Source organism: Dermacentor albipictus, unplaced genomic scaffold (genome assembly GCF_038994185.2).
Source record: "Dermacentor albipictus isolate Rhodes 1998 colony unplaced genomic scaffold, USDA_Dalb.pri_finalv2 scaffold_88, whole genome shotgun sequence".
In the NCBI taxonomy this organism is placed as follows: domain Eukaryota; kingdom Metazoa; phylum Arthropoda; class Arachnida; order Ixodida; family Ixodidae; genus Dermacentor; species Dermacentor albipictus.
This window is the reverse complement of record NW_027225642.1, coordinates 161,115-303,000: the sequence shown is the minus strand read 5'-3', so window position 1 is coordinate 303,000 and position 141,886 is coordinate 161,115. Positions and strand designations below refer to the sequence as shown.

General features: G+C 45.8%; 3 protein-coding genes and 1 non-coding gene across 4 annotated transcripts; 1 reads left to right on the top strand and 3 right to left on the bottom strand.

Annotated features, from left to right (window-relative positions):
- Positions 1 to 23,728: 23,728 nt before the first annotated feature.
- On the bottom strand, positions 23,729 to 108,023 carry LOC139053311 (zinc finger protein 26-like). Its single transcript, XM_070530351.1, has 3 exons — positions 107,899 to 108,023; positions 25,971 to 27,831; positions 23,729 to 24,772 (listed from the first exon to the last, which is right to left on the bottom strand). The coding sequence occupies exons 2-3, from the start codon at positions 27,711 to 27,713 to the stop codon at positions 24,437 to 24,439; spliced, it is 2,079 nt and encodes a 692-aa protein (XP_070386452.1). The 5' UTR covers positions 27,714 to 27,831; positions 107,899 to 108,023; the 3' UTR covers positions 23,729 to 24,436.
- TRNAS-GGA (transfer RNA serine (anticodon GGA)) lies at positions 107,552 to 107,626 on the bottom strand. Its single transcript has one exon. It is a non-coding gene; the product is annotated as a tRNA-Ser (tRNA).
- Positions 108,024 to 110,831: 2,808 nt separating the features above from the next.
- Positions 110,832 to 119,851, bottom strand: LOC139053313 (transcription factor Adf-1-like). The gene is made up of 4 exons (XM_070530353.1): positions 119,698 to 119,851; positions 119,284 to 119,464; positions 116,877 to 117,248; positions 110,832 to 110,994 (listed from the first exon to the last, which is right to left on the bottom strand). The coding sequence occupies exons 1-4, from the start codon at positions 119,849 to 119,851 to the stop codon at positions 110,985 to 110,987; spliced, it is 717 nt and encodes a 238-aa protein (XP_070386454.1). The 3' UTR covers positions 110,832 to 110,984.
- Positions 113,655 to 115,039, top strand: LOC139053310 (uncharacterized). The gene is made up of 2 exons (XM_070530350.1): positions 113,655 to 113,944; positions 114,616 to 115,039. The coding sequence occupies exons 1-2, from the start codon at positions 113,655 to 113,657 to the stop codon at positions 115,037 to 115,039; spliced, it is 714 nt and encodes a 237-aa protein (XP_070386451.1).
- Positions 119,852 to 141,886: the final 22,035 nt, after the last annotated feature.

The following is a 141,886-nucleotide window of genomic DNA, read 5'->3' as shown; positions in this document are numbered from 1 at the left end:
TGGCATTTTAAGCGCGGAAGACTTCGCTGAACAGCATCGAGCAGACCTGGAGTTGAAAAACCTCGTTGAGTATTTGGAAGGGCACACCGACGTTGTCCCTAGAACATTGAAGCGAGGATTGTCTTCACTCTCGCTTCAAAACAACCTACTCATAAAGAACTTCTCACCAGTGCGCGCCAACTACCTTCTTGTTGTGCCGTCAGGACTGCGTCCAGAAGTATTGCACGCCCTACATGACGATTCGACCACTGGAAACCTCGGATTCTCCCGGACACTGTCGAGGATACAGGGAAGGTATTATTGGCCACACCTGACCGCCGACGTCACCCGTTATGTCAGAACATGCTGAGACTGTCAGCGACGCAAGACACCACCGACAAGGCCAGCCGGATTACTACAGCCAATCGAGCCTCCTTGCCAACAATTCCAGCAGATCAGGATGGACTTGTAGGGACCCTTTTCGACGTCAACAACCGGAAATAAGTGGATCTTCGTGGCGACGGACTACCTCACCCGCTTCGCTGAAACTAAAGCACTGCCGAAAGGTAGGGCAGCCGAAGTGGCGAAATTCTTTGTCCTAAACATCCTGCTGCGACATGGCGCCCCAGAAGTCCTCATCACCGACAGAGGAACGGCCTTTACAGCGGAGCTCACCCAAGGCATTCTGCAATACACTCAGACAAGGCACAGGAGGACAACGGCCTACCACCCACGGACGAACGGTCTTACGGAGCGGCCGCAAAGACGCTCGCTGACATGCTAGCAATGTACGTCGACGTCGACCACAAGACCTGGGATGCCGTCCTCCACATGTAACCTTCGCTTACAACACGGCGGTGCAAGAAACAACCCAGATAACGCCGTTTAGGCTGGTTTACGGAAGAATTCGGACGACGACGCTCGACGCCATGCTGCCGCACGTCCCTGAGGAAGAGAATCTTGACGTCGCTACCTTTCTCCAGCGCGCCGAAAAAGCCCGACAGCTCGCCCGCCTACGGATCAAGAACCAGCAGAGGACAGCAGCCTGCACTACAACCTCCGACGACACTTTGTCGAGTACCAGCCCGGTGACTGTTTTTGGGTATGGACCCCGATACGCCGACGAGGACTCAGTGAGAATCTACTGCGACGCTATTTCGGACCCTACAAGGTCATCCAACGTATTGGCGCACTGGACTGTGAGGTCGTGCCAAATGGCATTTCGCCTTCACAGCGGCGCCCCGCACGATCTTAAGTGGTCCACGTGGTGCGTCTTAAACCCTTTTACGGACGCGGACGAACTTCCTTATTTTGTTGGTTTCTTTGTTACAGCTAGGTGTTTTTCTTTATTGATTTCGTTTGTTTGTAGCATCTGGTCGATGCTTTTTAAGAAGGCGGTATTGACACGTGGACTTGTTTCTCTTTATCGGGCGACACGTTTCACCGCCTAACAAATGTTATCCCACAGCGCAGGACGCGGTTGCATGTGTGGGAAGTTTCAGGAATGTTATCGATGGTTCCATCCACTGTCTGTGACCGAACTTTGTGTAATCTGATTGCATGTGTGCGCGACGCGAATAATGTAGAACTTTGTGGAAGGCGCGCCGTTCCCAGCGATTAGTCTGGAACATTCGACGATGAATGTATAATAGCTGACGCGCTTGACCTGTTGATCAGATTTTCGACGATCGCCGACTGTGTTCGCCGCTGTCGCCGTTCTTTGAGTGTAGCCTGTTTTTGAGGGAACAAGTTCGCCCAATAAAACGCTAGTTTCGTCTTTCTCAGTTTGGCTGCTTTCTTCACAGTCACTACCACGTGACAATATCTTGCAAGGTTTTGTGTATACGTGCAGTGAACTTTCTTTCCAGTGACACTTTTTTGCCCTTTATCAAGGATTTGTATATTTCATTGTATCTTCAAATTGCTAATAATGAACGAGGGCGAGTCAAATGAAAGTGAGCCTACCCACCTCGCGCAATAATGGTTCGGTTCATAATCTGCGAAACATGCGCGTGGCACACAAGCACCTCTCATTTACAAAAGTGGCACGCAGGTATGAGGGTAAGTGTTCTTTAATGCCCTCATACACTGGGTTGAACATGGCTGCGTGGCGTAATGGACGCCTCAGAACTTGAGCAGCGTAGTGCCGTGAGATTTTTGACAGCTGAAGATGGTTTCTCAAAAAAGAAATTAGTCGCCGTATGGCTGCCGTGTATACGCTGAAATTTGCATTTCATTTGCCACTGTGTCCTGAAGCGTTGGAGCAAACGGTTGAAAGAAGGAAATGAAAGTTGCAAAGACAATCCAAGACGGGGCCAAAGCCATCGTGCAATCATAGCGCAAGAAGGACACAGCGACAAGCAGGAGCATGGGACGATCGCATGGCGCTCGTCCCGTGTTCCTGCTTGTCCCTGTGTCATTCTTGCGCTATGTATCCCAGTTTGTATGTATCCCACCAACACGCCCAAACTTCTTCCCTGCTAAAGTGCATTTCTAGTACCTTGGGCCTTCCCTATGCTATTCCTCCTGATCTTTGTTAGCGCTCGTCCCGTGTTCCTGCTTGTCCGTGTGTCATTCTTGCGCTATGTATCCCAGTTTGTATGTATCCCACCAACACGCCCAAACTTCTTCCCTGCTAAAGTGCATTTCTAGTACCTTGGGCCTTCCCTATGCTATTCTTCCTGATCTTTGTTAGCGCTCGTCCCGTGTTCCTGCTTGTCCGTGTGTCATTCTTGCGCTATGTATCCCAGTTTCTATGTATCCCACGAACACGCCCAAACTTCTTCCCTGCTAAAGTGCATTTCTAGTACCTTGGGCCTTCCCTATGCTATTCTTCCTGATCTTTGTTAGCGCTCGTCCCGTGTTCCTGCTTGTCCGTGTGTCATTCTTGCGCTATGTATCCCAGTTTGTATGTATCCCACGAACACGCCCAAACTTCTTCCCTGCTAAAGTGCATTTCTAGTACCTTGGGCCTTCCCTATGCTATTCCTCCTGATCTTTGTTAGCGCTCGTCCCGTGTTCCTGCTTGTCCGTGTGTCATTCTTGCGCTATGTATCCCAGTTTGTATGTATCCCACCAACACGCCCAAACTTCTTCCCTGCTAAAGTGCATTTCTAGTACCTTGGGCCTTCCCTATGCTATTCCTCCTGATCTTTGTTAGCGCTCGTCCCGTGTTCCTGCTTGTCCGTGTGTCATTCTTGCGCTATGTATCCCAGTTTGTATGTATCCCACCAACACGCCCAAACTTCTTCCCTGCTAAAGTGCATTTCTAGTGCCTTGGGCCTTCCCTATGCTATTCCTCCTGATCTTTGTTAGCGCTCGTCCCGTGTTCCTGCTTGTCCGTGTGTCATTCTTGCGCTATGTATCCCAGTTTGTATGTATCCCACCAACACGCCCAAACTTCTTCCCTGCTAAAGTGCATTTCTAGTACCTTGGGCCTTCCCTATGCTATTCCTCCTGATCTTTGTTAGCGCTCGTCCCGTGTTCCTGCTTGTCCGTGTGTCATTCTTGCGCTATGTATCCCAGTTTGTATGTATCCCACCAACACGCCCAAACTTCTTCCCTGCTAAAGTGCATTTCTAGTACCTTGGGCCTTCCCTATGCTATTCCTCCTGATCTTTGTTAGCGCTCGTCCCGTGTTCCTGCTTGTCCGTGTGTCATTCTTGCGCTATGTATCCCAGTTTGTATGTATCCCACCAACACGCCCAAACTTCTTCCCTGCTAAAGTGCATTTCTAGTACCTTGGGCCTTCCCTATGCTATTCCTCCTGATCTTTGTTAGCGCTCGTCCCGTGTTCCTGCTTGTCCGTGTGTCATTCTTGCGCTATGTATCCCAGTTTGTATGTATCCCACCAACACGCCCAAACTTCTTCCTGCTAAAGTGCATTTCTAGTACCTTGGGCCTTCCCTATGCTATTCCTCCTGATCTTTGTTAGCGCTCGTCCCGTGTTCCTGCTTGTCCGTGTGTCATTCTTGCGCTATGTATCCCAGTTTGTATGTATCCCACCAACACGCCCAAACTTCTTCCCTGCTAAAGTGCATTTCTAGTACCTTGGGCCTTCCCTATGCTATTCCTCCTGATCTTTGTTAGCGCTCGTCCCGTGTTCCTGCTTGTCCGTGTGTCATTCTTGCGCTATGTATCCCAGTTTGTATGTATCCCACGAACACGCCCAAACTTCTTCCCTGCTAAAGTGCATTTCTAGTACCTTGGGCCTTCCCTATGCTATTCCTCCTGATCTTTGTTAGCGCTCGTCCCGTGTTCCTGCTTGTCCGTGTGTCATTCTTGCGCTATGTATCCCAGTTTGTATGTATCCCACCAACACGCCCAAACTTCTTCCCTGCTAAAGTGCATTTCTAGTACCTTGGGCCTTCCCTATGCTATTCCTCCTGATCTTTGTTAGCGCTCGTCCCGTGTTCCTGCTTGTCCGTGTGTCATTCTTGCGCTATGTATCCCAGTTTGTATGTATCCCACCAACACGCCCAAACTTCTTCCCTGCTAAAGTGCATTTCTAGTACCTTGGGCCTTCCCTATGCTATTCCTCCTGATCTTTGTTAGCGCTCGTCCCGTGTTCCTGCTTGTCCGTGTGTCATTCTTGCGCTATGTATCCCAGTTTGTATGTATCCCACCAACACGCCCAAACTTCTTCCCTGCTAAAGTGCATTTCTAGTACCTTGGGCCTTCCCTATGCTATTCCTCCTGATCTTTGTTAGCGCTCGTCCCGTGTTCCTGCTTGTCCGTGTGTCATTCTTGCGCTATGTATCCCAGTTTGTATGTATCCCCACCAACACGCCCAAACTTCTTCCCTGCTAAAGTGCATTTCTAGTACCTTGGGCCTTCCCTATGCTATTCCTCCTGATCTTTGTTAGCGCTCGTCCGTGTTCCTGCTTGTCCGTGTGTCATTCTTGCGCTATGTATCCCAGTTTGTATGTATCCCACGAACACGCCCAAACTTCTTCCTGCTAAAGTGCATTTCTAGTACCTTGGGCCTTCCCTATGCTATTCCTCCTGATCTTTGTTAGCGCTCGTCCCGTGTTCCTGCTTGTCCGTGTGTCATTCTTGCGCTATGTATCCAGTTTGTATTGTATGTATCCCACCAACACGCCCAAACTTCTTCCCTGCTAAAGTGCATTTCTAGTACCTTGGGCCTTCCCTATGCTATTCCTCCTGATCTTTGTTAGCGCTCGTCCCGTGTTCCTGCTTGTCCGTGTGTCATTCTTGCGCTATGTATCCCAGTTTGTATGTATCCCACCAACACGCCCAAACTTCTTCCCTGCTAAAGTGCATTTCTAGTACCTTGGGCCTTCCCTATGCTATTCCTCCTGATCTTTGTTAGCGCTCGTCCCGTGTTCCTGCTTGTCCGTGTGTCATTCTTGCGCTATGTATCCCAGTTTGTATGTATCCCACCAACACGCCCAAACTTCTTCCCTGCTAAAGTGCATTTCTAGTACCTTGGGCCTTCCCTATGCTATTCCTCCTGATCTTTGTTAGCGCTCGTCCCGTGTTCCTGCTTGTCCGTGTGTCATTCTTGCGCTATGTATCCCAGTTTGTATGTATCCCACCAACACGCCCAAACTTCTTCCCTGCTAAAGTGCATTTCTAGTACCTTGGGCCTTCCCTATGCTATTCCTCCTGATCTTTGTTAGCGCTCGTCCCGTGTTCCTGCTTGTCCGTGTGTCATTCTTGCGCTATGTATCCCAGTTTGTATGTATCCCACCAACACGCCCAAACTTCTTCCCTGCTAAAGTGCATTTCTAGTACCTTGGGCCTTCCCTATGCTATTCCTCCTGATCTTTGTTAGCGCTCGTCCCGTGTTCCTGCTTGTCCGTGTGTCATTCTTGCGCTATGTATCCCAGTTTGTATGTATCCCACCAACACGCCCAAACTTCTTCCCTGCTAAAGTGCATTTCTAGTACCTTGGGCCTTCCCTATGCTATTCCTCCTGATCTTTGTTAGCGCTCGTCCCGTGTTCCTGCTTGTCCGTGTGTCATTCTTGCGCTATGTATCCCAGTTTGTATGTATCCCACAACACGCCCAAACTTCTTCCCTGCTAAAGTGCATTTCTAGTACCTTGGGCCTTCCCTATGCTATTCCTCCTGATCTTTGTTAGCGCTCGTCCCGTGTTCCTGCTTGTCCGTGTGTCATTCTTGCGCTATGTATCCCAGTTTGTATGTATCCCACCAACACGCCCAAACTTCTTCCCTGCTAAAGTGCATTTCTAGTACCTTGGGCCTTCCCTATGCTATTCCTCCTGATCTTTGTTAGCGCTCGTCCCGTGTTCCTGCTTGTCCGTGTGTCATTCTTGCGCTATGTATCCCAGTTTGTATGTATCCCACGAACACGCCCAAACTTCTTCCCTGCTAAAGTGCATTTCTAGTACCTTGGGCCTTCCCTATGCTATTCCTCCTGATCTTTGTTAGCGCTCGTCCCGTGTTCCTGCTTGTCCGTGTGTCATTCTTGCGCTATGTATCCCAGTTTGTATGTATCCCACCAACACGCCCAAACTTCTTCCCTGCTAAAGTGCATTTCTAGTACCTTGGGCCTTCCCTATGCTATTCCTCCTGATCTTTGTTAGCGCTCGTCCCGTGTTCCTGCTTGTCCGTGTGTCATTCTTGCGCTATGTATCCCAGTTTGTATGTATCCCACCAACACGCCCAAACTTCTTCCCTGCTAAAGTGCATTTCTAGTACCTTGGGCCTTCCCTATGCTATTCCTCCTGATCTTTGTTAGCGCTCGTCCCGTGTTCCTGCTTGTCCGTGTGTCATTCTTGCGCTATGTATCCCAGTTTGTATGTATCCCACCAACACGCCCAAACTTCTTCCCTGCTAAAGTGCATTTCTAGTACCTTGGGCCTTCCCTATGCTATTCCTCCTGATCTTTGTTAGCGCTCGTCCCGTGTTCCTGCTTGTCCGTGTGTCATTCTTGCGCTATGTATCCCAGTTTGTATGTATCCCACCAACACGCCCAAACTTCTTCCCTGCTAAAGTGCATTTCTAGTACCTTGGGCCTTCCCTATGCTATTCCTCCTGATCTTTGTTAGCGCTCGTCCCGTGTTCCTGCTTGTCCGTGTGTCATTCTTGCGCTATGTATCCCAGTTTGTATGTATCCCACCAACACGCCCAAACTTCTTCCCTGCTAAAGTGCATTTCTAGTACCTTGGGCCTTCCCTATGCTATTCCTCCTGATCTTTGTTAGCGCTCGTCCCGTGTTCCTGCTTGTCCGTGTGTCATTCTTGCGCTATGTATCCCAGTTTGTATGTATCCCACCAACACGCCCAAACTTCTTCCCTGCTAAAGTGCATTTCTAGTACCTTGGGCCTTCCCTATGCTATTCCTCCTGATCTTTGTTAGCGCTCGTCCCGTGTTCCTGCTTGTCCGTGTGTCATTCTTGCGCTATGTATCCCAGTTTGTATGTATCCCACCAACACGCCCAAACTTCTTCCCTGCTAAAGTGCATTTCTAGTACCTTGGGCCTTCCCTATGCTATTCCTCCTGATCTTTGTTAGCGCTCGTCCCGTGTTCCTGCTTGTCCGTGTGTCATTCTTGCGCTATGTATCCCAGTTTGTATGTATCCCACGAACACGCCCAAACTTCTTCCCTGCTAAAGTGCATTTCTAGTACCTTGGGCCTTCCCTATGCTATTCCTCCTGATCTTTGTTAGCGCTCGTCCCGTGTTCCTGCTTGTCCGTGTGTCATTCTTGCGCTATGTATCCCAGTTTGTATGTATCCCACCAACACGCCCAAACTTCTTCCCTGCTAAAGTGCATTTCTAGTACCTTGGGCCTTCCCTATGCTATTCCTCCTGATCTTTGTTAGCGCTCGTCCCGTGTTCCTGCTTGTCCGTGTGTCATTCTTGCGCTATGTATCCCAGTTTGTATGTATCCCACCAACACGCCCAAACTTCTTCCCTGCTAAAGTGCATTTCTAGTACCTTGGGCCTTCCCTATGCTATTCCTCCTGATCTTTGTTAGCGCTCGTCCCGTGTTCCTGCTTGTCCGTGTGTCATTCTTGCGCTATGTATCCCAGTTTGTATGTATCCCACCAACACGCCCAAACTTCTTCCCTGCTAAAGTGCATTTCTAGTACCTTGGGCCTTCCCTATGCTATTCCTCCTGATCTTTGTTAGCGCTCGTCCCGTGTTCCTGCTTGTCCGTGTGTCATTCTTGCGCTATGTATCCCAGTTTGTATGTATCCCACCAACACGCCCAAACTTCTTCCCTGCTAAAGTGCATTTCTAGTACCTTGGGCCTTCCCTATGCTATTCCTCCTGATCTTTGTTAGCGCTCGTCCCGTGTTCCTGCTTGTCCGTGTGTCATTCTTGCGCTATGTATCCCAGTTTGTATGTATCCCACCAACACGCCCAAACTTCTTCCCTGCTAAAGTGCATTTCTAGTACCTTGGGCCTTCCCTATGCTATTCCTCCTGATCTTTGTTAGCGCTCGTCCCGTGTTCCTGCTTGTCCGTGTGTCATTCTTGCGCTATGTATCCCAGTTTGTATGTATCCCACCAACACGCCCAAACTTCTTCCCTGCTAAAGTGCATTTCTAGTACCTTGGGCCTTCCCTATGCTATTCCTCCTGATCTTTGTTAGCGCTCGTCCCGTGTTCCTGCTTGTCCGTGTGTCATTCTTGCGCTATGTATCCCAGTTTGTATGTATCCCACCAACACGCCCAAACTTCTTCCCTGCTAAAGTGCATTTCTAGTACCTTGGGCCTTCCCTATGCTATTCCTCCTGATCTTTGTTAGCGCTCGTCCCGTGTTCCTGCTTGTCCGTGTGTCATTCTTGCGCTATGTATCCCAGTTTGTATGTATCCCACCAACACGCCCAAACTTCTTCCCTGCTAAAGTGCATTTCTAGTACCTTGGGCCTTCCCTATGCTATTCCTCCTGATCTTTGTTAGCGCTCGTCCCGTGTTCCTGCTTGTCCGTGTGTCATTCTTGCGCTATGTATCCCAGTTTGTATGTATCCCACCAACACGCCCAAACTTCTTCCCTGCTAAAGTGCATTTCTAGTACCTTGGGCCTTCCCTATGCTATTCCTCCTGATCTTTGTTAGCGCTCGTCCCGTGTTCCTGCTTGTCCGTGTGTCATTCTTGCGCTATGTATCCCAGTTTGTATGTATCCCACCAACACGCCCAAACTTCTTCCCTGCTAAAGTGCATTTCTAGTACCTTGGGCCTTCCCTATGCTATTCCTCCTGATCTTTGTTAGCGCTCGTCCCGTGTTCCTGCTTGTCCGTGTGTCATTCTTGCGCTATGTATCCCAGTTTGTATGTATCCCACGAACACGCCCAAACTTCTTCCCTGCTAAAGTGCATTTCTAGTACCTTGGGCCTTCCCTATGCTATTCCTCCTGATCTTTGTTAGCGCTCGTCCCGTGTTCCTGCTTGTCCGTGTGTCATTCTTGCGCTATGTATCCCAGTTTGTATGTATCCCACCAACACGCCCAAACTTCTTCCCTGCTAAAGTGCATTTCTAGTACCTTGGGCCTTCCCTATGCTATTCCTCCTGATCTTTGTTAGCGCTCGTCCCGTGTTCCTGCTTGTCCGTGTGTCATTCTTGCGCTATGTATCCCAGTTTGTATGTATCCCACGAACACGCCCAAACTTCTTCCCTGCTAAAGTGCATTTCTAGTACCTTGGGCCTTCCCTATGCTATTCCTCCTGATCTTTGTTAGCGCTCGTCCCGTGTTCCTGCTTGTCCGTGTGTCATTCTTGCGCTATGTATCCCAGTTTGTATGTATCCCACCAACACGCCCAAACTTCTTCCCTGCTAAAGTGCATTTCTAGTACCTTGGGCCTTCCCTATGCTATTCCTCCTGATCTTTGTTAGCGCTCGTCCCGTGTTCCTGCTTGTCCGTGTGTCATTCTTGCGCTATGTATCCCAGTTTGTATGTATCCCACCAACACGCCCAAACTTCTTCCCTGCTAAAGTGCATTTCTAGTACCTTGGGCCTTCCCTATGCTATTCCTCCTGATCTTTGTTAGCGCTCGTCCCGTGTTCCTGCTTGTCCGTGTGTCATTCTTGCGCTATGTATCCCAGTTTGTATGTATCCCACCAACACGCCCAAACTTCTTCCCTGCTAAAGTGCATTTCTAGTACCTTGGGCCTTCCCTATGCTATTCCTCCTGATCTTTGTTAGCGCTCGTCCCGTGTTCCTGCTTGTCCGTGTGTCATTCTTGCGCTATGTATCCCAGTTTGTATGTATCCCACCAACACGCCCAAACTTCTTCCCTGCTAAAGTGCATTTCTAGTACCTTGGGCCTTCCCTATGCTATTCCTCCTGATCTTTGTTAGCGCTCGTCCCGTGTTCCTGCTTGTCCGTGTGTCATTCTTGCGCTATGTATCCCAGTTTGTATGTATCCCACGAACACGCCCAAACTTCTTCCCTGCTAAAGTGCATTTCTAGTACCTTGGGCCTTCCCTATGCTATTCCTCCTGATCTTTGTTAGCGCTCGTCCCGTGTTCCTGCTTGTCCGTGTGTCATTCTTGCGCTATGTATCCCAGTTTGTATGTATCCCACCAACACGCCCAAACTTCTTCCCTGCTAAAGTGCATTTCTAGTACCTTGGGCCTTCCCTATGCTATTCCTCCTGATCTTTGTTAGCGCTCGTCCCGTGTTCCTGCTTGTCCGTGTGTCATTCTTGCGCTATGTATCCCAGTTTGTATGTATCCCACCAACACGCCCAAACTTCTTCCCTGCTAAAGTGCATTTCTAGTACCTTGGGCCTTCCCTATGCTATTCCTCCTGATCTTTGTTAGCGCTCGTCCCGTGTTCCTGCTTGTCCGTGTGTCATTCTTGCGCTATGTATCCCAGTTTGTATGTATCCCACCAACACGCCCAAACTTCTTCCCTGCTAAAGTGCATTTCTAGTACCTTGGGCCTTCCCTATGCTATTCCTCCTGATCTTTGTTAGCGCTCGTCCCGTGTTCCTGCTTGTCCGTGTGTCATTCTTGCGCTATGTATCCCAGTTTGTATGTATCCCACCAACACGCCCAAACTTCTTCCCTGCTAAAGTGCATTTCTAGTACCTTGGGCCTTCCCTATGCTATTCCTCCTGATCTTTGTTAGCGCTCGTCCCGTGTTCCTGCTTGTCCGTGTGTCATTCTTGCGCTATGTATCCCAGTTTGTATGTATCCCACGAACACGCCCAAACTTCTTCCCTGCTAAAGTGCATTTCTAGTACCTTGGGCCTTCCCTATGCTATTCCTCCTGATCTTTGTTAGCGCTCGTCCCGTGTTCCTGCTTGTCCGTGTGTCATTCTTGCGCTATGTATCCCAGTTTGTATGTATCCCACCAACACGCCCAAACTTCTTCCCTGCTAAAGTGCATTTCTAGTACCTTGGGCCTTCCCTATGCTATTCCTCCTGATCTTTGTTAGCGCTCGTCCCGTGTTCCTGCTTGTCCGTGTGTCATTCTTGCGCTATGTATCCCAGTTTGTATGTATCCCACCAACACGCCCAAACTTCTTCCCTGCTAAAGTGCATTTCTAGTGCCTTGGGCCTTCCCTATGCTATTCCTCCTGATCTTTTTTAGCGCTCGTCCCGTGTTCCTGCTTGTCCGTGTGTCATTCTTGCGCTATGTATCCCAGTTTGTATGTATCCCACCAACACGCCCAAACTTCTTCCCTGCTAAAGTGCATTTCTAGTGCCTTGGGCCTTCCCTATGCTATTCCTCCTGATCTTTTTTAGCGCTCGTCCCGTGTTCCTGCTTGTCCCTGTGTCATTCTTGCGCTATGTATCCCAGTTTGTATGTATCCCACCAACACGCCCAAACTTCTTCCCTGCTAAAGTGCATTTCTAGTACCTTGGGCCTTCCCTATGCTATTCCTCCTGATCTTTGTTAGCGCTCGTCCCGTGTTCCTGCTTGTCCGTGTGTCATTCTTGCGCTATGTATCCCAGTTTGTATGTATCCCACCAACACGCCCAAACTTCTTCCCTGCTAAAGTGCATTTCTAGTACCTTGGGCCTTCCCTATGCTATTCCTCCTGATCTTTGTTAGCGCTCGTCCCGTGTTCCTGCTTGTCCGTGTGTCATTCTTGCGCTATGTATCCCAGTTTGTATGTATCCCACGAACACGCCCAAACTTCTTCCCTGCTAAAGTGCATTTCTAGTACCTTGGGCCTTCCCTATGCTATTCCTCCTGATCTTTGTTAGCGCTCGTCCCGTGTTCCTGCTTGTCCGTGTGTCATTCTTGCGCTATGTATCCCAGTTTGTATGTATCCCACCAACACGCCCAAACTTCTTCCCTGCTAAAGTGCATTTCTAGTACCTTGGGCCTTCCCTATGCTATTCCTCCTGATCTTTGTTAGCGCTCGTCCCGTGTTCCTGCTTGTCCGTGTGTCATTCTTGCGCTATGTATCCCAGTTTGTATGTATCCCACGAACACGCCCAAACTTCTTCCCTGCTAAAGTGCATTTCTAGTACCTTGGGCCTTCCCTATGCTATTCCTCCTGATCTTTGTTAGCGCTCGTCCCGTGTTCCTGCTTGTCCGTGTGTCATTCTTGCGCTATGTATCCCAGTTTGTATGTATCCCACCAACACGCCCAAACTTCTTCCCTGCTAAAGTGCATTTCTAGTGCCTTGGGCCTTCCCTATGCTATTCCTCCTGATCTTTTTTAGCGCTCGTCCCGTGTTCCTGCTTGTCCCTGTGTCATTCTTGCGCTATGTATCCCAGTTTGTATGTATCCAACCAACACGCCCAAACTTCTTCTCTGCTAAAGTGCAATCACCCCCAACAAAATTGCAAAGGTTGATGAGCTGATGACACAAGAACGGAGGATAAGAATAGATGAACTGGCAGAGCGTGTGAACATCAGTCACGGTTCGGTTCACCCCATAATTCATGAGCATCTCGGTTATCGGCTCTTGCGTGCGCAATGGATGCCCAAGATTTTGAACCACCGCTAGAAGAAGGTTCTGCGCTGCCTTGACTCATCTGATCTGGTATCACAATGAGAGTGACGACTTTTTGTCGGCAATTGTCATCGGGAACGACTAACGTGCCACTACTACGAGCCTGATACACGACGGCAAAGCTTCCCATGGAAACATTCGAATTCACCACCCCCAATTAAAGCAAAGACCGTTATTTCCGCCGGAAAAAGTGCTGTTGACTTCTTTTTTTCCATCGTCAGGTGCCATATTTCTGATGAAATTTGCTAAAGCCGGAGAGACTATCAATCGCTTCCGATAATGTGAAACGCCGGATCGGCTGCGTGTCGCAATCAAGGACAAACGACGTGGAAAATTGATTATGGTGTTGAGCTGCTGAGCACGGAGGTCGCGGAATCGAATCCCGGCCACGGCGGCCGCATTTCGATGTGAGCGACATGGGAAAACACCCGTATACTTAGATTTAGGTGCACGTTAAAGAACCCCAGGTGGCCGAAATTTCCGGAGTCCTCCACTACAGCGTGCCTCGTAATCAGAACGTTGTTTTGGCTCGTAAAACCCCATAATTTAATTTTTAATTCTTCCACGACAATGCCCGTCCCCACGTGGCTGGTGTGGTTATTGCAAAACTGGTAAAGTTCAAGTGGGAAACTCTGCAACATCCGCCATACAGCTGAGACCTGACGCCTTGCGACTTTCACATTTTGGGACAAATGAAAAAAAAACAGCTCAATAGAAACAGATTCGTGTCGGACGATGACGTGAAAGAGTCAGTTGCAGATTTCTTAAAGCAGCAACCTAAGCAGTTTTATGAGACGGGATGCACCAGACTCGCTAGTCAATGGGACAAATGTCTAAATGCTTATGGAGACTACTGTAAAATAAAGTACCCCGTTTGTCATATATTCGCATTGGCTCACTTTCATTCGACTTACCCTGGTATATCTTGCAGAACGGCTGTATATGCGTGCTCTCTGTTGAGACAATATTATTATTGCAATTACTCCCTATACACGACCGGTGACAGCTGCTCCTTACTAATAAGGAGCTCTCCTTAATAATACCTGCTCCTTAATAATACATCGGAATAAATGACAGCGTCATTGAGATTTTTCGCTGACCGTTGCATATGTACAAAAATGTAAACAAGGTTCTGGAATCACAAAGTTTCATTATCATATTTGACCTGAGCTTGTTAATTTCGCGGCGTTTAATTTTTTTTATATCAGTGGCATGCACTAGTTTGCTGGTTTTGAACTGATATAGTTCTGAAGATCGTGTTATATTTTCTTTACTTATGAAATAGACAAAGACATGGAAGCATTGATATTTATTTTTTTTATTTTTTTATTTATTTCATACTGCAGACCTAAAACAGGTCCAAGCAGGGTGGTTAAACATAACAATATTAAAATGCATTATTCAATCAAGTGATGTGGTAAGATACAACAGTAATGCAATGAGTCAATCAATTGAAACAGGCAACAACGCGTTATTCCAGTCTGTTATAGTTCGGGGAAAAAAAGAATACTTGAATACATCCATCCGTGCAAAATAAGGTGTTAGTGAATTGGGATGATGGTGTCGAGTAAGCCTAGACGTTGTACTGAACAGATACGATGCAGGATTAATTGATAAGTCTCCATTAATAAGCATGGTAAGAAATCTAATTCTTAAGTGTTGCCTTCTCTGCTGAAGGACTTCAGTGCCATTATCACGCATTATTCGTTAGGGGGAATCATAGCGAGAGAATTTAGAATATATGAATCGAACGGCTTTTTTCTGTACCCTTTCGATCCGTTTTCTGTACCCTTTCAATCCGTTATATTGGGCACAATGTTTGGCACATTCGAGTATAGGTTATTTTTTAAATACACATATATAACTTGTTTTGACAGTGCGTAGCGTTCAAGAATTCGTTTGCAGTATCTTTGGCAATGGCAATACAGTTATTAATATTGTATTTGATCCCTCGGCAATTTGTTGAAGAGGAAGCTTTAGCTCGGACCCAACTACGACGCGGCCTATTCAAATACATGTAAAACGTAGAAATGCTTTTCTGCGATAACCCCTGGATCGCTTTTAATGAAATTGCAGTTGAGAGAGAAAGTTAAATTCTATAGTCTCTGTTGGAAACATAATTTCGATTTAGGGCCTGAATTTTTTTTTAATATAATGAAAAATTCGAAGTGCGAAAAAAACAGAAGCACGACGTTTACAAACTTATCGCTCTGCATCAAGAACAGATATCGCGGTTCATCAAACGGCATCTATTATAAGAATCGAAGTGGACAAATTTGGTATGTCAATTAGTACGTTACGTGAATTGGTTACGTGGTGTGCAAGGGTTCTGCAAAAGCGGTATGTCGATAATACTAAATTTTTTTAGATTCATTAGTAACATATCAGTTTTGTCCGCTCTAGATGTACTATTACATGCGATTCACAGAATTGTGATATTATTTTTCATTGTGGAGTTACAGTGGTTTGAACTTGATAGTTTCGTTTTCTGGAAATTTGCGATTGCTGCCAATTTTTAATAAAAATTAACAACTAAATGATAAATTCGAAACCAGAAGTCAGTAGAGCCTAAGTTTTAGAGCGCAGCTCTTTGGCGTCCGTTCCTGGGTTTCGCGTCGTCGTCGGCGTCGTCGTCGTCGGCGTCGGCCTCGTAACCAGCTCGCCTCCGCCGCCGCGCATGCGCGCTGTCGGCTCTCCGGGCGAGGGAGGATGATGGAAGGGAGGAGGAGAGACTGTGGAGGAGGGCTGGCTACACAAATGGCTCTTTGGCGTCCGTTCCTGGGTTTCGCGTTGTCGTCGGCCTCATAACCAGCTCCGCCCCCCTTTCATCCCCCCAGCGCTAGCAGCGACCGACTGATACCGCTTTCGTGAGTCCGCTACCGCACTCACGAAAGACGTCGTGCACTTCCTGCAACTCGCATTAACCGTCCATCGATCCACACCGATGTTAGTAGTGGGGGACTTTAATGTTGACATAAAGACAAACAGCAATTTCCTAACACTTATGCGGGAGAACATCCCGTTCCTCTCGCTCGTAACGCGTCCCACGGCTGTGACAACCTCGCGAGGCACTTGTATAGATCTCGTCTTTGAGAATCAAGCATTGGTGTACCAAGTCGAACATATATCAGTCTATTTCTCCGACCACAAAGCTTCCTTCATGACTGTCAAGAACTGTTAATGGAGTCTTTGTTAAAGGAATACGTGTGAAAAATAAAAAAAAAATTCTGTGATAGCGCATACATGTGTTGCTCGATTTCTTTGCCTCAATCTATCGAAAAGGTGAAACAGCTTATTTGCTGCGCTCAAATTTCGCATTAGGAAGTAACGTAATCGTCGGTAATTTTTTTCTTTTAAAAGCAACAAACCTCGTCAAACTTGGTGCAGTGGTTGCCGAGAAAAACGAATTCACCTTCTACATGTATTTACGTAGATAGGAACACCCGAGCTAAAGCTTCCTCTCAAGGAAGAGGCCAAGCTGCACGTGAGCCCCCCTCCCGAACGAAATTTCTGGCTACGCCACTGGGCCGAGGATACCCCAAACAATGTCTGATAGTTGCTAAAAGTTACGTGCTAAGCTAGCCTCACTCGACAGAGTTCGGCAATTAAAGGTTGACAGGTTCAGTTTCCATTGGCGGCCTGTCCGAACCCAGAGATCCTTAGCACCCTCGGCTGAGTTACAGGTCTGGTCAAGTGCTCTGCAGCTGTTGGGGACTGAGGCCCGTGGGTGAATTGTAGGGACCATTTGGGAGGTGGTGGCCGAATACTGCACCAGAGAGGCCAATTCCTCTTCTGGTGAGGGAGTGTCTTTGTAGAAGCTTAGTGAGGCTTCCTAATTTGGTTGTACCTGGATTAGTACAGCCCCACTCGCTGCCGGCATCTTTTGCCGGTGTCAGGCGCCACTTCAAGCCTGCAGATGTTGTGCACTGAAGGAGGTGAATTTCAAGCTGACTATCGTAAAATAAAGCCCTTATACGGGGATTTGAACTTCCGACTATGGCAACCGAGCATTCGAATTAGCTAAGGCAGATAATCCCGTAGGCGGCTAAGCTATATTATCGCCGATAAGTACAGCGCAGAGGGCCCTACGTGCCTAAAAATTTCCTTGATTTGTCCGCGATAGATGCCTTTAGCCGTTCGCGATGGGTTACACCGTACAGAATGATTTCCAAACGGTTCTGGCCTCGTAACTCCGGAATCGCACGTGCGCAGTTGGCTGTGAACTTGGCTAGGTATAAGGCGTCTCCGCCGACGTTGACAGCGCTTCGAACATGGAGGAGTAAGATAATGGTGGAAAACTGGTCGCATCTCTCACTGGAAAGGCGACAGGACATGGAGCACCTCGATCTTGCGCTCCATTGAAGGCCGAGCCAACGAGAACGGATAATTTCATTAAAACTTCTTTCTGGGCGAGTTGGTGCATACTTGACATAAAAATTGTAACAGCGCAAACACATGCAACCACAAAGTACCAAGGACGAAACACAAGCGCTGACTGTCAACTTGTGTCATCGCTTGTGTCTCGTCCTTGGTACTTTGTGGTTGCATGTGTTTGCGCTGTTACAATTTTTATGTCGAGAATGAATAAGCTGCTCAGTCGTATGCACACACGTATATATACATCTGTGTACACGAAAACTTTCGCTCACGGGTGAATCGGAAGAGTGCGAACACAGATTTTTCTACGGCACGTAGCTCATAACGCGCTGCTCTCATTTAAATATTTATTTATTTATTTCGAGTACCCTCATGGCCCTGCGGGCATTATTGAGGGGAGTGGAACAAGACATACAATAATACAGATAACAAGAAATGTAAATACATTCATGGGTCACAGCATTACATATCATTGCATTATAGCATAGCATTGCATACATAACATTACATAGCTCACTGCACTGAGTTTTACAGATTTTACAGATTTCAGCAATTGTGCACATTCATGGAACGCTAAAAAAACGAGAAAAGAAAACAACTAACAACGCAAACTAGAAAATCAGCAACACAGAGTTCGTGAGGGACCACGAAACGAAAGGCACGCATGTTATGAAGAAGAAATGCAGACACTTAACTTATTCTTAAAATGCTCGAGATCGTCGGTGAGTGCCACATCTGCTGGCAAGTGATTCCACTCGGATGACGTAGTTGGAATTAAAGAAGTTAGGCGAGCGGTAGTGTGACAAAGTGGAACGCGCACTTTGCGTGGATGGTCAATGCGCGATGAAACATAGGCGGGTGAAAGGAGCAAAGCATTTTTCAAAACAGGATTCAGATTGTAGATCTTAAAAAAAAAGAAAGAGTCGTAAAATTTTCCTGCGCAATGAAAGTAATGGTAGTGACAAAGTGTTTTTCATTAGTGTGACACTTGATCTGCGGTCATAGTTGTGGAGGATAAAACGAGTGGCACGGTTCTGAACAGCTTCCAACACAGATATAAGTGACTTAGCTTGAGGGTCCCATATCGACGCGGCGTATTCAAGTTTCGAACGAACCAGTGTTTTATAAAGTAGGAGTTTGACGGAAATGGGCGCATTAGAAAAGTTTCGTTTTATGTAACCGAGCATGCGGTTCGCGTTTCCAGTAATGTAGGTAATATGCTGATTCCAGGATAAATTTGATGTCAGATGTACACCAGGGTATTTACACGAGGTAAACGGGGCTAACGAAGCATTGTTGATGCTGTAAGAGGCTGGTGGCGAGACGCCTTGGCATGAAAAGCGCATGGATTTGCATTTTGATGTGTTTAAAACCATTTTCCGTTTAGCACACCAGTCAGTAACGCAGTTAAGATCTGCTTGCAATAAGTGGACATCATTAGTGTTTTTAATTTCACGGTATAGTATACAATCATCTGCAAAGAGTTTGATGGAAGATTTTATATTGTTAGGCAGATCATTAATGTACACAAGGAATAACAAGGGTCCGAGTACAGATCCTTGTGGTACCCCAGACCTAACTAGCATTGAAGATGATTGAAGATCATTAACGTGGACAAACTGCGAGCGGTTAGATAAAAAACAACGAATCCATGCTAGAACATTCGGGACGATGTGAAGATGAGCAAGCTTATACAACAGCAGATTATGGGATACTTTATCGAAAGCCCTGCAAAAATCTAAGAAGATGACGTCGACCTCTGAACCTTCATCAAGAATGCAATAAATCTCGTTGCTGAAAGATAATAACTGTGTTTCACAGGAAAACTGCCTCCTGAAACCATGTTGTGTAGGCGTAAAAAACGAAAATGATTCAAGAAAACCAGATAATTGAGATAAGATTATATGCTCCATGATTTTACATGAAATGGAAGTTAATGATATGGGACGATAATTGAGGGGTTAATGCCTGTCGCCAGATTTAAGGAGTGGAACCAGTTTAGACACTTTCCATTCGTGCGGTATATCTCCTGTTTCAAGCGATTGCTTACATATCTTTAGCAAAAAAATTGCGGAGTACACTTTAGTATTTTTCAGGACTTTGGTGTTAATGTTATCAGGCCCGCAAGAAGAGGAGATTTTCAAATTGTTAATTATGTTGACAATTCCGTCATAGCTAAACCTGACAGGGTCCATTGGAAAGCATACGTTACATGCATAGTCTCTAACATTAGTAATGTCAGTTACGGTACTTGAAAAAGCGGCACTAAAGGTCTCGTTAAGGATCTCGGCGACATCAGTGCTTGAAATAGGGTTTGACTGAGGGTCAACGAGAGATATAAGTGACTGCTCTCGTTTACAGACACTACTCCAAAATTTTTTTGGATTGCTTGTTAAAAACATTGGCAACGTCACATTGAAGTAGTAGTGCTTCGATTCCTTCAAAGACTTCTTGTAGCTGGTAACAGTTTTTTTCAGCGCTGACCAGTGCTCACGCTTTCTAGAAGACTTAGCTTTGCGGAAAAGCCTCCTTTTTTGTTTGTCAGACGTTTTAATGAGCGGTTGTACCATGGATAGTGGCAGTTAGTTAAAAGCTTTTTTCGAGGAATATACAAGTCGACCCATTCACAAAGCTTGTTTCTGAAAAGTTGCCAATTGGTACTTACGGATCTTTCGTTGAAGTTAGCCAGAAATTCGTCAAGGAAGTTTTCAAGTGTTTTATTAATTGCAGTGTAATTTCCTTTAGCATAATCATATATTACTTTTATATTGTTATGCCACGTTCGAGCAGGGAAGTTCAACATGACATGTAGTAAAGAATGATCGCTTATACCTGATAAATAGGAAATATTGGAAACAGCATCAGGGGCCGTTGTTAGCAACAAGTCTAATACATTGGATGGATGGATGGATGAAAAATTTTATTAGGGTCCTTTAGGGCGCGCCCTAGCGCGCAGCGGGCCGCTCCCACGTCGGGACAGAAAGGCCGAGCCTCTCCGCTGCGTCGCGGGCCCGTTGGACAGCCCATAGCTGTTCTTCGAGGTTGGGGCTGTGTAGGACAGCATCCCAGCGTAAAGAAGTGCTACTTTCATCACTGCGTAACGCGGGGCATCGCCAGAGCATGTGAGGTAAGTTCGCCAAGTCATTGCATAGTGCACATGCATTTGTCGTCTGAATTTCGGGGTACATCTTGTGAAGAAGTAGGGGGTTTGGGTATGCCCCCGTCTGTAGAAGCCTTAGTGTCAAAGCCTGAGGTCTATTGAGTTTGCAATGTGGGAGGGGGTAGATCCTCCGAGCCAAGTAAAAGTGCTTGGTAATTTCGGTGTACGAGGAAGGAGAGTCCCGATTGTCAGTACCCCCGGCGTCACGCTACCCGGTAGCTACGCGGTTTATGATCCCTCGCGCAGCTCCGTGTGCCGACTCGTTGAGGTTGGGTGGGGCACCCTCGATCTGTCCCATGTGAGCTGGAAACCAGAACAATGTGTGTGGCTTGATTTCTTTGCTTCCTAATATTCGTAGGGCCAGCTCGGATATGGTTCCTTTGGCAAATGCCCTAACAGCTGATATTGAGTCACTGTAGATTGATGTCCTCTTGTTGTCCAATAAGGCCATCGCTATTGCAGCCTGCTCTGCGATTTCAGAGGACGTCGTCCGAATCGAGATTGCGTTCGTTATTTGGCTTTCATGATTTACGCTAACTACAGCGAAGGCCTGTCCGTCGGCGTAGCGCGCTGCGTCTACGAAACTGTTCTGCGAAGCCCGTTCACGAGCCTTTTCCAGGAGAGCCTTCGCGCGCGCCCGACGTCTTCCCACGTTGTGTTCTGGATGGACGTTTCGTGGGATAGGCGCGACAGGATGCGGTCCCGCTGCTCTCGAGGGATGCTGCAGAACTTTGTTTTGGTTACTCTGGAAGGAACGCCCAGCTCCTGTAAGATGTGCCTTCCAGCTTGTGTGGTAGATAGCCTGATGAACTGGGCCCTCTCCTGTGCTTCCGCTATTTCCTCTTGCGTGTTATGCATGCCAAGTTGAAGTAAGCGTTCCGTGGGAGTGTATACGGGGAGGCCGAGAGCTCTCTTGATTGCCTTCCTGATTAATGCATTGAGCTTATCCCTTTCCGATCTTTGCCAGTTGTGCATGGCCGCGACGTAAGTGAAATGACACATTACGAAAGCATGTACCAATCTCACGAGGTTATCTTCTCCGAGGCCTTGCTGCCGGTTGGCCACTCTTCTGATTAGTCTGATGGCATTGTCCGTCTTCTTAGTGAGTCGCAGCACTGTCTGGTTGTTTGAACCACTCGACTCTACCATCATGCCGAGAATCCGGATAGCATCCACCCTCGGAATATAGCCTCCGTCTTTTCTGCGCAGTTTTATGTCGCATTCGGCGAGTGGCTTCCATCCCTTTGGTTTCGGGCCTCTGCGCTTGGGTCGATAAAGTAGCAGTTCCGACTTGTGCGGTGAGCACCGAAGGCCCGTGGACTCAAGGTATCTCTCGGTAGCATCAACCGCCTCTTGCAGGGCCGTCTCTACCTGTCCGTCACTACATTCCGTACACCAGATGGTAACGTCGTCTGCGTATATGGTATGACTGATACCGTCAATAGCAGAGAGTGTCCGGGTTAGACCGATCATGACTAGGTTAAAGAGGGTTGGAGATATGACTGACCCTTGTGGCGTCCCTTTAGACCCCAGCTTAATCATGTCTGAAGTCAGGTCCCCGATCTTAAGGGTGGCTTCTCTGTCTAACAGGAAAGATATCGTGTAGGAATGAAAGTGCTTCCCCAGGTTTAGGCTCGAGATTGTATTTAAAACGCACGAGTGAAGAATGTTATCAAATGCCTTTTCGAGATCTAGACCTAGTATGGCTCTCGTGTCCCGCGTATTACAGTCAATAATGTGATGCTTGATGAGCTTCATCGCGTCCTGCGTCGAGAGTCCGACCCTGAAGCCGATCATGTTGTGTGGGTAAATGTCATGGTCCTCCAGGTAGCGTGAAAGCCTGTTTAGGATTGCGTGCTCAGCAACTTTCCCCACGCACGATGTGAGCGAAATTGGGCGGAGGTTATCGAGGCTGGGCGGCTTGCCTGGCTTGGGGATGAGAATGGTGTTGGCAGATTTCCACATTTCCGGGACTTTACCACTGCTCCACGCTTGGTTAATGATGTCCGTTAGGTATTCGATGGACTTCTCGTCCAGATTCCGTAGAGCTTTGTTTGTGATCTTGTCCGGACCTGGAGCCGATCTGCCGTTGAGGGCGTGGAGCGCCTGCCTGATCTCCTCAATCCCGAATTCTGCGTCTAGCTCAGGGTTCTCGGAGCCTTCGTAGTCAGGGGAAGGTGGTGTAGGGCACGATGCGACTGATAGGTACTTCTGTACGAGTTTCGATAAAATTTCCTTGCTCGAATATTCTCGCTTGGCTGTGTGTAGGGTGCGCGCCAGTGTGTTGCGTTGGTTGGTTCTAGTGTTCGTCTCGTCGAGGAGATGCTTTAGGAGGTTCCAGGTGCCACCGTTGCGCATCTGCCCGTCGATCGAGTTGCACACCTCATCCCATTGCTGTTTACAGAGGGCCCTGCAGTGTTCCTCTATAGTTCTGTTGATTTCCGATATCCTTTTTCTGAGCCTGCGGTTGAGCCGTTGTCCTTTCCACCTGGCGAGGAGGGATTGCTTGGCCTCCAGTAGGTGAGCGAGACGGCTGTCCATCTTTTCCACCGGGAGGTCGGTACAAACCTCTTTGGTGGTAGCTTTGTATCGTGTCTAACCTGTGCAACCCATTGTTCGAGGCTAGGCTTGTCTTCACTCTCCATTCGTTCTTCCCTTATTTTGCGAAATTTGTCCCAGTCTGTGTACTGGAACATGCGCTGTCTCTTCTGGTCGACTTGGAGGTGCGTGGCCAAGATATAATGGTCGCTACCAAAGTCTACCCCGAGGTTTGTGCACTTGACCGCTGCAATGCTCCTGACAAAGGTGAGATCCGGTGTCGTGTCACGGCTCGACGATGTTCCGCATCTGCCTATATTGTGAATCTTACGTGCCTAAAAAATTTCTTGATTTGTCCGCGATAGACGCTTTCCATGTGGCGATATTACGTTATAGCTTGTTTTCCTGTTTTCCCATGTTTTTATTTTATTCTCATTGCGCGACTATCAATTCATTGTTTTATTTTGTAATTCCACTGTCTTTAACTTCCTTCGTGTTTTAGTCACAATTGCACCTTGGGATTTATTTTTACTTCAAGCGCACTTCACACATGTTCCTTTATTATTTCCTTATATTACAAACCCTCAGTACCTTCGATTTCCCCACACCGCTAAGTTACCTGTGAGAAACTGCAATGTTCAAACAAATAAATACGCTTTAGAATATTGCATCATCACTGCATGACTAGTAGCACAGCAGGTCACTTGCTATGAGTTCTGGAAGCAACGCCGGCTATTCTTTAGGCTCTTCAACAGATGCATTAATTGAAAATAGTAGGACAAACGCTTTTTATTACACCTCTAAAGTAACACTGCAATGAGTAGATGAAATCATGCATTAGCACTTGACAGCTAGGAGTACAAATTAATGCCAAAGGACACTTTTTGACACATTCAAGGCCGTGGTTAAGGCACTCGACAAGGCATCCCGCATGGGCAAAAACCAAAAGACAGCCAACGAACAACGACATCCTTCTGTACTCCATGCTGGTACGTTGGACAAGAGAGAATGGCACTTGCCAGAGTCGCACTCGACTGCGCAGGTAACCGCCGCAACATTTCTCTTGTAACAAGCCGAGAGCACTAACAACAGCCACGAAAAACACGGTTTCATTTCCAATCTTCTCGACTATATCGGGCACACATACACCATTATCTCTTTGCTGTGACATCTGAGAGCACCCACCTGAGGGCTACAACCGAACACTGTCTGTAGACAAAAAAAATGCAATTAATTCGCGCAGAGCAAGCACTTAGCGGTACACTTAGCGGTACACAGTATGATAACGTAACCAGTCGGGACGGAGTCGGATAAAGGAGTCCCCAATGCTGTCTAGCATACTCGATGGCAGAGAATGTGTCTAGCGGCGAACTGTGCTCGTTCTGGACATCGCTTGGAGCTTACGGGTGGCTTCTGGCTGTATTTTGGCAACATGCCAGGCAGACGATATCGCAGCCTTGAGTGCAACTCTTCTAGGGCACCCTCTTCCCTCTACGAGTGACCAAGGGCAGCAATGAGCTGTGCGTGCGTGCCAGGTGGCAGCGGAGGCTCTCCTTTCTCGTAAACTGGCGTCCGCAGTGTCCACACTCGAACCCTTTCTCGCCCGAATGACACCTCACGTGACGGCGAAGGTTGGACAGGTAAAAGAAAGTTTGCGGGCACAGATGGCACTCGTACGGCTTGCCACCGCCATGGCGTTTCAGGTGGTCGCGCAGGCTGCCCCTCTGGGCGAAGTCACGTGGACATAGGTGGCACTTGAAGCGACGTTGGGGTTGCTCCTCCGGGACATCTTCCCCTTCTGCTTTGACCTGCAACACCGAGTATAGGCTCTTGACGCTGTTTTTTTTTTCGACAGTTTAATCAACACCCCTCGCAAAACTTAAGAAATATTCTACGTAACAACGACTGGGTCGGCGGTGAGGCGATGGCTCCACCGTGTCCACCGCCTCTGGGGTGACCAATGTCATTATTCTAACAGCTAATAAGTACACTAACCTACTAGCGTTTCCATCGACAAACCATGGTGGGATATAACTGAAATACGTCTCTTGTTTCACGTTGTAGCTTAGGCGCCAAGCGCGATGCAATATGTCGTAAATTATTATTGGCGCCCCCTTGTGTACAAATGTAAATGCACAATGACGGATGCAACCTGTAGACGCTCAATGAGAGTGTACGCAGACAGCCAAGTGACGGCACATGACCTGCTGTAAGGCAAAAAGTATAACAGATGACCGATAACTAAGCCATTTCGTAGCACGGGAACAATGTTAGCTCGCCGTATGGCGACACGTAATGACGACGATCGTAATTACGACAAAAGCATTCACGATGAGGTTACGAGAATCGCGTCAGAGGCTCAGTGAAACTGACCGTAACGACAGCATTGAACAAGGCACGATGGTTGGCAGGAATCCTGGAAGCGGCTTGGGTATTCCTTTCTACCAACGCCTTATGCTAAGGACAGAGGATTACGGTAAACACAAAGTGGACCCCTCGCCGTGGCGTATTAGCTAGGGTGTCGCACTGATGAGCACGAAGGCGCGAATTCACTTCCCGGCCACAGTAACCCTATTTCATTGGTGGCGAAATGCTTTCTGAAAAGAAAAAAAATTCTGAAACGCTCGAGCACTTAAATTTAGGCACACATTACAGAAACCAGCTAGACGAAATTACTCCTTAACCCTCCACTGCAGCGTCCGTGGTAACCCACTGTGCAGTACGCTAAACCTCATAAGCTAATCCAAGACAATGACGTTATCTGCTACTTGGAGTCATGATAACTGGCTGAAGTGCCCGTCATTCCCGTACCGTTTCTCCCTCTAAGGAAAAAAAACAAAAAGTGGCGATGTTGCACCTAGGGCCACTTTTCCAGTTTCTTCGTAATTACTGATGGTGTCTAAACTCGAAGCGGTTGATCCTATTTTACACGTATTCGTTTTGCTGTCTACTCTTTCTAGGCCCCGTTTGAACAAGCGATAGCAAATTTTAGTACTCTTACGTTACCTGTAGTGGCGTATTTGCCCGATCTTCTTTCTTCGATTTTGTCGGAAGGTGGCCGAAAAATGAATCTTGTTCATTCACAGCTCTTCCACCCTTTGTAGCAGCGATTGGACAGGCTGTGGCTGAAAATGTCGGCCCTTCACCTTGGGACAAAAGGCGTTGGGAATGATTTTCACCTGCTGTGCACTCCGCCGGTACAAGGCAGGTAGCACCCGCCTCGGAATAAGTGCACTTGCGGAGGTTATCACGCTGGCTATTCCGGATAAATGTGCTCGGATTCATTGCTTCGGCTGCGTCGGGTGTTTTCAGCCAATGACTTTTCGAGTGCACCAGGCTTTCAGTGGCATGAATCCAGCAGTGTCCATTCAGCGAGTTCTGGTGCGGAAAGGTTCGTGAGCAGAGGGTGCAGGGAAAGGGCTTGACGGCGCTGTGCGTTGCCACGTGACTGCCGAATGTGGACTTGTGGTTGAACTCCTCCCCGCAGTGAGGACATAAAAACAACTTTTGGGGCTGCTTTCTTTTCCTGGACGACACTGGCTGAGGGCGTGCATTTGGCGATGTTGGGGGCTCCTCTTTTACGTGCGCCCCGCCTACACGTTCGCACAGGTTGGACGCAGTGTTTGAAGCGTAGGGGCGCACGTCGTTCTCGGACTGGCCGCCGCGTATTCCAGCGGGACGATGGATAATCTGGTCGTCGGGTGTTTTCCGGAAGCTGGAATGGCGTTCGCTCGCTGCCACACCACCGAATACTCCCTGGGGGTGATCAGAGTCACATGCTCCCAACGGTACTGCGCCACCCCCAATACAGTTGTGGTTGCTGGGCTTTTTTTCTCTATGTGCACCCTCGCTGAGCCCAGCATTAAAAAAAATGGCTGTCACACAACTCGTCTCTCGAATGTCGTCAGCCAAAATGGAAGCTAGATGTCGTGCATCATCTTCACTGGTGTGGCAGGGAAGGGTATCGCTGAAACACTTTTTCTCCAAGGCTATCTCGCGACGGTTCTGCAGTGTGCCACTTCCGCTGCTTGTGACACTGCAAGAACAAGCGTGGATGCTTTGGGTGGCTGGGCCATTAGAGCAGAGAGTAGATGGCTCTGACACCACAACAGCCTCGTCGCAACCTTGGGGCTCTTGTGGGCGCTTATCATCTGGAAGGTCGACCATTACAGGCTCGAGTGAAAGAGGTTGAACATTAGGGAATTCAGCCGTAGCACACTTCATGCATGCCACTTCATTTAAGGCACGCTGGTGCTGATGCTTTGCATCCGAGACCGAAGGCGATACATCAGCTTCATGCATGTTAACGTTATGGCGTTGAAGCCAAACCGCGCTTGAAAAGGAACATATGCATAGCGGGCAGTGAAACCACGTTTTCGTACTGTGGCATGACATGTGCTCTATAACGTCGCGCATTGAAGGAAAGCTTTCTGGGCAAAGATTACACATATGTAGCTCGCTTTCTTTGTGACTTCGAAGATGGGCCATCAGTCTACTTCGCTTCCCGAAAGCTTTCGCGCAAATCCTGCAAAAGTATTTCTTGTCCGAAAGCTGGTGGACAGTGAGTAATTTGTATTCGCCGTCTTCAGATTCAGAATTTCCCTTAGTGTTTTCTTTGTAGGCACATGTATCATCGTCACTTCGTAGCATATCACCGTAAATTGTGCCGCTCGCTAAGGGAACACATTTTTCAGAAGCTTCCTCCTTTACTAGTGGTCCTACATCCTCCTGTCTAAACTCCTGGTACATAATGTCTTCAAGTCACTGTGCTCACGAGGTCCGGCCACTGTCCCAACACCTCAGGAACCAGAGAAACCGGCGCCGTCTTAGGGTTCTCAGTAGAGTGACATCTTTTCAGATTTTGATCCTGAAACAAAAGATGTTATGACGTTTTCAACAAATGGCAGTTAGCTTACAGTCTTTATATATTACTACCTGAAAGTCACGCCAAATTGTGTTAGCTGAATGCCTAGCGTCATTTAACGCCGAACGACATCGTGCATACAATTCGCATATTTCGACATTCCCCATTGAGCGTCCAGTGGAGCTTGAATAAACACTTAAAGCGCCGCAAACCCACGAAATCAACTGTACGAACTATGCAATGCTTCATACCTACCAGGTTATGCTGCGATAACTACACCAGTACTCTTGTCATAGACCTTTTGCTCCGCATGCATCGTGGCGACCTGCTTATGAATAATTAGTGAGAACAACAATGGCTTAATGGTTTGCGTCTGTAGCATGCTGTGGTGACATTAGAATGAATTACTGGTGCAAAGAAAAAAACCTGCACTTGCCAAGAATAAAATAAAAATAAAGAACCTGACGTTTCGGGCCACTTATCCAAGAAAGTGGATGGAGAAACGACGCCGTGGTAGCTCAACTGGTCCAGCATCGCACGCGAAATGCAAAGGTTGTGGGATCGTTTCCCACCTGCGGCAGTTGTTTTTTTCAACCACTTTCATTTCCATTAATTTCTCATTTCTTTATTTCATTTATTGAACACAAATAATTCCCCCTATGTTCTCCTTGGTAATATGTTCTCCAGCAAGAATACTTTTTCTACATTTGTTGACATATATTTTAATATTGTTTTTCACTTGCTTATTTTGCAAGCACAAATGTTCAGAATTTCCCACGATTTGAGGACAAATATGACTGCACATTCAATTTTAGCACGGGGTGTCCCCAACGTTACTAGACTAGCTTCAGTTTTCAAACTCGGCGCCGTTGCGCGGTACCGCCACCCGCGCACGCCTTCGTGGCGCTGCAGTCGCGCCCAGCTTCACTTCCTCACTAGTACGCTACGCGGGCGGGCCGGACTAAGCACGCGGTGCAGCGTTGGTGTATTCTGTGTATCGATGTTGAGGGCGAATTTCAGCAAGCATGTCATCCGCGAAACTGTAGCCTTCGCCGAGTTTGTTAAGAATATCAGCAGACAAGGCCGACGTGCTGCGTACCTGGCTGCATAGTCGGCTATCGCAACCATGTCGACAGTTCTGTGCGCCACTTTTCTGTGCTCCCAGCAATGCGACGCTTCGCTCGGCGTAGCACACATCGATTCCGCGTGCCGACTGGCAACTCTATGCAAAATCCATGGCACGCGCTCGTGCCACTGCTCCCGCGTTCGTCGTCGTCGTCGTCGTCGCGCACAGCTGACCGCGTTGCCGTTCATCATTCCAGCATAGAATTTCACTTCTCTTCTGTCGTGGGGAGGCCACGTTTACGGGGGTATGAGCCATTGCTTAAGGGGGTATGAGCCACTCATTGTCTTACCTAACGGACAGATTTAATTTCGGAGAAATTTAATTTTGAAGAATCACAAGCGGCAAATGGCGGGCGAAGGCTGCTCACCACGCCCCCGAGCAAACTCGAGGCATGGAAATCAAGCGACCAAGGCGGACTGCAGGCATACCGTCAGTGACGTCGTTCTCTCCGTTGCAGCCGCTTGGGTGTGTTACTTCATAAGTGAAAAATACTTTAATGAACCCTCGGGATTAACCCAGTGATAAACACAGGGGCCGCACGTTTCAGCTTCGCTGGGTAACCATCTTCACGGAGTGGAAGACCCAACGATTTTTTTTCTTTTTTTTGTGGCTTGTGTGTTCAAGGACTGATCTCATCTTTCTTTTTGTAGCGCTTCTTTGGCGTGGTGAGAAGCTTCGGTGGGGATGATCACCACCCTAAAATCACGTACTTTGGCCATATCTTCAGGCTCCTGAGCCTAAACTGCGCGAAACGTTAAGACGACAGGAAGAAACGCAGCTTCTGCGCTTCGCTGTATACGTTTCTTCATTTCGTGCATTTTACCCTTGTTTCAACATGAACCAAATGGCCGGATAAATCTCATTGCTGTACGTGGATACCGCTTTCTCATTGTATCACTAATTCGGACAAGGCAGAACGCCAGCGAACGTGAAACATGCGCAAACTGCAAGTGCGCACGAGCTCAAGGCAGCGGCGAGGCGTCTGCAGTAGAGCTTGATGGAACGGCGCTGCCATCTGGCGGCTGTCACAGAAGTTGCGACAGCACCCGTAAGCGCTCGAGCGGAAAGGTTTAAAACTGATGCTAGTCTAGTAACGTGCATCATCATCAATATCATAATCCTGGCTACGCCCACTGCACGGCAAAGCCTTTCCCACATTTCTCCAACTACCCCGGTCATGTACTAATTGTGGCCATGTTGTCCCTGCAAACTTCTTGATCTCATCCGCCCACCTAACTTTCTGCCGCCCCCTGCTGCGCTTCCCTTCCCTTGGAAACCAGTCCGTGACCCTTAATGGCCATCGGTTACCTTCCCTCCTCATTACATGTCCTGAACATGCCCATTTCTTTTTCTTCAACTAAGATATCATCAACTCCCGTCTGTACCCTCACCCAATATGCTCTCTTCTTATCCCTTAACGTTACATCTATAATTCTTCTTTCGATAGCTTGTTGCGTCGTCCTCAATTTGAGTAGAACCCTTTTCGTAAGCCTCCAGGTTTCTGCCCCGTACGTGAGTACTGGTAAGACACAGCTTTTATACATTTTTCTCTTGAGGGATAATGGCAACCTGCTGTTCATGATCTGAGAATGCCTGCCAAACGCAGCCCAGCCCTGTCTTATACCCGTGTCACACGGGCGTTTGGAAGGCCTTCCAACCGATAGTCAGTTGACTCAAAGGTCAAGTTCGAGGTGCTACACGGGCGAATTCGACGGCCGCCGAGTCAATAGTCTATCGAGTCAACGGAGCACCTTACAACTCTATCGAAATCTCGATGGCCTTTGAGCAACGGAAACGGAAACAGCGCGAACATGCCCTCTCGTTCACAGTGTGCTCCAACTCACGGTTAGAAAGAACAAATCAAACCAAAATGCTCTAAAAATACTATATATGAGTGTTATCAATTATTCAATAAAGTATTTTTGCCACTTGATATGCGCGAACTACACTCACCACGGAGGAAGGAAACTAAGGAGAGGCCTTACCCCCTCCGCGCGCTAGGAGAAAACTGTGGCGGAAATGACGTAGTAGGTTCTCATTTTTTTGCTGCTTTTTTATTTTTTTTTATTGTATGGCCACGACTTTTGGGCCACAATGGCGGCGTTGTTCTGATTTTGAGCGCTCACGCGTGTTGCTCTGGTAGGTTTCGTGCCGTGGCAAAGGCGCTGTGTGGGCGGGTTTGCGTTAGTCAGCGTGTCTTGTCGCGCTGTGTTACCTGCACCGTGCTCTGCCGGATGTTGCGCGAGCGCGCGCGCTCCGCGCGCGAAACCACGCGCAGCGCGGCGTGGTTTCGCGAAAGATGTAAACAAGAGAGGAGGGTGGCACAAGAGGCGGAGCATCGCCATGAGCAACGCCAACTTCCGGCTTCACTTTTGCTTCACAAAGAGTGACGTCAGGGCCTCTCCTTAGTTTCCTTCCTCCGTGACACACACTCTCGACAACACCGACGTGCAGCGACGCAAACGTTGCCGCAGTTTCGCTACTCAACAACTTAAAAACTAAACATACATGTAAGACAATGTATAAACAATTGCTTTAATGTATAAAGAAACATAAAAGAAATTATAGTGCTTTTTAAGTGGTTTTAATGTTGTTTAACTTTTTGTGACATGAAAACGAAAATAAAGATACGCAGCGCCACACAATTTGGCGAGAAACGCCGGAACCACTCAACGGCCTTTCAAAAGTGCCGTGTAGCAGCGTGACAACTCCTTTGAGTCGATAGAGTTCTGGCGTTTCGACGGCCGTCGACTGGAAGGCCTTCCAAATGTGCCCGTGTGATACGGGGATTATTCTTCTGATTATTTCAGTCTCATGATCCGGATCCGCGGTCACTACCTGTCTTAAGTAGATGTATTCCCTTACCACTTCCAGTGGCTCGCTACCTATTGTAAACTGCTGTTCTCTTCCAAGACTGTTAAACATTAGTTTAGTTTTCTGCAGATTAATTTTTAGACCCATGCTTCTGCTTTGCCTCTCCAGGTCAGTGAGCATGTTTCGAAGTTGGTCCCCTGAGGTACTAAGCAGGGGAATATCATCAGCAGATTGCAAGTTACGAAGGTATTCTCCATTAACTCTTATCTCCAATTCTTCCCAATCCAGGTCTCTGAATACCTCCTGTAAACACGCTGTGAATAGCATTGGAGAGATCGTATCTCCCTGCATGACGCCTTTCTTTATTGGGATTTTGCTGCTTTCTTTATGGAGGACCACGAGTAAGGTTGAGGAGTCCCAACTAAATGTCGACAATAAATGAAAGAAATAAGATGAAATTATGCCAATCGTACGTAATGTATTTTGATAAACGTTCACTCTCATCATGAGCATTTTTTCATCATATAATTACGTAACTTAATAGCTCCTAAAGTGACACTAAAGGCAAATACTAAGTCGACGTGTACTGTTTAGATACCATTATAGAAACCTCGCAACGCTTATTGCGTGACAAGAAAAGAATTAGTTCACGAGAAAATTGCATCTGAAGGGTCCGTATATCTTTTTTGGAATTCAGATCACCTGCCACCCAACCTGGGGAGTGGTGACGTTGCATACGCCATCCCCATCCTTTGCTGCCGTCCGTAAGTAAAACGGCGCCCGACAGACGGCGGTACCGAGCCAAGACAAAAGCGGTGGATCCGCAGCTGCAGCTGCTTTTTGGTCAAGTGGCGTAGACCGTTCGGGCATCCCGTGATGTTACATGGAAGCTGAATTCTCTGCTACTTGCAATTTGTGCGAGTTTCGCGAGGCAGCAAAAGCAGCGTGGCACTACGCGATAACTATTGAAACGCGAAAGCGTGGGCGGCGCGTAGTCGACCGCAAATGAAACCTTTCGACCACCCGCGCCGTAGTCACGGTTATTTAAGTGGGTCTTTTCTAAAAGTGAAACAAAACTGGACAAGCAGCATTTTATTTCGTCTTATAGTACAATACAAGGATGATTTGTGCACTGAGTGGTTGAACAATTTAACAGAGGAGTGCTTTCGTCATCGAGCAAGTACTTGAATGTCCCGGGCGAGTCTCTAACCATGTCCTGCATTTATCTCAATTTTTAGACTACTACGGCTCGGTTCGCGATAGTATCGACGCCTTAGAGATTCTCGAGCGCTAATCTATCACTTTAGCTTGACTTAATATTTGCCTTTAGTGTCCCTTAAATGAACGTGCCTAATGTAAAAGGGCACAAGATAAAATTTCTGCTGGATGTCGAGAAATTACTAGTAGTAGCATGTAAAACGACCTATTGATTACTTGTTTCTTTTAAGGCAAATCAATTGATTGCACAACATTAGTGCTGTTACGTTTCGCCTACGACGCGCGGTAAAGCCAGCGCGGATGCAACGTACGCCGGAGCTTCGTTCCAAGCGGCGGACATTTTGGCCCGTTCGGAGCGGCCGCGAGCGCGCCCCGCCGAGCGCGTCCCGGCATGTTCAGTGCCACGTGTCTTTGTGTGTGCGTGTGTGTGTGTGTGCCCACGCTTGTCAAAGCGCGGCAGCCGGGGAGAGGAGCTCCCCCAGTGTGAAGCGAGGAGGTCTGACCGGCGCCGGCCCGTCTGATGCGTCACCTCCTTGTTCCAACGTGTCTCTCAGTCCGTCCGTCGCTGCCGTCACGGGGTGTCATCTCGTGACCTTCCCTCTTGCTCTCAACTCCGAGAGTATAAGAGCAGCTGCCCCCGGACGCCAGGAGAGAGGCTCCGATTTCTGCTGTTGAGTAACGTGCTCTCCCGTCTCTCTACTTCGGTCGACCTGACCGCCCGCTCTTTGCGATGCTAGAATAAACAAGTTGTTCTGTTAGCAGTCGCCTCATGCTTTGCTGGGACCTTCGGATGCTTCCAGTGTGCCCCAGGCCGCCAGGCCTACGCTACCCTTGGGGCTTGCGACCCAGTTGCAATAACGGGCGTCAGCACTGAGGTTCCAACAGCCGGTGCCATCGGTGCGGATCAAACAGTGCGGACAGGCGTGCGGATAGACGGGCTATGTCGCCGTTTACACGGGCCAGTCTCGCTGATAGAGCAGCCTGTCTCACCGCTTTCGTGGGCTCATGCCGGTGATAGTGAAGTCTCAAATTGCGTGCCGCAAGGGAGACTGGATATATGGTGTAGCGACGAGTACGTGTGTGCATTGAGCCTATGCACTGGCGCCACTGGATATTTGGCCACGGCGTCACTGGCTTTGTGCTACTGAGTATGTGCACCTTGGTATGTGCCACTGGGTTTTAGTTGGTTCTCAATCGTGTATGTTGCCGTTACAACCACTCTGTTTTTAATGTAAATGTAAATACTACAGCCTGTAATCTCTATACGTAAGCGTATGCTATGCAAGAGCCTACATTGCTCGTAAAACCGTTGCGTACTAATTTTGAATGCTTCGCATTCATCATCACAGCCTAGTTTGATATCCATCGACAGGACAAAAGCCTCTCCCACAGATGTTTAATTACCGTTGTCTTAAGCTAACTGATTCCAACTTGCGCCTGCAAATTTCCTAATTTGATGACTTCACCTAATTTTCCTCCGTCTCTGGTCTTTGACTGCAATTCCCATCCCTTGGCACGCCTCCTGTAACCCTAATGATCCACCGGTTATATGCCATGTGCATTACATGGCCTGTCTAGCTACATTGTTTTTCTTAATGTCAACTAGAATATCGGCTAGTGCCGTTCGCCCTCTGATCCACACCGCTATCTTCCTGTCCCTCAAAGTTACCCGTCATATTTTTCGTTCCATCGGTCTTTTCGCGGTTATTGTTCTCGAGCTTCTTTGTTAACATCCAAGTTACTTCCCCTTGAGCTAATACCAGTAGATTGCAGTGATTGTACACTTTTGTTTTCAACGATAGTCAGGATTTGGTAATCCCTGCAGTATGCACTCTCCCACATTTTAATTCTTCTGTAAATTTTCTTCTCATTATCGGGTCCGCTGTAATTGTTGTAGATAAAAGCCCTCCCCCAAAACTCTAGAAGCTGACTGACCTTCATAAATTGTTCCCTTGTCAGGCTATTAAGCAATATTTTGTTTTCTGCATAATGACACGTGTACTTGTTTATCTTTCACTGGTGACCGCTTTTGCAGCGTCTAAGAAATGTTATCGCTTAGCGCAGGACGCGCCTGCATGTATTGGAAGTTCCTCGAATGTTAGCCATGCTTCTGTGCGCTGTGCCTTGTCACTGAACCTTGCGTAATTTGTTTGCCTGTATGCGTGACACAAATTGTGTAGAACTTCCTGGAAGACGCGTGGGCACCAGTGATTTATCTGGAACCTTTGGTGACTCATGTACAAAAGCCGACGCGCTCACCCCGCAGATCAGATTTTGGACGATCGCTGACTGTGTTCGCCACTTTCGTTGAGCTTTGAGTGTGGCCTGTTTTTCTGTGCACAGATTCACCCAATAAAGTTAGTTTCGCCATTCACAGTTTTTTTACTGTGTCCTTGACCGTCACTACCACGTGAGAAATCTTCAACCCTATAGCCTTACACTTTCTCGGTTAAGGGCCTCATTCATTCGTTGCATTTCATCTCCAGTGGTGCTGAACAGGACAATGCCATCTGCAAACGGAAGATTGTTGAGATATTCGCCATTGATGCTCTCTCCTAAGCCTTCGCAGTGTAATAGCTTGAATACTTCTCTGCATGCTATCAATAGGATTGGAGAGCTTGTCTCCTTGCCTGAAACCTTTCTTGATAGGTAACTTTCTATTTTTCTTGTGGAGAACCAAGGTAGCTGTGGAATGTTTTAACTGCCAAGATATTCACGTATGCCTTCTGTACTCCTTGATTACGCAATGCCTCTATGATTGTTGGTGCTGGTATCTCTACTGAACCAAATGCTTTTTCATAATGTATTCAAGCTATATAGAGAGGTTAATGGTACTCCGTAGGGTTCTCGGTTACCTGTTTTATGGCATATGAATGGGATCCATTGTAGAATATTCCTTCCTGAAGCCAGCCTGTTCCCTTGGTTGATTCAACTGTTGCCCTGATTTTATTTGGAATTATCTTGTTGAACATATTATACAATACTGAATATTTTATACTAAAAGCAAGCTGATGCGCCTTTAATTCTTCCATTAATTAACGTCTCCCTTCTTATAGATTACTCTAACGTTAGCATTATTACAGCTCTCTCGTACACATGAAGTCGTGCAGCCTTGCGTATAAAGGGCGGCAAGCTTTTCAAGCATAATATCTCCTCCACATTTGGTTTAACCAACTGTTTCCTGCCGCTTTTTGTTGGGTCATGTCTTGCAACTTCCTTTTAACTTCATCGATAGTTTTAGCAGGAACAATTGCATCCTGTTCATCGCTACTTCTAATAAAGGCAGCGTGGCTGCTCTGTGTACTGTACAGGTCAGCATAGAATTCTTATGCTGCTCTGGCTATATCATCGAAATTGCTGATGGCGTTTCGATGCTTATCTTTCACTGCATACATCTTGCCCTGTCCTTTGCGAAGTTTTCTTCTCGACTACTTTCATACTGCGGCATCCTCTACTGTTTCCTGAAATTTTCCGAAGGTATAAATTCGAATATCGACAAGTTTCTTTTTTCCTGTCAACTTTGATAATTCAGCGAATTCTATGTGCTCTTGAGCAAGGTACTTTCATGTTTGGTCGTTTCTTTATGAGACCCTTTGCTACTTGGGAGACCTTACCTACTGTTTGCATTGGTACCTTACCTCCCACTTCCTTTGCTGCGTGTGAAATCAACCTAGTTGCAGCTTTATTCATCACCTCTATGTTATCTTCATCTTCCTGTTCTAAAGCTGCATATTTGTTAGCAAGCACCAGCCTGAATTCGTCTACATTTACAGTTAATGCGTCTAGGCTGGCCTATTCCGTGTTCATTATCTCCGCTTTCGTTCTGCAGAGTAATCCTAAACCTCACTGACCTATCGTCGCTGCCCCCCCTCCCCTTTACCCTACCTAACATTTCTACATCCTGTAGTATGCTGCAATTGGCACAGAGTATGAAATATATTTCATTTCTTGGTTCTCCATTACGGCTTTTACAAGTCAACTTCCTGTAGCTGCACTTCCTGAAAAATGTATTCATTCTTCGGAGTCTATTTCTTTCCGCATATTCTACCAACATGTCTCATGTACTATTCCTAGAATCAATGCCCTGGTTGCCAATTGCTTTCTGCACAGCATGTTCTCCGTACGTATACTGAATTACATTAAAGTCTGCCATTTGTTGCAAAGGAAAAAGAAAGCTGCAAGATTTAAAACACATCATGTGACAAAGCCCTCGTGAGCCATCGGTAGCAGTTGTTTTATGCATAACTGCTGTAATCTACTAGCCTGTGCAACTTACACACGCTCAAAGCCACTGCTTTGTATGGAACAAGGATCGAAGGTGCGCGCGAAAATCTCGTGAGGCACAAGGGAACGAGCCCGGCCGCTTATTTCTAGTGCGTTGTGCTCGGCCATATTTGACGACGTGTATGTTTGAGGGCACTGCAATTATTGGCAAATGTGTGTGCTGGCACGTGTATTTCTTCTTTTTTAAAAATTTCGCTTCCTTTGTCCTTCGTCGGAAAAAATCGACCGAAATTACATTACCTGTAATTTGCTTTATGGGCTGCTATTGGTCAGGTTTCGTCATCCTTAACATTTGCGATGAGGCCTTAGCAATTCTCATTAGAGTACCGTCTTTCATCACGCGCAAGGAACCGGCGAGTGGGGAGACCAAGGCGTTCTGCCACCTCGGCGGCTACGTATGACGCGCCTGAGTGCGGCTGTGTGGGCTCTACCTTGAAAACGATCTGCGATGGGGACGAAGTGTAGGCGCACCAAAGGCTCATAACACTGTGTGCGTTGTGTTCTCGCCGCTTAGGGCCGATTTATATCCGAGCCGCCCATCACCGCAAGCCACACCGCACGCGGGCGGTTCGTGAAAAGCGGGCGGTTGTCGTGATCGGTCACAAAATTGCATTTATGCTGAAACCACATGGTGCGCTGCGGTTCGCATGCGCCCTCTGGTTGTCCAAACAGATAGCCAGCGACTGGCAATATGCAACAGTGAGTTCGCAGCCTCGTGTGCTCGAGGGAAAACTTCGCACCACGCCAAGATTTTTTTATTGCGTTTGCTGTCTTATTAGTTATTATATTATTAGTTGGCTCAAGCGGTTCGCGTGCGCCGGTATCCGCACTCCGATATGGGCACGCGACGTCTGTTGAAAGCTGGTAACCGTTCGGCAGTGCGCAAAGCTATACGCAGAGCAAAACTGTTCGTAGGCAACTATCGCCAACAGCTGACGACACTGGCATATTTTTGTCGATGCCGGTTGAAGCTTCCGCGTCATGGCGAAAACGCGAATCTTGCGCTGTCAGATTCTTTGCTGCATGTGTGGCGTTGACGCGGTGACCCACCTTTAGAACACTGTGGAGTCATCTTACCTATGCACTTTTTTATGTATTGCTGCCGCATAGTGTTGCCAACAACATACATCACTATGTACTCGCTTGTGTCGGACGCGATGGCGCACTTTTGTCGCTGTGCTAGCGAAAGCTTATGTCGTTGACAACCGACGTAGCACCGCTCTTCGACTGGATGAAGCACCAGTGAGGAAGAAATCGGAAGCGACCCTATCCCGAGTCGAGTTCTTAGAATCTTCCGTCGCCCTCAGCGTCTCGGCTACCGGACAGGGACAGAGAGTTTACCACCTCGAACATGTGCGGCTGTCGCATGCTCTTTTGTAGAAAATAAACTCAGTCTGTTTTCTGCCACCAACCAATGTGCACTCCTTTCACGGATGGTGCCAGACCAGCACCTCCCAAAAACTTCAGGCGTGCGCGCTATGCGCGTGACGTCACATGCGGTAGGCGGATCGCCACGTCGCTCGCTTCCACCGTCGCGCTTGGTGTCGCTTTTTTTAGGATGGTTTAGTCCCTCTTTATCGACCGTTGTATTCAGGGGGAGTGTGGCTGGTACACAAGCGTGAAAAAAGAAGATAGGCATGCGCTCATGTATAAAGAAAGGCAGAACTTGCTGTGAAACAGCTAGAGGCCTGGTCAGCTGCAGCGCACTTTTTAAAGAAGTAAGGTCGACGAAGCACTCTAGGTGAGTAAATAACTGCGATAGGAAACGCGGAGTGACTTCTGCAGTGCAGTTGTTTGGCCCGCTTCTGCTTCATCGGCACGCGCCACATGAATTCGCGATGATGGAGGCCACACAAGCAACTCATGACCTGCATGCAAAATGCATAATAATACCCACTGTAGCTTTCTAAGATTATTGCTCCCACGCGGCTGTTTATTATGTGCTAACGATTCCAGAATGAAGCGAAATTTAAAGTATTCATCCAAAACACCAATTCCGGTTTATTGGTGAAGGGCATTTAAAGGCACCATAAATAAATAAAAACGCAATATTAAAATACAGACAGCGAAAAAACTAATAAAACATCACGGTAACAAAATTGAACTGCCAAGTAGCAACCACAGACTTGTAGAACAAAAATATCCTTTAAATATCAAGAGATAACGAAACTCTACTCATGAACACACTTCAGATTGGGAGAATGTCACATAGAGGGTAAGAACAGGTCACCGCAACATCTTCAAGGCAATGAAGCATCGCACAGCTGTCGGCAATGCAAGCCATCCTCTGTGTGTAGGTGATTCGTCAAGTAGTAAATCAATCGTGGTTCAAAGTGAAAAAATACACAATACTTCGAGAAATATACAGATTAAGCACGAAACATATTTGTTGAAAATAATTGCAAGCGACTAGAATTAGGAACTTCGTTCCATTCAAAAATATGGCATTGTGAAAGCAAATCAAAGCAATAAACACTCCACATACAAACATGCACATGTAAAGTGAAATACAAGCAACACACTGACTGCTGATATATTAAACTGAAATTATAAAATTATCCAGACAGCACAAGAACCACAGCAAATCACCCAGGCAGAAGTGCAGAAAAGAGCAGAAAGCCATGAAAATAGCCCAGGACAGGACAGTAAGCTTCCTTTTATTTAATTCCACATTATGAGATGACGCTGACAGAAGGTCATTTTTCCATTTGCACATGTTATTTCGAAGAATGTTTCTTGTTGAATGCAGCAATAGGGCCATGACTTGTCCAGGTCCATGGCCATTCAGGCATGTGTCAAAGTCTTCAATTTCTGGTAAGACCTCTGTTTTTAAGCACATCAGAGCAGTTCGCTGGTCTTCTAAGTTCAAGAACCTAAGGCACTGTTCCTCAGATAGAAGTTGTTCTATTATAGCATGCACATACATCACAGCATTTACAACAACTGGTGCTCAAAACAAAGACCACTCTTAATAAGAGCGTCGATGATGCTATTTCCTTCACGGGATTCCTCCACTTTCCTAGCCACTACCAAGGTCATTTTTACATTCGTCACATTTCAGTGCCATACAAGCTGCATGAGCAGAATACCCAGCTGCATGTGTGATTACTGGGATTTTCAAAGACAAAGCATCTAGGTCAGAATATGTGACTTCAATGGAGAAGGCTTTATCAAAGTTCTGCTTTTGTCGCGTTCTCCGTTGAGGAAGCCCGTGTTCTTCAGTTGATAGAACTGGCAGCGAATTTCGCAAACGAAGTATCGCGTCACACTCGTACACTTGTCGAATAGAAACATGGTACTGGCCGCTGTTACGTATTGGACGTATAGACGGCGAGGGCGGCTGGACGACCGGCCTAAGGAACAGACGACCCACGCAGCGCCAGGAAGGCAATGACGTTTATTGTTTCAGCGACGCGCTACGTTGGAATTTGCAGATTCCAACGTAGAATGCGCCAGCGCCGCGGATGTTACACCGCCCGCAAGTTGTCTGTATTGACGGAACTTCGCATCGAGCGGATCGGTCTGAACTTTTCCCACAAGCATGTAGCGCATCCTAAATTCCTGAAGGCAATAGCGAGAGAATTTCATAAGTCTACAGGACGTAAGACGCAAGGCACTAACCGTTTCAGGAGTGAAAACGCCATTGTCAAAACTTAGTGCAATGCATATGTCTAGCCAGTCGGTAAACTGCTCAAGAAATTGGATTCTTTCGTCATTTTCCATTGCTTTCACTGGCTCTTGTAAAAGGTTACGTTTTTGGAAGCCCTTAGAAGGTGTTTTGACATTTACCACTGACCACCAGCGAACGATAATGTTGATAAAGTTCGCAGTTTCTGCTGCTCTGTCAATGTCATTGGCATGCGCCAGAAGCCCTTTTGCAGTAAATTGATTGAATACCTGTAGTGCAATCTTCACATTTTGCTGCTCTAACTTTGGCAAATTCAAAGCTTTTAAGGTTACACTAATGGTCATACTATAGCAAACACCCTTCTTCTAGTTTGTGCAGTCTGCGCAATGCTTCAAACGAAGCCCACATGATATGACCACTGCCGATTGTATAACTAGCAATCTTAAAGTTCAGGTAATAGAAATTGATGCCAGGATTTTCTTTTTCGAATAAATCCGCACAATTTGAAGAGGCGCACTGTGTCAACAATGTAAACCAGGGGTCTCATCGGGTCGCAGGGATGTGGATACAGAAACTGCAGCTTTGGGGGGAGGCAGAGGCTTGACATTGTCTTTCTACTAATAGCCTTGTTGTCAGTAACAATACATACCACTTTGTACCCGTGCGACTCCAAACCAGTCACGACGTTTAGGTGACATTATGCAACATAGCAGCGTCAATGGTTTTAATAAGAAGGACCTCTTTAAAAGATGAACCCAAACTTTGTACTATAAAAACATGGGCCGTCGTGGCAGCGTCAGACGAGCTAAAGGCAGCTACGTAAACATTGCCACGCTGGTAATCGAAGAATGGTTTCAAGTGAATTTATCAAGCATCAAAGTCAGTATGCGCTCGTGAGGCTGGAGACACTTCACTCGCTTCTTCATGTAAGACAAAAACATTTCATCCGTCTCTCTTTGCGGTGACAGCTGACATGATGCACAAAGGTTTCTGTTGGTTGTAGGGTGAGGAAATGTAATAATAGCTGCTTGCCGCAAGAATTTGTGAGCATGGAGCAATATTGTAAAGAGAGGATTAGCAATAACCATAAAATGTGGTGAATATCTGGGCATTTTCAGTGCGCCTATTTCCAGCTGTTCTCTTTGCGCTTGAAGGACACTTCGAGTTTCCACTGGTGGCTGCTGTTTCAAAACCTGGAGCAGGGTGTCGACAGCTTTAACCACATCATCATCATCATCATCATCATCATCATGATCATCATTTATTTTCCCTTAAAGACCCTGATGAGGCATTACATAAGGGGGTTGACAGCAGGAAATATTACAGGGCATATTGTGACATAACAGCTAAGAGTGGACAAGAAATAAAGACCGAAATAAAGACCAACTATATATAAAAAGAACCACATACAGAAAAGATATTGGTAAAGGGCGACGGGGGAGATAGTTCTCTCCTGACGTTCATTGACTGACGATTCATTAAAGTTGTCTCGTCCTTCCTGAGGAAAAGACAAAAAACACAAGAAAAAACATTTAGGTAATAAAAAGGGTTGTAAGGCTATCTTTGAACTTTCAGAGATTTTTCTCATTGACAATAGACTCAGGAAGTTTGTTCCAGTCTTCAATAGTGCATGGTAGAAAAGACTGAAAGGATTTGGTAGATCCATGGAGTCGTTGTAAACTACAAGGATTGAAAATACGGCGGGAAGTGTGATTAGGAGGTAGCAGGAGAACACCGTAAATATCCGGAAAATTATAGTATATACTGTGGAAAAAAAAAACGAGTGATCCTGCGGCGCACTGATAAAGATGGAAGAGCTAGGTGTGATCTGATGTTGGTAACACTAATATTCCTGTCACAATTAGAAGTGATAAACCGTGAAGCTCGGCTCAGAATTGCTTCTAACGCGTCGATTAAATAAGCCTGATGGGATTTCAGATGGAGTATGCGTACTCAAGTCTGGTGCGGATAAAAGTTTCATAGGCTAGCCGACGGGTCAAAGGGGGAGAATGAGTGAGAGATGGTGAGAGATGGTGAGAGATAGTGAGAATGAGATGGTGAGAGTGAGAGATGAAAGCCGAGAGTCTTGGAGGTATCAGCAGCGAGCTTGAGTATGTGTTCTGACCAAGATAAGTTGTTAGTGATTGTTACTCCCGATAGCGATAAGAATCAACTTGCTCAGTACTAACTGAATTGAGGGAATAAGGATAGATATAGGTAACCCTTTTCCGAGAAATTAGTACGAATTTACATTTAGAAACGTTTAAAGACATTTGCCATAAAGTGCACCAATTCACAATTTTATGCAAGTCATCCTTAAGTTTAGACTGATGATTGCGGGAGGCAATTCTTCGATAAAGGACGCAGTCATCTGCAAAAAGTCCTGTAGTAGAGGAGAGATTATTTGAAAGATAATTTATAAATATCAAAAACAAAAGAGGACCTAGAACGGACCCTTGAGGAATGCCTGATATTACGCGGCAAGTTTTAGACTCCTGATTTTCAATAACAGTGAAATGTGAACGTTTAGTCAGGAAGCGTTCAATCCGTGATAACCTTAGAGGGTAAAGGTGAAGTGAAGAAAGTTTTGCCAATAAACGAATATGCGCTACGTGGTCAAAGGCTTTAGCGAAATCAAGATAGTGTCACGTAGTGGTGATGGCAGTCGCAGGGACGATGCGGACGGACAAAAGTTCGTCGAAAGAAGACTGTTTTTTGGGCTGACTTGCGCCCACAATGCCCTGAATTATCCGGTGGCGGCGAGGCGACCAGTGGTCGTCGAAAAGAATGCCCGCCGCTGTCGTTTGCGCTCAATTTAAAGCGCGTCTTGGCGCGTCTCAACTGGGCGCGTCTTGCGTCGCATGGCGGCAGCGCGTCTTGCGTTGCGTCGCGTGGCGGCAGTCTTGAAGAGTGAGCAAGCACTGCACAGATTCGCGGCATTACTCCCCTCTCAGAGAGGCATCGACCCGATGCATGAAAAGAAATAATGCGACTAGCAACAAGTAAAACGAATCGTGCGAAAATAAACACAGTGTGTGAAAATGGAGCATCCGTTAGCGCGCATAATAGTGCTTCAGGCGGACGACATGAACAACTTCTGGTCGTACGCGGCGTCGCTGGGATGCAGTCATGGCGTCAGGAATGACTTCATAATCCAGTTCACCTAGCCGACGAAGAACCTTGTATGGGCCGAAATAGCGGCGCAAAAGCTTTTCACTCAATCCACGGCGCCGAATGGGCGTCCAAACCCAGACTTGGTCTCCTGGCTTGTATTCCGCGTTGCGTATTCGTAGGTTGTAGCGTCTGGTGTCGGTTCGCTGTTGGTCTTTCATTCGTAATCGTGAAAGCCTTCGAGCTTCTTCTGCGCGTTGAAGGAAGGCGGCGACATCGACGTTCTCTGCTTCTGTAACATTGGGCAGCATAGCGTCTAGCGTGGTCGTGGCCTCCCTTCCGTGGACGAGCCTAAAATGCGTCATCTAGGTGGTCTCCTGCACTGCGGTGTTGTAGGCGAAGACGACGAATGGCAGGATGACGTCCCAAGTCTTGTGTTCGGCATCGACATACATGGCGAGCATATCGGCGATGGTTTTGTTCAGGCGCTCGGTCAGTCCGTTGGTCTGCGGATGGTATGCACTTGTCCTCAGGTGGGTGGTTTGGCTGTAACGCAGGATGGCTTGCGTTAGTTCCGCCGTGAATGCTGTTCCTCTGTCCGTGATGAGTACATCGGGGGCGCCGTGTCGCAAAAGAATGCGTTCCACAAAAAATTTGGCGACTTCTGCTGCTGTTCCGTACGGTAGGGCTTTTGCCTCGGCGTAGCGAGTCAGGTAGTCAGTTGCTACGATGATCCACTTATTTCCAGACGTTGACTTTGGGAAAGGGCCAAGCAAGTCCATGCCGATCTGCTGAAAGGGTCTTGCGGGAGGTTCAATGGGGTTCAGGAATCCTGCTGGTCGGGTGGGAGGTGTCTTTTGTCGCTGACAATCTCGGCAGGTTTTCACATAATGTGCGACATCGGCAGAAAGGCGGGGCCAGTAATACTTTTCTTTAATGCGGTGGAGAGTGTGAGTAAACCCGAGATGTCCTGCTGTCGGCTCGTCGTGGGAAGCCTGTAGAACTTCTTCGCGGAGACAAGCAGGTACAACAAGGAGGTAGGCTGTTTTGTTCGCTGCGAAGTTCTTCATGAGGACATCATTCTGTACACAGAAGGAAGAAAGTCCTCGCTTGAATGAAGCAGGGGGCGAAGAAACGTTGCCTTCCAAGTAATCTATAAGGCATTTTAGGTCAGGGTCCGAGCGTTGCTGTTGGGCAAAAGAGCTGGAGCTGATGGGTCCCAGGAAGGTGTCCTCATCGTCGTCTGGTGGCGGCGCATCTACAGGGGCTCGTGAGAGGCAATCGGCGTCAGAGTGTTTGAGTCCGGACTTGTAAACCACGGTGACGTCAAACTTCTGGAGGCGAAGACTCCATCGAGCGAGGTGGCCAGAGGGGTCCTTCAAATTGGCAATCCAGCACAGCGCGTGGTGATCGCTGACCACCTTGAACGGTCGTCCGTACAGGTAGGGGCGGAATTTCGACGTAGCCCAGATGATGGCAAGGCACTCCCTCTAAGTCGTCGAATAGTTAGCTCGGCCTTGGAAAGGGAGCGGCTAGCGTATGCGATGACTTTCTGCAGCCCGTCGCTTTTTTGAACGAGGACGGCGCCTAGGCCCACACTGCTTGCGTCGGTATGCACCTCAGTATCAGCGTTTTCATCAACATGCGCGAGGACCGGTGAAGACTGTAAACGGCGCTGGAGTTCTTTGAAGGCTTCTGCTTGCGGCGCTTCCCATGTAAATGGCACGTTTGCCTTCGTTAGTTGGGTCAGGGGCTCGGCGATGCGCGAAAAGTTTTCGCAAATTGTCGGTAATATGCGCACAGTCCGAGGAATCTGCGCACAGCTTTCTTATCGGCCGGCGGTGGGAACTGTTCAATAGCGGCTGTTTTCTGCGGGTCTGGGCGTACTCCCTCCCTGCTAACGATGTGGCGTAGAAACAGCAGCTCTGCATAAGCAAAGTGGCACTTCTCGGCTTTCAAGGTTAGGCCAGATGACTTGATGGCATCTAGCACTGTCCGAAGTCTTTTGAGGCGTTCTTGTAAGTTCGAGGCGAAGACAACGACGTCATCTAAATATACCAGACAAATTTGCCACTTTAGGCCTGCCAGCACTGTATCCATCACCCGCTGAAACGTCACTGGTGCGGAACAGAGACCAAATGGCATCACCTTGAACTGAAAGAGCCCATCAGGAGTGATGAAGGCTGTCTTCTCGCGATCTCTTTCGTCGACCTCAATCTGCCAGTAGCCGCTCTTCAGGTCCATCGATGAGAAATACTTGGCGTTGCAGAGCCGGTCCAGTGTGTCGTCAATGCGGGGGAGGGGGTAAACGTCCTTCTTTGTTATGTTGTTTAAGCGGCGGTAATCAACGCAGAATCGAAGTGCGCCGTCTTTCTTTCTCATTAGAACAACCGGTGCAGCCCATGGGCTATTTGATGGCTGGATGACGTCGTCGCGAAGCATTTCTTCCACTTGGTTCCGGATGGCTTGTCGTTCTCGCGGTGACACACGGTAGGGGCTTTGACGGAGAGGTCGGACGTGCTGGTCGGTTATGATGCGATGCTTGGCGATTGGCGTTTGTCGGACCTTCGGCGATGACGAAAAACACTGGCTGTGACTTCGAAGCAGATTGCGGATCTGGTCTTGTCTGTTCCGGGGCAGGGCTGGGTTGATGTCGAAAGTGGGCGAGTTCTCATGGTCAGACGAATCTTCTGCGGATGGGTCGGAGAGGGTGAAGGAATCCCGTACGTCGGATATTTCGTCGAAGACAGCAATCGCCGTTCCTTTGGTAATGTGCCGGTATTCTTCGCTGAAGTTAGTCAGCAGTACTGTCTGGCCATTGCGGAAATGTGCGATGCCTCTTGCGATACCGATTCCTCGGTCTAGAAGCAACTGCGTGTTCCCCTCGATGATGCCTTCAGAGTTAATGGCTGTCATGGCACCTACGGTCACGATAACGCTTGAACGGGGTGGGACGCTCACTTCTTCTTTCAGGATGCTCAAGGCAAAGTGATTTCCCAGAGTTCTCATCGAAGGGATGGCCTCGTTCGTCGAAAGCGTGATCAGCTTGGATCGCAGGTCGATGGTCGCCTGATGCTCACTAAGGAAATCCAAGCTCAAGATCACTTCGCGGGAGCATTGCGGTAGCACAACAAAGGCCGCAGGATAGGTGTGTCCTTTGACAGTCACTCGCGCTGTGCATCGTCCTGATGGCGTAATGAGGTGGCCACCTGTGGTGCGAACTTGTGGGCCATCCCAAGCGGTCATGACTTTCCTCAGCTGCGAAGCGAATGTTCCATTCATCACTGAGTAATCGGCTCCTGTGTCAACTAAAGCAGTGACTTTCCGACCGTCGATAGCCACTTCTAAGTCGGATGTCTTGGCTCTTGCATTGCACGTCGCCCTCAGCGTCGCGTTACGGCTTCGTCGCGTATCCGAGTCGCGGGTGGGGCGTATCGTCGAAGCGTTTGTGGGTGGCGGCGTCGTTTCGAAGGCAGTTTGCGTCATGGTCGGGGTTGCCATTTTTTGCGGTGTCGGTGCAGCGAGTGGGGCTTCTTCATGCTGCGTAGCGGGTGTAGCGTCTTCATGGAGCGTTGTCGGTGGAGGATCTTCGGCGTTTCGTTCGTGAGCAACCTCACCTCCAGAGGTTGCCGTCTTTAGTTTCCCCTACGGGGGCTTGGAGACCTTCCCCGTACCGCGACTGCGTAGCTGCGGTGTGGCGACGCAAAGCGCGACGTTAACGGCGATGGTGAGCGCGAAAGGCGGTTCGGTGTGTACCCCTCTCGACGCAGGTACTCGTAGATTTCCTACGGACGTTGGCCGAAGCGTGGTCGTGGGACGTCAACGGCGAATCCTGGAAGACCGATACGTCGGTACGGGCAGTGACGAAGAATATGGCCGGCCTCACCGCAATGGAAGCACCACGGCCGGTTGTCGGAAGTCCTCCAGGCGTCGCATTTCCTGGGGCTTGAGCGTTGCTCGTAGGCTGGGTGGACGGGGGCAGGGAGGCGGTGTCCGGGAACAAGTTGTTCGTGCCGTACACGAAGGGGGCTGAGGAGTGCGTACTACAGCGGCGTACGTAATGGCCTGAGGTTCTGTGGCCGTCGAGGTGCCATGTGCCTGTTGCACTTCTTCCCGTACCACATCCATGAGAGTTGCTGCTTGCGGCTGTGTGGAAAATGGCAGTAATCGGCGTAGCTCCTCGCGAACAATTTCGCGGATCACTTCCTGCAAGCTGTCGCTGGTGGTGGTCGTCGTGTCCGGACGGATTGCACCAACAGAGGAAGGGCGGTTGTACTGCCGAGCCCGGACGTCGAGGGTCTTCTCAATCGTGCTGGCTTCTTGCATGAATTCCTCGACTGTTTTTGGCGGCTGGCGGACGAGGCTGCCAAAGAGTTGTTCTTTTACGCCACGCATTAAAAACTGAACTTTCTTTTCCTCTGTCATCTCGGGGTCGACGCGGCGAAATGGGCGCTTCATTTCTTCGACGTAACCATGGACGGGCTCATTTGGCAGCTGGATCCTGGACTCGAGGAGTCGTTCGGCTCTTTCTTTTCTCATGGCACTGCTGAATACCTTCAATAGTTCCCTCTTGAATAGCTCCCATGTCGTTAGGGACGACTCATGGTTTTCGTACCACGTGTGTGCGGAGCCCTCCAATGAGAAAAATACTTGTCCAATTTTTGCCGCATCATCCCACTTGGTGAACGATGCCATGCGCTCAAATTGGTCCAACCATTCTTCGGGGTCTTCGTCTAGGGATCCATTGAAGGTTGGCGGCCCCCGCGGCTGCTGCAGTATGATCGGTGTCGACATCTTCGGCGAGGGTGCGGTACTCGTAGCGGCATCTTTTCGCTTTCTGGTGCGGTCCGGCAAGGTCCCGAACTCAGGATCCTCTCCCTGGAGACGTCGGCTGGCTCGCTGAACTGCTGGCTCGTCCTCGAGTGCGAAGCGCTGAGGGCTGGCTTCACGACTTGAAGGACGCGTCCGGGACATGGAAGGCTACCCCGCGCCTCCACCACATGTCACGTAGTGGTGACGGCAGTCGCAGGGACGATGAGGACGGACAAAAGTTCGTCGAAAGAGGACTGTTTATTGGGCTGACTTGCGCCCACAATGCCCTGAATTACCCGGCAGCGGCGAGGCGACCAGCGTGCTCGGCGGTTGTCGAACAGAATGCCCGCTGCTGTCGTCTGCGCTCAATTTAAAGCGCGTCTTGGCGCGTCTCTACTGGGCGCATCTTGCGTCGCATGGCGGCAGCGCGCCTTGCGTTGCGTCGCGTGGCGGCAGACTTGAAGAGTGAGCAAGCACTGCACAGATTCGCGGCAATAGATCACGCCTGTCTGACAAGAAGGAACCCTGTTGAGGTGAAGTCAGACAATTGTGGTGAAGATAAATGCAGACAGTTGTGTGTCACAAGACAGGCCTTTCCAGAAACCATGCTGTTTGGAAAAGAAAAATAAGTTTTTCTCGAATATATAATGTGCTCTAGGAGTTTGAAAGCGATGCAGGTGAGTGATATTGGACGATAATTTAACGGGTCAGAACGATTACCAGATTTAAAAACAGGAACAACTTTACTGATTTTCCAGTGCTTAGGAACAGAACTATGAGAAATTGATTCTGTAAAAATAATATGTAAAATTTTGCTGGAAACCAATTTAGCACTCTTTAATACCTTTGATGGAATATTATCGGGACCCAGGGCGCTGGAAACCTTGAGGTAAACAATAAGTTTCATAATTCCTTCGGCGGTAATAAGTACAGGATCCATTCGGACAAAGCTATAATCAAGTAGGGATTTTCGGGGAAGTGAGGTTTCCAGAGTAAAAACAGAACTAATGTAGGAGTTCATAACATCAGATTGCAATTCAAGAAGAACCGGGGATTTATCATGATTAGTTAGCGGAAAGTTGGTGAGTCCACTCTTTTCAGCGAAAGCAAGTTCCCGAATTTATTAGGGTTTTTGCGGAGTATGCTGAGCAACTCCTGGTGATATAATTTTCTTTTGGACCGCTTTAATCCAATCCTATGCTGTTGTAAGCACTTAAAGTATTTTTGCCATTTATCAGCAGAATTTATTCATTTAGCATTTCGGAATAGACGCTTCTTTCGTTTCGATATAATCTTCTAACGTCATTTGAGAACCAGGACCTGCTGACATCACCGTTTATGCAAAGTAGTGGTACATGAGCGTCTATACGAGCAAGAATTTTCTGCTTGTATAATGACCAGTTTTGATCTACAGACCTAGAATATGCTGATCGGGAGACGTGGTGATAGAAGATATTAAGTTTCGCATTGATTGCTTCAAAATCGGTTCTTTTGTAATCGCGTATGAACTTTGAGCTTGGCAGCTGGGAGTCGTGATAGAAACGTCGAAAAGAATCAGGATGTGATCACTGAGCCCTTTTATGCATTAATTGCGGTGATTGAATCGTATTAGGATTCCAAAATAGAACAATGTCGAAAGTGTTAAAGCCACGAGCTGGAATTGTGATTATTTGGTAGACGTTAAACAAAAGAGCGAGATCAAGGAAATCTTTCGATTGGCGACTCATTGGAGTAAGAGCAGACCAGTAAATGTAAGGAAAGTTGAAATCCCCACATAATAATTAATTTGTTTTGGAAAGCGTGACTGCGAGTCCAATAGGACTGTGCAAAGCTGATTAATGAATGAAATATCGCAGTCAGGGGCACGGTAGCACGAAAGAAGTAAAATAGATTGTGAATCAAGGGATATGGTAATACAGAGAATTTCATGTTGGGTGTTAATTGCAAAAGGAATCAAAGCCAAGTTCGCTTTCGCAAGGACCAGAACACCGCCGTCACGCCTTGCAGCCCTATCGAGTCCATGAACGGTGTAGGATTTATCATCAGGAACTAGTTCAATATCTTCCGCAAAAGCTTCGCAAAAAGCTTGTGACTGGTAATCGACCATCCTTGGTATCAGTAGAAGTTGAAAGCTTCCTAAAGAAGAATGGGGTGACCCACGTAACAAGCGCACCGAATCATCCTGCAACGAATGGCCAAGCAGAAAGTACGCTTTTTAATAATAATATATGGGGTTTTACGTGCCAAAACCACTTTCTGATTATGAGGCACGCCGTAGTGGGGGACTCCGGAAATTTTGACCACCTGGGGTTCTTTAACGAGCACCTAAATCTAAGTACATGGGTGTTTTCGCATTTCGCCCCCCTCGAAATGCGGCCGCCGTGGCCGGGATTCGATCCCGCGACCTCGTGCTCAGCAGCCTAACACCATAGCCACTGAGCAACCGCGGCGGGTAAAGTACGCTTTTTGAAACAAAACAACCATTAGGCAAAAACGAGGACAGAACATTCGCATGTACGCTGGCCCTGTTCTTGCTAAAGCAACACACCATCATCTCCACATCAACGGGCAAAACGCCAGCGGCACTTTTGTTCGGGTGGGAACTGGATACAGTTCTCACGCGTATTCAGACCGAAGCAAAAGCAAGCAAAACCCATACCAACTGCAACAGGGACGCAATGTCGAGAGCACCCGCTGTTGGACAAGCAGTTTTCTGTTGAAACTTCGGAGGGAACAGGATCTGGATAGAGGGAACGCTTTTGGAAAAGCTAGGCCACAGATCGTGGCTCATCAAAGGTCCTAAGAGGTTAGTGCCACGACAATGTGACCACATCAAGCCCGGCGCATTGAAACACCACATAAAGGATTCGGCGACACAGGATAAGGGCTGTACGCTAAGCGCGAGCAGTGTGCCGCCCCCATTTATGCTTCCTATACAAGCACATAACTTCACGTCATCGGAGGCCACTCTCTCAGGAATGCTCGAGCCTTCGCAATCGTTGGTGACCAAACCAGAGATTGGTACTGCGCCTGAGACCGAGCCAAACACGACTGAAGAGTCACGACTGCAGCAGGAATGTCGCCGTCTGGATCGCTACAGCGACTGCATCTGAGAAGGGAGGAAAGTGTTGTGTACAAGCGACGCACCACCGCTCCTCCGCTGGACGAAGCACCAGTGCGGAAGAAACAGGAAGTGACCCCAGCCCGAGTACAGTTTCAAAAATTATTCATTCAGTCTCAGCCACTGGACAGGGACCGAGAGTGTGCCCCCCGAACACATGCGGATCTCGTCTGCGTCCTTTGTAAAAATAAACTCGGTCTGTTTTCTGCCACCAACCGATGCGCATTCCTTTCATGGACGGGGCCAGACCCTCTACGCAACAGCTTGCAAGAACGCGCCTACACGAACACACAGGTGTATCCAATTCAACGAACAAGGGATCTGTCGCAGCAACTGCGTAGCACACTGAAGCCGACTAGTGCGGTCGTGCAAACATCGGCTCCCGCTTCGATCAATGTTCTTGCGCCGAATTTTTGTGCCACCCCTGAGAACCTGGTGGCGATCGACGCGTCGTATCACAAGGATTACGTGGATGCCCATTTTTTGCCGGTGGGTCCATTTTTCGCTTCGTTGAAAACTGTTTTCTGCCTGCCACGTAGAAAAGGTGCCAGCCCCTGGCTCGCGCTATAGGCCTAGGCCTCACGCGCACGACGGAGTGTAGGCATAGCCTCCGGCTTAGCTGTTGAAGGCATGGAGATCACCCCGGAGGAAGATATCGGATGGATGACAGCCATCACTCGCCGAAGGAGACGCGCATTAGCCGCTGGCGGGAAATCCGTGGCTATAAAGGATACCAACCATGGCGGGAAAGGTAGTCGCCGCACGGCCACCTCGCAGAACGTGCTTAAGCGCGTCGCTACCGCCTCTAGGATCCCGATGCTACCGAGGGATCACATCAAGATAATTGTCCGCCCCCGTGGCGGCCTCGACGTTAAAAAGTTCAGCCTGGTGCATCTCTCCAGAGCGCTGCCCATGGCAGCAGCCTTAGCGCCGGAAGACACGACGGAGGACACGTACTGTCCGAACGGCTGTCAGAACATCTTGGTGGTATCGACTCCGCGGGAAGAAAACGCAAAAGCTTACGCCAAGGTACGCAAGATCCATACGAGGGATGGACCCTTCGAAGTGGCGGCCTACACCGCAGCAGGAGAAGATACATGTAAGGGTGTTGTTCGCGGTATCGACCTGGACATTAGCGACGCGGAACTCAAAACCCTTTTCGTCCATCACCGAAATCCGGGCCTCGTCGAGGTACGTCGGATCAAGCAGACTACAACGGTGGTGGTACTTTTTGAAGGACAAAGAGTGCCAAACAACGTTATTTGTGGTAACGTACTCATGCCCTGTTATCTCTACCGACGACAGATAGATGTGTGCTACGGCTGTGGTGAAATCGGACATAGATCCGACGTGTGTCCCAATCCGGCAAGTGTTAGAAAGTGTAGGGGCTGTGGAATCACTTCCCCACCTGAAGATCACCATTGCGATCCCAAGTGCGCTATTTGCGGTGGCGCACACCCAACTGGGGACCGAAAATGCAGTCGAAGATTCCAGATGCCTTACATTGTGAGGCAAAGGCGTCGAAGGCGCCAACGACAGCAAGCACGCTGTACACAGGTGGCCGAAAACATTGAAGACAGCAACAATTCCCAGCGCAAAGGGGTCATGCAAGAAAATGACGCCAACTTGCGCTCTCGCACGAGAGGACGCTCCAGCTCACGAGGGCGCTCCCGCTCCAGGGGGCGTTCTCGATCCAGAGGACAACCCAGCTCTGGAGAATCTTCTGGTGTTGACCCGCAACCCCGAGGACCTGGGTCAAGATTGAGGTCCCGTTCACAGTCGACCCCAAGAGCAACCTGGGCCGATCGAGTCAAGAACGGAGGCCTTGGGAAACCAGGACAACCGACAAGGGCAAGGTCCAGGAGTACTAATGGTAGGGCACAGCCGGAACGTGAGTCAAATCCCCGAATATTGGCATTAGAATCAGAAAATCAGAAATTAAGGCAAGACCTGTCTGAGCTCAGGGAGGCTTTCAAATCCTTTAAAGAACGGTCCGAAACACCCCGTAGTCAGATGGACACAACGGCTTCAAAACCCTTGGCCGGCAAACCTAAACGTAAAGCCCCCCACCCCGTTCGCATTAGCGAAACAGAGGAAGAAGATTTAGAAACCTCTGAGGCAGAGGAGATGGGAGAGAGTGAGGCACCCCCCAAGCACAAGAAAGTCAGAATAGCCGCAAGGTTAGCCACAATAGACAGGACTCTGGCGAAAATCATGGAGCTCATCACTAATCTAGATGCTCGAGTGGGTCAACTAGAAAGGCCCAAAGTTAAGGCAAAGGCAAGCGCAGCGGCTGCATCGGCAGTCCACGGAGGCACAAACGGCAGCCCGAGCGCGGACTCTAGGGGTTCGGGTAATCAACCAGTGGTATCATAATGGCTTCAAACGACAACAATAACATTAAAATATGGCAGTGGAATTGTGCGAGTTTCCGAAGGCGCAAGGCTCCCCTGCAGCAGCTTATTAGATCGGCCAAAGTTAAGCCGCACGTTATTCTCTTACAGGAAACACTACAGTTATTCTCTATTCCCCTCTACCGGGTTACAACTCCGAAACCTTGACCATTCCAGGGGGTCGGGGAATAGCGACTTTGGTTCGAAAGGGTACCTCCTATGAAACTCACGAGCTTCCCAAGTACAAGGTTGGTCTAGAAGCACAAATGATTGAACTCATTCTGAAGAACAAAAAAGCAGCTAACGTGTATATAGCTAACGTTTATAGCTCTCCACAAGATAGGAAAAGGGATTTTAAGACCCTCTTGGGCCGCATTTCCAGTAAGGCAGATACAGCCCCACTCGTAGTGGCTGGGGACTTCAACGCTCCTAACAAAGAATGGGGCTATGGTCATCAGAGCGTCAAGGGTACTAATTTAGCAACCACGGCAAGTGAATTAAAATTTGCTTTTATTACAGATGCTAACTTCCCCACGAGAACTGGTACCTCTACTACCAGAGATACAACCCCCGATCTTACTTTCCTTCGGGAAATTGAAGGCTCATGGGACAATCTGCAGGAGAATTTAGGAAGTGATCATTACATAATTGAAGTCATCTTACAGACGCAACCACCACCACTAAGGAAATATGAGTACGTGGACTGGGATCTCTTCCGTAAGTTGCGTAAGGAAACCAGCATAGATGACGAATCTTATGAGGAGCTCTTAGATCAACTAAAGGCAACGATTAAGAAAGCTACTAAAGCAGTCTCAACAGAAATCGAAGTCCCAAAAATGGACTCCAAGCTAGCTCACATGCTGGAAGCGAAAAATTCTCTCCTAATCAGATGGAAGAGTCACAGACTCAATAGAAGACTTAGAGCCAAGGTAGCCCAAGTTAATCGTGATATCGAGACATACGCGGCTCAGCTTTCACGTCAACAATGGGACGAAACTTGCTCAGAAACAGACGGTAGATTGCGCAGAGGAGGCAAATGGAATCTATTGAAGAGCCTACTTAATGAAAAGCTCTCCAGAGGTACTACAAACCTCGCCATAAACAGACTCGTCAATAAACAGATAACTTTAGGGCGGACAGCAAGAGAGGTCGCAAACGACCTCGCACACATGTACCTGCCACTTAAAAATGAATATGAAAACGAAGAAGAAGTAAGCGAACCTTACTCCGGAATATCGCAACCGGACTTGGACAGTGACTTCACTGCAGCTGAGATAAGGCATGTACTTTTTAATTTAAATGGGAGATCTGCCCCGGGTCTGGATGGCATCACAAATAAACTTTTGCGAAACCTGGATGATGGTGCCATAGACATAATCACGGTCAAAATTAATAGTCACTGGAGATCCGGCACTGTCCCACCGGAATGGAGGGAGGCCAAGGTGACGTTTATACCGAAACCCGGGAAACCACTAACAAAGGAGAACCTCAGGCCCATATCACTTACATCCTGTATTGGCAAAGTAGCCGAACATGCTATTCATAACAGGATAATAGAACACATAGAAAACCAGGAGCTTTTGAGGCACAATCTCATAGGCTTTCGGAAGGCATTATCCACACAGGACGCCATGCTCATGATCAAACGGGCTATTATTGACGACCCTAGCAGGGACGTAAAGGGCATCCTGGGTCTGGATCTTAACAAAGCATTTGATACGGTTGCACATAAACATATCCTACATGAAATCTCAACCTTGAACCTGGGAAGCAATTTTTACAATTATGTGAGGTCCTTTCTAGCTAATCGGACAGCTCGGGTCAAACTCGTAATAGTCGCAGGCGGTCCATACAATTTAGGCAACAACGGCACACCACAAGGTTCAGTATTGTCCCCACTCCTCTTTAACATTGCCATGCACAGGCTCTCGGAGGAATTGTCCAAAATTCCGAGCTTGGGGCACGTCATATACGCTGACGATATCACAGTGTGGGTCCCAAGGGGGTCACTCGCAGCACTAGAGCAGACACTACAGGCAGCGGTAGACAGCACAGAATCCTTCCTTAAGGGCACCGGACTCAGGCTACCACCTAGTAAATCTGAGCTGCTGCTTTTTAGACAGGGGAGACAAGGTGTTAGAAACCTTGTGCCTTTAGAAACTCTGCCAATAAAAATCACTGACAACACAGGACGGGTCATACCCAGAGTAGAGCAAATAAAAATTCTGGGTCTTCTCATTGACGCAAGGAGCTGTAACGCTACAGCCCTGAACCGTCTCACAGGTCAGGCCAACAGTACTTTAAAGCTCCTGGGCAGGGTTTCAAACCGAAATGCAGGCCTCAAGGAGGACAATCTCATCAGAGCATATCATGCATTTTTCATCAGTCATGTGACGTACATTGCATCATACCTGAACTGGGGGAAAGGAGAGAAGGCTAAGCTAAACGCACTTATACGCTCCGGACTCAAAAGGGCTCTGGGACTCCCGCACGGAACGAGTACCGAACTCCTCAACAAGTTAGGACTACATAACACTATAGATGAGCTCATTCAGGCACATTCGATGTCACAAATTGCAAGACTCTCCAACACTAAGTCAGGGTGTAAAATTCTAGATGAAGTCGGAATACTGCCTCGAGGAGGAGACGTCTCTAAGCTCAAAATACCCAAGGAGGTGGAGACACAATTAGTTGTGGACCCCATACCTAGAAATATTCATCCTGTGTACAACAAAGGCAGAAGGGACGCCAGGGCCAAATGCATTCTGGGTAAACTGCACCAACAACACAGCTCAGCTCTTTTTGTCGATGCAACTCGTTATGGATCGGGCAACCACTACGCTATTGTCGTGGTCGATGAGAGCGGTAAATTAATAAGTGCGGCGTCACTAAGAACGAGCTCCATTCATGCCGCCGAAGAAGCAAGCATAGCACTTGCAATTACAATGAGGAGAGGCTCCACAATTTTCTCCGATTCCCTTACAGCTATTAGGAATTACTCAGCCGGCTTCAGTCAGCGGAAGCACACAAGTTACTTAAACACAGTATTAATACTCATAATTACGACCAACTGGATAGCTCACACCTAGTCTGGTTTCCGGCTCATCAGGGCCACTCGGTCAGCCCCAGTGGCTGCAATCCTAACGAGCAAGCTCACTCTGCTGTGCGAGATCTCACATGCCGCGCATCAGATCAGGAACTGCTCCAGGATGACTGCGGCTCCTACAAAGACCCACTTACTACTTTTCACGAGATCACCTCACACTATAGGGACGGCAGGAGATTTTTTCCTCCCCCCCATCAGAAGCACAACCGAGCTCAGGCAGTCACATTAAGAATGATTCAAACTAAATCTTATCCCACACCTTTTGTGCTTAACAAAATTGACCGGGGCTTTCCCGCGGAATGTAAAAGTTGTGGACACACACCGTGCCCATTTGATCATATGTTCTGGCTGTGCCCCAACCAAAGGGCTTCGGATCTCAACAGTGAGGAGGACTGGAGTCGGCGCATATCCAGCGATGTCCTCCAAGATCAACTCCTGGCCGTCCGGAGAGCTCACGACATCGGGAAAGCCTTTGGCCTACCGGTGCCTACGTGGGCGGAGCCACCAACATAGCCCGGGGGCTTGTGCCCTCGGACCCTAGTTTCTCTGGACTAAAATGAAGTTCTTGCCATGCCATGCCCGAGATGGTTATATTATATAGCCTCAGTCGGCGAAAGCTACCGGCCCTTCCATGATGGCGCTGGTGTCACATCGACAGATTTGCTGGGATCACCGATGACGTCAGCATGGAGCGACCCTATAAAGCAGGACGCATACGGAACAGCTGGCAGTGGGTACGGCAGCATCGCAAATATGCAGCCTTCAAATCCGTTCCTGTTTATTCTACAGGTGAGCAGACGCTATGACAAGTCATTTCGTAGTAACGATGTCTGCCTAATTCTACTGCCGTGCTTATGGTCGCCTCGCGAACCCTTTTGCAAATTGTTTGTTTTCTTGCGCATGTTCTTACTTCTGGGTGGAGATGTTGAGTTGAACCCAGGCCCTACACTAGATGTCATAGCAGAACAGTTAAAGCTAATTGCAGGGGATATTCAAGAAATTAAGAAAGAAAAATCTATAACAAACACTAGACTTAATGCAATTGACAAGAAACTTAAAAAGATAGCTGGCATTGAAAAACATATCGCAGAGAACAATAAACGAATATCTAACTTAGAAAAAAGCCTAATGGCTATGGTAAAGAAAGTCGAGGATCCGGAAAACCACAACCGTCGGTCCAACCTTGTCATATACGGTGTCGAAGAGCAAGAAAAGGACACAACAGATATGCTTCTTGAATAGGTCGAAAAGAAGATTTCAGATGGTAATAATAATATATGGGGTTTTACGTGCCAAAACCGCTTTCTGATTATGAGGCACGCCGTAGTAGGGGACTCCGGAAATTTTTGACCACCTGGGGTTCTTTAACGTGCACCTAAATCTAAGTACACGGGTGTTTTCGCATTTCGCCGCCATCGAAATGCGGCCGCCGTGGCCGGGATTCGATCCCGCGACCTCGTGCTCAGCAGCCTAACACCATAGCCAAGATTTCAGATGGTATACTTCAGATTAAAATTAAGAAAATCGAAAGAATCCACTGCCTAGGCAAAAAGAAGCAAACTGATACTTCTAGACCAAGACCCATAATCCTTAAACTACTCGACGGCCGAGACAAAGTTTCTATCCTCAAGCACTGCAAGATGCTCAAGGGCTCAGGTTTCTCTATCAGTGAAGATTTTTTTCGTAGTATTCGAGAAATAAGAAAGAAGCTGTGGGATCGAACGAAAGAATACCGGGATAGGCAGGAAAGGGTGTCGCTAGTCTACGTAAAGTGCGTATAAACGGTCAAATTTTTCCTTGGGATAGTGACCACGAAGATTTAGTTGCAGTCCATAAAAACGAAGAAAAAGACGCCTTATAAAAGAGAGTCACTCGAAGTCGACAGAAGTAACCCTGTTGAATGTGAACGCACGAAGTCTTGCAAATAAAATAGACCAATTCGAAGCTCTTGTTTTAGAAATTCAACCTGACAATATTGCAGTCACAGAAACGTGGCTTCACTCGGATATCTTAGACCATGAAGTCTTGCCGCCGGGATATGTGATTGTGCGCAGAAATAGTGGCACTAGAGGTGGGGGTGTCGCATTTTTTTTTAAAGAAAGAACTACGATGCACCGTTTTACCAGATAAGCCAGAAATTAAAGCGGTGTGGTGAAAAGTACAGCTGCAGAAGGGCTGCATATTTGTAGGAGCTATCTACAGACCACCTAACGCTGAGACAAGCTATCTAGAACTTGTTCTGGATTATATGCATGATCACATGACGAATGGAAAAATTATCATGGCTGGTAATCTTAACCTGCCTGAAGTGGAATGGTCGTCAAAAAAAGTGCGAAGTGCTGCGAATGACGTCATATTGAATGTATTGTTCAACTTTAACCTCAAGCAACTCGTACGCGTCCCCACACGTATCCAGGGCAAATCCAGTTCTATTCTAGACGTTGTTCGTGTTAGTGACCATTTCCTGAACGACCAGACATGCACCGAAATCTTAGACAGTATATACGATCATAAATTAGTCCTATGCCCACTGCCTCTACCTGGTCTTGTACGACACCGCGGCCATGTAAAACACGTTCTTGCATTCAACAGAGCAGACAACGATGCAATAATACATGTCTCACTCACCAATTTCTCGACTTTTCAGATCGTTGCTCGGATAAACACTCATCGATAGATCATATATGGTTGCAATTCCAAGCACACGTCATGCAGTGTATTAAAAATTTTGTCGCACTAGAGCGCAAACTTACAAGAAAGTATATTATATGGATCACCCGCGAAATAATTCGCGTTAAACATAAAATTAGTAGGCTGAGGAAAGCTAGGAGGTCTGGTTTAGGCACTAATTTCACCACTCAGATTTCCGAATTATCTAAAACATTGAAAAGCAAAATAGGCGTTTCCAAAATGCACTACTATGGTACTACTCTATCCAAATTCATGAAAACGTCACCAGCGAAATTTTGGCGTTACGTAAATGGTAAACGTAGCAATAGAATGGCTTCTCCTTCAATAGAAAGAAAAGATAAGGTGGAGCAATTCAATCGCTACTTCCAGTCGATTTTTACAATCGATAATGGACTAGTACAACATTCCCCGATTATCCCATCTACCAAAAATAAATTACTAGAAACCCCGGAAATAACCGACAGTGGTATACTGTGTCTGCTAATAAAAATTGATGAAAAAAAGAGCTGTGGCCCAGATGGGATACCGGACGCTTTTCTCAAACGGTATGCAGAACCAGTTAATAAGTATCTACGCTTAATATTCACACAATCTATCCAGGATTCACAGATTCCTTCTGAATTGAAATTCGCAAGATAGTCCCAGTGCATAAATCTGGTGACAAGATGATCCCATCAAACTACAGGCCCATTTCTTTGACGAGTACTAGCTGTAAAATACTCGAGCATATTGTCCTCAAATTCACCACCAAGTTCGTCGAAGACAATAATCTGCTACACCCCAACCAGCACGGACTTCGGAGAGGCCTATCGACCATAACGCAACTCGTCGAGATAATGCACGATTTGGCCCAAGGCATTAATGAACACTCCCAAATTGACATAATTTTTATGGATTTCTCGAAGGCGTTAGATCGGGTTTCCCATGAAAAGCTAGTTATCCAGCTGGTCGGCAAACTTGGGGATGGGCCAATGACTCGACGGCTATCAAACTATTTGTCCGGCCGTCAACAATTTGTGCAATGCAATGAGCACGTTTCTGACACATTAAATGCCACATCCGGTGTGCCCCAGGGATCCATATTAGCACCGATATTATTTTTGTTGTTTATAAAGGACTTCGCAGTCAACATTAACGCAAATATCAGGCTATTCGCAGACAACTGCGTACTGTATAGAGAGGTCAAAAGCTACAGTCACCAAATTGAGCTGAAAATTGCCCTGAATGAAGTAGTAAGTTGGTGCTCTAACTGGCAAATGGGGATTAATTCAGACAAAACAGTTTCAATGACAATAACTAAAAAGAAAACAAGCTTAGCATTTCCTTATGGTTATAATAACGTCACGCTCCGAAATGTAAGCCAGTACAAATATCTTCGTGTAATAATAACATCTGATCGCAGTTGGACAGTTCACACGGAAGCTATAACCGCGAAAGCAATGAAAAAATTGTTTTTCCTAAGTGGACGCTGCGGCACGCTGACCATGACACTAATCTTTTAGCGTACACCACACTTGTCCGACCGATTCTAAAATACGCCAATGTAATCTGGTTCCCCTTCGCAAGTAGCGGTATCAGCATGTTTGAAAACGTGCAGCGCAAAGCGATCAGATTTATTTTTAACCGCTATCGACGCCTTGATTCCCAGACAGAATTGCTACGCCGTGCAGGTTTGCCCTCACTCCAAAGTCGAGCTAAAATTCACCGCCTGAAGTTCTTATATAAGCTACTGCACAGCTATTTTAAGATAGACCACACAAGATACGTCGAAACTAAACAAACAAGGCAACTACGCATACACATGATCTCACACTCCAAGAATATGCGTGCAACAACAACACATTCTATTATTCTTTTCTCCCTAGATGCATTCGGGAATGGAATACCCTTCACCGACTTGTAGTCGAACAGCAAAGAATAGAATTGATGATTTCCTTGAGATGTTGCATAACTGACTTAATACGTACTCATCAACCTGATGTCATTTATTTGTATTCTCCATATGATTATTTGTTTTTTCTACTGGCATGCTTGTAAATACTCGTATTCATACTTACTGTTGTACGTATATTTTTCCTTCCTATTTGTACTTGTTTAGCATATCTACCCTGACAATTACTATTATTACTGTTTCTTTCTGTACCACACTTCTGTAATAACCCTGTCAAAGGGTTGACAGTATGTTGAAATAAATAAAAAATAAATTATCGCAGAATACAGCTGTCTTGATTCACAAGTCATTTTATCACCAAGCACGCGTCTGATTTTTGAATAATTGCTTGTTGATTTAGTTGCACTTTGTCGCTGAAGTTTCTTTAGTAGCTGTAAAGTTAATAGTGAGCCTATAATTGTATATATGACGTAATAATTTAATAATGATGTAATATGATGCCCCCTGGTACTTGGGGCCCCAGCGATGGCATCCCCCTGATCTAAACCTCCCTAATAGGTTTTGCAATAAGTGCAGTGATATTGCATGCGACATGGTTGACGTAGTAAGTTGTTTCATATTTGCCTTTTGTAATCAGTAACTGCTTAAACAGGTAGATGACAATGAAATCAAATGCTGGCTCATATGGTGCACAAGACACAAGTAGGGCAGAACATTTGCCATGCCTGCTGTATCACCAACTACGACATGCAGTACCTTGTAGGAAATGAATGCGTGTTCATTGTGCCAGTGATACTTCCACATACCTCTAATAAAAGGACAGAATTCCCGCATTGTAGACATTACTTCATTGTCACCATGTGCGGAGCAGCACAACAATATAAGGGAATGCTTGTTGTCATTTTTTATTTTCATAACCAACAGACAGTTTCTTGGCTGGAGCTTTGTGAGAAATTCACAATAAGTTCTCTGCATATCTGCATGCGGATGTGTTCTATTATTCAGTCACTCCATAAGTAGTCAAACAAATTCAGATGGCCTCATGCGCACTGTGATACGAAACGCGGAAATTCGCAGTTAAGAAGCCACAGCGATTCAGACTGTGCTGAACATAAAATAGAAAAAGTGCGTAGTGGAAAATTCGGTGCACATTCACATACAAATCCATATATTATAAGTGATCTTTCACTCGTTCTCGTATTGCTTACAGTTGCACAAACCCTACTGCAGCATCCTGTGTAGTAAAATAACCTTACAAGTCACAGCTACTTGTTCACTCTATTAACATATATTAGACCCCAGGCTCTCCTGTATTGCTTCACGCATGCTACAATATCATGGCTGTGCTCAATCACATCTTTCCATTCCACTGAAGTGTATGTGGCATATATTTGTTACCGAAATGTGCTTTAAAGTATAACTCTTTATAATTCTTTAAGCCTATGAGAAGTAAGGATGGATGTTCATCCTTGCTGTTGTGGCATTTCATAGGTTCCAACCCTTCATGATATTTCTAAATGAGCAATGATCAAATTATATGGTCCAGCCATATCATTAGTACGACTGAGGTATTGCTTCCCCAGGGAGTCTCACTGCCACCTCCCTAGTTTTGTAAATACTTAGACATGATCAATTTACCGTCACAGCTTGTTTTTTTAACTCGTCAAATAAACAAGGTTAACGTAACTGCTCCTATATAATTCTCTTAATCACTTGAAATACTAACTAGCACACGGTATGTATTCCTATTATATTGTTTGTGTGTTTGGTGAACTGCACAAATCATTTTTGTCGCACCTACCGCCTAGCTTATTTTGTCATTTTTTATAATAATTAAGCAATAACCTTACTTGGTGCGTTGCTGTAAGAACTATAACTAGCTTTACAGTAGCACTGCACATGGTACCCTTAGACCACATCGTAGACATGCTTTATAGAAACTATAGGCTGGCCACAATCAGCATGATTTTTAAGGCCAGATGAACAGGGTAGGAATTCATGATTATCAAATAAATGTCTGTTCTATTGAGAGGCTGTGTATCTGTCCGCGATATAATTATCAGTTCACTATACATATGGCAGAAGAACAGAATACACGAAACAACACAATCAAGTTCTCTCTGAAAAGCTGCCTTTTGCAACTGTTATATGCAGCAAAGTAAGGCTTCAGAAAGCACAAATATGGCTTGTGCACGTCTTTGTGCATTGTATGAGGAGTAGAGGTGGGCGAGTGTTAATTTCTTTCAAACACGAACTGAACAAATATAGTAAGTATCAGCTATTGAATAGTCACACTAAGATGTAGGTATTCTAGTAGCAATATTTATTTTCATATATTTAGGTACTACATCTTGACCAAGTAGTGCAAAAGAGAGCTAACCATTGGGGACAAAGGATACCTTTTAAATGCAAGACTACTAAGTGTTATATTAAAAACTACTTTAATAGTCTATCGACAACTTTAGAGCTTCGTTGTGAAGAAGCTTTATAAAAAAGAATGGCTTCGGTATGAAGAGCTTCCAAAATTGCGCGATAAATTGTTTTTTAAAAAAACATGAAAGTTGTAGCAAAAATAAACACACTGAAGGACCTGTGTTTTGCGGACACATGTAAAAGAACTCGTTGCAATGAAAACAGCCCACACTTCTCGCATAAAAGATAAATTAGCTAGATCAAGAGATGTGTGGTTGGCTTTTGCACAAAAAAGGCTATGAGAAAGTTTTGTGCATATATGGGTGAAAGATACTTTCATCAACGTGCTTGCCTTCGGGGGGGTCTACATATGCTTATTCACATGCAAGTACCTGTTGCATATTCATTGTTAAAGAACTTCAATTTATATCCTGACAGAAAGCCTCCTCTGATCACGGAAAAAGAATAGAATTGTCATATACCATACACAACATTTAGAACATCAAGTTAGTATTTTTCACATTATGCAAGTACTCATGAAAGACAAAACTGCAAGAAACCACATAACCCTTCGGCACAATCCGCAATTGTTTATGCCAATGAGCTTGTCATTTCATGTGACAAAGTTGCATAGGGCAGATGGGTTGTGACCTCTGTTATTCAGAGAGGCGTCATTACGTCTGGGCACAAGTATTATACAACTGATCATTGTGGGAATAAAGAAATAACAGGCATTTATTCCCAGTATTTCATTATGCCACTGGTATCTGAAAAGTGACTATCATTTCAAGTCAAGCTTGCAACTGGCGCACTTGCATAGAGCATCATGCTAATGTGCCCAAATATGCTAGGAGAATGCCAGCAAACTTGAGAGTAGGAAAAATCAAGAGGCAGACATAGACAAAGAGACAGGAAGGTGGCTGGACTAACAACTGAACTTTATTCATGAAAACAACGTCCCCCAAGTCCGTACTGAACATGCGCAGGCACACCCAAACAAAAACAAAAGCACGGTCACCACCTTGTCTATACACGTCGACAGCTATCAAGAAATAAAGGCTCTTTCTTGGTTAGGAACACAGATGGCGCGCTTACACACTTCTCGGGGCCAAGTTTATAGATGCGATAGGCTTCAATCAGTTCTCTTTCCTACTGAGTCTTAGCCTTCGCCAAAATTGAAGCGTCATTGAAGATAGGATTACAGCCGCATTCCTTACAATGCAGCAGAAGATTACCTCCTGTGCCTGTGGGTATTAGATTTGCATGCTCACGCATGCGATCATTGACACAGCGACCGGTTTGGCCTATATAATCTTTACCACATGTCAAAGGGATACTGTACACTACACATGAGGCGCACGTACGGTGCTTCACGACATGCTTGGTATTGCACGTACCCTTTCGCGAACTGTGCTGTGATACCCTGCTGCAAAGTTTTGAAAGCTTGCAAGGCGCAGAACAAACGAACCTGACGTCGTTTCTTGCCGCAACCTTTTTCTATCTATGAGAAATGCTACGTACATACGGCATGACCACCAAGTTCTTTTTTATTTTGTCTCGCACATCGCAATCCTCCCTGTTTTTCTTTTTCAAACGCTTGTACACAGATTCAGCCACTGCAGTGATCAAAGTCTTTGGATAGCCTGCCGCTAACAGTCTCCTTTCTTGTTGGGCGGCACTGTCTTGCATTAGATGCGTGCAACTCTTTTCCACCGCATTCGACAAGCACAAAGAGGCTATGCCACGCTTGACCAGTTTCGAGTGAGCGGATTGGTACGGTAGCAACGTCTTTTTAGTTCTTGGACTATAAGCCCAACAAATGTGACCTTGGGTGCGAAAGGTTAGAGTCAAATCTAAAAATTTGATGGAATTTTCTTGTGGTGCCTCGTGGGTGAAACTAAGATGCCGAGAGCAATGCTGAAAAACTGATAAAATACTGCAAATGATATCAGGGAGACAATCACTTCGTCTGATATTTAAGAGAACCAGGAAATCGTCAACATACCTGAACACCCGGGCAACACGGTAATCGGTAATGGCGTCTGACAAAGACTTGTCGAATTTCGCTAAGAAAATATTCAGTATTCAGGACCGTCCCGCTTTTTTCACTGTAAAAACGCACAAGCCTGACTACCCGATGAGAACCATAGTGACAGAAGAAGGCTCATGGCAGAAGCCTGTTGGAAGGTTCTCGCAACGTTCCTTGAATGCCCTTGCCACTGAGGACCCATTCGGCATTAACAGTTCAAGGGTAGTGATCGACGCTTTGAGATCGGGTGTACTAGCAGCGAACACGGCCTTTTCTGTGGACATTGAAGAACTGTATTATTCTATTCCGCATGAAGAACTTTTTGTGGCAGTGCGGGAAGCTATCGAATGCCAAGGAGAGACTTCTTTTCAAGGTAGTTGTGGCCTCTCGACTGAGAGTTTTATGGAACTGTTACTTTTTTACCTGTCGGCACCTTTTGTTAAATTCGATGGCAAGATGTTTTTACAGAAGAATGGTACCTGTATAGGGTCAAGTGTTGCGCCGGTACTGTGCGGTATTTTCTTAGCGAAATTCGACAAGTCTTTGTCAGACGCCATTACCGATTACCGTGTTGCCCGGGTGTTCAGGTATGTTGACGTTTTCCTGGTTCTCTTAAATATCAGACGAAGTGATTGTCTCCCTGAGATCATTTGCAGTATTTTATCAGTTTTTCAGCATTGCTCTCGGCATCTTAGTTTCACCCACGAGGCACCACAAGAAAATTCCATCAAATTTTTAGATTTGACTCTAACCTTTCGCACCCAAGGTCACATTTGTTGGGCTTATAGTCCAAGAACTAAAAAGACGTTGCTACCGTACCAATCCGCTCACTCGAAACTGGTCAAGCGTGGCATAGCCTCTTTGTGCTTGTCGAATGCGGTGGAAAAGAGTTGCACGCATCTAATGCAAGACAGTGCCGCCCAACAAGAAAGGAGACTGTTAGCGGCAGGCTATCCAAAGACTTTGATCACTGCAGTGGCTGAATCTGTATACAAGCGTTTGAAAAAGAAAAACAGGGAGGATTGCGATGTGCGAGACAAAATAAAAAAAGAACTTGGTGGTCATGCCGTATGTACGTAGCATTTCTCATAGATAGAAAAAGGTTGCGGCAAGAAACGACGTCAGGTTCGTTTGTTCTGCGCCTTGCAAGCTTTCAAAACTTTGCAGCAGGGTATCACAGCACAGTTCGCGAAAGGGTACGTGCAATACCAAGCATGTCGTGAAGCACCGTACGTGCGCCTCATGTGTAGTGTACAGTATCCCTTTGACATGTGGTAAAGATTATATAGGCCAAACCGGTCGCTGTGTCAATGATCGCATGCGTGAGCATGCAAATCTAATACCCACAGGCACAGGAGGTAATCTTCTGCTGCATTGTAAGGAATGCGGCTGTAATCCTATCTTCAATGACGCTTCAATCTTGGCGAAGGCTAAGACTCAGTAGGAAAGAGAACTGATTGAAGCCTATCGCATCTATAAACTTGGCCCCGAGAAGTGTGTAAGCGCGCCATCTGTGTTCCTAACCAAGAAAGAGCTTTTATTTCTTGATAGCTGTCGACGTGTATAGATAAGGTGGTGACCGTGTTTTTGTTTTTCTTTGGGTGTGCCTGCGTATGTTCAGTACGGACTTGGGGGACGTTGTTTTCATGAATAAAGTTCAGTTGTTAGTCGAGCCACCTTCCTGTCTCTTTGTCTATGTCTGCCTCTTGATTTTTCCTACTCTCAAGTTTGCTGGCATTCTCCTAGCATAGCCATGTGCCAACTAGCCCAACAAGCCACTCTCATGTGCCCAAATATGTGTACCCCATCTGTAATGAACCATTGCTTTAAGTTACGACCAGTGTCATGTCATTCCTGTATGTAATTGTGGTTTTACACTATGGACCTATAAAACGTTTGGTCGGCGTCAGACTACTTTTCCTTCTACATGTACAATGGCTTTTTGTCACCACACCCACTTGGTATCTATGATAAATACACATACCCTTTAACTGCAGTAAGCAAGAACAGTTTTAGACTAAGGTACCGAAACTGCTTTTATTCCAGCAAACACCAAGCAAAGTTTAGGCTCTTCAGAACGCAAGTCACCTGCAACCTATGAGGTAAGGTTGGTTTCTGCGTGCAAATAATTTCAGGATTTCTGCTTTCCAGAAGAGGGTTATAGCGCCGAAAAAACACAACACACAGCAAGCGAGACGGGAAAGGCGCATTTTTTTTTCAAATGATACCACCGTGCAAGGCAAGTAATACTCTAACAATGCCAAGAAATTCACAACAGAAACACCGGCAGAGTTCGGGAAGGAAATCACCCCATTCTTTTCAATGCACGACTGTACAGCGGCTAACAACTCAGTCTGTGGGATAGAATAGAACAGGTCAACAACGTCAATGGAGAACATATAACCTGAAGACTTATTGTCATTCAAAAATTTAAAAACATCAAGAGAGTTCCTGCAAGAAAATGGGTCTTCGACATCTAACCCATTAAGTTGCCTTAGCAGGAAACTACTAAAATGGCTCTGCCAAGCCCCTCTTTCACTCACGATACATCTGAACGGGATTCGTTCCTTATGTTTTTGCAGTGAAAAACACGTGTAAGCTATTTCCTTTACAAAGCCGAATAGCTTTAGCAATTCTGTCCAAGCCAATACTTTCACACAGAGAAACCGCATTAGATTTCAGCTTTCCCAGATTAGCCACAGTCTTCCGGAAATTCCTGTGCACAGCTTCATGAGCCTTCTCGTTGAACATACCAGACGGAATGATGACGAATCCGCCCTGCTTGTCCGCTTGGGTGAGTCGCAGCTTCTGGTCGGCGAAGAACTCGACGACTCTTTTGGTGGTCGACTCATGTCTAGCTCCGTTGACGGGCGCGGTCCTGTTGAGGCTGTCCAGGCCATCAAGCAAGCACCTTTCCTGGTCCTCTGGGTCAGCTTTACCGGCAATCCTTCGATTCAAGGAAAGTAGCTCATGCCCTGGAATCCTAGGTTCGATGCTGTACTTCGGGCCCTTCCTAAGGATGGCAACTACATCATCCGGGATAGTACCCCCCCAGAACCCTGAGCGCCATGCTGCTGTCTTGGTTTCTTCTGTCAACACATTTTGATAGTACTGGCAATGTCTTTTTCCACATGAATTCACTAGTTTGGGTGGTCAGCCGCCTGAAGGACGGAAGTTTCACGCCTGCAATGTTCGCAGAGTTCTGGGAAAAACATATCCATTGCAGCCAATCGTACAGAAGACGTACCTGACGCCACGACGTACCAGCAAGCGAGACGGTTGCGCCTGTCCCGTCTCGCTTGCTGTGTGTTGTGTTTTTTCGGCGCTATAACCCTCTTCTGGAAACATGCACCAACTAGCCCCCCAACAAGTACTACTCAGGATTTCTGCTGTTTACATCAATGTCAACCTGATAAAAAGGATGGGGAGCCAAACTTGCAGTCGGGATACTAGTTACTACAGGGGCAGGATTAACCGACGGGCTAGGGGCGCTGCAGCCCCTGGCTTCAGACTGTCAAGGGGACCCGTGAGAAAAATGTTTCCTTGAACTGAAATTTATTTTTTGCGTACAGTACGGAGTAAAACAAGTGAACAAATGGATGTGTATCCCGAGCACAAGGATAGCTGGGTTCCACAACAAAACTATGTAGAGGAAGCAAAGCAATTAAGATAGCTTAGACATATGTCTAAGCACATGCGCAGCACACAAGATCAGCACATGTGCCTGGCAACACGAACCTTCAGTCACTTCACCTACCACTGAGCCCGCCACTGGCGCGACCGGATATAAACACCGACCATCGACGATCCTAGTCGGGCACGACACCATTGCAAGAATAGCCAGCTCACGTCCACTGTTTTTGCAGATTACCCTTACATGGTTCATCTGGTCAGAGGTGTGGGATTGCTCCCTGCTGAACACCGAGGATCGGCCACCCGTTTGGCCAATATTTCCAAACCCGATACCAACTCTGGACACGATCGGCACATGCATCTGGCAACACAGACCTTCAGTCACTTCACCTACCACTGAGCCCGCCACCGGCCGGGCCGGATATAAACACCGACCGTCGACGATACTAGTCCGGCACGACACCATTGCAAGAATAGCCAGCTCACGTCCACTGTTTTTGCAGATTACCCTTACATGGTTCATCTGGTCTGAGGTGTGGGATTGCTCCCTGCTGAACACCGAGGATCGGCCACCCGTTTGGCCAATATTTCCAAACCCGATGCCAACTCTGGACACGATCGGCACATGCATCTGGCAACACAGACCTTCAGTCACATCACCTACCACTGAGCCCGCCACTGGCGCGACCGGATGTAAAACCGACCGTCGACGATCCTAGTCGGGCACGACACCATTGCAAGAATAGCCAGCTCACGTCCACTGTTTTTGCAGATTACCCTTACATGGTTCATCTGGTCTGAGGTGAGGGATTGCTCCCTGCTGAAAGCCGAGGATCGGCCACCCATTTGGCCAATATTTCCACACCCGATGCCAACTCTGGACACGATCAGCACATGCGTCTGGCAACACGGACCTTCAGTCACATCACCTACCACTGAGCCCGCCACTGGCGCGACCGGATGTAAACACCGACCGTCGACGATCCTAGTCGGGCACGACACCATTGCAAGAATAGCCAGCTCACGTCCACTGTTTTTGCAGATTACCCTTACATGGTTCATCTGGTCTGAGGTGAGGGATTGCTCCCTGCTGAAAGCCGAGGATCGGCCACCCATTTGGCCAATATTTCCAAACCCGATGCCAACTCTGGACACGATCAGCACATGCGTCTGGCAACACGGACCTTCAGTCACATCACCTACCACTGAGCCCGCCACTGGCGCGACCGGATGTAAACACCGACCGTCGACGATCCTAGTCGGGCACGACACCATTGCAAGAATAGCCAGCTCACGTCCACTGTTTTTGCAGATTACCCTTACATGGTTCATCTGGTCTGAGGTGAGGGATTGCTCCCTGCTGAAAGCCGAGGATCGGCCACCCATTTGGCCAATATTTCCACACCCGATGCCAACTCTGGACACGATCAGCACATGCGTCTGGCAACACGGACCTTCAGTCACATCACCTACCACTGAGCCCGCCACTGGCGCGACCGGATGTAAACACCGACCGTCGACGATCCTAGTCGGGTACGACACCACTGCAAGAATAGCCAGCTCACGTCCACTGTTTTTGCAGATTAGCCTTACATGGTTCATCTGGTCCGAGGTGTGGGATTGCTCCCTGCTGAAAGCCGAGGATCGGCCACCCATTTGGCCAATATTTCCAAACCCGATGCCAACTTTGGACACGATCATCACATGCGTCTGGCAACACGGACCTTCAGTCACATCACCTACCACTGAGCCCGCCACTGCCGCGACCGGATATAAACACCGACCGTCGACGATCCTAGTCGGGCACGACACCACTGCAAGGATAGCCAGCTCACGTCCACTGTTTTTGCGGGTTAGTTATTTGAAGGGCGCTGCGTCTTCCAAGACCAGCAACTACTGTTTATTTGAGGTGTCCTGCCCGACGAATCTCGTGATGTACTTAAACGAATGCTAGCGTTTTCGGGGGATGTGTTTTCCGCTCTACCTGTACTTTTGCTTGTACTTTCTGGTGATGAGCCAAACCCGGGCCCAGTGTCCAAGACGGAGGCGGATTCCTTTGCTACTATATTGGAAACAATAGGCAGGCAGGCAGCTGTGTCGCTACTACGAAAAAAAATACGTAAACTTGAGGAAGGGCAGGCTGCTTTAGTTGCGGAACTTAACTACGTCAAAAATGACCGTGCAGCTGCTTCGGAAACTGTGCGTCGACTTCAAGAAGCAAATGCGACTTTGCGAGCAGATCTAAAGACACCCCACGACAGGCAGTCTGCCGCAGATGGCGAAGTCAAGTTGATTAGTACGAAGATTTCGGCAGTGGGGTCGAGGACTTCACTTGAATGCCCAGGTGGCCCGGACCCTAGCTCTCATTCATTGAGTAAATTTCCTGAGAAGATTGAAAAAATTTCTTCGCCGTGCGATGAAAACGAAAATAGAATGAAACGCTCAAACTGGGCTGCATCGGAGCGGGAGATAATTTCTTTCTGCTCAGAGAAACGTGGTATCGCTGTAATTGGCGCCCAGTTTGACAGAGTGCATAAAATAGGTAAGTTCGCTCATGAAAAACGCAGACATATCATTGCTAAGCTGACATATCTTAAAGATAAAGGACTCATCTTGGCTTCCGCGCACAAACTAAATGGTGCTGGTTTCTACGTTCGAGAGGACTTTTCCTTATCTACACGACAAGCCAGACAACAATTGATCGATCACGCGAATACACTGAATAAACCATTCAAACTTTCAGTCGACCGACTGCGCATTGATGACAAATCTCATGCATATGATGCCACAAAGCGTTCAGTAACGGAAATCAGCAGATAGCTAGACCAAGACACATGTGAAGCGCCGCTAACTCATCGCATTGCTACATCGTTAACAACATCATTCTATCTCATCGTACATTATTCACACATCTTCAGGCCTGGAGGTTGTCTGGGCCGCATGCCGCTGCCGTTCTGCTAAAGTTTTGAAAGGCGTTTGTTACCGCCCCCCGAATTATAGTCATTGCTTCGTTGGTGAACGGCGCGGCAGCATTGCAAAAGCCACCCAAGCTCTCTCCGACCGAGTTCACATACCTTATTGGCGACTTTAATCTTCCTCTCATTGATTGGCCACACTTGTCGTAATCCTGCAGTTTTTCATCAGAATTCATTAGCCTAACATTAGATTATAATTTGTTCCAGATCATTAGAGAACCTACCCCGAGGCTCTAACGTCTTGAATCTTATACTAACTAACGCCCCGGAAACTATAGAACAAGTAACATGCTCGGATGGTTTCGGTGGCCACAGATTACTCAATGTATCCATCAGTATCCCATACCATTTACAGGTGTCTCAAGAAAGCCAGATCGTGATTACAACAAGGGAAATTACGAAGTAATCAATACTGAGCTAGAATCATTTCTTGAACATCAGTTTCCACCTTCGTTCCATACCAGGTCTATTCATGATAACTTTGTCATGTTCAGAGATAAGTTATGCACATTGGTTGAGCAGAACATTCATTTACTCAGAATAACTGAAGGCGAAAACAAACCGTGGTTCACTAAGTCCCTTCACCTGCTCAGAAACAAAAAGAAACGTTCATACAGAGCGGCAAAACAAACCGGCACACCGTCAGCTTGGGAACAATATCTTAACTGTTTAAGTTCATACTACTCCGCTATCAGTTTGGCCAAAAATAAATATTTTTCCCACGACCTTCCTTTTCTACTGAAATCTAATCCCAGAAAGTTCTGGCAAATTTTATCTCCTGAACGCCATACTAATGACATCTCGATACACAATGAAAACAGCATTCCTATTCCTAACAGTGAGTGCGCTCAAGTTTTTAATAAATTCTTCTCATCCATATTCACGAAGGAGGAGGAGGAGGAAGAACTTTATTAAAAGCACCAGTCAATGAACGTCAGAAGAGAAATGCTTCTCCCCCTTCGCCCCTAGCCGTCGGCCGGAATGCCTTGAGACGCAGCAGCAGCAAGGGCTTGACTGATGATGTCCCGCTGGACGTTGGGGTCTGGGCTGCGGAGCAAAGCCTCCCAGGATTCTAGAGTTCGCGAGCTATCATGTTTAGCCGGACATGTCCACACCATGTGAACCAGATTGGCTGCCTCATCACAGAACCTGCATTTTGACCTGAACACTCCTGGATGCCACTTGCTGTAGAGTACGGGGTTTGGAAAAACCCCCGTCTGCAATTTCCTCCACATAACCTCATCTTTCTTACTGAGCGTTCTGTCCGCTCCCGGGTAGATTTGGCGATTTAGGCTGTAGTATGCTATGATTTCATGGTATGCGCGCATATCCTCTCTTCTGATTATAGTTTCGGTGGTTTGGGAGCTTCCGGGGGTCGACCGGTAAGTAAGACCTCGGGCGACCGAATGAGCCTCCTCGTTCCCTCTAAGTCCCTGGTGAGCTGGTGCCCAAACGAGCAGAACAAGCTGCCTGGGTCCTCCGTCCCTGCTTAATATACGGATGGCAGTCTCCGTCACCCTCCCCGATTCGTAATTTCTCACAGCGTTTTTGGAGTCGCTGATGACCACATTTACCCCCCTTTGGCTGAGGGCCAAGGCTATGGCTACTTCCTCAGCTTCAACCGTCTCGACGCCACTGACTGTGCAGCACGCCACCGGTGTTCCATCTTCTCTAACCGCCACGGCCGCGTGTGCCGCTTTGCTTTCATATTCCGCAGCGTCCGTATATAGGACGTCCTGTCGACAAGTGTATCTAACTTGTAATGCCTCTGCCCTGTCTTTACGTCTGCCGTCGTGAAAGTCAGGGTTCATGTTTCTGGGTAGCGGCGGTATTTTTATCTTGTCCCTGATCTGGCTGGGTATGTCTCCTGAGCGCACTTGCTCATGTTTGGGCTCGTAGCCTAATTTCTCTAAAATTTTCCTACCTGTTTTAGATCCGAGTAGCCTTTGGTGCTGCGCGGTAACGGCAGCCTCAATCAGTTCCTCGAGAGTGTTCGACACACCCAGCTGCATAAGTTTGCCGGTGGGCGTGTTCGGGGGGAGTCCGAGCGCGACCTTGACACTTTTCCTAATAATGATTTCGAGCTTGTTCCGTTCTACAGAACTGAGCTTGAGGTAGGGTGCCACGTACACTATCCTACTGATTACAAAGGCTTGTGCTAGCCTCAGGAGATTCGCCTCCTTCATCCCAGCGTGCCTCGGCAATCCCAGCTCGGCAATCGTCACCTTCAAACACGAGACAGTGCCGAGGTGGATGTACTGTTATGGCGTACCTCTGAAGTGTGTGCTCTACAAGAAACGCTACGAGGTGTGCTACCAGTGTGGTGAGCTAGGACACAGATCGGACGTATGTGTCAGCGAACACGTTCAATGTCGGGGATGCGGAATGACGTCTCCACCTGAGGATCACGCATGTGAGCCCAAGTGTAAGTTGTGCGGCAAAGGTCATTTAACGGCAGACCGGAAATGCAAGGAAGCTTTCAGGACCCCTTATACGATAAAGAAGAGGCAATGGGAAGCCAAGCTGCGCTTGGAGGAGGAAGAGCGGAAGGCGAAGGAGACCGACGTAGGAAGGAGCAGATGGGAAAAGAATCAAGGCAGATACAGGAGTCCGTCAAGACAGCGGAGCATGTCGAGAGGGAGGTCGGATTCCTTTCCGCGACTGCCGCAGCGGCAGGAAGGGGAGACGCAACCGAAGGCTGGGCGGGGGAATCCGGGGACCTCCGGCAGCGCTGTCGTCAACAATCCAGCGAGATCCACGTCTCCGAACAGAAAGGTGGGTTGGGCAAGCAGGGCCTCCCAGGATAAACGCGATGAGGAAATGTTTCAGATTAAGGAAGAGAATCGCATGCTTAAAGAACAGCTAGCCGCGATGAATAGGCAATTGGAGGAGCTTAAACTAGCCCTTAAACCTAATACAGCACATGTTAAACAACCGCAAGTGTCGCAAAAGCCAAATATCGAAGGATCAGAGGAGCAGATAGCGTCTCCGCCTCCTGCTAAAAAGAGGGCGAAGGAAATGGAGAAGCCCATGATAGATAGGGACATAGAGACAGTGATAGACATGAAAATAGCGAAACTGGAGGAAAAATTTGAGACCAAGTCTGGTCAGGACGATGAATGACGCAAGGCCTTCGAGGAACGCATGTTGGGGATGTTCCAAAATTTGACACAGCAGTTGCATCAGCGAGATAACAATCTCACAGAGCGACTGCATCAGAGGGATAATAAACTCACTGAAGAACTTAAGGCAGAATTTTCGAAGAGGGACCGGGCATATGAACAGCTCACCCAGCAAGTATTAGGAAATCAGCTAGTTGGCAGCCATGGCTCACAGATCCAGTAAAAACACCGTTTGGCAATGGAACTGTAGAGGCTTCACGCGCAAGCGTGCGGTCCTACAGGAATTCCTGAGGAACGGGGATCGACCGGAGCTAATAGCACTACAGGAATGCGGTAGAAAGGCAAAATTGTCGGGGTACAAATCCTACCTAGGCGAAGGCGAAAGCACGCAGGTGGCCGTCCTAATCAGGCGAAACGTCACAGCGGTGCAGCATGACACCGGGAATGCACAAATCGACCACGTCCTCGTAGAACTGGTACCGCGAAGAAAGAAAGATTGTAGCTTGTTTGTATTAAATGTGTACAGCTCTCCCAGACAAAGAAAATGCGACTTCGGGGATCTCTTCGCGACGACGCTACGTAAAATTAAGAACAACCCGCTGTTGATCGTGGGGGACTTTAACGCTCACCACACGGCATGGGGATATAAGCAGACTTCGATTAAAGGTAGGAAATTGTGGGACGACATACAAACTCATAATCTGGATTTAATAACCGACCCGATGCAGCCTACGAGGAAGGGCAATAGTGTCGCGTGTGATACGACACCGGATCTCACCTTGACGGGGAGCGGCACTAAAGCCACGTGGTGCAATACAAACGAAGACTTAGGCAGCGATCACAAAATCATAGAAGTGGTGGTAGAAGGAGGCCCGACAACCTCCCGAAAAAGGAGGGTGGAGGCTGTAAATTGGGACTCTTTCAGGGCACTCAGGGGAGACCCGGCTCCCATCTCTAATATTGCAGAGTGGAGCGATGGCGTAGTGCGCACTGTTAAAGAGGCCACCGAAGTGGTGGAAACTGAGGGGGACAACGAAGCGGTAGACAGGAGATTAGTTAATCTCTGGAGGAAAAAGAAAAGGCTGGAGGACCGACTTCGACAGAGGAGATGGGATCGAAATATCAGGAAACAGATAGCGGCTTTAAATAAGGACATTGAAGAGCACGCCATCACGCTCACGAAGCAAAATTGGGGAAACGTATGCGATCAGATGGAGAGGAACATGAGTACCGCGGGGACGTGGCGACTTCTTCGCCACCTCTTAGATCCGGATAGCACAAAGTCAGCGTCAAAACAACAGCTGGAAAGAATGGCACATCAGTTTGATGGCACTAAGAAGGAACTCTTAGAAGAAGTTAGGAATAGGTACATCAATCCCGCCGGACCTGAACCCCTCCCGGACTACGCAGGGGAGGAGAATTCGGAATTAGACGCCCCCATCACACTGGCTGAGGTCAGGGCGGAGATTAATCGGCTACGGACTAAGTCAGCGGCAGGGCCGGACAGAGTGAGCAACAAAATGCTCCGTAATTTAGACGACAGCTCAATCGCCAACCTCGCAACGTACATGCAGGAGTGCTGGGAGACGGGTACGATACCGCAGGAGTGGAAACTCGCCAACCTCATTTTCATTCCTAAGCCGGGCAAAAAACTGAGCTTCGAGAACCTCAGGCCTATATCGCTCACCTCCTGCGTGGGTAAGCTTATGGAGCACGTCGTTCTGACGCGGCTCAATAGGTACATGGAGGACAATGATCTGTATCCGGACACCATGATCGGTTTTCGACCAAAGTTATCCGCATGCGACGTGATGCTGCAGCTCAAAGACCAAATTATAGACAAGCACACGCGAGACACGAAAGTGATCGTGGGTTTAGATGTGGCAAAGGCATTCGACAACGTGAGGCACGTGTCCATCTTGGAGAATTTGAACTCGCTCAATGTCGGGAAGAGAGTGTACGATTACATCAAGGACTTTCTTACCAACAGGAAAGCCACTCTCAAGATAGGGGAAGAATCTATAAAGAGCATTGACCTGGGTAACGTGGGGACGCCGCAGGGCTCGGTTTTATCACCTACCCTCTTCAACATTGCAATGTTGAATCTCCCCGAACGGTTGGGGGAAATTGAGAATCTAAACTTTACCATATACGCGGATGACTTAACACTATGGATAAACAAGGGCAGTGATGGGCAAATTGAAAGCTCCCTGCAAAATGCAATTGACATTATCGAGGAGTACCTGAAACCCAAAGGACTTAAATGTTCGGCCGAAAAGTCGGAAGTACTATTCCTGATGCCCCCCGGAAAACAGCGGCTTCACCAAAAGCGCGAAACGGGCATCCACCTGTACGTCAACGGCGCCGAGATCCCCGCGGTCGACAATATTCACGAAAGAATGTATTATTTGCCGTACTTGCAAACCTAGATTACCGTAGATGGAGCCTATTGCATTGCTATTGATGGCATTGTTCAGCTTATTGATAACTCGATAGTTTCGTCTTCAGCAGCTATTGACAATATTGATTCTAAATTACTAAAAAAATACAGTCTCAGTATCTAGCACGTTCTTGTTCCACATTTTTCAGCAATCTTTAATGACAGGTCAGATACCCCGAGATTGGAAAACAACCAAAGTTATACCTTCAAAGACGCTGACCAAATCTTGGCTGAGAACTACCGATCGATATCACTAACGTGCATATGCTGTAAAATGATGGAACATATTACTGCATCTCATGTTTACCATCAGCTAAAATCGAACAACTTCTTTTCTCATTATTAACATGGTTTCAGGAGAGGTTTGTCGTGCGAAACGCAACTGCTTGAATTTACGACAGATTTACATTTTTACATGGACTCAAACCTTCAAACTGACAGCATATTTCTGGATTTTTCTAAAGATTTTGACCGCGTAGCCCATTGTCGCCTGTTTTTGAAGTTATCATCAGTAAAACTTGATTCACTAACTCTATCCTGGCTTCGAAACTTTCTTTCTCACAGGCAGCAGTTTACTTTCGCTAACAGCTTCTTAAGCAAGGTTTGGGTACGGGCTAGCTGGTATTCCACAGTATCAATTGTCACTTGCAGCGCGTACATAGACGAGGGACAAAAAAGGACGACGAAGACAGGCGCTTGTCTTTGTCGTCCTTTTTGTCCGTGGTCTATGCATGCGCTGTAAGTGACGATTGAGCTTCTCCTCGCCCCTTTCAGATGTTCCATCTGGTGTACCACAAGGAAGCGTTCTTGGTTCCTTACTCTTTCTGATGTACATTAATGACATACCTAATCACTTCTCATCATGCACGCGCAGTTTCGCTGACGACTGTATTATATATCGTTCTATTAACAGCTCCGATGACCACCTGATCCTCCTAAATGGTTTTAACCAAATTAATAATTGGTGTGACACCTGGCTAATGACTCTAAATTCATCGAAATGTAAAGTGATGCCCTTCACCCGCAAACGCACTAACTTGCACTATTCCTACTGTATTAAAAACGTCCCATTATCTCGGACCTCATCATTTAAATATCTAGGCGTAAATATTTCAACAAACCTCTTCTGGACTTCTCACATTACCACCATATGTGCGAGTGCTTCTCGATCACTGGGTTACCTGCGACGTAACCTCCGGAACTCACCTCCACTTATCCGCAATCTGGCATTTCAAGCATTTGTCCGCCCTCGACTTAAGGTCACCGCTCCAGTCTGGTCTCCCCACAAGAATTACTTAATTAACATGCTGGAATCAACCCAAAATATAGCCGCACGCTTCATTTCCCGAAATTATGACTACCGTTCTAGAGTAAATCAAATAAAGATTCAACTTTCACTTCAGTTGCAAAGTAATCGTCGTGACATAGCCCTTTTGCCATTATTTCATAAATACGCCCGCCACACTAACAAACGCTCCCAACACCAAGAAACGTCATCGCACACATCGCAAAGATTACTCAATCATCATAGCTTCACGCGCATCTATGGTAAAACAGAAGCATTTAACTCGTCTGCAATTGCACGTGCCATTCGGCTCTGGAATAGCCTCCCCAGCAACATAGTTGCGGAAACTGACCGTGAAAAATTCAGGCACTCACTCAACTAGCTTAACCCTCATTAACCATTGAAATCACACTCACTGTTCTGTCTTATTTTTCCTACCTTTTTCTTGCACTGTAATACGTTTGTTACAAACTTATAGAGTTTCGAGTTAGTTGTTTCTCTAACTCTAACTAGCTGAAGTATTTTTTTATTTATTATTTTTACTAGATAAAAGCGGCCTGCTTTTTTGTTCTTGGGCATCATGAAGCGATATTCAGATTGCGTAATTAGTTCCCTGGACAGGAGCTCCACTGTTGTGTTTTTTACAGTACTGCTGTAGTCCGAAGTTGGGTTAGAGCCGAGTTTTCTGTAGTGGGTGTGGTTGCTCAGTTGGTTGGCGGCCCCATTCTTGTACGTTTCTAAGGCGAGATTACGATACTGCCACCTTAACAATAAAGAAAGCCTTCGGAGCTATGCAAAGGGGGAAGGCAGCTGGGGAGGATCAGGTGACAGAATATTTGTTGAAGGATGGTGGGGAGATTGTTCGAGAGAAACTGGCCACCCTGTATACGCAATGCCTCATGACCTCGAGCGTACCGGAATCTTGGAAGAACGCTAACATAATCTTAATCCACAAGAAAGGGGACGCCAAAGACTTGAAAAATTATAGACCGATCAGCTTACTGTCAGTTGCCTACAAATTATTTACTAAGGTAATCGCAAATAGAATCAGGAACACCTTAGACTTCTGTCAAGCAAAGGACCAGGCAGGATTCCGTAAAGGCTACTCAATAGACCATATTCACACTATCAATCAGGTGATAGAGAAATGTGCGGAATATAACCAACCCTTATATACAGCTTTCATTGATTACGAGAAATCGTTTGATTCTGTTGAAACCTCAGCAGTCATGGAGGCATTACGGAATTAGGGTGTAGACGAGCCGTATGTAAAAATACTGAAAGATATCTATAGCAGCTCCACAGCTACCATAGTCCTCCATAAAGAAAGCAACAAAATCCCCATAAAGAAAGGCGTCAGGCAGGGAGATACGATCTCTCCAATGCCATTCACAGCGTGTTTACAGGAGGTATTCAGAGGCCTGGATTGGGAAGAATTGGGGATAAACGTTAATGGAGAATAGCTTAATAAGTTGCGATTCGCTGATTATATTGCCTTGCTTAGTAACTCAGGGGGCCAATTGCAATGCATGCTCACTGACCTGGAGAGGCAAAGCAGAAGAGTGGGTCTAAAAATTAATCTGCAGAAAACTAAAGTAATGTTTCACAGTCTCGGAAGACAACAGCGATTTACAATAGGTAGCCAGGCACTGGAAGTGGTAAGGGAATACATCTACTTAGGGCAGGTAGTGACTGCGGATCCAGATCATGAGACTGAAATAATCAGAAGAATAAGAATGGGCTGGGGTGCGTTCGGGAGGCATTCTCAGATCATGAACAGCAGGTTGCCATTATCCCTCAAGAGAAAAGTTTATAACAGCTGTGTCTTACCAGTACTCACGTACGGGGCAGAAACCTGGAGGCTTACGAAAAGGGTTCTACTTAAACTGAGGACGACGCAACGAGCTATGGAAAGAAAAATGATAGGTGTAACGTTAAGGGATGAGGAAAGAGCAGATTGGGTGAGGGAACAAACGCGAGTTAATCACATCTTAGTTGAAATCAAGAAAAAGAAATGGGGATGGGCAGGACATGTAATGAGGAGGGGAGATAACCGATGGTAATTAATGGTTACAGACTGGATTCCAAGGGAAGGGAAGCGTAGCAGGGGCCAGAACGTTAGGTGGGCGGATGAGATTAAGAAGTTTGCAGGGACGACATGGCCACAATTAGTACAAGACCGGGGCTGTTGGAGAAGTATGGGAGAGGCCTTTGCCCTGCAGTGGGCGTGACCAGGCTAATGATGATGGTGATGATGATGACCTTTGTCTGCTGGTTTTGTTACGATGTCATTCCTTTCCGCGAGTTTTTTAAGGATTTAGTGCTGAGCGGGGGACAAATTTTTACGTTTCCGGCAATGCCGCGCTGACTCTAGAATTTCCTTTGTGATCAGCTTTATGTGCAAATATAGGTCTGGGCACTGTTCGGTTTCCGGTATCTACGTGTCGGCGTTTTCTTTTCTGATCATAACATTCAAGAAGCATTTAACGCAGCCGATAGATGGATGGGGGACCTCAATTGTTGGCTAAATTCAAATAAAATACAACTGAACTGCGAAAAAACAAAGTACGTCATATTTAGACCTAAAGGAAAGCAGCTGATGGGTCACTACTAGTCCAATTTCGGGGGGTGCATTATAGAAAATACGAAGTGGGTAAAATTTTTAGGCGTATGGTTTAACGAAAACCTGTATTGGTCCATTCATGTGGAGACCCTCAGAGCCGACATTCGTAGAGCGACGGGAATGATTAACATGTTAAAGCATCTTATTCCAATGACCTTAAAGAAACAGCTATACTACACATTAATACACTCTCGTCTACACTATTCCCTTCTGGTCTCGGGAACTACTACCAAAACTAACCATATGTCACTATATAGGCTGCAAAAAAGAGCCGTAAGGGCAGTTTGTGACCTACCTGTTCTTGCACACACTAAACCGTTTTTTGATAAGCTTGGCATACTCCATGTAGACCACCTATTTTTGCATAAACTATCGCTCGAGGCGTTCCGTCTCCGTCAAGCTGATCACATACAGTTTAATCAGACCTTTCCACCGAAGAAACTCTATAATCTCAGGCATGACCTAACCTCTATACCGCTTAGTCGCACGAACTACGGGAAACAGGCATTACACTTTCAAATATCAACTTTACTAAACAATAATCCCACAATCCTGGAACAATTACAAACCTCGAAATCAAGCTTGAGGTTCAAGAAATTTGTTAAAACGTATTTTCATCGCTGCTTTATTGTGTAACTTCCTTATGTACCACAACGTTACTGTTATGTTTTCCTTTTTAACATGTTCTGATTGAGATTCCAATTGTTAACCGTTTTTGATATGTTATCATATTTCGAAAATTGTAGCACTTGTTGTGCTGTTGTTTGCTTCATAGTGTCAACATGCTTTGGGTGCTGCAGCCTTTGTCAGGCAAGAATACTGCCTTTTGCTGCAGCGCCTGAGACAGCTGTATGTCTCAAACAACAAATAAATGAATTTAAAATGAAGTGGTCTAAGAGAGCTCCATACTGTTTTCCTGCGTCAGGCCTATCGAAAAAGAACTCCTTGATGCACATGCGTCTTGAAAACTCTGTTATATCTTTGGGGAGTTCGTACTCGTTTACTGGGTTGTTTGTTTGACAAAACGTTAAACCACGTTTCAGGAGATTAACTTCTTCGGGCTTAGACTCTGGGTTGTCTACTACAGTGCTACAGTGCTCTGGATGCTCGCCTGTAGGACATGTAGGAATATCGGTGGAGCTATGTGCTGTAGGGGTTACATTAGTTTTCTGGGGTGGATGTGAAGATTTACAGCCTTTGTGCTGCTATCTTTAATGTTCGCTGCATAGCTTGGACGAATTGTTCAAGTTCTCTTCTTTCCAGTTCAGGTGAATTTGTGCTGTTGAGTTGATCAGAAATTATCGTAAGTTGTTCCTTGCAGTGTCCTTCGAGAATATCAATTAAAGAGAGCAACGTATTTTCTGGGAATGCATTGCACTTCAATAATAGCCTGGAGAGTAAAGAATCGAGGCCACATCTAAGCTTAATTCTGAGACTTTTTGGGATTTTCCTATGTTTATTGTAGCTAGTGTAAGTTTTTTGGTGAAATCTAATTTGTTTGTTCGGCGGCCAGTTTTCGCGATTGGAGGAAAGGTCAAGATTTCTTGTTGCGTGTGCTATCCGTAGTGTGTGGTGGTCCTTTCTGTTTGGTTCGGGCAGACCTCCGGGGCGAAACATCTTCAGGTGGTGTCTTTGACGCTTAATTTTCTTGTCGAGGCCTGCACCGATGTTTGTCTGTGTATCTGTCAGCTTATTCGGGTATATAGCTGTTTGCGTGAAGGATTCACGTGTGGTTGTGGGCTTCCGTATGAGCGGGTGTTGTTCAGGTGGTGTTGGTTCCGCATCCACCGTCTGTGTAAATGCTTCTTGGGTCCTAGCTTTGGTGGAACGTGCGTGCGAGCTGGCGTTGAAAATTTGAGGCGTGTGTTTCTGTGTTGAAGGCCACTGGGGCGCAGGACTTACTGGTGTTGTTGGTTGCGTCGATTTAAAATTGTTCCTGAGCCTGTACTTGATGTTGTTAGCCATTACCTTGATGCCATAAATATTGGGGTGTAGTCCGTCCCGGGCGAGCAGAATGTCGAGGTCCTGGTGTATTTCAGCGTGGTGGATGGCATCGACGTTTTCTTGTTCGTTTCCAATGTCCAGAAGAAAAATCACTGAGCTAACATCTCCCTAGTGCGCGAGTTAGGAGTGTTTCTGATTGTTGAGTAAGTGGCCTGGGCTGGTTTGCGATCCTGCGAAATACTATTGTCAGGGTGATTTCTTCGTTTGGTCTGTTGGTGTCCAAATCGTTTAGGAGCTTTTTCATGGCCTTAAATGCGTTGTCACCGGTGTCGTGGTTAGGGTCATAAGCCCCGCAGTGAATGAAGAAATGTTTGATGTGCTGCGGTGTTGCGTCAATGAGATCAATCGTCACTTACAGCGCATACATAGACGAGGGACAAAAAAAGGACGACGAAGACAAGCGCTGACTTCCAACTGATTTTCGTGTTCAGAAACACACACACACACACACACACACACACACACACACACACACACACACACACACACACACACACACACACACACACACACACACACACACACACGCACACGCACACACGCACACACGCACACACGCACACACGCACACACACACACACACACACACACACACACACACACACACACACACACACATAGATATATATATTGCGACAACAAGACAAAAGCGGCCCCTACAAAGCATCTGCCCGACATGAGTATGCATTCGAAATTCATGACCTAAGATGAACGAGAGCGCATGTGCGACCTCATAAAAACCAGTTCTTTGTCTGTTAATGCAATTGATGGCTTGGTAACTGAGTCACCATCGGCAATCGCTTCCATACCATGGAATACCAACTAGCCCGTACCCAAACCTTGCGTCAATGAGGTATCGGATGGTGTGTGTTGTGGCGCCCCTCTTAAAGCTATGTGTGGTGAGTGTTGGCCTGGTAGGAAGTGTTCGTGAATGTACTTGTAATGATTGTCTCCAATTAATGTTACGTGTGACAAGGACAGCAGAGGGCGCTCACCTTGTTTCTTCATCTTCCGTCGGTAGAAATCTAGGGAAAACATTTCCAATGTTTTTCGCGTTGCAGTGGCACTTATTAGCACTACATTATTTCGTGTTGCTTAGAACCATCGTAAAATTTTAAACCAAGCGAAATGTGACATTGTATCATATATTTCCTTCGGTGCCACAATATCCACCAAAGCAGCGCATGAAGGAATGGTAAGTTGGCCCAAAATCATTGGGAATGCAAGAACTGATATTTGGGCGAGTTGGTACGAATTCATAGTACTATATTTAGCAGGCACAATTGACAAGGACACAGAGAAGGGGGACACACGAGCGCTTAATCACGATGTAATCATGATGAACCTTCCAAATCTCTTTTTATTCTGTTTCTGTTTTACTGACCACTCTTGCTGCGCATGCTCAGCGCTGATAGCTGGGGTATATATATGTTCTCTATCTTTCCGAAAATAAAATAGTTGTGAGTGTTTGCGCCCCCCCTTCACTGTGTCCTTGTCAATTGTGCGCGCTAAATATTTTACTATGAAATCATTGGGAATAGTTTATGCGGTTTTGAATTCTCCGCAAAATGAGAGGCGTGACGTTTTACGCGGCCTCAATTCTTCGGCCTTTTCCTCTCGCCGCCTCTAGTATGACTACACGTGTAGCAATTCCTATTGTACACTTCATAGTATATCGTCCACGCGTCATCTTTTGTATCCAACCTAATTATAACAGCTTTTCTATCCAACCACTGCCGGAGAAAGACTTCCTATAGTGAAGAAGCTTCAGGAATTGCTTCATGATTGTTAGAAGCAGTGCAATAAGTGTAACACGTGGTACTTTAACCAAGTAATTTTACTTGGCAGGGACATCAGTATATATCGAGAATCACTAAACAATTGAACAGTGATATAAATGATGCCACTGATACAAATTCTAAGATAATTCAGGGGCATATTGTTCTTGCTCATTTTAACGAGTACGACTGCACGATAGAGTTTAGCAGAATGCTTTGCTGGGTAAATTGGTTCATTGTATTTGGAAAGACTGCATGCGCTTTGTAGACGATCACAAGGAAGAAAACAGGACAGGCGCAAACTAACAACTCAGGTTTGTTCGAGGGAAACACTTAAATATCAAATCATGCCAGCGCAGGCGCATCAGGGTATCAGCAGCAGAAAAGAAGAGAAAAAACACAAAATCAGAAAAAACCAACGGCGTGGCTCAGCTAATCATATTATCTAGGAAACGTGCTTCCCTATTGTAAAGCATGACCGATGTGTCACGGATGCATGCTTATCCCTTCTTTCTAACATAATATACCTCTAGAAGTTCTCGTGCTTTTTTGTTACTGCACTTGCGCAGGATCTTAACCTGGTTGAGCAGAGGCCTGCATTTATGATCTAGGCAATGCATGGGCCAATGACGTTGCTCCCGGTTTTAACTGACCTTTCGTGTTCTTGGATTCGCACGTTCAACCAACGGCCCGTCTGACCTGTGTAGGTTTTGCCGCATATCAGGGGAACCTGGCGGAGCTGTGGTCTTAGGTAAGGTGTCGTCACTACTCCGGAAAGGCCCGAAATTTTTCTTCGAACCAACTTTGGAACCCCATGAATGGCTAGCCACGAATCACCAAGTATCAAGGAAAGCATGTCGGGAAGACGAGGAAAGGTGCTCATTGGACTGCGTCGACAGCTTGGCAAAATCAGCGAACAAGACTGGTAACAAGAAAGACCCAACAAGCTTTGTTCACGGCTTCTTTGTAAGGAATGGCCTCCAGCTCGTCGAATCTGACAAAGAAGGTGGCTTCGTCGTTCTGCCCTCCGGACTTTTCATCAAAAAAGCTACTGCAGCTGTGCTCAAGAACATCAAAAAGGTACCCGTGAAACGTACTCGCGTAAAGCAATCCGCAATCTCTTTATGCGATAACCTAGAGCTATCCAAACTGTCTCATGTTGTTAACAACAGTAGGAACGATAGCCTGTCCATGTTTTTTTACCGCAAAAACGCACAAGGTTGATGTGCCCTTCAGAGCTATTGTTAGCGAGAAAGGCACATGGCAACACGAAATTAGTATCTTTCTGCAGAAGCACTTGAACATGTTGCATATTGATGATTCCTTTGCACGAAGAATTCTGAAGATGTTATTTCGCTTCTGCAGACAGTTGACTCAATCGGATTTGGGGTCTCCGTTGATGTAGAAGATTTATTCTACTCCATACCTCACCAGCCACTTTTTGAATCAGTACGTAGCTGCATTGAAGCTAACGATATCATTGGTTTCCAAAACTCAGTAGGCATTCCGGTAGACAGTTTCCTGGCTCTCTTGGAATTTTATCTCAGTGTTACTTTTATCACCTTTGACAACCAAACCTTTTTGCAACGACAGGGAGTGTGCATTGGGTCGTGCGTAGCACCAGTTTTATGCAATATCTTTTTATCGAGTATTGACCGCACTTTGCTTGGTGTACTTGACAAAGACAAAGTAGCACAAGTTTTCAGGTATGTTGACGATTTTCTTGTGCTGCTGAAGGAACGAAATGATTCTATGTATGACGATGCCATTGCAGACATTTTAAATCTCTTTGAGAATAATGCCTTAGGTCTAACCTTTACACATGAGCTCCCTGTCAATAACATTCTGCAGTTCCTGGACCTCAAACTTACTTTTGGGAAAGAGCACGTTTGTTGCTGTTTCTGCACACGCACACAAAAACAACTGTTACCTTATAATTCAGCTCACTCTAAAATCACCAAAAAGGGCCACTACTAAACAGATTATTGAGCAATCTCTGATAAAGTCATGTACGCATGCCATGCAGGACAACTTCGGCATGCAAATTTCTAGGCTGAAAGGGGCTTGGCTTCCCTGATGTGCGTGTGCTGGCAGTGGTTGAAACGCTCGAAAAGAGGGTAAAAGCGCCTCAAAAAGTAAACTCTGATGTTGCCAACAAGGCTTCAAAGCCAGTCGTAGTTCCATATGTACATAGAACTGCACACAATCTGAAGAAGATAGCAACCAAGCACGGTATCCCACTCGTTTTCTGGGCTCCCTGCAAGCTGAGCCACCTTTGCGCCCGCATTGGGAGACTTCACGCCAGAAGGAAGCAAGGTGGCTGCGGCGTGAAACCCAAGAACCTCCATGTAGATTGCCAAGTTGGCGTGATTTATCAGATTCCCCTGACATGCGGCAAAACCTACATAGGCGAGACGGGCCGCTGTTTGAACGTGCGAATCCGAGAACACGAAAGGTAAATTAAAAATCGGGAGCAACGTCATTTACCCATGCATTGCCTAGCTCATAAATGCATAAAAGCCACGCCATTGTTTTTTTCTGATTTTGTGTTTTTTCTCTACTTTTCTGCTGCTGATACCCTGATGCGCCAGCGCTGGCATGATTTGATATTTAAGTGTTTCCCTCGAATAAACCTCAGCTGTTAGTTTGCGCCTGTCCTGTCTTTTTCCTTGTGATCGTCTACAAAGCGCATCCAATCTTTCCAAATGCATGGTAGAGATTCGGAGACTAGCACTTGTTTCAAGAAAAATTCGGAGCAGCATATATTGGTGTTCGAATTAACAATTTCCTCTCGCCTAAAAAAAAGAGGAAGTAAGAGCATCAGTTGCTTTACCTGACTGTTATTCACTTTGTAACATATATTTACTAACACACAAGCACATGGAGATTAAGTTTGTAAGGTCTGCTATCTCGTCTGGCCATGGTATAGCGCACTAAGAGTGTGACAATCATATGGAAATTTTCGTAAAATTGAAGTTTACTTCATGCCGTTGAATTAACAGTTATGTGCTACGTCGATGCGCACATATGTGCCGACAGTAAGCTATAGGAATTTAGGTTCATAGCTTTCATTATACATCCAAATGCGTCGCTGCTATATGGGGCCAGTCAGTCATTGCCTAAATCACGGCTGTGACATTGGCTGCACATGACATGTCGCGTAGCACGTTCGTAGTCATTCTGTATGTGCGTTGTGGTTTGTTGTCCGTTCGTAGTTTCCGGCGCCTATTTTCCCAAAGTAGCGGTAGTACGTTGTTGCTGGGAACACTACCTGTGATGTCGAAAAGGAAATCTGGTTCTCTTTTCGAAGCGGATTCGAAGCCTCTCGGATATGCCTAACAGTGGCCGGGTGCGGCTGCCTGGCCGAATAGCCAATACTTAGGAGAATTGAATTGAGGACGCGACGGCGGGATCGAAACTCGGTCGCCCCCCGGCACCGCAGCCCGAACCATCTGGCCACATTATGCACCTATTGTGGCCAATGCCGTCGAGATCTTTGAGGGGATCGCCACATGTGTTACGTTGCATAGCGCAGGTCCGCGAGCACGCGTGAGCGCACGCTTGGTTTCTTCTCGCCAAATATCCTGGAATGTGACGGACAAATTTATACCACTTGATTACCCGCTTCACAGAACCTTTGCTTCAAGTATATTGCAACATTGGCGCTTCGATGTGCGTGTTTTTTTTTTCATTTCATTACATTGCCATGTTGTTGTTCTACTATAGTACTGGCCTAATGTGAAGATACAAGGGGATACTTCTCAGGATAGTATTCCCCACTGCGTTGCTGGTAATTACAATTCACCTGCGTTAGCAACTTTTGACCACTACAGTGAATATTGCGATAAGCGGTTGCAAACGTAGCTGTAGTGTAGATGCTTGGAAGCTTAAGCGCGAACATCACGACGTAGCTGCGCAGCGCAAAAGAAAACAAATAAAGAAATGACACTCGAGAAGAAAAGACATGCGCTTACTTCTAACTAAAGTTTGGCACACAAATGAATAGAAAAGGAGAACAATAATTAACGAATGCGTGCGCAGATGCGTGGGCGACAGGATTTATCGAGTTAGGATACCGGAATTCTTCAGCGGATTATCTTCGCTTTTGAAGAATCAGCTACAGTTGGCTGACGCATGCGTCACCATTTCTGTGGATTAGGAAAGCTTTCACTGTCTCTCGTGATAGTTGATTAGCATGCTGAAGAAGAGCCGGGGCGTCTGATAACACTAGTTCACGCCCGCATTCACGGCAGTGTAACACAAATTGAAAACAGGGAGTCCCCTCCAGTGACCAAGGTTTCTCTTCGAATTAAATGTTTACGCACTGTCCTGTTTGTACGATTTCGTGCCTTCCGCAGGTGAAAGGGACCACCGTCGTGCCCAGGGGCGCTATAAAGTAAAAATATTCCAAACTTTTCTATTCCAATTGTGCAATCACCCCACCGTGATTTGTCAAAAACTTTTTGGACCACCCCCACTTCACCTGTCTGTCAGGCAGCGCCACGAAAACCGCGATAGCTCCCGCCTTATATGACCTGTACACACCGATTATGCATAATTTGACCGAACGCAACAAAAATAGTTATTTCTGATTCGACGCCGTTTCGCCGTTAGCCCTCGGCTATTGGTGAAAAGTTTTCAGGATGCATCTACTTCGCCTGCGTCTCACGCGACGTCACAGAACCGCAAAAACTTACCGCGTCAAGGTAACGTGTACGCGTTAAAGATGCATTAATATGCCAAACAAAAGTGAATTTTCTTCTGAATAGTGGCAGGCTGCCCCATTCCGAAAGGAATACAAGATGGCTTCCGCCGATCGCTCCAGCACTGGCTACTCGCCCCTGTCGGAGGGCATGGTTTTATTTGCATGTCGTAAAACCTTTTGCATGGCCGTGTAATGTTTTCGAGAACTTTCGGCACGTTTACGACCTCATTCTACCAGCTCTGTATTGCTGACGATCCGTTTTAGCGTCATTCTTAAGCTTCCGTTGCATGCCGCCGCGATTGTCGACGAGGCACCGCAAGCTAAGTAAAAGCGGAGCAATCGCAGACGCCGGCACAACTCTCTTCATCCGGTTATCGATATTCAGTGCAATGACTCGGCCTCGTAGAATCCCTCTCCACTTGAGTATGCTCCTCGCCTCTTGTGAGCCAATTAGATAAGACAAGCCGCTCAGTGCAGGCAATGTTATTCGTTTTTCAAGCAAACTAACGCGACCTCCTAGGAACGAGGGGAGCATTCTATTGGTTTGTTCAGACAACCTGCGTGTGACCGCCCAATGCTTGCGTCGCCGGTTACGCAAATTTGACGTCAGGAGATTAGACTAACACATATTGGAATAGTTTTGCGCTATACGGCCCCATGAGTACCGAGGCCATCTGAGAACTGCTCACTCAATCCTAGCTATCGTGTAAGGAGAGGTGTTTCATAAACCTTTGTAAAAGCCTCCTCGAGTTTGCGTCGTCAAGGCTTACCGCTCCCTTATGATTGGCCAAAACGAACAACGTGCCATTGCGAAGGGAATGGCATAGACAACAACCGATCTGAATTAGTTTTTTTCGTTTTAAGTGTGCCACTTCGGAAAGTTGTACTTGACGTTTATTTTCTCATTTCTACAGCGAAACTGTTTATGGCTAACCTTCCGTGAAATCTTGAAGTGCGGATTTTTCAATTTTCAACTTCAATTTTGAGAACTGCGGTCTCAAAATTGAAGTAGAAGTACCTCACTCTACGCAAAAATTTATATGTATCATCACTTGCATATGCACGTTGAGTAAATTAGTTATCAATAAGCACCATTTTAAATATCACTACACTCTCAGGTAGACACTAACTGCTCCTCAAACATTTGCCGCTATGCAACCTGCCTCGGCCGTGCCTACGCTCACACTGCTCTCACTTTGCCATCGTGCTAAGTTTATGCGCACCTCGTTTCCTTCAGATCTCCCGAGGCGGCGGCACCATCATGCGTGGCGTGTCTACTTTGCGCCGGTGGCCGGTCTACACCGCGCATCTATAGACTGTTTTTTCATGGGTGCCACCATGGATGGATCTTATGAGCGTCCCCTTTGGAACGGGGCAGTAGATTGTGCCACCAAGCTCTTGCTATTGTACTGCCGAATGTCCTACCTCAGTTAAACAAGAAAAAAAAAGAAAAAAAACACTATGAACTCCCACAGCCACATTTTCTGATCCCATATTGCGAAATCTGCTTTTGTACGTCTCTGTTTTTTGTCGTTTCCCTACTTTTTTTCCACCAATCCTCCAATCGCCTCTTGATAATCCCTATTGCGGACATGTTTACGTTTCCACTGCTCTCGCTGAACCCAATGGCTTCAAGGAGGCCAGTGGTGCCTAAATCGACCGCGGGGTAGACGTCTTCACATTCTAATGAAACATGCTCCATAGTTTCCCTAGCTTTACCGCAGCAAGCACATGCTTCTTCTTCCTTCTTATATCTCGCTTTATAGGTGCGTGTTCTAAGGCATCCCGATCTCGCATTGAAAAGTAAAAATTATATTATGGGGTTTTACGTGCCAAAACCACTTTCTGATTATGAGGCACGCCGTAGTGGGGGACTCCGGGAATTTTGACTACCTGGGGTTCTTTAACGTGCACGTAAATCTAAGTACACGGGTGTTTTCGCCCCCATCGAAATGCGGCCGCCGTGGCCGGGATTTGATCCCGCGACCTCATGCTCAGCAGCCCAACACCATAGCCACTGAGCAACCACGGCGGGTGCATTGAAAAGTAATGAGCTTCCCTTCGAGTTAAAATTGTTTCTTTTCTGATTTCGGTTTTTTCCTCTTATGTAGTTACTCATGATTACAACGAAGGCGCCAAATAAAACAACGGACGAAGGAAGGAGACACGAGACAACCACCTTCCTTCGTCTATTGTTTTATTTAGCGCCTTCGTTGTAATCATGAATAACCAACTCGCCCACCAGCACATGCTTAGTTACTCATGACATGTTTCTTTTCCATTGCCGCCACCCACGAGATTATTTCAGCCTCTCTGACTTCCCGCTTTAGGTTCTTTGTTGCCGTGTTGCCCACCCTACGGAGCGCATACAAATACATATACAAATATGCCTTTATTTCCATAAATGTACAATTTATGGGGGATTCAAGGAAAAAGTTCCTCGCAGCAACTTGACGGGCCTTAAACCCGGTCTGAGGGCAGCAGCAGAAGGCACAGGCACTGATGTAGAACCGACAAAACAAATACATAAGCGAAAAAAAACACCGCTGGTAAGCTTCCTAGTTATCTTCCTCCGCGGTGAATCAATGTTTTTTCCTGTACAGATACCTCAACACCCTCCCAGCACATTTACTTTCTTCCATATGCACCAGTCGTTCTTCATACTCCATTTTACTGCGAGCTTCCCTCACTTCAAAACTAGTCCAGTCCATATCACCCTGCACAGCTTCATTTGTAGTCTTCCCGTGAGCGCCCAATGCGAGGCGACCCACTGACCCATCGAGTCCTGATTGTACCCCTGATTTAAAGCAAACAATCGCATTTCCAAAAGTAAGTCCTGGAACCATTACACATTTCCGTATACCTCGGAGCACCTCGTACCTATTGTATCGCCATAGCGCTCTGTGCTTCATTATGGCCGCCCATTTCTCTTCCCCTTCACTGTTATTGTTTTTCCTGCATTTCCATATATGTATATTGCCTTCGTTTATTTAGTTATTTATTTATTTATTGATACCTCAAATACCCCATTTGGGGTTTTACATGAGGGGTGGGCATATTTACATAATATTTTCAATAGATGCCTTGAACGATGAATGACTGGAGTGGTGCACCGCTTCAGCAGGTAGATGATTCCAGTCTTTCGCTGTTTGAATGAAGGAAGAGTTAAGATGAGCGGAGGTGCGAGCTGGAGGGGAATAAACAGCCTTTGAATGGCCATGACGGGATGAAGTGCGATGCGCAGGCGTGATGTCGGTCTGATGAAGTAGTGAGTGATAAAATTTGTAAAAGAGGCACAGTCTTGCTGTTTTGCGGCGCTGCTCGAGGGTTGGAAGTTTCAGAGATGATTTAAGTTTAGTAACGCTAGTGTGGTAAGAGTAGTCAGAATGAATGAACCTTGCTGCACGATTCTGTATGGATTCTAGTGCTGTTGCCAGATTAGATTGGTGTGGGTCCCACAATGAGCATGCGTATTCTAGTTTGGGTCGAACGATTGTTAAGTATGCGAGTAGTTTTACTGAGTGCGGAACAAGACGTAGATTACGGCGCAGGTAGCTTAGTACACGATTGGCATCATTGCTAATGTTGCAAATGTGTGAGGACCAACTGAGTTTATTGGACAAGTTAACGCCTAGGTATTTATATGAAGTCACAGCACATATTTCCGAACCGGCGATAATGTAATTAGCTGAAATAAATGATTGGCGACGATGGAAAGTAAGTAGTGACGTTTTTTTGACGTTGACGGACATTAGCCAATTATTACACCAAGTTTCAATGACGTTAAGGTCGGACTGGAGAGCGCGAGAATCAGCGTCGTTAGTAATAGGACGATAGATTACACAGTCATCAGCAAATAAACGAATTTTGGAAGAACAACCTATAGGTAAGTCGTTAATGTATATTAAGAAGAGTAGTGGTCCCAGGGCTGTGCCTTGTGGCACGCCAGAGATAACGGGTGATAAGGTAGACGAGCATTGGTTAGCGTAAACGAACTGTTGGCGGTTAGTGAGAAAGTTGCGTATCCATTGGAGAACACGAGGGTTAAGATTAAGACATGATAGTTTTAGAAAGAGCCGTTCATGAGGAACCTTGTCGAAAGCCTTTTGGAAATCTAGGAAGAGGGCGTCTATGGGTATGTTTTGATCAAGAAGCAGCTGATGTCATTAACGAATAAGGCTAGTTGAGTCTCGCAGGACATGCCTTTCTGAAAACCGTGTTGATTAGGATTAAATAAATTAGCGGATGTTAGGAAGTTTACAATATGAGAATAAATTATATGTTCCATTAATTTAGAACAAACACTGATGAGGGAAATTGGACGGTAATTGTGGCACGATGACGATGATCCTTTTTTTGGTACTGGAATTATCTTACCTATTTTCCAGTGTTGCGGCACCACTCCAGATGATAATGATTGCTGAAAGATATGACACAAAAATACACTAGAGATGCGCGCGGTGCTCTTAAGCATTTTGGAATTGATGCCGTCGATGCCGGCTGAGGATGTTAATTTGAGGGACTCAATTAGCTTGGTGATACCATGTGCTTCGATTGTTATGTCAGGCATCGTTGGGTTGTTGAGGTAAGGACAGTCTGGGAGGTCAGTGTTAGGTTCAGAATTGAACACGGAAGAGAAGACAGAGTTTAGTACTTCAGATACTTTATGGTCTGGAACACGGTTATTATCGTTATCATATAATAGTAATGGTTTACGGTTTTTTGGGTTAATGTATTTCCAGAATTGTTTGGGATTGTTTTGCAGCATGTTAGGGAGTGTAGTTGAGTAGAAGGTTCGTTTAGCTGTTGCGGCCAAGGAATCAAACTCCTTTTCAGTGACGTAATATTTTTCCCAGGCCGGAGCGGTATTGGAACACTTGGCTTTACGAAACAATCTTTTCTTTTTATTGTTTAGTCGTTTTAATGTGTTGTTGAACCATGGGGACGAAGGTCGCTCTGTTAAAATGATGGTTGGTATGTAAGTCGTAGGGAGTTCGATCATTTTATTTTTAAAAAGCGTCCAGTTGGCGTCTACTGTGCGCTTCGGGAAATCTATAATGAACCAGTTGTAAAACACGGTTAGTGCATTGTTGATGCTGATATAATCGCCTTTATCGTAGAGTGTTATTTTCTTTTTTGATTTTTTGCAATGAGGTAGCTGCCAGGATAATTCTGCGTGTGGTACCGAGTGATCACTTAGTTCTGGTACATGTGTTATAGAAGAAACACTGTCGGGATGGGATGTTAAGATAAGGTCGAGTATGTTAGAGCACTGTTCGTTTTTCCGCGTTGGGGTAGATACTAGCTGCGTCAAACCAAAGGTGATAATAATAATAATAATAATAATAATATTTGGGGTTTTACGTGCCAAAACCACTTTCTGATTATGAGGCACGCCGTAGTGGAGGACTCCGGAAATTTTGACCACCTGGGGTTCTTTAACGTGCACCTAAATCTAAGCACACGGGTGTTTTCGCATTTCGCCCCCATCGAAATGCGGCCGCCGTGGCCGGGATTCGATCCCGCGACCTCGTGCTCAGCAGCCCAACACCATAGCCACTGAGCAACCACGGCGGGTAACCAAAGGTGAGGCATGTGTTAAGAAAATTACATGCAAGGTTATTTTTAGACAATGTTATGGCTGGTTCGGACCATGTTATATCAGGAAAGTTAAAGTCACCTAAGAGGAGTATTTGCGCATGATTAAATGACTTCGTAACAGTTTGCAGTGCCTCGTGGAAGTGAATAGTGAAGGAAGCATGTGCATCGGCGGGGGGTCGATAGCATACACCGATAATACTTTGTAGGTATGAAGAACTGCACAATGCGAATAAAATTTTTAGAGGTGAAGTGATATTGATAATGGAGCAGCAAATGCTGCGATGGGCAGCTATCAGAACACCTTCTGTTCTCCCAGAATGGTGCCTCATAATCAGAAAGTGGTTTTGGCACGTAAAAGCCCATAATTTTTTCCCCCAAAATGTCATTATTCTCTGTCCATGCTTGAAGCTTTAATTTCATTGCCTGCATTGCTAGCCTGTATATTACCGATGCAATACATATACCACGGTATTTATATTCTGTTACCCATGGAATTTCCTGGCCCTGTATCACCAGTCTGTTCACTGTTTTCATTGAATACCATAACACCTGATATTCTAACACTAAATTTCAAACATAAATTGTTGCCTTCCTGTCCACAGATATTAGCCAGACGTTGCAAATCACTTTGCTTGTTAGCTAGCAACACAATATCGACCGCATAAAATAAACCTGGGAGCTGCAACTCTACTACTGTACCCGCCTGTTTGTATGAAAGAATAAAGCCGATATTACTTACTTCTAGCGGCCTCTCCATCCTCACCAAGTACATCATAAACAGCAGTGTGGATAAAGGGCACCCCTGCCTCAGTCCCTTGTTGACATGAACTTTCTCCTCGCTCCTCATCCCTTTTCATTCAACGCAAGCGGTATCCCTTAGGTAAATCTCTCTCAATAGCTGTAGACAATCGTTACCTAAGCCTTTCCCTTCCAGAATATCGCACAAAATGCTGCGGTCTACGTTGTCATAGGCTCCTGTAATGTCTAAAAAGTCCACGTACAACGCTCTGTTTTCTACTTTTGATATTTCAATACACTGAGTAAGAACAAACAAGTTATCATCCAAACGCCTACCTATTCTGAAGCCATACTGAAGTTCTCCCAGAATGGTGCCTCATAATCAGAAAGTGATTTTGGCACGTAAAAGCCCATAATTTTTTTTACCCAAAATGTCATTATTCTCTGCCCATGCTTGAAGCTTTAATTTCATTGCCTGCATTGCTAGCCTGTATACTACTGATGCAATGGTCAACGGTCTATACGAGTGAATTTTATATTTATCCCCCTTACCTTTATAAATTAAATTCATTCTACTTAGTCGCCAAATGCCTGTTATTCGTCTATCTTTTAAAGTTTCTTCCACTGTTTTCACCAGAACATCTTTACTTTTTGGTCCTAGTTCATTAATCAGCCTAACAGGAACTTCGTCCAGCCCTGTGGCTGTGCGCTTAGGAATTTTCGCTTCGACTTCCAGTTAAAATTTGTCAGCACCCGCTCCTTTTCCACCTGGGTCTCTTTCATGTTCGTTTTTTCTTCAAATACAACCTCATCATTGCCTTGGAAAGATTCGGCTGTTATTTTTCGGATGTAATTTATTGCCGCTTCTCCTTCCAATCTGTTTTCTTCTTCATCTAGGATATGTTGTTGTATTGTTGTTGACTTCGTGCCTAATAATTTTATGTGGTTCCAAATATTTTAGGTGCGGCCTTCTTTTCTCACGTATTTCTGACGCCCAACGTTCACTTTCACCTTTCAATTTTGCTTGCACTAGTATTTGAACCATAGACTTTTTCTCCCGGTATATTTCCCATTTACTGGTTACTTCATCCTGTGGCAACTGCGCCTTCTTTGCCTGCCTGTGCTCGCTGGGTGATTTCTGTCGCTCGGCGATCGCTTCTCGTATCTCCCTGTTCCACCAGCTTTGCGGTGTCTTTTTATTCTTTCCAATGAATATGTTGTTTCTCTTTCCGTATTTCTGTCGTTGTTACACTTAGGAGCTCACTATGTTTCCTCTTTATTTGGCCATTTACGAAGTTCTTCCTCAATTCTAGTGACTATATTTGTTATTTGTTCAGCGTTCAAATTTAGAATGGCCATTTTGCACTCCTTGCTCTCTTTCCCAACTACCTATCCCATTTTGAAAATCATGCGTTTATGGACACTCCCTATGCTGCTATACCCTTCCTCATCAATGACCATTTCTCTCAACTTATCATGAATTCCTTCTATCATCAGACAGTAATCAATGGTTGATTGCCGCTTTCCCACTTCCCACGTGATCTGCCCTTCCTGCTTAGGCCCTGTATTCACGATAACGAGGTTATGTTTCTGACAAAGGTCTAGCATTGACTTCCCGTTGTTGTCGGTATAGCCATCTAAATCCTGTATGTGGGCATTCATGTCACCTAATAGGATAACTTTAGCACCATTACCGAAACCCTTAAAGGGCCCCTGAAACGGTTCGGACAAATTTTGTAGACGCGTAGGGTACAGCTTAAGTAGAACATTCGCACCACAATTTAAGTGAAGCGTTACGTAATAATGGAGCTACAAGCGATTAGAAGTTACCCTTTTCCCCAGCCATGCTTTTCCTCCTCAACTCGTTCGCCGAGCGAGCGGGGCTAAGCTCCGCCTTCACTGGTCCTGCGTCACGATGCGACGTCACATCGTCCACTTCCGGTTGTTTTGGAGCCCGCCCCCGCCCGCGCGAAACCTCTCCGCTAGCCGCTTGGCTGCCGACCCCAAGCGAGAGCTATCGAAGCAGCGTGCGTTGCGAGCATTTTGTCGTAGCGCTGAACGTGTCTGGTATTCCGTTAACCACAGGCAAGCTGGTCATTTCGGCAAATGACTGGAGACATAAACTCAAGCTGATGAAGGAACTTTGGCGTAGACGTACGTGAGCGGCCTGATCGGTCTGCACGGTCCAGACACTTGTTGGCGCAGCGCTTAACCAGCCAAACAAAGCGCTAATATTGTTCTAACCAAGTGTAAAACATTTCAAACATTTATAAAAAACAACGTGTTGATGATTACACTCCTGCGAAAAATACGCACCAGCAGCAAAGAAGAATACGCTTCGTTGCTGCTACTGTGTATGGTTGAGCTCTATGCAACCAGGTGGCTGCACCGTGCAGACCATTCACATTTGCCCTTCTGCTCATCTCGGCTCATCCCGTTACGGCACAGTCAAGCGGCCAGACCCCGTCCCCTTGCGCTTACGTTTGCCCTAATACGGTACTCGCGAAACGCTTTTCCGTTAGTAATCTTCCGGTGTGAAGTGACGGCCACACGCGCGCAAATCCTGGCGCCGATCGGATAGCGGCAGTCCGATGCGCAGCAGCCAGTTCGCTCGTACGCTGCCTAGCAGAGGGACACTGTGGTATAAACTTTTTTAAACAGGGTTGAAGTACCTCAGACAGGCTGGCCAACGTTTCGATAGGTGGACCTATCTTCGTCAAAGGCGGCCTCGTCATCCTCGGCGTGTTAGTTTTAAAGGGTTAGTGCAGTGACGTCACGTGCGGGTGTTGTCGCTGGCGGCTGGTTTTAAAGAGAGAGATTACAAGAGGGAACAGGCGCTGTCGTCCGACGTCTGTGAGCCTCATTCTCAAGACGAAGGGACAAGAGCGTGAGAGTGGGCACGCGGGGAGGAAAGAAAAGAAATAGAAGCAGAAAAAAGGGGGGAAAAAAAAGCAGGGGGGTGCCAGGGCCGTACCAAGACACAACAAAGGGGGGGTGAAAGAAAAAGAAAGAGAAAAATGAAATCTTTAAGAAATACGGGGGCTTGGGAGCGTGTTGGGAATGCGAAAGGTTAGGAGGTAATCCGGGGGAGTCGTTGGCGGCATGTTTTTGAGGCATTAGAACGGCCGGTCAAGCAATAGGTCGAGTAATTTTGAAATAGTTAAGGTGGCGACGGGGAGTCTGCGGTGCAATGTGTGGGGTGATTGAAAGGCAGCGGCATGGTCTTTCAAGGGGCACTGCCCCACGCGCTTAACGTAGGTGTCGTTACGGCGGCATCCAGAAGGCGATGGTTGAGGCGCCGAAAAAGGCATATTGACTTCGGAATGTGTTGTCGAGGGGGTTTCAAAAAAAAAGACTAAAAAAGGGGTGAGGGGGAAGGGGGGGGGGCGAAATCGGTATAGCAAACAGGAGGGCGACGCGTGCAGAAGCGGGCGCGGGCAAGTGTACATGGAAGAAGGGGATCGTACACTTGGTATAGACGTAAAATCCTGAAAGAGTACATTAAATTGAGTAGTAGGCAGGAAATTTTTTTTTCTTCTTTTTCCCTTCTTCCTCTCTCCCCCTCTCCCCCTTTGTTTCCTCCGAAATGAAAGAGTAGGTGAGGTTAAGAATAAAAGTTGGCTGGTGGCCTAATGTGTTTTGTGTATTGGTTGATGATATGAGAGTTTCAGATTTAAGTTACAGCTTTTAAAGATTCTAAGTTGCCGCGTGCCAAATTAATTCCTGTCGGGTGTAGGCAATTAAACTTGTGTATGAGGTATGATTCCGTGTACTTCCTTTCGCGAGGGGAACGGAAATTTGTTTGTAGTATATAGAGCCTTGCTTTGTCAAACATATGTCCATGTTCATTAAAGTGGCTGGCTACTGCTTTGGGTAAATTGTGTTTTGTGTCCGCGCGGTGACCATTGAGTCTTGTATTGATTTGTTGTCCGGTCTCACCTATGTATTGTTTGCTACAAGCGGCGCATTCTAGACAGTAGACTACATTGCTTGATGTGCAGGTGAAAGCCGAAGTTACTTTGTGTGTGTAATTCGACGCTGTACTTTTTACTGTAGTAGTGGATTGAATGTGTTTGCATGTAGAGCACCTGGGGCGACCACAGGGAATGGTTCCCAACTTCTTCTTTTTCTGTAGTTTGGCGTGCACAAGAACATCTTTAAAATTAGTGTTGCGTCTGTAGGCTACTCTGGGAGGGTCGGGAAAAATCTTCTTAAGTTTCTGGTTGCTGGTGAGAATCGGGTAGTATTTGCTTAGGATGTTATTCACGTTTGGGAGTGCGTTTGAGAATTTAGTAGTAAGAAGAGGCGTTGTTGTTCTTGTGATCTTCGGGCGGGGCTTGAGGACCTCGGCTCGATCAAGTTTGGTTGCAGCGATGTAAGCTGTTTGAAGGTCACTGTTTGGGTGGTTCCTGTTTGATAGCGTTTCTTTAAGGTGATCGAGTCTATCTATGTAGTCTTGGTTTTCAACGCAAATGCGACGTAGTCGTGTGGCTTGGCCTTTAAAGATGCCTTGTTTGCAATGTCTGGGATGGTGGCTGGTATATTCTAGGTACTGTTGTTTGTCGAAAGGTTTCCTATACAGCGTTGTCTTTAGTTCACCATTGTCAATGTATATTGTTGTGTCCAGAAAGTTTATGCGCTCAGTTGAGGATTCTGATGTGAATTTTATTGTTGGGTGAACAGAATTTAGAAAGGATACATATTTATCTAGACTGTCTTGGCCCTGTCCCCAGATTATGAGTATGTCGTCTATGTATCGTAGGTATGTGTGGGGCTTGGTAGTGCAGCGCGATAGGAAATCTGTTTCTAGAATCCCCATAAATATGTTCGCGTAGGTTGGTGCAAAAGGCGTACCCATGCTTGTACCATGTATCTGTAGGTAGTAACTCTCTTCAAATTCGAAGTAGTTATGTGTGAGAACTAATTCAAGGAGAGACAGGTAAACTTCAGTAGAGTGTTGTGCACTGTGTTTAGACAGCGTTTGTTTTATCGAAGATAAACCATCAGGGATTGGAATGTTGGTGTACAGCGCCGTGACGTCTAGTGTTGCGAGAATTGTGTTGTGGGGTAGTGTGCCTTTAGTATTAATGTCTTCTATAATTCTCAGCAGGTGGGGCGTATCTTGTACAAATGACGGAAGTGTTTTCGGCAAGTTACCAAGGTAGTGGTTAAGGAATGTGGAGATGTTCTCTGTCGGGGTGTTGTTGTTTGATACTATCGGACGGCCTGGGATAATAGCAGTGTATAGTTCAGCGGATGGAATTTTATGAATTTTCGGAAGGAGGTAAAAACGTCCGGCAGTTTTGTTGCTTGGTTTAAGAAATTTGTATTCTGATGGTGTTATCAATTCATCAGCCAAAAGTGATTTCAGCCTGTTGGTAATTGTCACTGTATAGGACAATGTCGGATCGTTATCTAGTTTGCGGTAATGTTCTGGGTTGTTTAGTTGTCTGTAAGCCTCGTGCTTGTATTTTTCTATTGGCCAAATAACTATACTTCCACCCTTATCTGCTTCCTGACATTGTTATTAAGGAAGCAGATAAGGGTGGAAGTATAGTTATTTGGCCAATAGAAAAATACAAGGACGAGGCTTACAGACAACTAAACAACCTAGAACATTACCGCAAACTAGATAACGATCCGACATTGTCCTATACAGTGACAATTACCAACAGGCTGAAATCACTTTTGGCTGATGAATTGATAACACCATCAGAATACAAATTTCTTAAACCAAGCAACAAAACTGCCGGACGTTTTTACCTCCTTCCGAAAATTCATAAAATTCCATCCGCTGAACTATACACTGCTATTATCCCAGGCCGTCCGATAGTATCAAACAACAACACCCCGACAGAGAACATCTCCACATTCCTTAACCACTACCTTGGTAACTTGCCGAAAACACTTCCGTCATTTGTACAAGATACGCCCCACCTGCTGAGAATTATAGAAGACATTAATACTAAAGGCACACTACCCCACAACACAATTCTCGCAACACTAGACGTCACGGCGCTGTACACCAACATTCCAATCCCTGATGGTTTATCTTCGATAAAACAAACGCTGTCTAAACACAGTGCACAACACTCTACTGAAGTTTACCTGTCTCTCCTTGAATTAGTTCTCACACATAACTACTTCGAATTTGAAGAGAGTTACTACCTACAGATACATGGTACAAGCATGGGTACGCCTTTTGCACCAACCTACGCGAACATATTTATGGGGATTCTAGAAACAGATTTCCTATCGCGCTGCACTACCAAGCCCCACACATACCTACGATACATAGACGACATACTCATAATCTGGGGACAGGGCCAAGACAGTCTAGATAAATATGTATCCTTTCTAAATTCTGTTCACCCAACAATAAAATTCACATCAGAATCCTCAACTGAGCGCATAAACTTTCTGGACACAACAATATACATTGACAATGGTGAACTAAAGACAACGCTGTATAGGAAACCTTTCGACAAACAACAGTACCTAGAATATACCAGCCACCATCCCAGACATTGCAAACAAGGCATCTTTAAAGGCCAAGCCACACGACTACGTCGCATTTGCGTTGAAAACCAAGACTACATAGATAGACTCGATCACCTTAAAGAAACGCTATCAAACAGGAACCACCCAAACAGTGACCTTCAAACAGCTTACATCGCTGCAACCAAACTTGATCGAGCCGAGGTCCTCAAGCCCCGCCCGAAGATCACAAGAACAACAACGCCTCTTCTTACTACTAAATTCTCAAACGCACTCCCAAACGTGAATAACATCCTAAGCAAATACTACCCGATTCTCACCAGCAACCAGAAACTTAAGAAGATTTTTCCCGACCCTCCCAGAGTAGCCTACAGACGCAACACTAATTTTAAAGATGTTCTTGTGCACGCCAAACTACAGAAAAAGAAGAAGTTGGGAACCAATCCCTGTGGTCGCCCCAGGTGCTCTACATGCAAACACATTCAATCCACTACTACAGTAAAAAGTACAGCGTCGAATTACACACACAAAGTAACTTCGGCTTTCACCTGCACATCAAGCAATGTAGTCTACTGTCTAGAATGCGCCGCTTGTAGCAAACAATACATAGGTGAGACCGGACAACAAATCAATACAAGACTCAATGGTCACCGCGCGGACACAAAACACAATTTACCCAAAGCAGTAGCCAGCCACTTTAATGAACATGGACATATGTTTGACAAAGCAAGGCTCTATATACTACAAACAAATTTCCGTTCCCCTCGCGAAAGGAAGTACACGGAATCATACCTCATACACAAGTTTAATTGCCTACACCCGACAGGAATTAATTTGGCACGCGGCAACTTAGAATCTTTAAAAGCTGTAACTTAAATCTGAAACTCTCATATCATCAACCAATACACAAAACACATTAGGCCACCAGCCAACTTTTATTCTTAACCTCACCTACTCTTTCATTTCGGAGGAAACAAAGGGGGAGAGGGGGAGAGAGGAAGAAGGGAAAAAGAAGAAAAAAAAATTTCCTGCCTACTACTCAATTTAATGTACTCTTTCAGGATTTTACGTCTATACCAAGTGTACGATCCCCTTCTTCCATGTACACTTGCCCGCGCCTGCTTCTGCACGCGTCGCCCTCCTGTTTGCTATACCGATTTCGCCCCCCCCCCCTTCCCCCTCACCCCTTTTTTAGTCTTTTTTTTTTTTGAAACCCCCTCGACAACACATTCCGAAGTCAATATGCCTTTTTCGGCGCCTCAACCATCGCCTTCTGGATGCCGCCGTAACGACACCTACGTTAAGCGCGTGGGGCAGTGCCCCTTGAAAGACCATGCCGCTGCCTTTCAATCACCCCACACATTGCACCGCAGACTCCCCGTCGCCACCTTAACTATTTCAAAATTACTCGACCTATTGCTTGACCGGCCGTTCTAATGCCTCAAAAACATGCCGCCAACGACTCCCCCGGATTACCTCCTAACCTTTCGCATTCCCAACACGCTCCCAAGCCCCCGTATTTCTTAAAGATTTCATTTTTCTCTTTCTTTTTCTTTCACCCCCCCTTTGTTGTGTCTTGGTACGGCCCTGGCACCCCCCTGCTTTTTTTCCCCCCTTTTTTCTGCTTCTATTTCTTTTCTTTCCTCCCCGCGTGCCCACTCTCACGCTCTTGTCCCTTCGTCTTAAGAATGAGGCTCACAGACGTCGGACGACAGCGCCTGTTCCCTCTTGTAATCTCTCTCTTTAAAACCAGCCGCCAGCGACAACACCCGCACGTGACGTCACTGCACTAACCCTTTAAAACTAACACGCCGAGGATGACGAGGCCGCCTTTGACGAAGATAGGTCCACCTATCGAAACGTTGGCCAGCCTGTCTGAGGTACTTCAACCCTGTTTTAAAAAAGTTTATACCACAGTGTGCCATTCCATCTGCCAGCCCCTTTCTTGTTAGCAGAGGGACACGATGTCGAAGCCTGACATATTGCCAGTCGCTACGTTTGCAGTCCACAAGGCAACAAAGTCGAATCATAGTGCTCGCGAAAAGACTGAAACCAACTCTGACCGCGGAGCTCTCGTCAAAATGGAGTACGTTGTAACACAAGCAGGCGACACTTGCTGTGTGCCGGAAGTGCTTAAGTGTACTGAAAAATTGTTATTGTGCATTCTCTGTATGCTACTTTCTTTTTATAAAAACAAATTAACTAACATTCCAACTATTACGAAGATCATTTGTTTACCATAAAGTTGGAAAAATTGTCGATCACGCGCCCTGGTCAGACAATCGGATAGCTCGCCCCATTGACGTCATATGGGTGATTTCGGTCATATTGGTAGGGGCGGCTTAAAATTCCGCCGCGCAGCGTGCTGCGATCGCCAGCGATTCTTATTCTTATTCTTCTGATTATTTCAGCCTCATGGTACGGATCCGCGGTCACCATCTGCCCTAGATATTTTGCGCACCTGCCCTGGAGATATTTCCGCATACTGTAGTTTCCGATGCACCGAAAGGCTACACACTGGTTACCTGACGACCTTGTGTTAACGTACATTGCGTAAATTTCACAAAGTAAGAGCTAAAACATCTCCAAATAGTTCCGCAGCACGCGACAGGCATATTTTCAAGCACAAGCCAGAGAGGAGGAAAGGCCCACCGCGCGCCCTTTCCTCCTCACCCGACGAGAAGGTCTGTATAAATAAATCTACGAAGGCAAGATCCATTTCTCCATTTTGAATTTCGCTTCTCTTGTCGTCATGGCGAGACTGCGTGCGCACTGCCGAGGTGCGCCTGCGGAGAGCGACGACGACAAGACGAAAATGTGGTCGGCAGCAGCAGGTGGTAAACGGCACAGTCCACCGACTAGGTCTTCCTACTAAGACCGCTGCCTCAGGTACAACCATCAGGAAAATATGTGTGTACGAGCCGCCGATCTTGAATGTGTGCCGCCGACTCAGGCCCGCCGATCATATGTGTGTGTTAGTGCGTGTGTGTCCCCGGTATGACCGCCGTCACCGCTCCACAGAAATAAAATTTGCTCATATCTTTCATCTATTTAGTGTGCTACGTCTCTGTCGTGTGCTAAACAGCTTCTCTGGTAATCCACATTCGCATCACTGGAACCGGCGCGTGCTGTTTTATTTTTCGATTTCTCATTAGCGGTATCGCTGCCATAAACTACGCGCTTTGGCAATCCCAAGTAGCAAAACCTCGAATAAATTCCCATTATAATATTATGCTTTCCCACAATAAGTAGTGCTTTGTGAGGAGCGGCTGTATCGTAAAGCTGACTTACAAAGCAGCTGATGAATAAAGGGAAAATGAGACATCCACCTATTCGTAGCAATTGCTACAAAGGAAACCCATACGGGTTCCTCGAAAGAAAAGCCTCATAGTTGAAGAAAAATTCGTCCTGGTCCGGGACTCGAACCCGGGACCACCGCCTTTCCGGGGCAGCCGCTCTACCATCTGAGCTAACCAGGCGGCTAGCAGATGGCAGGGCGAAGTCGAATTTGTCGACAACACGAAGCAAAGGCAAGAGTTTGACGTAGTAGTTCTGCGGAAACCCGCAAGGTGGAGAGAAGTAATGAATAAAGGGAAAATGAGACATCCACCTATTCGTAGCAATTGCTACAAAGGAAACCCATACGGGTTCCTCGAAAGAAAAGCCTCATAGTTGAAGAAAAATTCGTCCTGGTCCGGGACTCGAACCCGGGACCACCGCCTTTCCGGGGCAGCCGCTCTACCATCTGAGCTAACCAGGCGGCTAGCAGATGGCAGGGCGAAGTCGAATTTGTCGACAACACGAAGCAAAGGCAAGAGTTTGACGTAGTAGTTCTGCGGAAACCCGCAAGGTGGAGAGAAGTAATGAATAAAGGGAAAATTCTTTCCACCTTGCGGGTTTCCGCAGAACTACTACGTCAAAGCAGCTGATACGTTATACTACCGAACGCCAACAATAATCAGCTTCCACCAAAGCGGTGGATTCTGCATTACTTATTTCTTTGTACGCGTGAAGAGAGAAGGTCAAGCTTACCCTTGAGGAATCTTAGAACGGTGGCAACCAGCCTAGAGCCAAGGATGGGGATGATCAATCTTCGTAACGAAAGAATTCTGGCCGATGGCGACTCTAGCGGAGTCAGACTTCTTTGTCGTCTTCCACACGCTGTTGCGCGCGAATACTGTGACAGCGCGTACGCACCTAAGTTTGGCTGAAGCAATGTCCACTTATCAACGCTTGATTTTCTAAAGGAGGAGGAAGAAGAAAATATTTATAGAAAAAAAAAAAGAAACAACAGACAAGCAGATGTCTCTGCTTGTGTGGGAGACGCCCTCAGAACACGGCTCCTGCGGCTCTCGCTGTCTCCCGGTCCCGCCGCACCAGTCAAGAAGGTCCACGCTAGTCAGCACGGCTTTCCAATACTTCCGTGTGGGGGCGGATATTTGTGACACTGCCTTTATGTCGGTGTACGCCCGTGTGCTGTCATATAGGGAGACATAGACGTTACAAAGGGGATATTTGTAGCAGTATAGTGCAGGGTGTAGTGGGTGTAGTCTGCCTAAATGGTGTTATGTGTGCGTTTGTAATTGTCCCCATGCTACGGTGTCTTCGCGTGAGAGAGTCTTATGTGGAAGTGGATATTGTCGTCTGTTCAATCCTTAGCGTTGTAGTATGGCGTTGTATTTTATATGTATAGGCGCCATAGATGCGGGCGTATCCATCTCTTGTGGCACCTGGGAGGCATGAGCTGGGGCTACAGCGTGCGCACGCTCATTTCCACGGAGGGACTCGTGTCCTGGAGTCCATACTATGTCAACATCCGGGAATTAGGAGGCTTGTTTGATGAGTCGATGTGCGATAGAAGATATTGTGCCTCTCGCGTAGCTGCGGCAAGCTGCCTTGGAGTAAGTAATTATTGTGACGTGCTCTTTCGCTAGACTAGAGGTAATAGCCAAGGCGATGGCTGTCTCTTCCGCTTCGAGGGCGTTGGCAGCCCGGATCGTCATCGAGACCACCTCTTGAATACTATGGTCGACAACGCTTGCCGTAATGGCTGCGTTTTGGGGGTACTGCGTGGCATCTGCTTAAGGCCCAACCACACGCAGCACGGGATACGCGTCTCGCTACGCGTCCGGCGTAAGCGTACGGGTGACGAAGGGAAGGGCGACCAGCCACACGATACGCGCACACGTGCGCGTCTCACTGCGCGCAGCACAGCGCTGACAGACCAGCTTCGGCGGAAACGTTTGTGTTTGGGTTTGAGAAAAGTTTATCCTCAATTTCATTATGACTAACCTTTCTATTTAATTTATCGATGTTAGAGCTACTACATTGTTTTTAAGTTGAGAAATGCACACCGTTTTATCTACACATCGTACGGTAAGCAAAGCTACATCAATGATCAACATCACCACTGCCGATCCGCACGCGCGATAGCGCATGAAAGCGTCTGCTCGCCCGCGAATCCGCGACTTCAGTTGACAATCTGCGCGCGACCTCGCACGACGTTGTTGTCGATATCCGCCTGCTTCGCCAGCTTCAGGGTTCTCTACCCGCGATGTACGAGATGAGACTGAAGCTTTTGCTTCTTGCACGGAAGCTTTTGCTGCTGCTGCTTTTGCAAAGGCGGCTGGAGCGCAGAAAGCGTCTGCAGCGACGTTGGTGGGTCCGGCCCGTAATTCAACGGCGTAAAAAAGAAGGACTTTACTACACGGCTGTGAGTAACCGCTTTCCTTTCAATTATCTACAGTGGTAGAACAAGGAGCCAACGTTAGGACATGGGGTCTTGTCTTCCTCAGGACAGCAGTTACTTCCCTGCAGTGTTATTTTTTAATGCGCGCATAGGAAACACAAGTGAAAAGGTTAAAGTAGTTATGCGGGGATCGCATACAGCGCGCGAACGCCACTATTTCGAGAACGGCACCACGTCGTCGGTACAAGGTTCGTCCAGGTTGACAGCGCAGATGGAAGCGATAACGTAACGTACGCGAACAGAGGGAACGAGAAGAGCACGGCGTACTTCGCAAAGCGCGAAAGCATGGGTGAAGGTCGGGCTGATTAGCCGCCGGATGCGCGCAGATCGTATAGATACGCGGTGACGATACTTTACGCCGCTTCAACAGTTTTCTAACGCTTGTAGGCGGATGCAATGGCACATACCTTCACTAATTCTTCAGCTTCAGAGGGGGAGAAGCATTTAATTAATTCTATTCAACAGGCAGTCTATTAATAAATGTATTTTCCAGACCTCCATATGCTAGAACTAAGGTGTAGCCACTGCTGGAATCCTAATTTGGAGCTCCCTTCATTAAGAGTAGACCATACTATATAAAGAGCTTGTATAGCACCCTCTTGTACACAATTTGTAAGGATTAAGTTTTGTAATAAAATTTTTGCTATTCGATATTTTATTTGATATCCACCCTCTTTTTTTTTCTTCATTTGAATGTATATTCAGTTCTAAAGCTACTATTCGGTATTTGCGCACCCCCCCAAAAAAGTTAAGGACTGCTAGCAATATTTGTGCCATTAGTATAGCACATGAATTCAAAAGCACCTTTTGAAACATTATACGTGTTGGTTAAATATTAAGCTTGTGGATGAGATATGATTTCTTATATTTCCTGCCTCTCGGAAGTGTGAGTGCAGAATATGAAGTGTAATGTAGTTAAATTGTGACCTGGCATGTTAAAGTGCTATGCCACTGCTTTCGGAAGTTTCTTGGCAGTGGCCGCACAATTCTTGTTTAATCTAACATTCACTTGTTGTCCTGTATGCCGACACACTGTTTGTATTCGAGCATATAAACAATGCAGGGGGTGAAGTTAATCATGGCTAGTGGCTATCCATGTGTGTCAATTAAAAGTGTACAGCTCCTGATACTTGCGCGGGTATGTGGCTAGGGCACGGGCCTTCTGTCAGGTAATAATGCACCTTTTTTTTACAGATGCGACGGATGCGTCAGGGAGACCATGAATTTTTCTATAAGTTTTTCCGCATGACGCCGCTGCTCTTCGACAAGCTCTTGGCCTTTGTAGCAGACGACCTGACACGGCAGCACCACATTCGAGAACCCCTGGAGCCTGGTGAACGACTTGCTATAGCATTGAGGTTTGTAGAGGCTAGTTGCCCCTGCGAAAATAATATGCGATTGAAGGAATACAGAATGTGCGGCCTAAAGAGTAAACATCATTTTTGTCATTTAATGTATGATTTATTTATTTACATAATATTACCAGCTGCCTTTTGGCAGCCAAAGCAGGGACGGGTCGCAAAACATTGAAGCAAGACAAAATAAAGAACGAAGCAACTGACAATACGTGTGGAAAATGAAACACTTAATATATATATATATATATATATATATATATATATATATATATATATATATATATATATATATATATATATATCACAGCGATTCAAAGTGCGCACTTATTGCATCACCAGTGTAGCAGTTGTGAGCTAACTGAATTGTAAAACTTTGCCATCAAATGGCATCACACAAAAGCTACCTTAGTGCCTTTGACCTTGCACAACTTGTAAAACATGCAGGTGGATGTTAACCTGCACAAATTAAATTTGACCGTATGTCACTCAAACAGTGCCCCCACAACCATGAGAATCATTGTCAAGAAAAGTCATGTCATCGTAATGTGCAAACAACTGAGAAATCGGTACTAATTTCTTTCCAATTTGCATTCCAGCTACTTGGCATCCGGGCAGGACATAAAAGATGTTGCCCTGGCTTACCGTGTGGGGATTGAGACGGCTAGACTCTGCATTCATGTGGCCTGTCGAGCAATCTGGGCAAGGTTGAAAGACCACTACATGAAGGTAATGTGACACAGCTATGAGGGACATTGCTGGCACACATGTTAAGGTACTGCTGTGCATGTGAACTTGGCCCTTATTTCATCAGTCTTCACAAGATTCTACTTTGTTCTGATGACAACATAAAAAAATGTAATCTTCACTCTTAATTATGCATATTACAAGCACACAATTTTAGAGGTAGGTGAATATTAACTTTGTTGGATGCGAATCGAATATTGATTAGTCAAATGGAGGCTCATATATCTACAACAGCAATATTTGTTTTGATATTACTAGGGGCTATACTCCTACTGACTAGTGAAAAAAAAAGACGGCTACCAGGGTTAATTAGGTTCAATTTCAAAAACGATTGTCATTAAAGAAACTGCACAAATAGTCTGAAAATTTTAGGGCCTGGTTGGAAATAAGATTTCTAAGAATGAATGGCTGCAGTATAACTGGCTTTGCATAAGCACCGAATAAATTGTTACGTAAAAAATATCGGAAGTTGTGGAAAAAAGAAGCTGCTGGAGGGCTTGTGTGCTGTAGACATGTGTAATAGGGCCCTTTCCAAAAAACATCGCTTATTGTAGTGTAAAAGATAGAACTGATGCATAACTATGCTGCCAAAAAAGTCTAAATGACAGTCTACAAGCAAAAATCACAGGTTGTCACGTAGGCTTCAGCTGCAAAACCAAAAACAAAGCCTGCATTAACCAATTTGTTTCTGCATTGCTTCGAAAACTGTTGTTTCAATTTTGATAATTTGCGACACAACACTTTGTTTAGCAGACGAAGAACAGTAACGATGATTGCACCGTGTTGGTTCAGGAAGTCCATGCCATGAATGACGTCTCGTGAGCACTGTCTGAGGATAACGAAGGTGGCAGGGTAACTCCGGTCATGAACAGTAATTCTTGCCGCGCAGATACCAGTCGGCGTTAGGAGGTGTCCTCCCGTGGTACTCTTGCGAAATATTCATTGAGTTTCGATACTTCAAAATACACACTGAATAGTTAATTTTCAAATACGTATAGCTACTGCGTAGTTTCTGTCATATCTGAAACTTCGAATGTTCGCCAACCTCTACAAATTACTCATTATCCAGAGGCAGCCAGTCTTGACACTTCAATGATAGCAATTACTTCATTGTGAATTATATTGCTCTACTTTTTACAAACTTGGAGTAGCTAAAAGAGACAATTCACACAAATTGCACAATTGCACAATCACAACTGAATTTCCACTGTTCCTTTTGACCATTTGTATTAAGAAATCACAGGAGCAGTACTTGTTGTTTGGGGTATTTCCAGGCACCAAGCATGTCTGAATGGGCACAGATTGCCGATGGGCTCACCGCACAGTGGCAGTTCCCAAACTGCTTGGGAGCAGTTGAGGGAAAGCATGTTGCCATAGTTGCTGCTTGGGAGCAGTTGAGGGAAAGCATGTTGCCATAGTTGCTCCTCGGAATTCTGGCAGCTTGTACTAGAACTACAAGGTAAATTTATGCATGTATAAGGTGTGCGAACACCACTGAAATAATTATGCTAGTGTGATTGGATTTACAGTTGCTGCCAACTACTTGATGCTAATTTTAATGCTTTCATTCATAGTTTTCTTTATTGAAAGCTTGCATTTATCCAAGCAGTACCACACACATTGTGTTGCTGTTTTACATATCTATACAAACAAATGCAGGCACTTTTGTATTTGCCAACTCTACAATTTGGTTTCAGTACACAAAACGCATGTCGCAAGAGCTTGCGAGGCTGCAATACAACTGCTGCCCCACAGTTATCCTCATCGCTTGTAACCTTTGTGTGTAAACCAATGTAGTGGATGCACCTAATAGTTATAAATGTACTATTTCACTTTGCTTATTAGCTACCTGTCACCCTTGCATTATGATAGGCGTACTTGTGCCTCTGGTGTGATTCTTGAACGCCAATTTTCAGGGCACCTTTTCAGTTGTACTCATGGCTGTTGTCGACAGCAACTACAAGTACATACTAATAGATGTTGGAGCAGAAGGCCGCCACAGTGATGGCGGTATCTTCCAGAATTCCACCTTTGGAAGAGCCCTCCTACAAGACCGCCTCCCTGTGCCTACATGTGCTCGACTGCCAGGAACAACAGGCACCATTGCGCCTTTCACTTTCATTGGGGATGAGGCATTCCAGCTGCGCACCAATTTTATGCGCCCGTTTCCGGCAAAACAGCTCAATGATGCACGAAGAGTGTTCAACTATCGGCTGAACCGAGCACGGTATGATAAAACTGAGATGGTAAAGGATTTGCACTCAGTGTTGTTCAATTCTAAAATAAAACATAAATGGATAAAAAATATGTCAAGTTCACCATAAATTAGCCACTTCCATCTGTGAAAATTGGTACTGAAAACCTATAAAAAGTACACATCTCTTATTACAATTGCTCAAGAAGTGTTTATTGAACTTTGTCTGACGAGTTTGCACAATCAGATCATTTCACTATTAAGTGTCTTGTTGTAATGCAATGGGTCCACAAATACAGCTGTGTATCCAGAAAATTGCACATGGAAGCTGGTGTTGTCTCGGTACAGAGCTGTACTGCACAGTGGCGGTATCCCCATAAAAGGAATCCTTAACGAATAATTCATGACTCATTAATAGCTGGTGCTCAGTGTGACGGCTTGTGGAATAACCATTCGTTGTTAGTTTACATTTCACGCTTCACATCGATTACTTTTCTCGAATGCTTGGGAACAGGGGAAAAAATTGGAGATGACTACACAGAAACTAGCATTCGCATTGTCTTATCTTTTTTATCCTATCCCAAGGTATTATGCTGCCGCAAGGCATGCACCAGCAAGAGCTTCCAACCCTTCTGCACTTTTTCTTGTTTAAAGGAAGGCATTGCATTGCATCACTATAAATAAATTTCCAAATTTTTTTCCAGGAGGTGCGTGGAAAATGCCTTCGGGATCATGGCAGCCCGGTGGCGCATACTCCTCCGAACCATCCCTTTGAAGCCTGAGAATGTTGACTTCGTCATCAAAGCAGCATGCATCCTGCACAACATCCTGACCATCCTGAATGCTGATGTGCATCATTTCACAGACAGGGAGGACAGTTTTGGGAATGTTGTGCCGGGGCACTGGCGGCAAGGCATGCCAAGGGATGGCTCAGAGCAGAGCTACTTTCCAGTGCGTACGACACGTGCCAGAAACTTTGAAGCTAAGGCTGCAGATGCCAGGAATCTCCTTATGGCATACTTCTGCAGCAGCGCTGGTGAGGTCCCCTGCCAGTGGCACCAACCTGGTGTGTCAAAGGAAGCAGCCGTGAAGCAGCTCCATGACCTACGGCTACTTCCGCTCCAGTGATGTAAGTCATGCAAGCAACAATGGCGAGCATATATACGTTTACTTCTTTCACTACTATACCAGCAGTAGCACTCATACTTTTCCTATACAAATTGTTACTATGTGTTTTAATGCCGAAACATTGCTTCAGTATTTGGTGGAAATCAATAATTTATTTAGCTTATGAAAGACTAACATTCAAACAGGTAAATACAAACAATAAATGCACAATTACAATGTAAAATGGGATAAACTGTAGGATCAAAATTCAAACAAAAACATCAATTGCAGCATACGTCAAAACTGTACATTAACAAACTGGTACATGATATTATTTAAGTACTCCCACACCCAGTTTCAGCATCGTAAACAGACAAGCGATGGTGTGTAAGTCGCATGTTTAAGATTGTGTCTTCAAAGTATTAAACTGCTGCACAGCACAACAGCAGCAGATATTTCTAACATTTTAATTAAGCTTTAAAACTTTTACAGCTCGCATGCTGTTCACGGCTTCTCTCAGGTAGCCCTGCTTCCTGCCAGAGAAGGGTTATACATACAAACGCTTCATTTGTGCACTGCCATCAATGTCACTGATTACTGTAAACAACTTTGGCGAAACATCCAGTGCAGAACATAGAAAACCAACTCTGGAAGTGAGTCATGTAAAAAAAAAGGGATGCAGGGCTTGGGGATGCTAGTAGTGGCAAAATAGGAGGCTGTCTATGTTGGCAGTGAGCCTCGCTTGGCAGTGGAAAAACATTTCACTTTGTGCTATCTCCTCCAACAATAAAAGAAATTGAATTTCCTCGAGTTAGAAGTTAGAATTTCCTCGAGAGAACGCTTCACAACTTGCAGCATATAAATTTCCAATTGGGACTGGTTAAAGGTTCATTACATTCTTTTTTCTTTACAGGCTTGTACAGGCACCCCTATAGATGCATGAACAAACTCAGGCATGCACAGGTGATGAACTCAAAAGGTTCTTTGCTGCTAGACAGGTTCAATGAGTATGGACACATCAAAGAGATAAACACTTGTCTTGCAACAACAGACCTTTAGTTGCATGCCAGTGCTATCAACACTATGAAGTTCTTGAATAATTAGCATGAAAATGCAGATACGACAGAATATAAAATGAACAAAAAGAACTGAGGAGCTTTGATATGAAACCAACAGACAAGGAAACATAGTAAAGCATAGAGGAAAATAAATGTTATTTTATTTGTAATGTCGACGTTGGACGGAGAAGGGAAATGAAAGTGGACAAAAAGATAACTTGCCGCTGGTGGAAGCTAAACTCAAAACCAATTGAGCTACAGAGGAGGCTATACCTCCATCGATTTCCTAGGGTGTTTATGTGTACCAGATAAGGCTCTGGGAGTGTTCTTGTATGAGTAGCGCTGGCTACTACTGCCAGGGCGAGATCTAGTACATGCACATATCTGCTCAAGAAAGCCATTGCAGCAGCACCATTGGTAGAGCAACGCAAGCATAATGCGAAGGTTGTGGGTTTGTCTCCCACCAATTGAAAGTAATCTTTTCATCCACTTTCATTCCCCTTTTCCTCTTTATTTCTACATCTCAATATAAAGCAATTAAATTCCTCAATGATTTCCTTTCTTTCATTGTCTCTTGGATTTACTACACAAAAGGCATACATAAAAAAAACTAATTCTTGTATTTCTTTACTAGTTGCATTATTTCAATTGTCAGGTCAAGCAGCTTGTCCTCACTGACCTCTCTCATTTCTTTCAGCAGATAGACCGAAAAAGCATCAAGGTGATCCGGTGGTTTGCATGTGCTTATTAGAGTTGTAACATTGCCTAATTCCTGTAATATTAATACACCCTCATCTTACCTTTTCCTTTTCCCCCTTCTTGATGTTGTCGCTTCAGATGCAACACTTCCCAACGTCCCTAGCTCTGCCTGCCGAAGACTGCCTGCTGAAGCCAGCGACGCTTGTGATTGCGGCCTGGTGTGGTGTGCTTCGGAAGCCTCTGGAATGTACAGCACTTCTTCAAGCAGCGGTGAATCAAGTTCCGAAATCTCCTGTGATTCTGCAGACTCAGATGCCGTAGACAGTGTCGCTGCTTGCGCTTGTGATTCTTCACCTGACATTGGCGGCGCTTGCAGCGTTGCCAGATTGGAAACCTGGCACACCTTCGTTAGGATGTCCGCAGCATTTTCCTCCTCATTTGAAGGGGGCACTGGTGGAACGTTGCCGGACGTCCTGCATGTGAGCGTAATAAGGTTTGCACATGTTCTGAATGTGCAAATAATGTGCGGGTCTAAAGGCAAAAATATGCAATGGCTCAAGTTCATGCACATTTGTTTTAAGGTATCATTTTATTAGAGAGCAATGCCCAAACTCTGAGTCAGTATTGTAGGGACAAAAGTGGCTTGCATACACAACCAGAATGAACATCTTTTGCATGCATTGAAGTGTAGCTTTTGTATTTCATTGTTGCTTCAGATGCATTTAAGCACTTATTGTGATGTGTGCGTGCCTAATGCCTAATCATACCTTGTACTCGAAACAGTGCATGATATCTGGAATGTATCAGTTTCGAAATAATTAACATCAAGCATCCCACTACACTTAATCAGTACAACCATTTAATAAATGTCACAATGAAAGACCTACGCTTGTACTTTCTAAACATAGAGTAATAGTATTGTTATGTCTTGCTTTAACATAATGCTTTTTCCTGCTTACATTTTTTGCTTGAAACGTTCTCGCTTTGTAACTTTGTTTTCCTTTCATCTTTTTTTAAACTTCATGTCATACTAAACTATTTTTCTTAATTGAATGCAGATCTAAACACAGTGTGAAGCTTTGTATGTAGCAGTCAGTGCATTCATTGTTTGTATTTAGGAAGTTATGTATAATCATGTTTGTCATCTTGCCATCTGCCTTGTAGAGGGTTTTTTTGGGGCACAGTGAAGCTGATTTTAGTGAGCAAACCCCTCCAGAAAGTTTCTTAAAGCAATGACTTCTTTGCCTCTTCTTTAAACTTTCCCATCCCTGTTGCTGCTGTCTTGGCAAATAGCTCTTACTGAATGCCTCACACTAAAATTAAGGTAGTCAGTCGTTGAACCATTGCCATCCCAGCTGACTGCTGGCTACAGTACTGCACGAGTGACCAGTACAGGACACAGTACAAATGCCGGATGTAACAATGTAATCAGATTGTGGTGGTGGCACATAAAATTCCAGCAATCATTTTTTTCCCACAGTGAGAATGTGGCTAACTGGATCATCTAGCCTTTCCTTGCAAATGTTTTCTAAGGAGGAACAACGCTCTCCACAAACATTGTGAAAGCTTTGCTTAAAGCAATGACCACAGCACTTGGGATCCACAGAATAATCCCAGGTGATAATTAGGTAAAGACAGTGCTGAACAGACACAAAAACCAGTATTATCAATTACACAGCTGACAATGCTGTCAATACATCGGTGAATTTATTATTCCTACAGCATGAGGGCTATGAATGAATCCTTGAGTGAATTAAGTAAAATTTGAGGGTTTGTGATGGAGCACTGATTTACACACAGCTGGCAAGGAAAAAAAATTACAAAATGAAAGCTGTTCATTGCAGTGAACAAACGTGAATATAACAATATTCAATACTCAGATAAATACTGCCTATTGACTTGCACACTGCATTCTATGATCAGTGTATAGAATCAAACGAAACCACTTGCATCTAACACTACACATGCATATTGTGGTATGTGGTGACTATTGCCAACGTTTTCTTTTTGTGTGTGCATCAGGCAAGTCCTTTTCTTTTTATTTGACCTGATAGTTTGTATGTGATATTTTCTGCACTTCTGTCTTGTGCTTTATTATGCTAGGTTTTTATGTGCTACTTCAGTTATTTTGTACCTGTATTTCTGATTTTTCTGCTCCCTACTGCAAAGTTAAACTGGCTTTATTGGTACCTAAATAAATAAATAAACAAAGATATATCTTTGTACTGCATGTGTCCCCTGATAGGATCACATTTAACGAGATATGCGAAAATCGGAGTAGCGATGCCGCACAAACTTTTTATCGCCAATGAGACAAAGCTGACTATAGTGCATGCTACGCGTCGATTTGCTCGTGTAAGCACGATTTTGAGTTCCCACAGACGCGGCACGTTACCAGCTACAATATAGACATACGGCATCGCCGGTTGACGTGGTAAAGGAAAGCACTAGCATGGCGTGTTCAATTTTTAACGCACCATTTAAGATGGGAACATTAAAATCACTTACGGTCTATACTCCATCGTATCGCGCAGGAACATCATCTGGTCGAAGAACGGCCAGGCGACGTCGTCCTGAACATCGTCTGCCCCGGCGCCGCTCTTCTTCTTTTCCTGAAGCGTCTTCAATACCCGTCGAAATTTATCTCGCAAAGACTTCCACCTCTTCTGTAGCGCTGTGATGATCTCATCTGCACAGATGAAACGCGTTTTATACATTGGAGAGTCGGCTAAGAGGCAGCATATACCGGTTCCACGCAGGCTTTCGATCGCGATCGAGTGCGATCAAATTTCTGGATCGCGATCAGCTATACGCAGATTGCGCAGTACAGGCAATCATGATCACAAAATGCGATCCCGATCGGGCTCGATCGCGATTAAAACTGCTCCCGCATGACGCCCGTATAAAACACCGAGCACTTACCTGTCACGGCAACGTCGGGCATGACGATCTTCGACACCTCGCTCCACAAGCACCTCGTCATGTGCTTGTTTTTGTGGTGCTTGTGTTTCGCCTGCCAAAGCGCAGGCCGAGCCTCAACGCAGACGATCAGCGCTTCGTTGTTTATCGTGTCCATAGCACCTGTGTTCCAGTGACGCGAAACCACAGCGAAACCAGCAGCGACTCCCGGCACCTCGGTACGATTCCGAAACTTAAACAACCTGTTTTTCCAAACCTCCGGAAGTGTACAAGCAGGCCACGTGACGTCGGTGCACAAGCTGCCACTTCCGTCGCGTACGCTCAAAATGACGCCCAAGATCAAGACCTCCTTGACGCGCGCGTTTCCTGCGCGTCTGCCCTCTCTAGACGCGTAGTACAGGCACGTACGGCCTCGCAGACGCGTGAAGCCTGTTTCACATGCTGCGACTGCAACGACGAAAATCGGTGCTGTCGCACGCGTCGCAATGCGATTTTTAGAGGGCTCATTTCACATGATTGCGATTTCAACAATGCGACTGGTGCGACGCCCAGGGTTGCTTACTGCCAGGTTTCGTGGCACACGCTGCATAATTCTTTTATTGTAATGAATAAAACGTTTACAGTATAATATTCTTGACTTTTCTTGATTATAAGCAAATAATATGTACGTTTACTAATTTAAAAACGTTAGTTAAGATTTGTCTTGGAGTGCGCGACGGCGGTTTCGGTAGTTCAGTGCGACATGGCGCACGTAAACAGCTGTTCGCAGGTGGTTCTGCGCCGTGTGTTCTCTCATCTGCCTTCTATGACCGGTTCGTTCTGCCTGCGCTACAACAATCTCCAAGATGACCTATCGACCAGTTCGTATTGCTACCCTCACCACATATGCAGTATTCGGAATTCGGCTGCCACGAAGTCGTCGTGTCAGCCCAACAAGATCCTCGCGCTACCTGTGCTCAGCGCCAGCTTCTGAAGAAATGATGCGTGTATATTGCCCGTGATTGCGCATATGTGGTGCCTGCTACTAGCCATATTCTTACGCCAAACGCAACAAGAAGCACCAACCCGAAAGCACGCGTGTGCCACTGAACGAAGCCTCAAATGATCTGTGTGATTACGACGTGGAATGAAAATTGTGTTGTGAAATTCAACCTTAGCGCTATCCTGGTTCGTCCATCGCCGTGCTTGCGCTGCGAATATATATATATGGGAGCCCTCTCTAAATATTTCTAAAGGCGCAAAAGCCGTCGCATTAAATGTTTCGAGCAGTTACCGTCACTTTTGTGGAAACCTGTACGTTGTAACATATCATTCTAAAGGACACGCTTCTCGTCCACTGTTGTTCTGTGTCTCGCGCTGGCAGTATACTCGGAACTTCTAACAAGAAGACTATATCAATACGCGCTATTCATAAAGCAGGATCGTAGGCCTGCGGCATTCGCACTTGCCGTAGAATTTTTCAGCTTTCTGCTCAGCCTCGCACTTCTCTCACGGTTAGCCTGTTTTGTGGAAATAAATATTATTCTTATATTATTAATGTTATTAGATATTATAGTTTCTTCACTGTAATTTATAGCAATCATGCAGATTTCTTAAGCTAGGCATGCATTTAACCTGTATTAGATAAACATTGTTACGCCATGCTTATGGGAGTCATTTCAAACTAGATTGCTCAGCCAGAGAAAGTACAAATGCAAGTCTCAATGTTTATTCGAATTTGGTATTCCTAAACAGATTATATTGGCAGAATTTTATGCCTGCTTGCATTTCCTGCAATTCAATGTTCAGAGCTGGAATAACTGATTCCTTTTCTTGCTGTCGAAAGGCTGCTTCAATGTCGATAGCAAGCTATAATTATTCATTTCGAAAGTTTTAAGCAATGACTATATGTCTAAGCTTATCAATGCGTTTTTGTTCCACGAACACAATTAAGTTTTCTCTCTCCCTCTTTTGACAGCCATGGAATGAAACCGTTCACTTTCATAAGTATCAGGATGCAAACATTCTGGAGTTTGTCCTGAGCATTTGCTTGCATCCTGTAGTGTGCATGTTTGTATCAAGTTCTGGTGTTACAATCGCAGTGATCTACACATATTGTTATGTTGCAACAAACAAATTTATTTAACTTTCTTTTCAAATCTACAATGTGGCCATGCAATAACAACTACATTAATAAGCAAAAAAGAAAACTGCAGATTCAGTGTAGGTGTTGGAATCTATGCAAAGTGAGGTGTCTGTCAAGTGGTCAATTAAATGCTGTTAAAGTAACTGCGATATATACAATTTGTCTTATTTTCAACAATCCAACATGTCATCTTTTGCAAGGTTTGCTTATGCACCGCATAGGTCACAACCTTAATGTCATGTAATCTTTATGCATTACACTGTTCACAAACCATACCGAAACGCAAATGGCAGTTAATGTAGATGCACGCTGCGAGACATCAACACAGTGACGTTTGTTGAGCAAGGAATGGTGCGAGGTGTATGCAGATGAATGAATGACGTGCTTATGTACTTATTTATATACCTCGCAGGCTGCAAGGTTGGAGTATTATGCAAGGGGGAATAAGAAAGTTGTTACATAAGGAAGAAGGGCACAACATTAAGAAAAAAACCAGCAAAAAAAGCAGTACCAATACATTGCACCAACTAGCCCAACATGTTTTACTGGCACAACATTATACAATACTTGACAAACAATAACAGAAAAAGTTACTGCCCATGCACCCTGTACAGACGGTAAACCAGCGAAGCTGAAATGTGCAGCCCCAGTGTTTATCACTGGGTTAATTCCAATGGTTTATTCAAGTCTTTCTATATTATTGGTTATGTCTGTGTTTCTTAATGAGGTTATGCACATGTTTGGCTTGGGTTTATCACATTGTTTATTTGGAATGCCACACATTGCACTTTGCAAGATCACCTTCATAAAAAGTGCAATGAGTGGTTCATTGTGTTAATCCAGCGGGTCCATCAAAGTCTTTCTGAATACTGTTATGCACTTGTGTTTTGTAATGCGTTAATCATAATGTTTATGACTCAGTTATGCACTGTAGTTACGAAGTGACACACCGGGGCTGCACATTTCATTTAATTAAATACAGGGAAACATTTTTGAACCTATTGGGAAGTCTGAAAGAGACTGCTGCACGCGTGCTCTGCTGCTAGAGAGAAACGACGTCACTATCGGTCTAGCCAATGGCCCACCACACCTTTGCTGTGAGATAATAATGACATCATGATCTTGTCTTAACCCCATCCCCCTCTGTGTCCCTTCCCTGCAATAATACGCAGATAAATGTATGTTTGAAATGCATAAGCTTTTCTATGTCTACCCAACAATAAATGTCTCCGTCCATCATGCAAGACGAATGCAATGGCTCACACCCCTACACTAGGGTTTTTGGGATTGGACCATGAGTGTTTCACATAGGCATATACAGCTTCACTGTAAAAAGAATGAACACCTTTCTGCTAGAGACCGAGACAGTCATGAGGTGTATTAACAAATGAAAGTTTATTTAACATGCCGAGTAAATGCTGTTTGATAAGCAATAAATCGAATTTACACAAAAAGCAGAAGCAAGATCTGATGTGTGTCAATACAGATCCCAACAGGAAACGCATCCATCTCTGAAAGTGTAATAGCGACCATGCTGACACAAGATTCTCCCAGTGTATTTGCATCTACAGCATCCATAATTTCTCTAGGCAGCCGATTTCCACAGAATGCTAGCTTCTTCCTCTACGATGCACTCTCCACATCTGAATGTGCATTGTAGAGGAAGAAGCTAGCATTCTGTGCAGATCGGCTGCCTAGAGAAGTTACGGCAGCTGTAGATCTAAAAATGCTGGGTTAATCTTGTCAGCACAGCCTCCGTTAGAAATGGATGCATTTCCTGTCAGGAAACGCACATGAATTTTTGCTTCTCCTTTTTGTGTATGTTCAGTCTATTGCTTGTCAGCGAGCATTTACTCGGTGTGTACATTAAACTTTTGGTTGTTAAATCATATCGGTTTTCTTGTTTGTCCTATGTGTTCTCTGGTGCCATTTGCAGCCAGGCTATTCGTTTTTTTTTTAGACTGCAACAAGTCACTTTAATGGCCCTCATGATACCTTACAAAATTTTTTATTTGGCCAATGTAGCAAGAATGTACAGTGTGAAGCAGTAAGAACAGGGTATGCTAACTTCTAATTAAAAGGTCTATTGTGAAAATGCAGTGATCTATAAAGGCTACCACGAAGTAGTACAGCAATAAAACCTGATAAAGACTAGTGCTTGATGAAACCAAACATAAAAGCAGGAAAGGGAGAAAATACATATAGATATACAAGTCCAGGGAAAAAAAACATTGTGATCACCAAGTGTGCATGTGGCTACCTTCCAGGAAACTCATTTTTTTCCCAATGGCATGGAACTGGAAGAATGTGCTTGCATAAGCAAGCGGTCAGTCTGTCTATTGGAATAACAACAGTGTTTCCTGAAAGGTGCTGGCATGCAGGATTGGCAATTGTAATGATTTTTTCCTGCACTTGGAATTTTTCTCTATTTTCTTTCTGTAGCATTTTTATTTATGTTTGGCTGCATCAAGCACCAATTTTTATCTATCCTTCAAAGATGTCTTTCTTTTTGTGAGGAAAACTCGGGGAAGGCAGGAGATGGAAATTCAAGATGATGAGCAACATGAGAACAAGGTGAAAGTAGGAGCCAACGTTTCCACACGTGGACCTTGAAGAAGACAAGTCCACTTGTCGAAATGTTGGCTCCTGCTTTCACCTTGTTCTCGTCCTGCTCATCGTCCTTTTTTTTCTGGTAATTTATATGACTCGCCACATTTTTACAAATGAACCTCAGTTGAAAGTTAGTCCTCATCCATATCTAGTGTCATCCTGTTGATACTGCTTCACGCTATGCACTTTTGCAACATTTGTGTGTGCGCGCGCACACAGGCATGGATTTGGATGTGAAATCGCGCCCTGGGGCAGAGGTATCATTCTTCTGTGCAGCCTCGTGAATTCATTAACTATATTGCAACAGAAATGTGATGGACAGGAACGAAATGAACACACAGAGCGCTTCGTTCATGTCTGTTGTCTATCTGTTGCACTTTAGTTAATAATGAATACACACAAACTCATCTAGTTTTCAGTTATTATGTCGGGCTTATAAGCCTGCTTGTGTCCTGGAATATCTGCATGGCTACGTATCCTGTAATTTAATTTCTGGCCATGTGCTTGCAAGTCGCGTGTCAATCACCTGATTTTCCTGACAATCTTGTGTGATGTGCAGGCACAGACAGTTTCTAGTGAATCCATGCAGGGTGTTGTGCAGGGTGTAATCTGCACTACAAGTGCTGCTTTGATTGCTTTCAGTTCAGCTTTGCTAGGTATAGGATGACCTGGAATGGCACTTACTTATATGGGGTTTAGTTTATGTAGTGTCGTACTACTGTTACACTGCTATTGCCAGATCAGTGTACTATATGTGCCTTATGTTTGCTTGCATCTTCATGATTAGCAACCTCCTCTGCGTGTTTTGCAGTTGCATATAGTCTTCTGGCCTAATTGTTTGCCCCCATATTCCACGGTATGGGCCTGTTGTGTTTCAAGTTCAGGTACTCCCGACGTTGTGTTTCTGAAGGGAGAGGTAGTCGTCTTTGCATCTCATATGCTAGCTGGCATAGTATCTTGGGACGAGGTTCTGAGCTCTTGAGACAAAGAATTTGTGCTGCAGGCTGCAACTCTACTCCGTCTAGGTGCTTGTTCGTTACTTTCTCATAGAGGTCTTCAAGCATGGTACAGCTGGAAAGACCTGTTATTACTACCCGATGCCTGTATTCAATGAGTTGTCTTTTTGTGTACTGCTGGTAATTCATACCGTACGATACCTTGGACACAAGCACAGCATCTGCGATTTTCTATAGTATCCACTCGTCCACCCCCATTATTTCGAGATTATTCTTTTCACCAGATGTGGAAGTTGCATCCAGGCACTGCATAATTGTTTCACCCACGTGCTGGCTCTGCCGTCATGGGCTTACACTAGCTGAGGATTTGTGGATGTTGACTTGCGGGCACATTTGTCCAGCTATGAGGATCACAATGTGCAATCTGGGGTAGTTCTTGATTCTAGTCTTTTTTTTTCCGACGTTGATATGAGCCGACTTATCAGAAAGCGAGAGGCCAGACTGGCCAAGAAAGTCTGCAGTGTTGTCGAGGGCTTGTTGCATCATTCTTGATTTCTGTATAAGGTAGCTTTCCCATGGACTGTAATACACCATAGGCTGTAGTGTTTCTTGTAGTATGCCCGTGTTGTTGGTGCATGTGGGTCAAATGTACCTCCAACTCTCACCTGGAATTTTCTGTCTTTCAGAAAGTTACTGTTTAAGTGCTCTACCAGAAATGCTTTTGCTCATCATTCCTCTTATTAGAGCAGCATGAGGTACTGCTGTTAAAAGCCTTTTCACTCTCTTCATTCTTTCATAAGCGGTATTACACAATGTCCTGCAATAAAGTTTCTGCTGCTTATGGCCCACTCATATCTGCCAAAAGGGACAACTCTTGAAAAAGGTTTTCTTTGTGCTATGTGTGCGACGTAGTATAAGCATTCATGCCTTTTGTACATCTGTAGAACCAGCTTCCTGACAGAGTACTTGCTATACCTGATCATGCTTATTTGTGCAGTGCTGTTGAACAATACATATCGATGCAATGAATATTTACACATTCGAATTATCACGAAAGATGGTTGTTTTACAATTCTGCCCTTTGCTTTCTATTGGTGTTAGATTTTGCATAAGCATGCCCCCCTATGCAATAGTATTTTGAAGTGTAAGGGTTCAATAAAAGGTGATGAACTAAATCTAAGTGCAAGAGCTTTTTTTCTCACCTACGACTCCCATCGAAATGCGACTTCCATGGCTGGCAAATCAACCCCTCGCCTTGTGTTAGCAGCAGAATGCTATAGCCACAGTGGCAGGTGAACAAATTGAAGAACAATATTTCTGTCTATAATTTTTTTTCTTGCCTCTATGCAAGTAAAGTTTGGTATAAGTTTATCATTGCAAAAAAGCCCAGTTTATGGTCTTTTATTGAATAAGCCACATATTGTGTATAGTTGAAATGCAGAAATTTGTTCTGAAATCCTCGGGTGATATATGTTCTTGCAAGTAGCATGGTATTTCATTACTTATAAAGATAATAATCGCAGCGGATATCGTTATATGGATTTACACACTAATATATGTGATCACAAACTTATTAGAAACTTACTAGAAACATGTAAGGCATGAATGTTTCTGCACACTTGATCCGCTGTGAATGTGCAAGAACTGCTTGTACTGGCTGACTTCACTGCACAGTTTTGATTTACTTTTCTTCAGCGTGTCGTTTTATACTGTTTTATCCCCACAAGAACAGGCCGTTTGCCTGCTTTTCGCATTGTTGCACGAGTTCTACATAATTGTGCTGGAGGGTACGTTGTCACTTTGCCAATATAGCAAGCAATTTAATTAATCTGCTAGCTGTACAGTTAATTACCTTGCAGAGCAAGTGTTCATACAGATGCAGTAAGGATACAAAGTCCGCAACATAGTCTATGTTTACTGGTTTCTGTGCAAGAAAAAAAAAATCTCCAGAGAAGAGGTGCAACTTAACGTGCATGTAATATTTTATTCAAGCCACGGATTTAATGCTACCGTAGCAAATTCATTACGATAGCCTACACTTTTGCTCTGTCAAATTTAATAAGAGGCAAGATAAGCTTTGAAGATGCATCGGGAAATTCATGCTTGAAAACCGACAAGAAAATGCAACTGAACGGTACCGCGTTCAGCGCAACGTAGAAACTTCGGGTACTTTGCTGTCTTGTCATTTGCCCTTGCCGAGGTTGAAATAATTCAAGCTGCTCCGTAAGCGCGATTTTTGCATGCTACTCAACAAAAGAAAATTGTGACGACCTCGTCGTCTGCTGGGGATCGAACACCTCCTAGGACTGACAACTCGCAAAGGCGCACGAAGCAAACGTGAAAATGCACTTCATTTGCTGTGTAGCGTGTCAACAAACGCATAGCAATAGGAGAATGCAATCTGTACAAGTTTTTTATTCTCCCTTAATTCGCGCACGTACCTAATTCGACGATCCACGTCTCCGCGATTGCACTTGTCGTGCGAGACGCCATCAAAACAAACCGGCGAAATAGCTCCGTTGACAGCTCTCCACGCAATTTCGACGGAAAATCGCAGCGATCGGTGCGACGGTGCGACTGTGCGACCAACCGGTTGGTCGCAGCCGAAAATCGGGGGGACGGCACTGCGACTGCGATTTTCATCGCAAACGACGGAAATCGCACTTCCGGTGCGACGAAAATCGCATCATGTGAAACAGGCTTGACGCGCAGCCAGGCGCGCACGATTTACCGCGTGTGGTTGGGCCTTTATAGTGTGGTGGGGAGGCTACCATAGCTTGTCTGCAGGGCCTTTGCGCGAGCATGGCGATGACTGGCATAATGTTCCGGGTGCATGCTCCTGCGGTTAGAGGCCACCTTGATGTGCTCCCGGATGTTGGTGGCCGGATAGATTGCTTGTTCGTGGCCATTGCCCCTGTGTGGAGTAGCCTAGGCGCGCTAGGACCGTTATTCATGTTGGTGTCCGGGCTAGGCGTTCTCGTTGGGTTGTGAGGTGGGCGTCTGTCATTTCTCTTATTGTGTTACGGGCTCCTAGGGCTTCGAGCTTGAGTGTAACTATTCCGGCTGGTAGGACAAGCACTTGCTTGTATGCTTTCCGCACAAGTATGCCTATTTGATCGTTCTCTCTGGGAGTGTGGGGTGGGTACGGGGCAGCGTTGTCTATGCGGCTGATTATCAGGGCTTGGAGAAGCTATGTTATGCCGTCTTCTTTCAGTTCATATTCTTTGCTGGTGACGCGGCTGGTCATGACTTGGAAAGTGGTCTGCTTGAGACACTGGATGGTGTATGCACCTCCGCCGTCCTGCTGTATGTGGATGCTGAGGATGCAGACGTGGTTTACTGTGGGTATTTCTTAGCCGTCGATGGGCGAGTGTGGTGTGGGGTATTTTATTGTGTTTTCCTCGTGATTTCTGTTGAAGGACTAACATTTTCGACTTCTTGGGGGAGCATCGGAGATCCCTTGTTTTTGCAAATTGCATGGCGAAGTCGGTCGCTTGTTGGAGGGCGTCTTGTTCCTCTCCTTCAGGACCAGTGGTGATCCAGATAGTGATATCATCGGCGTATATTATTTTGTATATGCTGCGATCTAGTGAAAGCGGGGAGACATAGTTCCTCGTGACTACGCTTGGTCGGTGATCTGGCAGCGCGTGCTATTCTTCTTCTTGAGATAGAACACGTCTGTGAGACCATTAAACGTGTGCGTATGTGACTCCTCATCTGGCCGTTTCGCTCTTCCTTGCTGGCTACAACATAATGCATGCCTGATTACTGATATTCCGTTTAGTTTGTCAGGTAATTTCATCATAGCAATGTTGAAAAGTGCGGGTGAAGAACAGCACTTTCTGGGGCTCCTTTGTGTCAGGTAGGTAACGTCGGGGTTCTCAGTGAGACAATACCTATTATGGCCGTGTGGTTGCTTAGAAAGGCGCGTATCTAATTGTAAGTATTACGACCACAGTTGGTGAGACATATATTTGTAAGGATGTTATGGTGAGCCACATGGTCGAAAACGCCTTTGAGGGCGAGTGCTAGGATCGCTCCAGTGTTGCGCGGTGGGATGTGTTCAAGGATTTGTTCCTTCAGCTGAAGGAGTATGTCGTGGGTACAAATGTGCGGCGGGAATCCGAACATTGTTTCGGGGAAGAAGTCGCTGAATTCTAGGTAAGGTTGAAGCCTATTCATACTAACATGCTCCAGGAGCTTCCCTAGGCATGAAGTCAATGATATTGGTCTCAGATTTTCTAAGCTGAAGGGTTTGCCAGACTTAGGAATGAGTATGATGTCCACGTGCTTCCAATCCGCTGGTATCGTACCTGCTTCCCAATGATGATTAAAGAAGTCAAAAAGAGATTGAATGGTGCCGTCATCCAGATTGCGCAGGAGTTTGTTCTTTATTTTGTCCTTGAATAGGGTGGTGTTTCATTGACTGCATAGATTGCTTGTTGCACCTCAGAGATGATCATGTTGTCATGGTCGTGGTCGTCGCCCCTGCTGTGCGTGGGAGGTTGTCCATGTGCGGGTTCGAAATGGTCTATGTAGCGCGTCCACAACAATCTCCCTGAAGTCGTCACCAGAAGCTGGATGGTTGTGGAGGAGACGTTGCATTGTTTGCTGGCTAACTGCTTTGCTTTGCGTAGGGTCAGGAAGATGGCGCAGCAGCGACCACGTTTTGGTCGTGCTATGAGTGCCCTGCAACTTGCTGCATAGTTGTCACCAATTGTGACGATTGAGCTCCCCAGCATCAAATTCCGCGGTTGCCGTGAGTTTCACTATATGTAGTTTCAATTTGCGATTATGTTTTTGGTGCTTCCATGTCCTAAGAAAGCCTCGACGTGCTTCCCACAGGTAAAGAAGGTGCGGGTCTACTGCGGTATGTTAGTTGTGAGTGTGATCTGTTTGGAATGTCTGTTTAGGTCTTGCTAGAGCTCTCTTACCCACTGTTGAAGATCCGTAATACCCGTTGAGGAGTCATCCGCTCGCTCTTTACGAAAATCTGTTCGATCGGTCAGTGTTGTATTTTTTACCGGGTGGCATACATGCGTTACGTTCAATGTGGTGTCAAGTATGCAGTGGTCACTGCCCAAGGTTTCCTCCGTGTTGTGCTAGGTGGCTTGCTGTGGCCCCTCCGTGAGGGTAAGGTCAGCGCACGTATCTCTGGAGACGCTATTTCCTAGACGCATGGGGTATGCGAGGTCTGTGAGAATGGTGAGACGGTGCTGCTGTATCATGTATTGGCATGCAGTGCATTTTAGTGTGGCTGTCGTGTAGCTGGAGGGTTTGGTGAGCTGCGTTGAAGTCACCTACTATCAGCAGGCTACTGTTTTCGGCTATGACAATCGCTTTGGTGACCAAGTCGTCGAACTTGGCCTGCTTCTTCTTGGGTGGTCTGCAGATGTTCAGTAGGACAAGGCTCTTCGGTCTCGTTAGGGCGGTAGCAACTCAATTAAGTTGTGATCGACGTCACTGCCGTCTATTTTATGTTGTATTAATTGTCGTGAGCGTTTTGGCTGTGAGAGCGGCCACACGGCTTTCAGGCGTGGTGGTATGTGTATTGTAGCCGTACTGAGTTGAGTGTGTGCTTGTGTCCTGCAGTGGGATTACACTTGGTGCCGTTTTGGCGTTACTTATGTACTGTCTCAATGATCCGTGATTGCGTTTGTAGCTGAGATGATTCCTTAGCCAGATCAGGATTGCGTTTTCGTTCCTGTGGATGGTGTTGCTATTCATCCTGGCTTAAGGTTGGATCGGTAGGGTGTCCCTGCTCTATTTCCTGTTGTGCCAGTGTTTGCACTTCTTACGTCACTGATCTTTTGCGAGCCGTGTTTCATCTATTACATGATTGCCAGTTGTGGATGCTTTGTTGCATTGCTAGCATTTGCTGTTTCAGTGCATCGGCTTTGTTCTCGACTTGTGCGATTTCTGTCGGCTTTGCTGATTCCGCGAGAATCATGGGTTCAGAACTTCCCGAAGATGATGGCAATGAGGGTGTGCTTATTGGTTTGCACTGCTGACTGGAGTATAGTTCTGCGATGTGCGTGAGAGGTTTGTTGTTTTCCTCGTGAAGTTGTTTGTTTTCCCCTCTGATGACATTTTGTTCAGTTAGAATTTGTTGACTATGGGTGCTGTGCATGGGCAAAGAATTGTGTGGGGTGGGTGATGGGCGTAGGTGTGAGAGGGTGTTGTTTTGAGGCGCTGTGTGAGAGGGGAAGAGCCGTGCTGACCTGCTCGCCGTTAGTGATCCCGGCGCATCAGATCCTCTGAGGTTCCGGGTCACTCCCTGTTGGTTGCGCGAGCAGGAACGAGACCTGGAGCGGGAATGCTTCCGCTGCTGGTCTGTGCGTGACGGAGACTTCGATCGTGAGTGGTCCCGGCGGTTGGTTACTATTGTGACGTTGAGGGTGTCTTCTTCAGTCGCTCAGGGCACTCCTTGGAAGCCGTAGGATGAGACCCCTGCCATAGGGATTTCCTAAAGGATGGCATTCTACAGGCGCCTCGTAATAGATGCCTGATTCTAACCAATAATCCAGATGCTTTTTTCTAAACTATTTCACCTTAGTGGTCTTTCTGACTATGACATCATTACCGGGTGCATCAATCACCGTATGCTTGACAGGAAAACTGCCTCAAAGCTAATCAGGTGTTAAAACAGGGCTAATTTTGACCAGAGGAATCTCGAATTAACCACTTTTCTGGGCGGTTCTTAGCTGAATCTGCTTTCCGTTCCATTGAGCAGAACTGGACACTGTTCAAAACGACCCTAGTTAACCTCATTATAATAATAATAATATTATAATAATCTTTATTTCTCTCTTTCCACATAATACTGAATGAGAGTGGACATAAGGGTAAAAGCCGCATGCAGCGGCTTGAAAAAACCCCATTACGCCCCACATGACAGTATGACGAGGAAACAGCTTAGTCATGCCAAACGCAGAGAAATACTAGAAACATTGGAATACATTGCGAAATTTGTGAACGTACAAGGGCAAGATTACAAGATTCATACCGGTTATCTCAATTAGGTGCAGTAAAAGAGCGCCTTGGTTCAATGAGCGGCTGCGAAGAGCCAATAAAAAGAAAAAAGCGTTTGTATAGGCAGGCAGTTGCTAACAACCTATTAATTACGTGGGAAACCTACAGGAACAGCTACAAGGATTACCAAAGAACGCTGAAAGCCACCTTGCGCCAGTTTTACAGTGACGTCTTACCCACTATGCTATCTAATAATCCCCAAAGATTTTGGAGCGTAATTAACCCACATTCACGTCCCGATTCATCCTTAACGAATTCTAATGGTGATCAGCTGGACGACGGCCATTCTGCTCAACTCTTTAACAACGCTTTTTCGTCTGTTTTCACTCATGCAGTCATTACCCCTCTCCAGCACTCAGTTCACTTCGCGATTATTCCATGCCCTCTATAGTCATAAGTGATGATGGTATTCCTTCTTTATTAAATAACCTTAAAGATACTACAAGCACGGACCCGCTCGGCTTTAACTACAAAATACTTAGAAATATATCTCAGAGTAATTTTCAAGTTCTATCTGCACTTTTTTTCTCAGTCTTTATCATCTGGCTGCATCCCTCATGACTTGCGAGTACCTAAAGTAATGCCAATTTTCAAATCTGGCAGCCGCTCTCATCCCCTAAACTATAGACCCATTTCATTGACTTGCACCTTCTCAAAGCTCCTTGACCATGTCATACACACCCTATCATTAGTTATCTTGAAGATCACAACATCATATTTAAATAGCAGAATGGTTTTCGCAAGGGCTTTTCTTGCGACACTCAGCTTGCTGGTTTTACGAACGACTTATTATCGTTAGTAGACGCCGGAGTTCAAGTAGACGCTTTGTTTCTCGATATTTCTAAGGCATTTGATCGGGTCCCCCCACCCTAGACTACTACTAAAGTTATCGCATCTCAATGTTCACCCTCAGGTTTTAGAATGGATTGAAGGCTTCCTCTCATCTCGCATTCAGTTCACAGCTGTTAATGGTTCTAACTCTTCAATGGCTCAAGTCACATCCGGTGTACCCCTGGGGAGCGTGCTTGGTCCCCTGCTCCTTCTAATATTTATTAATGATTTACTCACTTGTGTATCTTCCCAAATTAGACTGTTCGCTGACGAATGTGTTTTGTACCGAGCCATTAAATGTGAAACTGACCACCAATCTTTACAAACTCACCTTGATTTAATTAACACTTTGTGTTCATCATGGCTAATGATCCTAAACCACTCTAAGACAAAGCTGGTCTCCTTTACAAGAAACTCTTTCCGCCTCCCAACCGCATACACTATTAATCACGCAACTTTTGAGACAGCTTCTACTTACAAATATTTAGGAGTTCACCTTCAGTCCGACTTAATCTGGAACTATCACATTGATCTGATTCTAGCAGCTGCTAAGCATTCTCTTGGCCTCTTAAAACGTAACCTTCTTCGACACGCCCCGGTGCCTGTGCGTAAACTTGCTTATATCAGCCTAATCCGACCTAAAATCGAGTACGTTTCAGCCATATGGGACCCGGATCAAACCTACCTCGTAGATAACATCAAATCCCTGCAGAACCGTGCTGCTCGTTTCATTTTTTCAGATTACTCACGTTTCACTAGCGTTACAGGCTTAAAGGCTCGTGCTGGTCTTGATAACCTTTCCCATCGTCGCAAACTTGCTCGCTTAACGCTTTTTCACAAAATTTACCATCATCCGTTGCTTCATGACGATTTCTTTCAATCAACATCGGCGGTCTTTCCACGCCGTGACCATCCTTTTAAAATCAAACGCATCATTTGCCGCACTTCAACTTTTGCGAAATCATTCATACCCAAAACAATTATTGAGTGGAACCAGCTGCCTGCTTCAATCGCAACTGAAATGAATTCGTCTAAATTTCATGAACTTCTAAAAAATGAATCCGATGCGTAGCTTTTCTTTTAGTTTTGTACCGCAATGTGTTTCATATTTAATATATTTTTTTGCGTTCTGTTTATTATGTTGCGTTTTTCCATTATGTCTCATTGAGTGTTGCTGTTCTGCTATTTTATTCTTGTTGCCTATTCCTTTATTACGCTTCTGTAGATGTTTATAGAATTTTTGTCACCCCCCTATGTAATACCCTCGTTGTGAGAGCCTTTAGGGGTTTCTTGAAATAAATAAATAAATAAATACTGCCGGCATGTCCTCAACATAGGGACCTTGAAAGCTCCGCAGTGGAACTGTCATTACATTTTCGCTGCAGCCACAGATTGTTTACATAGATGTGAAGAACTTTCGCTTGGATCGATTATTTTGCAAGAAGCTTGGGTATCCACAGAAAAGAGCTGTCATTTAAAGAATTATCGCAGTTTTCGTCTGGATCGTCCTCTCGTAGAGGGGTTTAGTATTTTTCATCCCATCGAAAATTGGTCGTAGAGCTAAGATTAGTTGCCAGTCATTCTCTGGAGAAAGTAACGTTATAGCATTAAATGTAATGCAACCAGGATGTGCGCCATTTTCAATAGACAATGTTTATTTCTCGACAAAGTTATGAATTTAGGCCCTCTTGATACCTCAGCATGCAGAAAGGATATAATCCTACTGGTGATTTCCATTCTCATGACGCATCATGCGGCTATTGATCCAATTTCTGTGATAAACGATTTTTAGATTGGATTTTGCCAAATAACCTTAATTATGCAAATTCGAGAGCCGCAACTTATGCATCCGGCTAATGGCGTTTCGTGCTAGAAAACTTTCGTCCAGTTTGAGTTGTGTAATGTTGTGCTAATCTGCTATCACCTCGGCCACAAACAGCGACCATTCAATAATTTTTGAAATCGCGTAGTCACCTAATTTGGTCGATAAGCATGCCCCAATCTATATTAGTTATCGCAAATTTCAAGATTGATTTCGATTAGTGCTAAACAAACAGGAAGGAATAATGGAAGAAGTAAAGGCACTTAATTTTTGTCAAGTGTTAACTGGCAGTTACATAAATTTAGATTCAATATGGAGTCAAATAAAGGTTGTACTCATTCACCTTAGTGGATTTGTGACTTTGAACACAAATATAGAAAAAGAAATCAGCCTGAAGAAAGTTACTCTATCACCAATGTTCACTTGATTAGAATGACAATAAATTTGTTGCAGCTATATTCAGGAAGACAGTTAAGAAAGCGAAAGAAATGTATGGCGCCAAACATCAGAGTCATTTATCACTGTCTAGTAATAAAAAACCCTATTTAGGCTTCTACGATGCGAAAGGATTGTTTCAGCTAATGTAGAATCTATTAGTTTAACTGCCACTGAGATGGTACAATCACTCGAGGAGACTGCAAAAGGCTTAGAGATTGCATTGCCATCACTTATACTCTGTGGCATGGCAGCGCCTGAGAAGCCTAATAAATTTACAGCATTCACATTAGAATATTTACCGATAGCGGTAAAGTCGCTGCCAGCTTCAGCTCCAGGTTTCTACGGCATAAATACAGCAATAATAAAAAAAATATTCAAATTGTTTCCCTAGGATTTGCTTAGCTTTATCATTTTTTCAATTCAGTATGCATGTTGCAAAAGTAATTCTGCTATTTAAAAAGCGGAGTGATGGATAGACAATAGATAACATTACGGCTATTTCTCTGATTTGAAATTTGTCAAAGTTAATAGAGAAAGTTTAGTATGGTCATATCGAAAGCTGGGTTGCCGACAAATAAATCCTGAGTAACTCTCAAATAGAATTCAGGCGTGGGTGCTCAACTTGGTTCTCTTGGACAGTCGAATTCAGCTCGCTTGCTATGACGCGGCCTTTGTTGCATACTGCGAACGTGTACGAGCATGCCGTCTTGGTCAACAGACTTGAAAAGTGTCCCACAGTATACAAATGCATCGATTCATAGTTTCTTAAGCGGACGTACATTTTATTGCTATCAAAGCGGCGTTTCTTCTCAAGGTTACAAACACACAAGGGATGTACCTCAAAGCGCAATAATCTCCCCCCCTGTTGTAGCACCCCCCCTTGGGCGGCGCCTAGAACCCGGACAGCGCGCATGAAAATAAAGGCGGCGCCTGGTCGGGGCATGCGGGGTTCTATTCCAACGTCGATTCGGGTCTTTCTCCCTCGCTCCTGAGGCATAAGCCTACACTATTCTGCTAAGTCATATTCCGACATGCCATGCTGTGGAGGTATGCGCTGATGATATCGCATGTTGTTCGGTGTCAAACGATATGCATTTCATATGGTCGCATTGTAGTGACGACGAAGAACGACGCAGTGTCAAAACTAGCAGTTACAAACTTAACTATTTATTGCGCGAACTTGAGCCCAGTAAAACAAGTAACACTCGAGCACAACGAATGCAGTGAGCAAAGTCGGCGATCGTCCAAGATTACAGCATAATCGCTGGTGCCCACGGGCCTTCCAGAAAGTACTACACAATTTCTGTCGTGCATACAATCCGATTACTCAAAGTTCGACGAGAACGTACACAATAGATCGAAACAACAATAACTTTCAAGTTCCGAATCTGCAGGCGGGCACTTAGCGATAATTTTAAGCTAGCGGTTGAAATACAGTCACCTGAAAAAGGATAAGTACACGTGTCACGATATAAAACTTTTCATTCGTATTTGAATCAGATTGAAATGTGGCCTAAGAGGATGTAAATGTCGCTAAATGTCAACACAAGCACAATCATTGTTTTTCCCTTAAATTTTTATGATAATAAGACTGATGTATTATCAGCAGATAGTTCTACAGGTACAAACATTATCTGGGAATGTTTTATAGAGAAAAGTCTAATTGGTGGAAACACATTGAGTACATCGCACCTAAAGGAGCACGTGCTCTTCTTATATTGTAAGGAGTCAGCAGCAGTCGTTTTAGAATGCGCAGGGAGACTCTGCTGATGATTTATGTGAATGAAAGAATCAATTCTGGCGTTTCACGTGCCAAGACCACGATTTCATAACGAGGCACAGTGTAGTGGAGGACTCCGGATTAACTCTCAAGGACCTTTAACGGGCCCCAATGCACGTCACGCTTTTGCATTTCGTCAAATGGTGGCCGCCGCAGCCGGGACCCCTCGTGTTTAGCAACGCAGCCGCATATCCGCTAAGCCACCGCAGTAGGTTGTTGTATGCCATTTTAGAGTTGGGTTGCTTGCCATTTTCAGAAGGTCCTGCTCGTAAATTTTGCCCTCTCCTTCTCTGAGAACACGAGTCATTGCGTCTACGTCTCGGCCTTCAAAATGTTGTAGCCAGTTTATCACGAAACTCGCCTGCCTTCTCTTCAAACTCGACTTTGGATACTGACAGTCCAAACATTGTTCAGAGACGCTCTTATTGTGTGCTTATTTGACAGCCGACTGCATTCTTTGAGAATCAATGGCCATGACTGGTCCCTAGGCAACATTTCTGCAGAAGCTATTAGAACGAAAAATAATTGACGATGGTCTATTTGCAGGTTCAGTTTTCATTGATCTAACGAAGGCATTCGACTGCTTAAACCATATTATCCTTTTTGCTAAGCTTGAGGCTATCGGTGTTCGTGGTCCTGCGCTCTCATGATTAAAAAGTTACTTATCAAACAGGGTTCAGATAGTGTCTGAGTCTAATGTCTATTCCAGAGAACAAACCACTAACATTAGCGTCCCTCAAGGATCCATCTTAGGACCACTACTGTTTTTGATTTATATCAATGACCTACCTAACTGTCCTCTACTAAGTGCATTTTGTACGCTGATGATACTACCATATTTTCCTCTGATAAAAACATGTCACTTCTTATTAACAAGCTAAATACTGATCTACAAAATGTTTTAAGTTAGTGTAATGCCAACCTATTATCTATTAATGCTACCAAGACTACGTTTGTTGTATTTTCCTCACACCAACAACATTCGGCATCCTCCTCTTCTTTAACTTTCGGCTCACACTCTATCTGTTCCAGTCCATACTCATTTTTCTTGCGATTTCTCTTGACTGCAGCTTGAAATATAAACATCAAATTTCTCACTCGTCCCTACTTTACACATGATACATTAATCTCGCTATACCACTCATTCATTCACTCTCATATTAACTACGGCATACTATGCTACGTAACACTTATAACACTCACTTGGCATCCCTCCAGGTAATGCAGAATCAATCCATAAGAATTATTACAAGCAGTTCACGCTTTGCTAACGGAAAATCCCTTCTACATGAAAACAACATCCTAACCATTTCAGAACTCATCAAATATAATCTAGGAATTTTATTCTACAAATATATGACTAAGGAACTACCATCAATCTGCTTCTCACCTTGTGACCTAATAGCTCATAGTAACACTAGATTTGCACTCAATAACAATTTTCTTCTACCTAAAGTGCGAACTAACTGCGGAACAGACTGCGGAATTTTCCGCAATATCGCTTCGGAATACTCTACCACCTATCACCAAAAATGCAAAAAAATTATACCAATTTAAAAGAGAAATAAAATCATTCATAACAAATACTTACTGAAACTCTCCATGTCTTTTTTTAATTTTATTCCGTTTTTTAAATATTGTCATGCTGTTAACAAGTGTTCTTATTACTCATATGCTACAAACATGTTTTGATATTACTCTTAGCTCTCAACTGTACTACTGTTGCTTTAAACATTGTATAACATCATAAGTGTCTTTAACAGGAGGTCCCGATACAGTCTTTGACTATGGGACCTCCTTATGTATACTACGCACACGTAATTATCTGTATTTTATTAATAAATAAATAAATTATGAAATTATGAAAGTATTATTATATGATGTGGTTTCCCCAAATTTACCTACGGCGACAGGAAGCGTTGAATTTGATGATATGTTTGCTTATGACGCTAAGTGTATGCCCATTTGATACCTAAAATGATTATTGCATGACCGACCACCTTGAGAACGCCCAAATAAATACAGTGATAGCCATAGATGCTTCTGTCAGTTAAGAGAAGGCAGGAATGGGCATTTCTTCGTCATGATTAAATTTGCCTTAAATTAATTTTAAATATGCCCAACTTTATACCAATATTCCAGGCAGAGGCATTATAATTCCACGCACTATCTGGGATAATGCTAGCTCTGCGAAATATTCCCACACCTATTTCTTCAGCTTGGGGGCACGACACCGCATGCAACACCATGCTCACCCCACGTCTATTTCTGCAGATGCTCATGTGCTGCCTATCGCCTGGTTCGTGCTCTTCCCTTGAGCTTCTGCCACAGCCCAGCACCCTGTGCCTTCACGAGGCAGGCGACTGCATCGTTGGACGGCCTACGGACCCGCCGACACCCCCGGAAATCCCAGACCCAGCCCGGATTCTTCTCCTGGCCTGGCAATCCCTATCATCGATTACGTCACCGATCACGCATTCCGAGCACAGGCTACTTAAGGCGCAGCAACGAATCGACCACTTGGGGCACGACACCGCATGCAACACCATGCTCACCCCACGTCTATTTTTGCAGGTTAGTTACCTCCGTTACTCAGCCGAGTACCGGAGTAACAACCGTTATCTTGTTGCGGTGTCGCGCCCCTACGACCCCGATTGGGGCCGTGCTATTCGCATGTGTGTGGATGCTGTTGCCTTCAATTTGCTATACCACCTGCTATTGATTCTTTCCGGTGACGTAGAGCTGAACCCCGGTCCTACCAAAACAATTCTGGCTGTCATAACTAAACTCAAAGAATGCCAAGATATTATAATGACCTGAAAACCTCTCAGTTAGCACAGGACAAAATGCTCACAGAAATTAGCAACCGGCTAGCCGCACTGGAAATCGCAAACCCGAAAACCAATCCCGATCCAGCTGCCGACGAGGCAATTCAAATTAGGCGTGACATCGCGGTTCTGAAAGCGGCTAGCAAGGACACTAACTATCGAATGCGCAGGAACAATCTTCTGTTTCTTGGTTTCGATGACATAGAAAAAGAAACTTGGCAAGATTCTGAAAGAAAGATCCTAAAACTTTGCGCTGACACTTTAAAACTGCAATTGGACGGAAACGCCATTGAACGTGCGCACCGCTTAGGCAAATATGGTAACGAAAAGAAGAGACCAATTATTGTAAAGCTAAATCACTACAAGACTAAAGAAAACATTCTTGCTTGCGGCCGCCAACTGAAAGGAACTGACTACGCTATCAGAGAAGATTTCGCTCCCTCTATTCGCCACGCGCGCTCCAAATTAATCCAGTTCATACGCCCTCAAAAATGTGCGTTTAAGCTTTCCGTTGACAAACTTCACGTAGGCAATAAGTCACATTTTTATGACACTGCAACCGATGCTGTCCTAGAATGCGCAAAACCCCCTGCATTAGTACCTTCCGCACGTCAGTCACGTGACAAGGCTGATACGTACACCGAATGACACAGACTAAACAACAAAGGTCGTTCAAGCAACCATTCATCTTTGTCAGTAAATGTAAACATTGGGTTCACGAACATCAGAAATGTAATTCCGAAACGTGAGCAGCTACACGGTTTTATCAGAGACATCGACGCAGACCTAATTCTTCTCACCGAGACATGGCTGACTGACAACATCAAAGATTGTGAAGTTTTCCCCTTAAATCAGAATTTCACGCTATACCGTCATGACCGCAAGGAAAGGAGAGGAGGCGGCGTCCTTATAGCAGTGAACAACAACCTATCGTCCTCACTCATCTGCCATGATTCCAATTTAGAACTAACATGGGTATGTGTACATAATTCCTCGGTTAAATCAGTATACGGCATTTGCTATAGACCACCAGACAGTCACCCGCTTTTTTGTGATCCCCTACGCAGTTCCCTTACAAACATAAAAGACAAATTCCCCGATACGCCTATTTTTCTATTCGGTGACTTTAACTACCCTCACATCAATTGGGCCCTCCTTTCAGTAACTAATCAATCGCCATTGAATGAATCCAAACAATTCCTAGACTTGGCGCTAGACTTCAACCTCCATCAAACAATAACCAGCCCCACTAGAGGCGATAACACAATCGATCTTTTACTCACCAGCTGCCCTGATGACATATCAAGTGTGACAATACTGCCCGGAGTTAGCGACCACAACCTTCTTCATGTATCCCTTTCTATACCACTAAAAAGAAGATCACCTACGAAGAAATTAATCACCGACTATAATAGAGGAAACTTTCAGCTAATCAATCATGAACTCACTCGCGTTATGAACCCTTCGAAAAGTGCTACGCAACCCGTTCTGTGAATGCTAATTGGGAGCTCTATAAAAACACGTTGCTAAGCTTAAAAAACAAATATATCCCTACAATAATTAATAAGTCGGACTCAAATAACCCATGGTTTAACAAACACTTAAAATCACTACTTAACCGGAAAATATGCCTACAGAACCGTCAAAAGCAAAAATAGTCCAGAAGCATGGGAGCGACACCGCCTCTGTGAGACTGAATATATTAAAGCAATAAATGAGGCCAAGTACAAATTCTTCTCTGTTGACCTGATTACAATGCTTCGCTCAAAC

What these genes read in the sequence shown, in the direction of transcription:
- LOC139053311 (XM_070530351.1), bottom strand. Translation starts at nt 27,713, where the DNA reads ATGTACCAGGAGTTTAGACAGGAGGATGTAGGACCACTAGTAAAGGAG. An exon ending in GGGCAAATACGCCACTACAG is followed by an intron (nt 24,773 to 25,970) that starts GTAACGTAAGAG and finishes TCGGTGTTGCAG; the next exon opens with GTCAAAGCAGAAGGGGAAGA.
- LOC139053310 (XM_070530350.1), top strand. Translation starts at nt 113,655, where the DNA reads ATGGCTGTTGTCGACAGCAACTACAAGTACATACTAATAGATGTTGGA. An exon ending in TATCGGCTGAACCGAGCACG is followed by an intron (nt 113,945 to 114,615) that starts GTATGATAAAAC and finishes ATTTTTTTCCAG; the next exon opens with GAGGTGCGTGGAAAATGCCT.
- LOC139053313 (XM_070530353.1), bottom strand. Translation starts at nt 119,851, where the DNA reads ATGGACACGATAAACAACGAAGCGCTGATCGTCTGCGTTGAGGCTCGG. An exon ending in GCCCGACGTTGCCGTGACAG is followed by an intron (nt 119,465 to 119,697) that starts GTAAGTGCTCGG and finishes TCATCTGTGCAG; the next exon opens with ATGAGATCATCACAGCGCTA. An exon ending in GATACGATGGAGTATAGACC is followed by an intron (nt 117,249 to 119,283) that starts GTAAGTGATTTT and finishes GCTCACATGCAG; the next exon opens with GACGTCCGGCAACGTTCCAC.